The sequence below is a fragment of the Pseudophryne corroboree genome, chromosome 6 (assembly GCF_028390025.1).
Source record: "Pseudophryne corroboree isolate aPseCor3 chromosome 6, aPseCor3.hap2, whole genome shotgun sequence".
NCBI classification, from domain to species: Eukaryota; Metazoa; Chordata; class Amphibia; order Anura; family Myobatrachidae; genus Pseudophryne; species Pseudophryne corroboree.
The window spans coordinates 25,984,369-26,128,547 of record NC_086449.1 but is presented as its reverse complement, the minus strand read 5'-3'; the positions used below and the strand labels follow the sequence as shown (position 1 = coordinate 26,128,547).

Below are 144,179 nucleotides of genomic sequence, written 5' to 3'. Positions count from 1 at the left end.
TCTCCCTCTGTCTCTCCAAAGGGCTAGTGGGTCCTGTCCTCTATCAGAGCATTCCCTGTGTGTGTGCTGTGTGTCGGTACGTGTGTGTCGACATGTATGAGGACGATGTTGGTGAGGAGGCGGAGCAATTGCCTGTAATGGTGATGTCACTCTCTAGGGAGTCGACACCGGAATGGATGGCTTATTTAGGGAATTACGTGATAATGTCAACACGCGCCAAGGTCGGTTGACGACATGAGACGGCCGACAAACAATTAGTACCGGTCCAGACGTCTCAAAAACACCGTCAGGGGTTTTAAAACGCCCGTTTACTTTAGTCGGTCGACACAGACACAGACAGGGACACTGAATCCAGTGTCGACGGTGAATAAACAAACGTATTCCTTATTAGGGCCACACGTTAAGGGCAATGAAGGAGGTGTTACATATTTCTGATACTACAAGTACCACAAAAGAGGGTATTATGTGGGATGTGAAAAAACTACCGTAGTTTTTCCTGAATCAGATAAATTAAATGAAGTGTGTGATGATGCGTGGGTTCCCCCCGATAGAAAATATGGGCGGTATACCCTTTCCCGCCAGAAGTTAGGGCGCGTTGGGAAACACCCCTTAGGGTGGATAAGGCGCTCACACGCTTATCAGAACAAGTGGCGGTACCGTCTATAGATAGGGCCGTCCTCAAGGAGCCAGCTGACAGGAGGCTGGAAAAATATCATAAAAAGTATATACACACATACTGGTGTTATACTGCGACCAGCGATCGCCTCAGCCTGGATGTGCAGAGCTGGGGTGGCTTGGTCGGATTCCCTGACTAAAAATATAGAGCATTTAAAGGATGTATTTCTATATATGCGAGATGCACAGAGGGATATTTGCACTCTGGCATCAAGAGTAAGTGCGATGTCCATATCTGCCAGAAGATGTTTATGGACACGACAGTGGTCAGGTGATGCAGATTCCAAACGGCACAAAGGTGTATTGCCGTATAAAGGAAGAGGAGTTATTTGGGGTCGGTCCATCGGACCTGGTGGCCACGGCAACTGCTGGAAAATCCACCGTTTTTACCCTAAGTCACATCTCTGCAGAAAAAGACACCGTCTTTTCAGCTTCAGTCCTTTCGTCCCTATAAGAGTCATATCTGCCCAGGGATAGAGGAAAGGGAAGAAGACTGCAGCAGGCAGCCCATTCCCAGGAACAGAAGCGTTCCACCGCTTCTGACAAGCTCTCAGCATGACGCTGAGACCGTACAGGACCCCTGGATCCTACAAGTAGTATCCCAGGGGTACAGTTTGGAATGTCGAGACGTTTCCCCCTCGCAGGCTCCTGAAGTCTGCTTTACCAAGGTCTCCCTCCGACAAGGAGGCAGTATGGGAAAAAATTCACGAGCTGTATTCCCAGCAGGTGATAATTAAATTACCCCTCCTACAACAAGAAAAGGGGTATTATTCCACACTATATTGTGGTACTGAAGCCAGAAGGCTAGGTGAGACCTATTCTAAATCTAAAAAAATTTGAACACTTACAAAGGTTCAAATCAAGATGGAGTCACTCAGAGCAGTGATAACGAACCGGGAAGAAGGGGACTATCTGGTGTCCCGAGACATCAGGGATGCTTACCTCCATGTCCCAAATTTGCCCTTATCACTAAGGGTACCTCAGGTTCGTGGTACAGAACGGTCACTATCAGTTTCAGACGCTGCCGTTTGGATTGTCTACGGCACCCCGGGTCTTTACCAAGGTAATGGCCGAAATGATGGTTCTTCTTCGAAGAAAAGGCGTCTTAATTATCCCTTACTTGGACGATCTCCTGATAAGGGCAAAGTCCAGGGAACAGTTGGAGGTCGGAGTAGCACTATCTCGGATACTGTTACAACAGCAGGGGTGGATTCTAAATATTCCAAAATCGCAGCTGATCCCGACAACAAGTCTCCTGTGCTTAGGGATGATTCTGGACACAGTCCAGAAAAAGGTGTTTCTCCCGGAAGAGAAAGCCAGGGAGTTATCCGAGCTAGTCAGGAACCTCCTAAAATCAGTGTATCATTGCACAAGGGCCATGGTAAAAAAAATGGTGACTTCCTTCGAAGCAATTCCAGTCGGCAGATTTCATGCAAGAACTTTTCAGTGGGATCTGCTGGACAAATGGTCCGGATCGCATCTTCAGATGCATCAGCGGATAACCCTATATCCAAGGACAAGGGTGTCTCTCCTGTGGTGGTTACAGAGTGCTCATCTTCTAGAGGGCCGCAGATTCGGCATTCAGTTTTGGATGTTGGTGACCACGGAGGCCAGCCCGAGAGGCTGGGGAGCAGTCACACAAGGAAAAAATTTCCAGGGAGTGTGATCAAGTCTGGAGATTTTTCTCCACATAAATATAGCTAAGGGTAAATTTATAATGCTCTAAGCTTAGCAAGACCTCTGCTTCAAGGTCAGCCGGTATTGATCCAGTGGGATAAAACATCACGGCAGTCGCCCACGTAAATAGACAGGGCGGCACAAGAAGCAGGAGGGCAGTGGCAAAAACTGCAAGGACTTTTCGCTGGGCGGAAAATCATGTGATAGCACTGTCAGCAGTGTTTCATTCCGGGAATGGAAACTGGGAAGCAGACTTCCTCAGTAGGCACGACCTCCACCCGGCAGAGTGGGAACTTCATGGGGAAGTTTTCCACATAATTGTAAACCGTTGGGAATTACCAAAGGTGGACATGATGGCGTCCCGTCTGAACAAAAAACGGGACAGGTATTGCGCCAGGTTAAGAGACCCTCAGGCAATAGCTGTGGACGTTCTGGTAACACCGTGGGTGTACCAGTCGGTGTATGTGTTCCATCCTCTGCTTTTCATACCTAAGGTACTGAGAATTATAAGACGTAGAGGAGTAAGAACTATACTCATGGCTCCGGATTGGCCAAGTAGGACTTGGTACCCGGAACTTCAAGAGATGCTCACAGAGGACTTATGGCCTCTGCCGCTAAGAAGGGACTTGTTTCAGCAAGTACCGTGTCTGTTCCAAGACTTACCGCAGCTGCGTTTGACGGCATGGCGGTGGAACGCCGGATCCTAAGGGAAAAGGCATTCAGGAAGAGGTCATTCCTACCCTGGTCAAAGCCAGAAAGGAGGTGACCGCACAACATTATCACCACATGTGGCGAAAATATGTTGCGTGGTGTGAGGCCAGGAAGGCCCCACGAAGAAATTTCAACTCGGTCGATTCCTGCATTTCTTGCAAACAGGAGTGTCTATGGGCCTCAAATTGGGGTCCATTAAGGTTCAAATTTCGGCCCTGTCGATTTTTCTTCCAGAAAGAATTGGCTTCAGTTCCTGAAGTCCAGAAGTTTGTCAAGGGAGTATTGCATATACAACCCCCTTTTTGTGCCTCCAGTGGCACTGTGGGATCTCAACGTAGTTCTGGGATTCCTCAAAACACATTGGTTTAAAACCAGTCAAATCTGTGGATTTGAAGCATCTCACATGAAAAGTGAACATGCTCTTGGACCTGGCCTGGACCAGGCGAGTGTCAAATTGGTGGTTTTTTTTTTCTCAAAAAAGCCCATATCTGGTTGTCCATTCGGACAGGGCAGAGCTGCGGACTCGTCCCCAGTTCTCTCCCTAAGGTGGTGTCAGTGTTTCACCTGAACCAGCTTATTGTGGTGTCTTGCGCCTACTAGGGACTTGGAGGACTCCATGTTGCTAGATGTGGTCAGGGCCCTGAAAATATAGGTTCCAGGACGGCAGGAGTCAGGAAAACTGACTTGCTGTTATCCTGTATGCACCCAACAAACTGGGTGCTCTTGCTTTTAAGCAGACTTTTGCTAGTTGGATGTGTAATACAATTCAGCTTGCACATTCTGTGGCAGGCCTGCCACAGCCAAAATATGTAAATGCCCATTCCACAAGGAAGGTGGGCTCATCTTGGGCGGCTGCCCGAGGGGTCTCGGCTTTACAACTTTGCCGAGCGGCTATTTAGTCAGGGGCAAACACGTTTGTAAAATCCTACAAATTTGATACCCTGGCTAAGGAGGACCTGGAGTTCTCTCATTCGGTGCTGCAGAGTCATCCGCACTCTCCCGCCCGTTTGGGAGCTTTGGTATAATCCCCATGGTCCTTTCAGGAACCCCAGCATCCACTAGGACGATAGAGAAAATAAGAATTTACTTACCGATAATTCTATTTCTCGGAGTCCGTAGTGGATGCTGGGCGCCCATCCCAAGTGCGGATTATCTGCATTACTTGTACATAGTTACAAAAATCGGGTTATTATTGTTGTGAGCCATCCTTTCAGAGGCTCCGCTGTTATCATACTGTTAACTGGGATCAGATCACAGGTTGTACAGTGTGATTGGTGTGGCTGGTATGAGTCTTACCCGGGATTCTTAAATCCTTCCTTATTGTGTACGCTCGTCCGGGCACAGTACCTAACTGAGGCTTGGAGGAGGGTCATAGGGGGAGGAGCCAGTGCACACCACCTGATCCTAAAGCTTTACTTTTTGTGCCCTGTCTCCTGCGGAGCCGCTATTCCCCATGGTCCTTTCAGGAACCCCAGCATCCACTACGGACTCCGAGAAATAGAATTATCGGTAAGTAAATTCTTATTTTTGCTGTGTCTTGTGTAAGGTATGGGCGTATTTTGGATATGTTTCTTAGATGTATGTAACATGATCTTGAGACAGATTGAATGTGGAGAACAAAGGACAGTTCAGAGTCAAGAATGACATCTAGGCAGCGAGCTTGTGGGGTAGGGATGATTGCTGAGTTATCAACATTGATGTCAGGTTGGGAACTACTATTGGCCGGTGGAAATATAATTTATTCTGTTTTGGAAATATTAAGGGGGCAATTTACTAAGAAGGGAGTTCTATTTAAGATGGGATGTTGTCCATAGCAACCAACCAGATTCTATTTCTCAGTTATCTAGACCCTTCTAGAAGATAATACCTGGAATCTGATTGGTTGCTATGGGCAACATCCCATCTTAAATAGAACTCCCATCTTAGTAACTTTACCCCTAAGTTTGAGGTGGTGAGATGTCATCCAAGATGAAATGGCAGAAAGACATTCAGTGACACGGCCCAATACAGGTGGTGACAAATCTGGGGAGGATAGGTAGATTTGAGTATCATCCGCATACAGATGATACTAAAATTTAAAAAGAGCTGATTAGTTCGCCAAGAGATGAGGTATAGATTGAGAAAAGCAGAGGACCTAAGTGTAAGCCTTGCGGTACTCCAACTGAGAGAGGTAGCAAAGAGGAAGTGGATTCAGAGATACGAACACTGAAGGAGCGATTAACAAGGTAGGATGAGAACCAAGAAAGGGCTGTGTCCTAAAGACCTAGGGATTGTAGTGTTTGTATGAGAAAAGAGTGGTCAACAGTATCAAAAGCAGCAGAGAGATCAAGGAGAATAAGTAGTGAGTAATGACCTTTAGAATTAGCAGTGACCAGATCATTCATTACTTTAGTCAGTGCTGTCTCTTGGAAGTGTTGGGCACGAAATCGTGACTGTAGTGGGTCCAGTAAGTTGTGTGAGTTAAGAAAGGCAGATGCGGGCAGTGTGCAAACAAAACTTGTCAGTAAGGGCATGTTGTGGGCTTGCAGACTCAAAGTACGACTGAAGCAGAGCAGCAAAAAGTTGCAAACATAGCCGCCCGGAGGGGTCTGAGTTTTCGGATGTTCTCACCCTGGTATAAGTGATTGTAAGGGACGGAGTGGTTATATTAAAGTGGGCATGATTGACATTTGTATTAATCACATTACCTGAAGTATTGCTGTATCCATGTACAGTATATTGTATTGAGGAAAATGTATCTGGCTGACAACTGGATGAGATTTAATTACTGCTGGGACGCAGCCTGTGTACAGTATAGCCAAGAGGTGTCAGATATCCTTTGATGCAGCAGACCAGAGTTTGCATGGAGTATGCCTTAAGTGCCCTGGGGAAATCCCTTATAGATACTATGGCCAGCAGAGTGTGAACTGCTCTTCATGAGACAAAGTTGTAAACAGCCGCCCAGGCTGATCATAAAATCATGCGCAGAGCTTTACAGACAGCCATAAAAGATGAAAGTATCAGTCCTGCATAGTGTAAGATTTAGGAGTCACTATTTCAAGTGACTTGAAGGCAGGAAAGCAATGCAACAAAGCAATGAGAAAGGCAAGTCAGATGCTTGGTTGCACAGGGAGAGGAATCAGTAGCAGGAAAAAAGAAGTGATAATGCCACTGTATAGGTCATTGGTAAGGCCCCATCTGGAATACTGTGTCCAGTTCTGGAGACCCTATCTCCAGAAGGATATAAATACATTAGAGAGTGTACAAAGAAGGGCAACTAAAATGGTGCGTGGCCTACATCACAAAACTTACCCGGAAAGGCTAAAAGATCTTAACATGTATAGTTTGGAGGAGAGAAGGGAAAGGGGAGACATGATAGAAACTTTCAAATATATAAAGGGTCTTAACAAAGTTCAGGAGGGAAACATTCTTCAAAGGAAAAGAAGTATTAGAACTCGAGGGCATACATTGAGACTGGAGGGGGGAGGTTCAGGGGAAATTTAAGGAAAAATTACTTCACAGAAAGGGTAGCGGATAAGTGGAATAGCCTCCCATCAGAGGTGGTAGAGGCTAAGACTGTAGGGCAATTTAAACATGCTTGGGACAGGCATATGAATATCCTTACAAAGAATCAAGATTAAAAAAGGGTTGAGATTGCCTAAAGGATAAAATAAAAAAGGGGCAGACTAGATGGGCCAAGTGGTTCTTATCTGCCGTCAAATTCTATGTTTCTATGTTTCTATGTAACCTAGGACTCAGCCTACACTGGACTTGGGAGGGTTAAATGCTTCTAAGTGAGGGGGGTGAGTGGGGTTAAATACAGTATGAGAAACTGGCTGCAAGTGGTTCATTATCGTTAGGTGGTTCCAGTGATAGATTGGACGCTATAATGTTCCAGCATATGCCGAGAGGCCTTACTCATCCAGCGTTCTGTACTACAGGTGACTAGGATGTTACTTTTCTTCCTATTATATTTCTTGAAGTTGTAATTACTTTTGTGACTATTTAAACTATTATATTCTTGTAACCTTTCTTTCTCTGACGTCCTAGTGGATGCTGGGGACTCCGTCAGGACCATGGGGAATTAGCGGCTCCGCAGGAGACAGGGCACAAAAATAAAGCTTTAGGATCAGGTGGTGTGCACTGGCTCCTCCCCCTATGACCCTCCTCCAAGCCTCAGTTAGGTTTTTGTGCCCGTCCGAGCAGGGTGCAATCTAGGTGGCTCTCCTAAAGAGCTGCTTAGAAAGGGGAGAAGAAGTGAACGCACCTGCGTGCAGGATGGATTGGCTTCTTAGGCTACTGGACACCATTAGCTCCAGAGGGATCGAACACAGGCCCAGCCATGGAGTCCGGTCCCGGAGCCGCGCCGCCGACCCCCTTGCAGATGCCGAAAAGTGAAGAGGTCCAGAAACCGGCGGCAGAAGACTTTTCAGTCTTCATGAGGTAGCGCACAGCACTGCAGCTGTGCGCCATTGTTGTCACACACTTCACACCAACGGTCACGGAGGGTGCAGGGCGCTGCAGGGGGCGCCCTGGGCAGCAATGAGAATACCTTGTTCTGGCTAAAAAATACATCACATATAGCCCCTGGGGCTATATGGATGTATTTAACCCCTGCCAGGTCTCACAAACTCCGGAGAAGAGCCCGCCGAAATAGGGGGCGGGGCCTATCTCCTCAGCACACAGCGCCATTTTCCTGCTCAGCTCCGCTGCGAGGAAGGCTCCCAGGACTCTCCCCTGCACTGCACTACAGAAACAGGGTAAAACAGAGAGGGGGGGGCACTTTTTTGGCGTTTTTTGATATATATTAAGCTGCTATAAGGGAGACAACACTTCTATAGGGTTGTTCCTATATATTTATAGCGCTTGGGTGTGTGCTGGCAAACTCTCCCTCTGTCTCCCCAAAGGGCTAGTGGGGTCCTGTCTTCGATAAGAGCATTCCCTGTGTGTCTGCTGTGTGTCGGTACGTGTGTGTCGACATGTATGAGGACGATGTTGGTGTGGAGGCGGAGCAATTGCCGGTAATGGTGATGTCACCCCCTAGGGAGTCGACACCGGAATGGATGGCTTTGTTTATGGAATTACGTGATAATGTCAGCACATTACAAAAATCAGTTGACGACATGAGACGGCCGGCAAACCAGTTAGTACCTGTCCAGGCGTCTCAGACACCGTCAGGGGCTGTAAAACGCCCTTTACCTCAGTCGGTCGACACAGACCCAGACACGGACACCGAATCTAGTGTCGACGGTGAAGAAACAAACGTATTTTCCAGTAGGGCCACACGTTATATGATCACGGCAATGAAGGAGGCTTTGCATATCTCTGATACTGCATGTACCACAAAAAGGGGTATTATGTGGGGTCTGAAAAAACTACCTGTAGTTTTTCCTGAATCAGACGAATTGAATGAAGTGTGTGAAGGAGCGTGGGTTAACCCCGATAGAAAACTGCTAATTTCAAAGAAGTTATTGGCATTATATCCTTTCCCGCCAGAGGTTAGGGCGCGCTGGGAAACACCCCCTAGGGTGGATAAGGCGCTCACACGCTTATCTAAACAAGTGGCGTTACCGTCTCCTGAAACGGCCGCCCTCAAGGATCCAGCGGATAGGAGGCTGGAAACTACCCTGAAAAGTATATACACTCATACTGGTGTTATACTGCGACCAGCCATCGCCTCTGCATGGATGTGCAGTGCTGGGGTGGTTTGGTCGGATTCCCTGACTGAAAATATTGATACCCTAGATAGGGACAGTATTTTATTGACTTTAGAGCAATTAAAGGATGCTTTTCTTTATATGCGAGATGCTCAGAGGGATATTTGCACTCTGGCATCGAGAGTAAGTGCGATGTCCATATCTGCCAGAAGAAGTTTATGGACGCGACAATGGTCAGGTGATGCGGATTCCAAACGGCATATGGAAGTATTGCCGTATAAGGGGGAGAAATTATTTGGGGTCGGTCTATCGGATTTGGTGGCCACGGCAACAGCCGGGAAATCCACCTTTTTACCTCAGGTCCCCTCCCAACAGAAAAAGACACCGTCTTTTCAGCCGCAGTCCTTTCGTTCCTATAGGAACAAGCGGGCGAAAGGACAGTCATATTTGCCCCGAGGCAAAGGAAAGGGTAAGAGAGTGCACCAAGCAGCTTCTTCCCAGGAGCAGAAGCCCCCCCCCCCCCCGGCTTCTGCAAAGCCCTCAGCATGACGTTGGGGCTTTACAAGCGGACTCAGGGGCGGTGGGGGGTCGACTCAAGAATTTCAGCGCACAGTGGGCTCACTCACAGGTGGACCCCTGGATCCTGCAGATAGTATCTCAGGGTTACAGGTTGGAATTCGAGAAGTCTCCCCCTCGCCGGTTCCTAAAGTCTGCTCTGCCAACGTCTCCCTCAGACAGGGCGACGGTATTGGAAGCCATTCACAAGCTGTATTCTCAGCAGGTGATAGTCAAGGTACCCCTCCTACAACAGGGAAAGGGGTATTATTCCACACTATTTGTGGTACCGAAGCCGGACGGCTCGGTAAGACCTATTCTAAATCTGAAATCTTTGAACCTGTACATACAAAAATTCAAGTTCAAGATGGAGTCACTCAGAGCAGTGATAGCGAATCTGGAAGAAGGGAACTTTATGGTGTCCCTGGACATCAAGGATGCTTACCTGCATGTCCCAATTTGCCCTTCACATCAAGGGTACCTCAGGTTCGTGGTGCAAAACTGTCATTATCAGTTTCAGACGCTGCCGTTTGGATTGTCCACGGCACCTCGGGTCTTTACCAAGGTAATGGCCGAAATGATGTTTCTTCTGCGAAGAAAAGGCGTATTAATTATCCCTTACTTGGACGATCTCCTGATAAGGGCAAGGTCCAGGGAACAGCTGGGGGACGTAGTAGCACTAACCCAAGTAGTGCTGCAACAGCACGGGTGGATTCTGAATTTTCCAAAATCTCAATTGACCCCGACGACACGTCTGCTTTTCCTGGGAATGATTCTGGACACGGTTCAGAAAAAGGTGTTTCTTCCGGAGGAGAAAGCCAGGGAGTTATCCGAACTTGTCAGGAACCTCCTAAAACCAGGGAAAGTGTCTGTGCATCAATGCACAAGAGTCCTGGGAAAGATGGTGGCTTCTTACGAAGCGATTCCATTCGGCAGATTCCACGCAAGAACTTTTCAGTGGGATCTGCTGGACAAATGGTCCGGATCACATCTGCAGATACATCAGCGGATAACCTTATCGCCACGGACAAGAGTGTCTCTTCTGTGGTGGTTGCAAAGTGCTCATCTGTTAGAGGGCCGCAGATTCGGCATACAGGACTGGGTCCTGGTGACCACGGATGCCAGTCTGAGAGGCTGGGGAGCGGTCACACAGGGAAGAAACTTCCAGGGAGTATGGTCAAGCCTGGAGATGTCTCTTCACATAAATATACTGGAGCTAAGAGCGATTTACAATGCTCTAAGCCTGGCAAAACCCCTGCTTCAGGGTCAGCCGGTGTTGATCCAGTCGGACAACATCACGGCAGTCGCCCACGTAAACAGACAGTGCGGCACAAGAAGCAGGAGAGCAATGGCAGAAGCTGCAAGGATTCTTCGCTGGGCGGAAGATCATGTGATAGCACTGTCAGCAGTGTTCATTCCAGGAGTGGACAACTGGGAAGCAGACTTCCTCAGCAGACACGATCTACACCCAGGAGAGTGGGGACTTCATCCAGAAGTTTTCCACATGATTGTGAACCGTTGGGAAAAACCAAAGGTGGACATGATGGCGTCTCGCCTCAACAAAAAACTGGACAGGTATTGCGCCAGGTCAAGAGACCCTCAGGCAATAGCTGTGGACGCTCTGGTAACACCGTGGGTGTTCCAGTCAGTGTATGTGTTTCCTCCTCTGCCTCTCATACCAAAAGTACTGAGAATTATACGGCAAAGGGGAGTAAGAACGATACTCGTGGCTCCGGATTGGCCAAGAAGAACTTGGTACCCGGAACTTCAGGAGATGCTCACGGAAGATCCGTGGCCTCTACCTCTAAGACGGGACCTGCTTCAGCAGGGACCGTGTCTATTCCAAGACTTACCGCGGCTGCGTTTGACGGCATGGCGGTTGAACGCCGAATTCTAAGGGAAAAAGGCATTCCGGAAGAGGTCATTCCTACACTGGTAAAAGCCAGGAAGGAGGTGACTGCACAACATTATCACCGCATTTGGAGAAAATATGTTGCGTGGTGTGAGGCCAGGAAGGCCCCCACGGAGGAATTTCAATTGGGTCGATTCCTACATTTCCTGCAAACAGGATTGTCTATGGGCCTCAAATTGGGGTCCATTAAGGTTCAAATTTCGGCCCTGTCGATTTTCTTCCAGAAAGAATTGGCTTCAGTTCCTGAAGTCCAGACTTTTGTAAAAGGAGTACTACATATACAGCCCCCGGTTGTGCCCCCAGTGGCTCCGTGGGACCTTAATGTAGTTTTGGATTTTCTCAAATCCCATTGGTTTGAGCCACTCAAATCGGTGGATTTGAAATATCTTACATGGAAAGTAACCATGCTACTGGCCCTGGCTTCAGCCAGGAGAGTGTCAGAATTGGCGGCTTTATCGTATAGAAGCCCATATCTGATTTTCCATTCGGACAGGGCAGAACTGCGGACGCGTCCTCATTTTCTGCCTAAGGTCGTGTCAGCGTTTCACCTGAACCAGCCTATTGTGGTGCCTGCGGCTACTAGCGATTTGGAGGATTCCAAGTTGCTGGACGTTGTCAGGGCATTGAAAATATATATTTCAAGGACGGCTGGAGTCAGAAAATCTGACTCGCTGTTTATACTGTATGCACCCAACAAGCTGGGTGCTCCTGCTTCTAAGCAGACGATTGCTCGTTGGATTTGTAGCACAATTCAACTTGCACATTCTGTGGCAGGCCTGCCACAGCCTAAATCTGTCAAGGCCCATTCCACAAGGAAGGTGGGCTCATCCTGGGCGGCTGCCCGAGGGGTCTCGGCATTACAACTCTGCCGAGCAGCTACGTGGTCGGGGGAGAACACGTTTGTAAAATTCTACAAATTTGATACCCTGGCTAAAGAGGACCTGGAGTTCTCTCATTCGGTGCTGCAGAGTCATCCGCACTCTCCCGCCCGTTTGGGAGCTTTGGTATAATCCCCATGGTCCTGACGGAGTCCCCAGCATCCACTAGGACGTCAGAGAAAATAAGATTTTACTTACCGATAAATCTATTTCTCGTAGTCCGTAGTGGATGCTGGGCGCCCATCCCAAGTGCGGATTGTCTGCAATACTTGTACATAGTTATTGTTACAAAAAAAAAAAAAAATCGGGTTGTTATTGTTGTGAGCCGTCTGTTCAGAGGCTCCTACGTTTGTCATACTGTTAACTGGGTTCAGATCACAAGTTGTACGGTGTGATTGGTGTGGCTGGTTTGAGTCTTACCCGGGATTCAAAATCCTTCCTTATTGTGTACGCTCGTCCGGGCACAGTATCCTAACTGAGGCTTGGAGGAGGGTCATAGGGGGAGGAGCCAGTGCCACCACCTGATCCTAAAGCTTTATTTTTGTGCCCTGTCTCCTGCGGAGCCGCTAATTCCCCATGGTCCTGACGGAGTCCCCAGCATCCACTACGGACTACGAGAAATAGATTTATCGGTAAGTAAAATCTTATTTTTTCTGTAACTGTAAACTTTGAAGTTTTGACATGGATTAAACATCTTAATCTTAGTTCTGGAATCTGTGTTTTTACACACAAACCTCGAGAGGCTCACGTTACCTATTTTTTCCGTATTAATAATTGTGTTTGGGGGTAAGAGCAGGAGCGCACCCTGGGCTTGACCCAAAAGGTACTTCTGCTCGGGGCAGTTACTGCGTTGATTTACCACATGCACTGAGGTAATCAGTAAGATGTCACGGGCAGCGTTCTCAGATTGTCATATCTGGAGAATCGCCGCGCTTGGAGTCGTGACAAGGATGGTGATGACTGTTTGCGACTCATTGCACATGTTGAAAACATGCCCATTTATGCAATAACCCTAAAATTGCTGCACAAAAATGTTTAAGGTGGGTCAATTAAAAAAACAAACAATTTCCAGGAGGGAGGGAGCCGCAGCTGTAGGCTTATTAATGCGACCAATTCAGAATAAGTTGCAAAAATGCAAATTTTTTTAAGCAGATGCATTAAACAATTCTGTTAACTTGCAACTCTGAATAAGACCCACATTGTGCAACAAAATGTGCGTACAGTGAGTATGTTTTAGAGCAGAGTTGGGGAACCTGTTGCATACCAAGGACCACTTGGATATTTATAAAATCCTTCGGGGGCCATACAAAAATTATAACCTTTAAAATTACCCTGCCCCCCAGTAGTTCTGCCTCTTAGAGGTACTAAGTGCGCGCGACAAAAAATGAGTGTGACCAATTAAAATGGGACGTGATACACATGCCCCCAATAGTGCAGTGCAGATACACAAATGCCCCCACAGTGCCAGATATCCAAATGCCCCCACAGTACCAGATATACAAATGCCCCCACAGTTCCAGATATACAAATGCCCCTAAAGTGCCAGATATACAAATGCCCCCACAGTGCCAGAGCCACAAATTCCCCCACAGTGCCAGATCCACAAATTCCCCCACAGTGCCAGATCCACAAATTCCCCCACAGTGCCAGATCCACAAATTCCCCCACAGTGCCAGAGCCACAAATTCCCCCACAGTGCCAGAGCCACAAATTCCCCCACAGTGCCAGATCCACAAATGCCCCCTCAGTGCCAGATCCACAAATGCCCCCACAGTGCCAGATATACATATGCCCCCACAGTGCCAGATCCACAAATGCCCCCACAGTGCCAGATCCACAAATGCCCCCACAGTGCCAGATCCACAAATGCCCCCACAGTGCCAGATATACATATGCCCCCACAGTGCCAGGTATACAAATGCCCCCACAGTACCAGGTATACAAATGCCCCCACAGTGCCAGGTATACAAATGCCCCCACAGTGCCAGATCCACAAATTCCCCCACAGTGCCAGATATACATATGCCCCCACAGTGCCAGGTATACAAATTCCCCCACAGTGCCAGATCCACAAATGCTCCCACAGTGCCAGGTATACAAATACCCCCACAGCGCCAGATCCACAAATGCCCCCACAGCACCAGATCCACAAATAACCCCACAGTGCCAGATCCACAAATCCCCCCACAGCGCCAGATCCACAAATACCCCCACAGCGCCAGATCCACAAATGCCCCCACAGTGCCAGATACACAAATGCCCCCACAGTGCCCCCCCACCCCACTGTGCTGCTCACCGCTGCTGCTGCTGCTCCATCCGGCGGCGTGTCTCAGCTGTCAGGAGGTCAGGGCAGGGAGGAGAGCGTGGCTATATCAGGCAGCAGCGGCGTGTAGGATCTGAAGCCAGCCGCCGGATCGTGAGCCAATCAGAGCCCGCGGACCGGTCCGCAAGCTCTGATTGGCTCACAAACCGGCGGCTGGTTTGAGATCCTAACCGCTGCTGCCGTAGCTGCGCTCTACTCCCTGCCCTGACAGCTGAGACATGCCACCGGGACTGAGCTACGGCGTGTCTCGCTGACACAAGCGGGTGGGCCGGAACAAACGGCTTTGCGGGCCTTATACGGCCTGCGGGACGGATGTTCCCCACCCCTGTTATAGAGCTTTCGCTATAGCGAAAGCTTGATAAATACATTAAAATCTTGGGAAACAGCTATAAAATGAATATCACTACTGTGTCACGTATAAATTTAACCTCACTTTTATTAACTTTACTGTAAATTTTTATTAATTAACTTCGGTTTCAAGCGCGGATGTAGTTTTCATTGGCTTTTTATACACTTGAATGGAGAGCGTCTCCGTCCGTGCTCGAACAGAGACGCTCACAATGGGAGCGTCTCTGTGCACTCCCAGCGTGACTAGGTGGATGGATCGCCTAGTCACGCCTGGAGTACATGTCTGCGATGGAGCTGCCGCAGATGAGGCTTGAAAAAATGGGCCGGGATTATCCACCCTAGTAATTATTATTATTATCCTTTATTTATATGGTGCCACAAGGGTTCCGCAGCGCCCACTTACAGAGTACATATGCACATAATCAAAATAGGAAAACAGTGACTTACAGTTGAAGACAGTATAGGACAAGTACAGGGTAACTAAGCATAACTACACCAGTAGACAACACTGAGATAAGTATCAAGGTGGCCGAGAACTGCAGGATTTGGGCAGTTGAGGATTATTAAAGTAAGAAAAGTATAAGCACATGAGGGGAGGGGTAGACAGACATGGGTGACACAGATGGGGTACATAGAGAACGTGGAACAGAGGGTTAGGATGAGATTTGGCTGGGTTTGGTGAAGAAGTGGGTCTTGAGAGCCCGTTTTAAGTTCTGTAGAGAGGTGGAGAGTCTGAGGGTGAGAGGTAGAGAATTCCAGACTAAGGGAGCAGCACGTGAAAAATCTTGGGAGGTAGGAGTGGGAGGAAGTAATCAGTCGGCAGGAGAGTTGGCATGCATTAGCAGAGTGAAGAGGACGGGTGTGAGAGAAAAGAGGTAAGGTCAGAGATGTAAGTGGGAGAGGAGTGGGTGAGTGTGAGAAGTTTGAATTGGATTCTGAAAGGGAAGGGGAGCCAGTGAAGGGCTTGTAGGAGAGGGAAGGTGGATGTAGTGCGTTTGGTGAGGAAGATGAGTCGGGCAGCAGCATTGAGGATAGATTGGAGTGGAGAGAGGTAATTGTCAGGGAGGCCAGTTAGGAGGAGATTACAGTAATCAAGTCTGGAAATAGTCAGTGGACAATGGTCTTGGTGGCATCCCGGGTGAAAAATGATCTGATCCTGGAAATGTTTTTGAGATGAAAATGGCAAGTTTGTGAGAGGTGCTGAATGTGTGGTTTGAAGGAGAGGGAGGAGTCAAGGATTAAGCCAAAACAGCGTACTTGGGGGCGAGAGGAGATAGTAGTGCCATCAATGGATAATGAGATTGTGGGAGGTGAGGTTGTGCGGGAGGGTGGGAAGATGATCAGCTCAGTCTTGGACATGTTAAGTTTAAGAAAGCACTTGGACATCCAGGAGGTGATAGCAGAGAGACAGTTGGAGGTACGAGTGAGGAGAGCAGGGGAGAGGTCAGGGGAGGAAAGATAGATTTGAGTGTCATCAGCATAGAGGTGATATTGGAAGTTAAAAGAACTAATGAGTTCACCTAAAGAGGATGTGTAGAGAGAGAAAAGGAGAGGACCAAGAACAGAACCTTGGGGGACACCAACAGTTAGTGGAAGTGCGGGGGAGATGAGAGGACACAGAGAAGGAACAATCAGAGAGGTAGGAGGACAGCCAGGAGAGGGCAGTATCACACAGACCAAGAGAGTAAAGGATTTGCAGAAGGAGAGGGTGGTCCACAGTGTGAAAAGCAGCAGAGAGGTCAAGAAGAATAAGCAGAGAGTAGTGGCCCTTAGATTTGCCTGCATGGAGGTCATTGCAGACTTTTGTGAGGGCAATTTCAGTGGAGTGGAGAGGACGGAAGCCAGACTAGAATGGGTCAAGCAGTGAGTGGGAGGATAGAAAGGCAGTGAGGTGATTATAGACAATACGTTCAAGGAGTTTGGATGCAAAAGGAAGGAGAGAAATGGGTTGATAGTTGGAGAGGGTGTTTGGAACAAGGGTAGGCTTTTTAAGAATAGGGGAGATGAGTGCATGCTTGAAGGCAGAGGGGACAGTTCCTGATGAGAGGGAGAGATTGAGAAGGTGGGCAAGATGGGAACAGGCAGAAGGAGAGAGGTAGCGGGGAGGTGGGAGGGGATAGGGTCAAGTGGGGAAGTGGTGTCGGGGGAGGAATGGATGAGGGCCATGACTTCCTCACCAGGTACATGGGAGAAAGATTTCAGAGTTGGTGAGAGGGAAGGGGAGGGGTGGCAAGGGATGGGTGGTAGCTGGTTGCTGGTCTGGTGGGATGTGATGTCCTGACCTATGGAGTTGATCTTGGATGTAAAATAAGTGGCAAAGTCAAGAGCATACAATGAGGAAGGGAGAGGAGGTGATAGTGGGCAGAGGAGGGAGTTGACAGTGGCAAAGAGGCGCCGGGGGTTGGAAGACTGGGTAGAGATGAGAATTTTGAAGTATGATTGTTTAGAGAGGGAAAGGGCAGCACTGAAGGATGAGAGCATGAATTTGAAATGGAGGAAGATTGCTTTATTGCGTGATTTCCTCCACTGTCGCTCGGCAGTACGTGAGCATTTTTAAAGATATCTGGTGCATTTGATGTGCCTGGGTTGAGGTGTTTGTCTGTGAGGGGGAATAGTGGTTGGTGGAGCGACAGAGCCAAGAGCAGAAGTAAGAGATGCATTTTATATGGAAGTGGCTTGTTCAGGGCATGTGAGAGAGAATAGGAGAAAGAAGCGAGTCAAACAGGGAGGAAATGAATGTGGAGTCAATAGCCTCAATGTTACGCTTAGTGATGGTAGCCTTAGGAGGGAGAGATGGGGAAGCAGAGATAGATAAGTTGAAAGAGATCAGGTGGTGGCCAGAGAGGGGAAAAGGGGAATTAGAGAAGCCAGAAATATTGCAGCGGTTAGTGAAAACCAGATCCAGTGAGCTCCCGTTCACATGGGAGGGTGAGGTGGTCCACTGGGAGAGACCAAGTGTAGATGTAAGGTTAAGGAGTTTAGAGGCAGGTGATTTTGTGGGGTTATCGATAGGGATGTTGAAATCACCTAGGATAATGGAGGGAATGTCAGAAGAGAGGAAATGAGGAAATAAAGTTGTCAAGGAATTTGGAGGAAATGCCAGGTGGATCTTAAATGACAGCAACTCGAAGATTAGTAGGTTGGTAGAGGCGTATAGCATGGACCTCAAATGTGGAGAATGTAAGGGATGGTTCTGGAGGTATAAGTTGGTATGTGAATTATCAGTGTAATACATGAATGGCGTGACTTTATAGAAAGCTGTGAAGCTGTGACTTGGATTTTGGAGGAAATAGGAAGTCAGTGTAGAGATTTGCAGAGTGGTGCCGCATATGTGGTGCAGCATGAGATTAAAGATCAGTCTTGCCATGGCATTGAGAATGGTTTGTAGGGGCAAGATGGGTGGCTGACAAGGTCATATAGCAGGAGGTGGCAGAAGTCATGGTGGAGGATGATGAGAGAATGGATGAGGGTTTAGTAATGTCCCAAAGGAGAAAGTGGTCAGTGTATAGTAGGAGGAGGGGACAATGTCAGCAACAAGGAACTAGATGTGTAGAGTGAATCTGAGGACACATAGGCACCTGCCTTACGAAAACACGAATGAGTGTGGCATTATCAATACTGAGAGAGACTGAAGGAGGGGTAGTGATGCTGGGAAGAGCTTTTAGATCGCTTTGGGACATTTAAGAATAGATGGCAGAGAGGAAGTTACATACATGGGATAGTAGAGATTAAAGTAGTAAATTAGTAGAGATAGTAAAGATTAAGATACAGAATACAGAGAGATATACAGATGAGAACTGAGCCCAGAGGAACCCTAACAGATGCCAGGAAAGGAGGAGAGAAGGCCTAAGTAGAGACCCTGAGGAAAGAGCAAGCGTAGTCCCACTGCACAAAAGTGGAAGCAAAGAAGATGCAAGCAACTACCGACCAGTGAGCCTTATCAGTAGTAGGGAAATTGATGGAAACACTGTTAAAATAAAGAGTTGTAGATTATCTCAAATCCAGCAATTTACAGGATCCCAAACAGCATGGATTCACTGGGAGGAGATCATGTCAAACAAATCTTATTCACTTTTTTGACTGGGTGACTAAAGTGATAGATAAAGGGGGGGCTGTAGATATATCTTATGAAAACTGTTAAATAGTAGTAGAGGTAGACGATGTACCAGAGAGGACAGCCAGAGGTGTAGCTAGGTGCCATGGTGCCCGGAGCAAGGGTATGTTTCAGCACCCCCTACCCTGTACTGAATTGTAGACATGTTACATTTGATAAAGAAAAAATATTTAAAAATCCTAAATTGGTGACAGGGTCAGTTCTAGACCTTGTGGAGCTCAGGGCAAAAGTTTACCCCATGTTTAAAATAGGGACAGTACGCACCTAACGTGCGCAACAAAAATGTAGGGGCCTGGCTTCATGGGAAATGGGTGTGGCCACAGACTAGTTCCAATTCAGATTACACCTTACACCAAAATAGTGTCCGTTAGTCACTTTATGCCATACAGTAAAGCCCCTTATACACGTTACACATCACAGTAAAGCCCCTTATACACGTTACGCCACACTGTAGAGTCCCTTATACATGTTATGCCACAGTAGAGCCGCTTATACATGTTACTCTGCAGCTTCTAATACAGAGAGAGGTGCTGCAGCAGCAGCAGCTGGGACAGAGAGAGGTGCTGCAGCAGCCGGGGCAGAAAGAAGTGCTGCTGCAGCAGCAGGGGCAGAGAGTAGTGTAGAAGAACAGAAGTAACCCTGCTGCACAGCTACAAGCAGACATTGAGACATATAAAGTGGGCGGCAGAGCTCTGGCATGTGCTGGCTGTCAGTGTCTCTTGCTGTTGCCTATGGCCTGCTTCCCTACATACTGTTGTCTCTGAGTCTGAGTCAGTGTGCGCCCTTCTGCTTCTCCTGCTCTGCAGCTGCCTGTACAGCGGCCTGCGGTATAGTGGACGGAGGGAGGAGGGCTGGCGGCTGCGCGCCCTGTAACTTTTACAGCACCCGCAGCTCGCACCCCACCGGAGCCACCCTTGCTACACCCCTGAGGACAGCACCACGAAGGCAAGGAGAGTGATGGTTGTGCAGAAGAGGATGGTCTATGAGAGGTCAATGAGGATTCACGTCAGAGAGTGATAAACACACACTGCAACCACATTTATGGAACGATGTACATAGAATACATTACAGTACAGCGTATAGCAATACATATCAGGCACAGGCATAGCACCACTTCCCCCCTCCGCTCTCGTCTCGTTCTCTAGTCCAACTTCACTCCTTTAAACAGAAAGTGGGACACGCGATAGCCGATGGTGCCACAGAGCTTGGAGCTGATAAAATAGTCCGAGAGCAAATGGTCCAGTGCGTAACTCTGGAAAACAGATGTGACAAATAAATTGACGGCAGTCACACTGCTGTACAGAACACGATCTATTAATGGCCGCCACCAGCGTACATGAAAACATTTTGGAAGGCACCATAGTTGTGACTATATTTGTTCTGTGTATGCTGTGAACACTGGGGAAGGGATTCTTATTATGCCCCTCTGGGAACGTTACATTTTAATGAGTATTAATGTTAGAGTAACTATCATGTGTACTGGCAGGAGCATGCTCAGTGCGAGAAACATCCCGTGACATCATCAAACTGGAGGACGCCTGCCAGCTGCCAGCACATTGGATGGGAACAGTCACATGGGATTGGTGGCACAGGATCTTCACACCACGGAACTACACTGGAGGGGTGTGTGTGTACTGTATGTAGAAACCCCACCCGCTTATACCTGGATGGAGTGGGAGAGGCAGCCGCTGGTTCCAATTGTGTATCCTACGGTGCCGAGAGCCTCCCGGACAAGGTCGTCGACGTCCTTCACGTAGATGCTCTTCGGCAGTCTGTGTATCAGGTTGGTGGAGACCATGAGGGGCATCACGCTCTGCGGAGACAGAGGCGACATCAGCAGGGAGGCGTGCTGATACACGCCCACATAAAGTGACGGGAGGGGGACCACACTGAGTTTGTACAGCACAGCCAATAACGTACAACACATACACAATTTATCGGTCACAACCAATCTGAGGCTCTTTCCTGCCAAACACTTTACTGCTGTTGTAACCATAGCCAGATTAAGGGGGGACACAGGGCATACGATACCCCGGGCCCCCCTTTGTCAGGTGTCCCCCCAGCCAGAGCACACTGACATCACTAGATTTCCCTCTTATGATGCAGTGGCACCAGGCAGCCAGAATGCGAGCAGCACAGTACGTAGTGCAGGCAGAGATACAGGAGTATCAGGTTTCATGAACTACTGTGTAACCTGTAATATAATGAGGGTCTAGAGACACACACACACACACACACACACACACACACACACACACACACACACACACACACACACACACACACACACACACACACACACACACACACACACACACACCTCCTGAGTCCTGTCCCAGTGTGTAAGTAGTACAGAGACTGCTGCTATTCCTGCATGTGATAAGATAAATTATAGATTTTATCTTTCGATGTGTATTTTAGGTGGTTTACGTTGTCTTTGTTCCACTAACAGAAAACTTTATGAAATAGTTGTCTCTTAATTAGGTGGTGCTATAGACAGTTCCCTGGCATTATTTAACTATTAGTTTAAATCTAATATACACCATTGTTTTAAATGTAATATACACAATCTATACCTCCCACCATGACCAATTCCAGGAGGGACACAATACTGTCTACCTGGATTTCCTTCTTAAGTTATGATTGCAATCACCTGTGGTAAAACACATTTCTTATCAAATAAACAGTTCAACACAGGTGACACCAATCATATATTAAGAGTCCAGATAGAAAGCTTTTTGTCCTCCCGGGAATGGGTCATGTTGGGAGGTATGCACAATCTAATATACATTCCCCCCCCTCTTCCACCGGGGCCCCCTGTCTTAAGTGCCCGGGGGCATCCCCTAGGCTTACTCCGGCCCTGGTTGTAACCCACATGCAGTCCCTTCTTAATTGGGAAGGATGAAGGTCAATGTGGCGGTCTCCTAACTTCCTACCGATCCCCACGATGTAACATATGCATGCATGAACTATCCTGATCTGGGACAACCAAAAGTTTGGATGTGCACATTGCTGCCACAAGAGGGCGCCAAATGACAAGAGTGGGAGTGTGTTTCTGTCCTGAAGTATGGGGGTGATTCCGAGTTGTTCGCTCGCTAGCTGCTTTTAGCAGCATTGCACACGCTAAGCCGCCGCCTACTGGGAGTGTATCTTAGCATAGCAGAATTGCGAACGAAAGATTAGCAGAATTGCGAATAGAAATTTCTTAGCAGTTTCTGAGTAGCTCCAGACTTACTCACGAATAGCGATCAGTTCAGTCCTTTTCGTTCCTTGGGGGTCATTCCGAGTTGTTCGCTCGTTATTTTTTTTCGCTACGGAGCGATTAGTCGCAAACTGCGCATGCGCAATGTACGCAGCGCGCCTGCGCCAAGTAAATTAGCACAAAAGTTTGGTATTTTACTCACGCCTTAACTAAGTTTTTTCATCGTTCTGCTGATCGTAGTGTGATTGACAGGAAGTGGGTATTTCTGGGCGGAAACTGGACGTTTTCTGGGAGTGTGCGGAAAAACGCAGGCGTTTCAGGGAAAAACGCGGTAGTGTCTGGAGAAACGGGGGAGTGGCTGGGCAAATGCAGGGTGTGTTTGTGACGTCAAACCAGGAACGAAAAGGACTGAGCTGGTCGCAGTGGCAGAGTAAGTCTCGAGCTACTCAGAAACTGCGGGGTAATCGTTACGAGGAAATTAGCAAATCTTTAGTTCGCAATTCTGCTATGCTAAGATACACTCCCAGTAGGCGGCGGCTTAGCGTGTGCAATGCTGCTAAAAGCAGCTAGCGAGCAAACAACTCGAAATCACCCCCCTGGTTTGACGTCACAAACACGCCCAGCATTCGCCCAGCCACTCCCCCGTTTCTCCAGACACTCCCGTGTTTTTCCCTGAAACGCCTGCGTTTTTCCGCACACTCCCAGAAAACGGCCAGTTTCCACCCAGAAACACCCACTTCCTGTCAATCACACTACGATCACCAGAACGATGAAAAAACCTTGTTACGCCGTGAGTAAAATACCAAACTTTTGTGCTAATTTACTTGGCGCAGGCGCATTGCGAACATTGCGCAAGCGCAGTTTGCGAGTAATCGCTCCGTAGCGAAAAAAATAACGAGCGAACAACTCGGAATCACCCCCTATGTGCAGTTACCCTGTGTATAAATAAGACGATGTACACTGGGACTCTCCATCAGATTACATGTGTCTGACAGCTGCTGCGTGCACATTGTACTATTACCTGCACTGTAATCCCTTCAGATCTGTGCACGCAATGGAGACCGCGGGAGAAGAAGTCTATGAAGACCTAGACGGGACGTGATGGGTTAATTAGCTGTATAGACGCGATAGATGAAAACAAAGCCGACACTGTATAATATACATAACTGATGTTAATATGTCTGTAATTTCTTGTAAATAATATTTGTGTACACAGTGAGTTCCGACGTCATCTGTGAATTTCTTATGTCACTGCCAACAAATGGGGAGTTCTGTTGTTGTGACTTACAATTGATGAGTTCTGATGTCACTGCCTCTAATCAGGGAGTTCTAGTGTCATCGCTCATAATTGGTGAGTTCTGATGTCATAACATAATCAGAGAGATCTGATGTCATTGCTTATAATTGGGTTTCTGATGTCATCGCTCATAATTGGTGAGTTCTGATGTCATAACATAATCAGAGAGATCTGATGTCATTGCTTATAATTGGGTTTCTGATGTCATCACTTATACTTGTGGGGATCTAATGTCATCGCTTATAATCCAGTCTTTCGGATGTAATAATAATAATAATAATAATAATGATAATAATAATAATAATTTTATTTATATAGCGCTCTTTCTCCAATAGGACTCAAGGCGCTTAACAGATACAAAGCACAATATAGTACAGAAAATAATGAAGTACAGAACAGCTTTTCATAAAATACAGAAGCATGAAGATACTAAGGGGACATTATGGAAATGATGAGTAAACAGGAAAGTCTTGAGTCTACTTTTGAAGGATTCTATAGTTGGGGCCTCTCGCACTGTGCGGGGAAGTGAGTTCCATAGAGTCAGAGCCGCATGACTAAAAGCTCGACCCCCCAATGAATTATGGGAGATTCTAGGTACTGCTAAAAGTCCTTCATCTACAGATCGCAGTAATGGAGTGGGGCAGTATGGGGTCAGTAGCTGCTTCAGGTACCTTGGGCCTTGGTCATGTAATGCTTTGAAACTCAGTAAGCCAATCTTGAAGATGATTCTCCATCTTACAGGCAGCCAGTGAAGGGAGTAGAGGATGGGTGTTATGTGGCTAGAACGGGGCAGGTTGGTTAACAGCCTGGCAGCTGTGTTTTGCACCAGCTGTAAGCGGTGCAATTCTTTTGCTGGTAGACCAAGGTAGAGGACATTACAGTAGTCTAATCGAGATGATACAAATGCATGTATGACTTTTGGCATATCATCTGAGGGAATTAAGTGCTTGATTCTGGCTATGTTCCTCAGGTGAAAGAATGAGGATTTGATTGTGGCTGATATCTGATGTTTAAGTGTCAAGCCACCATCCAGGACAACACCAAGATTCCGCACACGATCACTGGTCTGTAATTCTGAATCCCCGAGTGTAAGTCCAGTTGGTTGGCTATGCTGCAGTCTTGTCCTTTGATGTTGCGGTCGTATCATAAGGACCTCTGTTTTATCCGGGTTCAGTCGCAGCCAACTGGCGCTCATCTACTCCTGTAGCTCAGCTAGACAGCCATTTAGGGTTGCTATTGGGTTATCAGTGCCCGGAGCAAAGGACAAGTACAGTTGTGTGTTATCTGCATAGCAGTGGTAGACCAGGCCATGGCGCCTGATTATTTCACCCAGCAGGAGCATGTATACTGCAAAAAGCATGGGGGATAGTATAGAACCTTGTGGGACACCACATGGCAATGGCACTGGTGGTGATGAGTATAATCCAGATGATACTCTCTGTGACCTGCCTGTGAGAAATGATTTGAACCAGCTTAGGACTGTGCCATCCAGTCCACAAAATATATCAGTCACTCAATCAGAAGCCCATGGTCCACGGTATCAAATGCTGCAGAGAGATCCAGAAGGATTAATATTGAACAGTCACCTCTGTCTCTTGCCATCAGAAGATCATTTAACACACACACCAGGGCTGTTTCAGTGCTATGTCTTCTCCTGAATCCTGATTGGAATGGATCATAGATATCATGGGTTGTCAGGCGGGTTTCCAGTTGATTTTCAACCACTTTCTCAATAACCTTTCCTAGAAAAGGAAGGTTTGATACTGGTCTATAGTTGGTCATGCATTCGGGATCTAAATTAGGTTTTTTAAGAAGAGGTCTAACAAATTGCTTTCTTTAGGGGTCCAGGAAAGATGCCTGTCTGCAAAGAGCATTGAACAATTTTTGCAAAGACAGGACCAATTATATCCATACAACCTATTAGAAGCTTGGTTGAGGCAGGGTGCAGATCGCAGGTGGTGGGACGCAAAATCCGAGCAATTTCAGCAATGTCCTTTACATCCACTGGGTTAAAGCTGTTCCATGAAGGCAGGTGGCTTATATTGGCAGGTTTTGTAGTTTGACACTCCTTTGATGGCACTGTGGAGATTCCAGCCTGAACGGTGGATATTTTATCTGCAAAGAAGTTTGCAAACTCGTTGCACCTTGCGTGGGAGAGGGTTTCATCAGTCTGCAGGCATGCTGGCTTGCAAAGCATCTCCACTGTGCGGAAAAGTTGAGCTGGCCTATTGTTTGCTGCCGTGATCTCATTTAACAGGAACTGTGATTTCCTACGGGTGATTGTCGATTGATATTCTTCATTATGCTTTATTAGTTTTTCTCTAACGTCCTAGTGGATGCTGGGGACTCCGTAAGGACCATGGGGAATAGACGGGCTCCGCAGGAGACCTAGGCACTTTAAGAAAGAATTTAGATTCTGGTGTGCTCTGGCTCCTCCCTCTATGTCCCTCCTCCAGACCTCAGTTTGAATCTGTGCCCGGACGAGCTGGGTGCTGTTCAGTGAGCTCTCCTGAGCTTGCTGTAAGAAAGTATTTTGTTAGGTTTTTTATTTTCAGGGAGCTCTGCTGGCAACAGACTCCCTGCATCGTGGGACAGAGGGGAGAGAAGCAGCCCTACTCTCTGAAGCTAGGTCCTGCTTCTTAGGCTACTGGACACCATTAGCTCCAGAGGGATCGTACACAGGATCTCACCCTCGTCGTCCGATCCCAGAGCAGCGCCGCCGTCCCCCTCGCAGAGCCGGAAGACAGAAGCCGGGTGAGTATGAGAAGCAAGAAGACTTCGAAATCGGCGGCAGAAGACTCCGTTCTTCACATGAGGTAACGCACAGCACCACAGCTGTGCGCCATTGCTTCAAACACACCTCACATACTCCGGTCACTGTAAGGGTGCAGGGCGCAGGGGGGGGGGGGGGGGGGGGGGCGCCCTGGGCAGCATATGGACCTCTGTTAGCAAAAGTACTCATATATACAGTTGGGTACTGTATATATGTATGAGCCCCCGCCAAAAAGATATGTATTTTAGCGGGACAGAAGCCCGCCGTCGAGGGGGCGGGGCTTCTCCCTCAGCACTCACCAGCGCCATTTTTTCTCCACAGCTCCGCTGAGAAGAAGCTCCCCAGGCTCTCCCCTGCAGATCACGGTAGATAAGGGTAAAAAGAGGGGGGGGGGGCACATAATTAGGCGCAAAAAACACAATATACAGCAGCTACTGGGTTAACATTAAGTTACTGTGTTATTCCTGGGTTATATAGCGCTGGGGTGTGTGCTGGCATACTCTCTCTCTGTCTCACCAAAGGGCCTTGTGGGGGAACTGTCTTCAAAAAGGGCATTCCCTGTGTGTGTGGTGTGTCGGTACGCTTGTGTCGACATGTCTGATGAGGAAGGCTATGTGGAAGCAGAGCGGGAGCAAATGAATGTGGTGTCTCTGTCGACGGCACCGACACCTGATTGGATGGATATGTGGAAGGGTTTAAATGATAATGTTAATTCCTTGCATAAAAGGTTAGACAAAGCTAAAACTTCAGGACAGTCAGGGTCCCAACCCATGCCTGATCCTATGTCGCAGAGGCCGACAGGGTCTCAGAAGCGCCCACTATCCCAAATTATTGACACGGATACCGACATGGATTCTGACTCCAGTGTCGATTACGATGATGCAAAGTTACAGCCAAAATTGGCTAAATCCATCCTATATGATTATAGCTATTAAGGATGTGTTGCACATCACAAAGGAAACCCCAGTCCCTGACGGGAGGGTACATATGTATGGTGAAAAGAAGCCGGAGGTAACCTTTCCCCCCTCACACGAGCTCAATGAGTTATGTGAAAAGGCTTGGGAATCTCCAGATAAAAAGCTGCAGATTTCCAAAAAGATTCTTATGGCGTATCCTTTCCCGCCAACGGACAGGCTACGCTGGGAATCCTCCCCTAGGGTGGACAAAGCTTTGACACGCTTATCCAAGAAGGTAGCCCTGCCGTCACAGGATACGGCTACCCTCAAAGATGCTGCGGATCGCAAACAGGAGGTTACCCTGAAGTCCATTTATACACATTCAGGTACCTTGCTGAGGCCGGCAATCGCGTCGGCCTGGGTGTGTAGTGCTGTAGCAGCATGGACGGATACCTTATCTGAGGAACTTGATACCTTAGACAAGGATACTATATTAATGACCCTGGGGCATAGTAAAGACGCTGTCCTTTATATGAGAGATGCTCAGAGAGACATTAGCCTACTAGGTTCTAGAATAAATGCTATGTCGATTTCTGCCAGAAGGGTCCTGTGGACTCGGCAATGGACAGGTGATGCCGACTCAAAAAGGCTTATGGAGGTTTTACCTTACAAGGGTGAGGAATTGTTTGGGGAGGGTCTCTCTGACCTGATCTCCACAGCTACGGCTGGGAAGTCAAATTTTTTGCCATATGTTTCCTCACAACCTAAGAAAGCACCGTATTACCAAATGCAGTCCTTTCGATCACAGAAAAACAAGAAAGTCCGAGGTGCGTCCTTTCTTGCCAGAGGCAGGGGCAGAGGAAAGAAGCTGCACAACACAGCTAGTTACCAGGAACAGAAGTCCTCCCCGGCTTCCACTAAATCCACCGCATGACGCTGGGGCTCCACAGGCGGAGCTAGGCCCGGTGGGGGCGCGTCTCCGAAATTTCAGCCTCAAGTGGGTTCACTCACAGTTGGATCCCTGGGCAATAGATGTTGTGTCTCAGGGATACAAGCTGGAATTCAAAGAGATGCCCCCTCACCGATACCTCAAGTCGGCCCTGCCAGCTTCCCCCTTAGAGAGGGAAATAGTGTTAACTGCAATTCACAAATTGTATCTTCAACAGGTGGTGGTCAAGGTTCCCATCCTTCAACAAGGAAAGGGTTATTATTCGACCATGTTTGTGGTACCGAAACCGGACGGTTCGGTCAGACCCATATTGAATTTAAAATCCCTGAACGTGTACCTAAAAAGGTTCCGGTTCAAGATGGAATCGCTGAGAGCGGTCATTGCAAGCCTGGAAGGGGGGGATTTTATGGTGTCTCTGGACATAAAGGATGCATACCTTCATGTCCCCATTTATCCATCTCATCAGGCGTACCTCAGATTTGTGGTACAGGATTGTCATTACCAATTTCAGACGTTGCCGTTTGGTCTCTCCACGGCTCCGAGAATATTTACCAAGGTAATGGCGGAAATGATGGTACTCCTGCGGAAGCAAGGGATCACAATTATCCCATACTTGGACGATCTCCTTATAAAAGCGAGGTCAAGAGAGCAGTTGCTGATCAGCGTAGCACGTTCTCTGGAAGTGTTACGGCAACACGGCTGGATTCTGAATATTCCAAAGACGCAGTTGGTTCCTACGACTCGTCTGCCTTTCCTGGGCATGATTCTGGACACAGGCCAGAAAAGGGTTTATCTCCCGATAGAGAAGGTTCAGGAACTCATGACACTGGTCAGGGACCTATTAAAACCAAAACAGGTGTCAGTGCATCACTGCACTCGAGTCCTGGGAAAGATGGTGGCATCGTACAAGGCCATTCCCTTCGGCAGGTTCCATGCGAGGACCTTTCAATGGGACTTACTGGACAAATGGTCCGGATCACATCTTCAGATGCATCGGTTAATCACTCTATCCCCCAGGGCCAGGGTGTCTCTCCTGTGGTGGCTGCAGAGTGCTCCCCTTCTCGAGGGCCGCAGATTCGGCATTCAGGACTGGGTCCTGGTGACCACGGATGCAAGCCTCCGAGGGTGGGGAGCAGTCACACAGGGAAGAAATTTCCAAGGTCTGTGGTCAAGTCAGGAGACTTGCCTTCACATCAACATCCTGGAACTAAGGGCCATTTACAACGCCCTACGTCAAGCAGAGGCCCTGCTTCGCAGTCAACCAGTTCTGATTCAGTCAGACAACATCACCGCTGTGGCTAATGTAAACCGACAAGGCGGCACAAGGAGCAAGGTGGCGATGGCGGAAGCCACCAGAATTCTTCGCTGGGCGGAGAATCATGTAAGCGCACTGTCAGCAGTGTTCATCCCGGGGGTAGACAACTGGGAAGCAGACTTCCTCAGCAGGCACGACCTCCACCCGGGGGAGTGGGGACTTTATCAAAAAGTCTTCGCACAGCTTGCAAGTCGGTGGGAACTGCCACAGGTGGACATGATTGCATCCCGCCTCAACAAGAAACTACAGAGGTATTGCGCCAGGTCAAGAGACCCTCAGGCGATAGCTGTAGACGCCCTGGTGACACCGTGGGTGTTCCAGTCGGTCTATGTATTTCCTCCTCTTCCTCTCATACCCAAGGTGTTGAGAATCATAAGAAAAAGAGGAGTGAGAACAATACTCATTGTTCCGGATTGGCCAAGAAGGACTTGGTATCCAGATCTGCAAGAAATGCTCACAGAGGACCCGTGGCCTCTTCCTCTAAGACAGGACTCGTTGCAACAAGGGCCCTGTCTGTTCCAAGACTTACTGCGGCTGCGTTTGACGGCATGGCGGTTGAACGCCGGATCCTAGCGGAAAAAGGCATTCCAGATGAGGTCATTCCTACGCTGATAAAGGCTAGGAAGGACGTGACAGCTCAACATTATCACCGTATATGGCGAAAATATGTTGCTTGGTGTGAGGCCAGGAATGCCCCTACGGAGGAATTCGAGCTGGGCCGTTTCCTTCACTTCCTACAGTCAGGAGTGACTTTGGGCCTAAAATTGGGTTCCATTAAGGTCCAGATTTCGGCCCTATCCATTTTCTTTAAAAAAGAGCTGGCTTCTCTACCTGAAGTTCAGACGTTTGTGAAGGGAGTGCTGCGTATTCAGCCCCCTTTTGTGCCCCCGGTGGCACCTTGGGATCTTAACGTGGTGTTGAGTTTCCTGAAATCCCACTGGTTTGAACCACTCAAAACGGTGGAATTGAAATATCTCACGTGGAAGGTGGTCATGCTACTAGCATTGGCTTCGGCTAGGCGTGTGTCAGAATTAGCGTCTTTGTCACATAAAAGCCCCTATCTGGGTTTCCATGCGGATAGAGCAGAATTGCGGACCCGTACTCAATTTCTGCCAAAAGTGGTTTCATCCTTTCATATAAACCAACCTATTGTGGTGCCTGTGGCTACTACTGACTTGGAGGATTCCGAGTTACTTGATGTGGTCAGGGCTTTGAAGGTTTATGTAGCCAGAACGGCTAGGGTCAGGAAAACAGAATCTTTGTTTATCCTGTATGCTTCCAACAAGCTTGGTGCTCCTGCTTCAAAGCAGACTATTGCTCGCTGGATCTGTAATACGATTCAGCAGGCTCATTCTGCGGCTGGATTGCCGCTGCCAAAATCAGTTAAGGCCCATTCCACTAGGAAGGTGGGCTCTTCTTGGGCGGCTGCCCGAGGGGTCTCGGCATTACAGCTGTGCCGAGCGGCTACTTGGTCAGGTTCAAACACTTTTGTAAAGTTCTACAAGTTTGATACCCTGGCTGAGGAGGACCTTGTGTTTGCTCATTCGGTGCTGCAGAGTCATCCGCACTCTCCCGCCTATTTGAGAGCTTTGGTATAATCCCCATGGTCCTTACGGAGTCCCCAGCATCCACTAGGACATTAGAGAAAATAAGATTTTACTTACCGGTAAATCTATTTCTCGTAGTCCGTAGTGGATGCTGGGCGCCCGTCCCAAGTGCGGACTTCTTCTGCAATACTTGTATATAGTTAATGCTGCAATAAGGGCTATGTTATTGTTGCATCAGGGTTAAACTGATGCTCTGTTGTTGTTCATACTGTTGACTGGGTAAGTTTATCACAAGTTATACGGTGTGATTGGTGTGGCTGGTATGAGTCTTGCCCTGGATTTCCAAAATCCTTTCCTTGTACTGTCAGCTCTTCCGGGCACAGTTTCTCTAACTGAGGTCTGGAGGATGGACATAGAGGGAGGAGCCAGAGCACACCAGAATCTAAATTCTTTCTTAAAGTGCCCATGTCTCCTGCGGAGCCCGTCTATTCCCCATGTCCTTACGGAGTCCCCAGCATCCACTACGGACTACGAGAAATAGATTTACCGGTAAGTAAAATCTTATTTATTTTGTCATCCACTAGGTTAGTCTTCCTCCATCGTCTTTCCAGTTTACGCCCCCTTTTCTTGAGCTCACTAACACAGTTGTCGAACCAGGGAGCTTGACGTTGTGGTTTACGAGGTCTTATACGCAATAGCAATTGCAGCCATAACATCCCTATTATAGTAACGGACTAGGGAACAGGGATCTTCACAGGCACCCAGAGAGATCCAGATTTGCTGCAAGAGCCTGGGGAGTCATACCCCTCCTTGGACGATACCTGGTCAACTCCACGGGCAGAGATTTTATTTGAGGGGTTGCAACTGAGAACCAAAGGGAGTGGTGGTCTCACCAGATGACTGGGTTTATTTTAAGTCAGGTACTTCTAATCCAGGGGTGTCAAAGACAAGGCCCGCGGGCCAAATCCGGCCCGCCAGACCTCGTCTGATGGCCCGCGGTGCCGCCGCCATGAAACCCCCTTCTCCCGAGTGCCCAGCTCGGGGGGGGGGGGGGGGGCGGGGTTTCGCGGAATGACGCGATTGCGTCGTGACGTCACGGCGCAAACGCGTCATTCAACGAAACCCCGTCGGAGGAGGGAGAAGGGAGCCGCGCAGACGAGGAGGGAGAGGCGGCTGAAGAGCGGCGAGAACCGCTTCAAATGTAAGTCAGCCCCTCTCCCTTCCTCTCTTTCTCTCTCTCTCCCTCCTTCCACCACCTGCCGCAATGTGTAAAATGGGGACCTGTGCCTGCCACAATGTGTAAAATGGGGACCTGTGCCTGCCGCTATGTGTAAAATGGGGACCTGTGCCTGCCACAATGTGTAAAATGGGGACCTGTGCCTGCCACAATGTGTAAAATGGGGACCTGTACCTGCCGCTATGTGTAAAATGGGGACCTGTGCCTGCCACAATGTGTAAAATGGGGACCTGTGCCTGCCACAATGTGTAAAATGGGGACCTGTACCTGCCGCTATGTGTAAAATGGGGACCTGTGCCTGCCACAATGTGTAAAATGGGGACCTGTGCCTGCCACAATGTGTAAAATGGGGACCTGTACCTGCCGCTATGTGTAAAATGGGGACCTGTGCCTGCCACAATGTGTAAAATGGGGACCTGTGCCTGCCACAATGTGTAAAATGGGGACCTGTACCTGCCGCTATGTGTAAAATGGGGACCTGTGCCTGCCACAATGTGTAAAATGGGGACCTGTGCCTGCCACAATGTGTAAAATGGGGACCTGTACCTGCCGCTATGTGTAAAATGGGGACCTGTACCTGCCGCTATGTGTAAAATGGGGACCTGTGCCTGCCGCAATGTGTAAAATGGGGACCTGTACCTGCCGCTATGTGTAAAATGGGGACCTGTGCCTGCCGCAATGTGTAAAATGGGGACCTGTGCCTGCCGCAATGTGTAAAATGGGGACCTGTGCACTATAAAAGGGGGCACATGGCTGGGCACTATAAAAGGGGGCACATGGCTGGGCACTTTAAAAGGGGGCAGATGGCTGGGCACATATAAGGCAGGTGGAGCGGTAAATTTTGGATAGACCTACAGATACAACCGGCCCTTTGATGGGGACCAAACTGCTGATGCGGCCCCCGATGAATTTGAGTTTGACACCCCTGTTCTAATCCAATCTGAAAGACAAGATCAAGAGTGTGACCACTTTTATGTGTGGCAGAGGGAATGACCTGTGTGAAGCCCAGACCATTCATTGTGCACAGGAGGTCTTGGCCAAGGCGAGAGAGCTCATCATCCACCCATGCATTGAAATCCCAGAGGATGAGAAATCTTTGATGTTACAGAACCAGGCCAGCAACAGTGTCTGCAGTTTCTTGTAGAAATATCTTTCCATCTCCAGGTGGCCGGTAAATGAGAAGTACTCTGAAACCTAATCCTGTCGAACTCCGGGCAGCAATGCACTCGAATGAGCGAGTAGTTTCAATAGGGTGGACCCTAAGTTTAAGTTCTTTTTTGAAGCAGATAGCCACCCCGCCACCCCTGCGGTCCAGTCTTGGGTTGTGGATGACCGAGTAGTTTGTTGGTACTGCAGCCTCCAATATAGGTGCTGCATTTTCATCTAGCCAGGTCTCTGTAATACAGGCTAGATCTGCAGATTCAATAAGGTCAGCAATTGTTGCAGTCTTGTTTCTTATAGATCTGGCATTACAAAGGACTGACCTGATTGGGCATACCAGAGGGCCTTCAGTTTTCCTTATGTTAGGTGCAGGCGCTCTGGGTATGGGGGTTACCAAGCGAGAATTGACAGTTCTGTTCTTCCAAGCACAGGCCGTCTTTTGGATATCACTTCTATTTGATTGTTCTTTGAAGCTGGGGGTGAGCAGGTGGGCAAAAGACTTAGGTGGTTACCGGGGAAATGAAGTTTCCGGCCTGCTCGCTTCCCACGAATGCGCCTGCGTTTTCTTTTTAAAATGCCAAGGGATTGGAGGATAGAAGCCTGTGATGGTGTAATAGGAACTGCGGAACGTGGTGGGCGGAGTGAAAGAATGAAGCTGGAGGAATACGTATACATTGGGACATCAATGACAGATTACTATAAGTATGAACTGCATATGATGATGAGAGAGGGAGAGAAAGCTGTATATAATTTAGAGATGAGCGGGTTCGGTTCGTTGAGATACGAACCCCCCGAACTTCACTTATTTTACACGGGTCCGAGGCAGCCTCGGATCTTCTCGCCTTGCTCGGTTAACCCGAACGCGCCCGAACATCATCCCACTGTTGGATTCTCGCAAGATTCGTATTCTATATAAAGAGCAGCGCGTCGCCGCCATTTTCACTCGTGCATTGGAGATTGAACGGAGAGGAAGTGGCTGCGTTCTCTCCCTGAAAAGCTCCGTATCTGTGCTCAGTGTGCTGCAAATATCTGTGCTCAGTGTGCTGCAAATATCTGTGCTCAGTGTGCTGAAAATATCTACGTTCTCTGCCTGAAAATGCTCCATATCTGTGCTCAGTGTGCTGCATTGTGGGGACCACCAGTATATAATTATAGTAGTACAGTACAGTAGGCCATTGCTGTATCTTGCAGCTCTGTGTCAAGTATATTATCCATACCTGTGCTGCATTATTGTGAGCAGTATATAGTAGGACAGTGCAGCATTTTGGTGACCAGCAGTGCTCAATATCTGCTGCATTGTAGTGACCAGTATGTATACTGTACTGTGCGACGTGTGTTATACACCTGGTGATTTTATACATCATGTAATCTGTATTGAGCGATGTGTGAGATACACCTGAGGATTATACACCCTTTATACTGTACTGTGCAACGTTTGTGATACACCTGGTGATTATACACCCTGTATACTGTACGTAGTGGCAAACGCAGGATTTCTAGAGGGGGGTTTCCAAATGCAGTACACAATCTCCCACTCTGCGGAACATTGGAACAAGTGCAGGAGTCTGGGGGAGCGGTAGAAGAACCTAGTAAAGACCCTGGACATTAATGTATACTGTATGGAATACAGTATTAATATTTAACACTATAGATAGTCTATAGTATAGGCAGTATTACACATTTAAATAATATAAATAAGTGGTCAGGAAAAAGATTAACCATACCATAATAACTAAATATTACAAACATAATAGAACCAGTCCTGCACTTTTTAAGCACACATTCTCCCACCTCATGGTAAGGCTCCTGTCTTTTCTTCCTGGAAGCTACTCTCTTGTTCAGTGCACTGATTGAGGATTCACACAGCAAACTTGGTAGAAGAAGATGCTACCACTGGGCATGTGCAGCAGCTCTGCTCTGTCCCTTAAACTGCACTATGTGGTGGTAGCTCTAGTTATCGTATTATATACCATTGCTATTGTTTTCATAATTTGAGCCACTTGCCAAGAGGAGGGGGGTTTCCAGGCAACCGGAACCCCCCCCCCCCCCCTGCGTTTGCCTATGGTACTGAGCGATGTGTGAGATACACCTGGGGATTATACACCCTATATACTGTACTGTGTGATGTGTGAGATACACCTGGGGATTATACACCCTATATACTGTACTGTGCAACGTGTGTTATACACCTGGTGATTATACATCCTGTAATCTGAACTGAGCGATGTGTGAAATACACCTTTTGATTATACATCCTGTAATCCGTACTGAGCGATGTGTGAGATACACCTGGGGATTATACACCCTATATACTGTACTGTGCGGCGTGTGATACACCAGGTGATTATACACCCTTTATACTGTACTGTGCAACGTTTGTGATACACCTGGTGATTATACACCCTGTACACTGTACTGAGCGATGTGTGAGATACACCTGGGGATTATACACCCTATATACTGTACTGTGTGATGTGAGATACACCTGGTAATTATTATACATCCTGTATACTGTACTGAGCAATGTGTGAGATACACCTGGTGATTATACTTCCTGTAATCTGTACTGAGCGATGTGTGAGATACACCTGGGGATTATACACCCTATATACTGTACTGTGCGATGTGTGTGATACACCTGGTAATTAATTATACACCCTGTATACTGTACTGTGCGACGTGTGTTATACACCTGGTGATTATACATCCTATAATCTGTACTGAGCGATGTGTGAGATACACCTGGTAATATCTGTGCTCAGTGTGCTGCATTGTGGTGACCACCAGTATATTATAATAGTACAGTACAGTAGGCCATTGCTCCGTGTCAGACTCAGTTCTACTATCCTGATCAGTGCTCAATATCTGCTGCATTGTTGTGACCAGTATATAGTAGTACAGTGCAGCATTGTGCTGACCACCAGTATATAGTAGTACAGTACAGTAGGCCATTGCTGTATCTTGCAGCTCTGTGTCACTTCTAGTATCCTGATCAGTGCTTAATATCTGTGCTCAGTGTCAGTGCTGCATTGTGGTGACTAGTATACTACAGTACAATAGTCCAGTGCTGTTCTCGCTGCTCAGTGTCAGTTCTCCGAAGTATCATCAGTGATCAGTATAATCAGTTCTCAGTATAATCAGTGCTCAGTATAATCAGTTCTCAGTATAATCAGTGCTCTGTTAGACGTGTGCCCATTTTCCGCCATTAGTGCAGTGGGATTTAGACAATTGATGAAGTTAGTGTGTCCCCAGTACAAAATCCCATTTAGATTCCACTTCACTATGCAGACGATAGCGAGATTTTACCAATTAATATCAGTGATTTATAATTATTAATTACAGTGATCTTGCTAACTAATTCCAGTGATTATGTCATTTTCTTCCAGTGATTTGGACCAATAATACCATTGATTAGAACTAATAATTCCAGTGATTTTGTCATTTTTTTCCAGTGATTTGGACCAATAATACCATTGATAGGAACAAATAATTCCAGTGATTTTGTCATTTTCTTCCAGTGATTTGGACCTATAATACCATTGATTAGAACGAATAATTCCTGTGATTTTGTCATTTTCTTCCAGTGATTTGGACCAATAATACCATTGATTAGAACGAATAATTCCTGTGATATTCAGGTGTTTGTGTCGCTTAGCTTAGCCATCCAGCGACCACAGTGCACCTCTTTTTCTCTTTTCTTTGCATCATGTGCTGTTTGTGGCCAATTTTTTTAAGTGCCATCCTGTCTGACACTGCAGTGCCACTCCTAGATGGGCCAGGTGTTTGTGCCGGCCACTTGGGTCGCTTAGCTTAGTCATCTAGTGACCTCGGTGCAAATTTTAGGACTAAAAATAATATTGTGAGGTGTGAGGTGTTCGGAATAGACTGTAAATGAGTGGAAATTATGGTTATTGAGGTTAAGAATACTATAGGATCAAAATTACCCCCAAATTCTATGATTTAAGCTGTTTTTGAGGGGTTTTTGAAAAAAACCACTCGAATCCAAAACACACCCGAATCCAACAAAATTTTTTCAGGGAGGTTTTGCCAAAATGCGTCCTAATCCAAAACACGGCCGCGGAACCGAATCCAAAACCAAAACACAAAACCTGAAAATTTTCCGGTGCACATCTCTAGTATATATATATATATATATATATATATATATATATTTTTTTTTTTTTTTCCCCCCCCCCCCCAATTCGGTATGTGATCCAAAAATTATAATGGGTACATGAACAGAGTTATTGCTATAACCTATTGCTGCTCCAATAATCCAATGTGTATATTTGAAACAAGTGATAAATACAATAACTTTACTTTTCTGTTGCTGATTTAGTAAATTATTCTGAAACAGAGCAGGCTAGTGGAAAGGTGTTAGAATCCAATTCCTATTGTGTAGGTGTGAAAAGTCTCAGTGTGAGAGGCCTTTGAAGTAGATTTTTTGTGGGGGTAGTGATATCACTTTGTCCTGGGGAATGGCTGGGATCCTGCTATTGTAATTATAAAATTCTTATGCCATTAGATATAATCAGGGAGTTCTAATATAATCACTTATAATTGGTGTTCTGATATCATCACTTAGAATTAGTGATTTCTGATGTCATAAGTTATAATCAGATTTCTCATCTCATTGCTTATAATTGATTAGTTGTGTACAGTATAGCGAGATTTATGGTAAGAACGTACCGTTGTTAAATCTCTTTCTGAGAGGTACACTGGGCTCCACAAGGATTAACATCAGGGTGTAGAGTAGGATCTTGATCCGAGGCACCAACAGGCTCAAAGCTTTTGACTGTTCTCAAGATGCACAGCGCCGCCTCCTCTATAACCCTGCCTCCGTGCACAAGAACCTGGCATCCAAAGGATGCATCCTGGGAAACAGCGGTATCGAAGGCATAGAACCTTATAAACGTGTTCCCTGAGGACCACGTTGCCGCCTTGCACAATTGTTCAAGGGTCGCACCACAGTGGGCCGCCCAAGAAGGTCCAACCGACCGAGTAGAATGGGCTGTAATGGTAGCAAGAACCGGACAACCAGCCTGTACATAAGCATGTGCAATCACCATTCTAATCCACCTGGCCAAAGCCTGCTTGGAAGCAGGCCAGCCACGTTTGTGAAAACCAAACAATACAAAAAGAGAATCAGATTTCCTAATGGAGGCAGTTCTCTTCACATAGATACGGAGAGCCCATGCCACATCCAAAGACCGCTCTTTGGAAGACAACTCAGGAAAATTAAAGGCCGGAACCACAATCTCCTGGTTAAGGTGGAAGTAAGACACCACCTTAGGTAAATAACCTGACTGCGTTCTAAGAAACGCCCGGTCACAGTGAAAAATCAAATAGGGAGACGTTCAGGATAAGGCACCCAAGTCAGATACCCTTCTAGCTTAAGCAATCGCCAGCCAGAAAAGGACCTTAAGGGAAAGCCACTTAAGGTCAGCAGAGGAAAGAGGCTCAAACGGAGACTCTTGCAAGGCCTCCAAAACCACCAACAAGTCCCAAGAGGCTGCAGGTGGCACATAAGGAGGCTGAAACCGCAACACACCCTGAGTAAATGTATGGAAATCAGGTAGGGTAGCAATTTTTCTCTGAAACCAAACCGACAAGGCAGAGATGTGAACCTTGAGGGAGGCCAGACGCAGGCCTAAGTCCAGGCCCTGATGAAGAAAGGCCAATAGTTTGGCCGTACTAAACTAAAAAATGTCATGATTGTGAGACGCACACCAAGTAAAGCAAGCATTCCAGACCCTATGGTATATCTTAGCAGAAGCCGGCTTACGGGCCTTCAACATAGTTTGAACGACCGCCTCAGAAAAACCCTTGTCCCTCAGGACGGAAGCTTCAAGAGCCATGCCGTCAAAGCCAGATGGGCCAAATCCTGGTAAACACAAGGGCCCTGATTGAGGAGGTCTGGTCGTTGTGGAAGTAGAAGGGGACGATCCCACGAGAGACCCAGTAGATTGGAGAACCAGTGCCGTCTGGGCCACGCTGGAGCGACCAGAAGCAGGTTTCCTCCCTCTTGCTTGAACTTCCGTATTACTCTGGGCAGGAGTGACACCGGAGGGAACACATTCGGTAGCTGAAAGTTCCATGGAATTGCCAGAGCATCCACGAACACAGCTTGAGGATCCCTTGTCCTTGCTCCGAAGACCGGAACCTTGTGATTGTGTCGAGACGCCATCAGATCCACATCTGGAAGACCCCACGTGTCCACGAAAAGTTGAAACATCTCCAGATGGAGGCTCCACTCTCCGGCATGTACTTCCTGACGACTGAGATAGTCCGCTTCCCAGTTCAGGATGCCTGGAATGAACACTGCGGATATGGCCGGTAGATGGCGCTCCGCCCACTGAAGAATCCGTGAAACTTCCCTCATTGCCATGCGGCTTTGAGTGCCGCCTTGATGATTTATGTACGCCACCGTGGTGGCATTGTCCAACTGTACTTGAACAGGTCTGTTCTGTATTAGATGCTGGGCCATTGTCAACCCATTGAACACTGCCCGCAGTTCCAGAATATTGATCGGGAGCAGAGACTCCTCCTCGGTCCACCGACCCTGAAGAGAGTGTTGTTCCAACACCGTGCCCAAACCTCTCAGACTGGCATCCATCATCAGAAGGACCCAGTTGGATATCCAGAAGGGCCGTCCCCAGCTCAGTGACAGGTGGACCTCCGGAGACAATGATAAGATGCGAGATCTGATCCAGTGAGGCAGGCCGTCCCACTTGGTCAGAATTAACTTCTGCAGAGGGCGAGAGTGGAATTGAGCATACTCCCCCATGTCGAAAGACGACACTATGAGACCCAGCACTTGCATTGCCGAATGTATCGACACTTGCGGACAAGATAGGAAGCATTGAATCCTGTCCTGAAGCTTCAGGACTTTCTCCTGAGACAGGAACAACCATTGGTTGTGAGTGTCCAATAACGCTCCCAGATGTAACATGCTTCGAGCAGGAACCAGGGAGGATTTCTTCCAGTTGATCAGCCACCCGTGGGCTTTCATGCACTGGACCGTCAGATAGAGATGACACAGGAGAAGTTCTGGGGAATTTGCCAGGATCAACAAATCGTCCAAGTACGGTAGGATCCTGATCCCTTGACGGTGGAGTGTAGCCGTCATGACCGCCATAACTTTGGTGAAAACTCAGGGAGCCGTTGTCAAACCAAAGGGTAACGCCCAAAATTGTTAACGAAGGTTGTCCACCGCAGACCTCGGGTACTGCTGATGAGATACCGCAATAGGAATATGTAGGTAGGCATCCTGTATGTCCAGGGAGACCATATAGTCCCCAGGCTCCAAGGTCAGAACAATAGAGCGCAGCGTTTGCATACGAAACTTGGTGACCCGAACATGCTTGTTCAAGGACTTCAGATTGAGAATGGGCCGCGAGGACCCGTTCAGTTTCGGGACTAGGAACAGTGGTGAATAGTACCCCTTGCCTCTCTGAGCTAGAGGCACCTGTACCACCACTCCTGTGTTCAGGAGGGAATGTACCACCGATTGCAAAATGTTTGCTTTTGCCAGATCCAGAGGCACATCTGTCAGGCAAAATCGATGAGGGGGACGATTCTTGAAGGGTATGGCGTAACCTCAAGCGACAACTTCCCTCACCCAGGTATATGAAGTGGTCTTCAACCATTCCTGGGCAAAACCTAGAAATTGGCCCCCCACCCTGGGATCCCCCAGAGGGAGGCCCGCTCCGTCATGCAGCAGGCTTGTCAGTTTTGGAAGCTGGCTGACGGGCGGCCCAGGCACACTTCGGTCTGGGCTTGGCAGGTATGGAAGCACGAGCTTGCTTTGGGTATGCCTGACCTTTTGCTTTTCCTGGAGGACGAAAGGGCCGAGGGAAAGTACTTTTAGCCTTCTGTGCGGAAGGAGCCGTACTAGGTAGGCAAGCTGTTTTAGCAGTAGCCAGATCAGCCACAATCTTATTGAGGTCTTCTCCAAAGAGAATGTCTCCCTTGAAAGGAAGCACCTCCAGGGTTTTCTTGGAATCCATATCCACCGACCAGGATCTCAACCAAAGGATACGTCTGGCCAAGACGGACGTAGCAGCAGCCTTGGCCGCGAGCACCCCTGCATCGGAGGCCACCTCCTTAAGGTACAGAGAAGCCGTGGTAATATACGAGAGACATTGTCGAGCATGCTCAGATGCGTTGGAAGGCAGTTCCGCCTCAAGCTCCTGAGCCCACGCCTCAACAGCTTCAGCAGCCCAAGTTGCTGCAATGGTTGGCCTATGCACAGCCCCCGTTAGGGTATAAATCGCTTTTAAACAACCCTCCAAACATCTATCCGTCGGTTCCTTCAGAGAGGTGACAGTAGTTACTGGCAGAGCAGAGGAAACAACCATACGCGCCACATGAGAATCTATGTCGCGCGTATCCTAATTCTTACATATCTCCACAGAGAGAGGATAGCGAGCCAACAGTCTCTTATTCGGTGTGAATTTTGTCCATGGATTTTCCAAGGATTCCGGACGTATGTCAGCTAGGTGTTGAGAATGAGGTAAAACTTGTTTACCCACCTTCTTACGTTTAAACCTATCCGATTTCTTAGAGACAGCCTCTGGCTCAGGATCATCAGACACCTGGAGAATGAGCCTGATTGCTTCAATCAAATCCGGGACATCCACCAATGACTTCCCTTCCCCATCAGAAACATCAGTGTCAGTGTCCGTGGGATCAGTATATGCACCATCCTTGTCAGAGGACGTGTCTGGGATAGCAGTGGATTGGGAGGAGGTAATGGACCGTTTAGAATTATTTATTATTTATTTATTAGCAGTTTCTTATATAGCGCAGCATATTCCGTTGCGCTTTACAATTAGAACAATTATAGAACAAAACTGGGCAAAGACAGACACACAGAGGTAGGAAGGCCCTGCTCGCAAGCTTACAATCTATAGGGAAATAGGCATTGATACACAAGGATAGATGCTACCTGTCACATAATGGTTCCCCATGTTTGCTAGGTTCTTAATGGTTTGTATAGGATATGATCACCCAGCAATGTTGGAAGACAAAATGTGAGTTTATGTGGACTGTACAGAGGGGATGAAACTTGATAGGGAAGCTGTGAAGGTTATGTGTGTGGATCTGAAATTTGGTAGGCTTGCCTGAAGAGATGAGTTTTCAGAGAACGTTTAGAAGACGACTTAGTCTTAGGCGGGCGAGAGTGACACTTAGATTTAGTCAGGGACTGGTTCAAATGCTGTAACTGAGTGGAGATTTGATCCGCCCATGGCGGATTAATAGCAAGCACCATAAACTGCTGCAGTGGCACAGGTGGTACCACAGGGGGTGCCAATTTAGTTACAAGTGTGTCTAACAACATGGAAAATGTAGCCCAAGGTGATTCCTGTGATGCCCCAGGTGCTACCGACCCACTGGGGGGTAAGGAACCCCCTGAACCTGAACTCTCAGCTGCCATATTATCCTACATCACATCTGCGGCCTCACTACCACGCAATGTGGGAGAAGCCCCAGCATCGTTGCCATGTGTAGCCGACATAACTATGTGCACAATATTGGGCAACGTGGTACAAAGTGTAGCAGCAATATACCTAACAAGGACACCCAGTGAAGTGTGCCTATGACAGCACAGACCGGGAGTTCAAGAGATATAAATCTATATGGTGACTATAAATCACAAGTAAAAATACACAGCAAGTATATCTTGTGATACACACCTATATTAAAAAGAAAGAAACCTGAAACACTTGGCCCCCTCAGGTATAGCAATATAGGAATAGCCCACTGAGTGAAATACCCTGCAATAAGGCAACCACGCAGCAGCTATATGCACACACATATAGTCACAGGCTTACCATGCACAAATTATGCACCATAAACTGCGCTGGACTAGCAATAACTAATTATTAGATTTGCAGTGTCTGTGAGATATATGGTGACATGTGTATATGTGATACATCACAGTCACTTACCTGCCCAGCCTCCGTACTTCCTCAGGTCAGTCCTCCACCACCAGGACAGAATATGGGTCCGGAATCCCATCAGCAGCCTCCATGACTGTTTCAGTACCGGGTAGGACAGAGCCATCACCCCCAAGAGATGCATCCCTGAGACAGGAGAGAGTCTCCCATCCTCCAGGTCCCCTGTCTCTCCCACACGTTACGGAGTGACTGCAGGGAAGGTAGAATGTAACGGTTGATATCAGGTACGTGTGTCTGATGTACAGCCTCTTCCCTTCCGCTATGTGAACGCAGTATTACACTTCAGCCCGGTAATGGCAGATGATGGCTTTATACCGGCGTCATACAACTAAGAACATAACTCTTAACCCTAATAAACGCAGGAGCCCAGAAATACAGGCGCTCTGGGTATTATTCTGGTTGCACTGCCCATGACGGACACAGTGGATTATCTACTCTGTGGCGGCGTCTGTGTTGCACTGTGCATGCGTCCAGATAGAGGGCGCACTAAATCGGAGTTCCGATGGTTGCGCATGGCAGACGAATGGTCTGTGAAATGTCTTGGCAGTTCTGGGCGATGACAGGGAGGTGGCTTAGCACATGCACAGAGGTGGTCCGTGGAGGTGTATGCATGTATGCTGCAGGGCCGTAACTGGGGGGGCGCCCCGGGTGCAGGATTTGAGGAGGCGCCAAGGAGTTACAGAGGAACAGGGTTTTTTTAAGGGTTTTTTTTTTTACCGGCAGTGCTGTGCTGCTCAGTGAGGCACCAGACAGCACCCTTGGCAATGTCTCTGACCCACCTGTCTGCCCACAGCTGGCTCCTATCTTAAACTCTCTTCTTTGCCACGCAGTGCTGCGACTAGCGTGCAGTGCACTGTACAAGCTATAGAAGCGCACTGTGCTCTCAGTTAGCAGTATCAAGCTCCGCTTTGCCTCCCAGATGGGGGGATTTGGTGTAGCTTATAGGAGGATGTGTTAGGGTCTCCTGCTCTGTGCTGCCACGTCGTCATGGCAACCGGGAGACAAGTGCTAGCGGAGTAACCTGAGCGTAGCTGATACTCCGGTTCGGGTCTTTTGTTGTGCAGTGGTTACAGGCTCTGTGCACGGCAGGGGATCCGGTGCTGGTTTTTGTGCTCACAGTCTGTGAGGTCTGAGTGGGGCGTGGACAGCACCTGCTATATAAACCCTCTTCTCAGGTTAGGCAGATGCTGCTGAATCTTTGTTGGTTAGTCAGTTCCTGAAAGCTAGCCAGTACTGTGTAAACTTTGTATTTGTTTGTTGCTTACTGCAAATAGGCCTTGGGATTTGGTATTACACTCTGCCAATCCAGACCTAGCAGTAAGACTGGAGTCAGTCGTTTAACCTGCTGGGGTTCTTTTGCTACTCTGTGAACCTAGCAAGTTTGCGGCTGTATTCTCAGACTTGCCTGCCAAAATCCTTTCTCACTGTGCAAGGTGTTCAGGTGTCAGTTTAGTGGCAGTAAGCTGAACCAGTGCACTGCAAGTGAGGACTAGGATTGTGGAGACTCTCCTTGTGTCTATTATTCCATCTCTGACCAAGGAGTTTACTGCCACACCCGTTGGTAACCCTTTAGGGTTTTGCTGTTGCCCTTAGCAACAGCATTTCGGGTTCTCTACGTATTAAATCACTACATCTTGCTTCTTTCCATCTGAGCATTCCTAATATTAGGGAGACACCCAGTTTCTTAGCCTTTGGGCTTCTCTGTTTACTTTGTGTTTATTTTGTTACCCTATCACCTTCTGTGTATGTAATGTCATATTCCCCAGTCTGTCTGTGAGTTCATTTGTTTTGCATCCCTCACCGTTCAGACACCAGTACATTCCTGCTGGCACTGGTGTGCATAACATATTCAGCAGCCTAATACTCCTGTTGAAATTTTGTGGGAATATGGAGCATACCCCTCAAAATACTTTGCAACAGGTGGTCGATCAGGTGCAGGTCCTGACTCGACAATTTAATGATTTGTCCATTAAAATGCACACCTCGCAGGCCGCTGGCGGAGCTCCCGCAGCAGCAGTACCTTCAGGGGTTAAGGAGCCGAAAGTAAATCTCCCGGATCGTTTTTCTGGAGATCGCTCACAGTTCTTTTGTTTCAAGGAGAGCTGCAAGCTATATTTCCAGCTTAGGCCTCAGTCTTCTGGGTCGGAGATTCAGCGGGTGGGCATAGTGATTTCCCTGCTACAAGGAGACCCACAGGTCTGGGCATATGGGTTGCAGCCTGACTGTCCGTCGCTTAAAAGTGTTGATGGTTTTTTTACGGCACTGGGCATGTTGTATGATGACCCTGACAAGACGGCCTCAGCCGAGGCTCAGATTTCGATCCTTAAGCAAGGGCGAAGGCCAGTTGAGGTTTATTGTACGGAGTTTCGGAGGTTGGCCAATGATACCCAGTGGAATGACCCAGCCCTGAGACACCAGTACCGAAGAGGTCTTTCTAACCAGTTAAAAGACCAACTGGTAAAATATCCCTTGCCTGATAGCTTGGATCAGCTCATGCAGTTATCCATTTAGGTGGATAGACGGCTGAGAGAGCGCAGGCTTGAAAGGGAGACCGAGGTTTCCTTCTTTCCCAAGGGAACCTCAGACTCTGAGGAATTTTCCGAGGAGCCTATGCAGATTGGGGCTACCCGCCTCTCCTCGCGTGAGAAGACGCGGAGGAGACAGCAGGGGTTATGTTTGTACTGTGGGAATAAAGGTCATGTGGTAGTATCATGCCCAGAAAAGCCGGAAAACTTCAGGGCCTGAGGGTGATGGGAAATATCCTGTCAGGCCAGAAGTCAGAATTTCCCAAGAAGACTTTTATCATTCCGGTGACCTTGAAGATCCTCGGTCAAACTGTCAAGACTGAGGCCTTTGTGGACAGTGGGGCCGACTGGGTTTTTATGGACCGCCAATTCGCCCTGAAACACTCTGTTCCCTTAGTACCCTTGGCATCGGAAATTGAGATTTGTGGGTTAAACGGGGAACCATTATCCCAGGGTAAAATTACCTCTTGCACTAGCCAGATTTCTTTGTCTATTGGAGCCACACACTCTGAAAAATTGTCCTTTTATGTGACTGTCTGTACTTTTGCCCCATTGGTGTTGGGGTTACCCTGGTTAAGGGCCCACAATCATCAATTTGACTGGGTCTCTGGGAAGATTCTTAGTTGGGGTACTGATTGTTTCAGGAGTTGCTTGCGCCTTCCAGTCAGGCTTTCGCAGCTAAGTTTGCCAGGATTGCCAGGATGTTATGCAGATTTTGCGGACGTGTTCTCCAAAAGAGTTGCAGAGGTACTACCTCCCCATCGCCCCTATGACTGTGCCATTGATTTGTTGCCGAATGCTAAGCTTCCCAAGAGCAGGTTGTACTCCCTGTCACGTCCTGAGACTCAGGCTATGGCAGAGTACATTCAGGAGAACTTGGCTAAGGGATTTATCAGACCTTCACAGTCTCCAGTTGGGTCGGGGTTCTTCTTCGTGGGTAAAAAGGACGGTTCGTTGCGACCCTGCATCGACTTCAGGGAATTGAACCGTATCACGATTAAAAACTCATACCCACTGCCTCTCATTTCGGTCTTGTTTGACCAGCTTCGTACTGCCACCATTTTTTCTAAGATTGACCTACGCGGTGCGTACAATCTAATCCGAATAAGAGAGGGGGATGAATGGAAGACTGTCTTTAATACCCACTCAGGGCATTATGAATATTTGGTGATGCCTTTTGGGCTCTGTAATGCCCCGGCAGTCTTCCAGGACTTCATGAACGATGTGCTCAGGGAATATTTGGATAGATTCTTAGTTGTATACTTAGATGACATCCTAATCTTCTCCCATTCCCTGGAGGAACATCGGAAGCATGTACGCTTAGTCCTCCAGAAACTCAGAGACCACCGGCTTGGGGCGAAGCTGGAGAAGTGCGAATTTGAAGTTCAGCAAATCGCATTTCTAGGATATATTATCTCCCCAGAAGGTTTCCAAATGGAGGGTTCCAAGGTACAGGCAGTCATGGGTTGGGTGAAGCCCACTAGTTTGAAGGCGTTTCAGCGTTTTCTGGGCTTTGCAAATTTTTATAGACGATTTATCGCTGGATTTTCGTCTATAGTGGCGCCCTTGGTGGCACTCACTAAGAAAGGGGCGGATGTTGCTCACTGGTCTTGTGAGGCCAAAGTGGCTTTTGCTCGTCTCAAAAGGGCATTTGTCTCGGCCAAGGTGCTGCGACACCCAGATCCAGAGCGTCCTTTTGTGGTGGAGGTGGATGCCTCTGAGATGGGTATTGGGGCAGTGCTCTCTCAGATGGGGGTGTCTGATAATCGCCTTCATCCCTGTGCTTACTTTTCCCGTAAATTTTTGCCTGCCGAGATGAATTATGACGTGGGTAACCGGGAATTGTTGGCTATTAAGGATGCACTCGAGGAGTGGAGACACTGGCTTGAGGGGGCTAAGTTTGTGGTCTCAATTCTCACCGACCATAAGAATTTGGCATATTTAGAGTCAGCGAAGCGCCTTAATGCCAGGCAGGCACGATGGGCTTTGTTTTTTGCTCGCTTTAATTTTTTGATAACATATCGCCCTGGGTCAAAAAACATCAAGGCTGATGCGCTCTCGCGGAGTTTTGCTCCAATCCAGGAGACCACCGAGGAGCCATTGCCCATTGTGTCCCCATCATGTATTAAAGTGGGCATTACCCAGGACCTCTTGTCATTAGTCCTTAGAGCACAGGAGCAGGCTCTTCCAGACCTTCAGGTAGGTCTTTTGTTTGTGCCTCCTAGGTTAAGACAGCGAGTGTTCCTGGAATTCCATGCCAAGAAGTCGGCAGGTCACCCGGGTATTGCCAGAACTCGGGAGTTGCTATCTAGGGCGGTGTGGTGGCCCTCGGTGGCTAGGGATGAGGATCAGTGGGTTCGGGCATGTGACATCTGTGCCCGAAATAAGACTCCTAGAGGGGTTCCTGTTGGCCCATTACATCCACTCTCTATTCCATCTAAGCCATGGACCCACATTTCAATTGATTTTGTGGTGGACTTGCCCAAATCCTCGGGGATGACAGCCATCTGGGTTGTCGTTGACAGGTTTTCGAAGATGGCGCACTTCGTTCCATTGGTTGGGCTGCCATCGGCCAGACGCCTGTCTGAATTATTTATGCTGCATGTTGTGCGCCTCCACGGGTTGCCACTTGATGTGGTCTCTGACCGCGGATCCCAGTTTGTGGCCAAATTCTGGAGGGCATTTTGTTCCGATCTCCAGATTTCTGTCAGCTTGTCGTCAGGCTACCATCCGCAGTCTAATGGGCAGACTGAAAGGGTGAACCAGTCCTTGGAGCAGTTCCTCAGGTGTTATGTCTCCAAGTGTCAGACTGACTGGGTTGCTCATCTGTCCATGGCGGAGTTTGCCTATAACAACGCGGCTCACTCTGCTACAGGGATCTCTCCCTTCCTTTGTGTGTATGGGCATCATCCTAAGGCCAATTCTTTTGACCCCCTGGACTCCACGCCTGGTGGTTCCTCTGTGGTTTCGGTCCTTAGAGGTATTTGGAGGAAAGTGAAGAAAGCCCTTGTGTCTGTGTCATTAGTGACCAAAAGGGTTTTTGATAAGCGGAAAAGACCCTGCAGCTTCAAATTAGGGGACTTCGTCTGGTTGTCTACCAAGAATTTGAAGTTGAGACAGCCATCTCATAAGTTAGGCCCCCGGTTCATCGGTCCTTATAAGATCACTAGGGTTATCAATCCGGTGGCATTTCAGTTAGATCTACCCCGTTCTTTGGGTATCAATAAAACATTTAATTGTTCCCTTTTAAAACGGGCGATTAGTAATCCTTCTTCCAGTGGAAGACCTTCCCCTCTTCTGATACGTGGCCAGAGGGAGTTTGTTGTTGAAAGGATTCTTGACTCCAAGATGGTTCGGGGTCGGCTGTCATTTTTGGTGCACTGGAAGGGGTATGGTCCGGAGGAGCGGTCGTGGGTGCGCAGTTGTGATCTTCATGCCCTCAGACTGTTACGCTCTTTCTTCTCGCAGTTCCCCGATAAACCCGGTGGTAGGGGTTCTTTGACCCCTCATCAGAGGGGGGGTACTGTTAGGGTCTCCTGCTCTGTGCTGCCACGTCGTCATGGCAACCGGGAGACAAGTGCTAGCGGAGTAACCTGAGTGTAGCTGATACTCCGGTTCGGGTCTTTTGCTGTGCAGTGGTTACAGGCTCTGTGCACGGCAGGGGATCCGGTGCTGGTTTTTGTGCTCACAGTCTGTGAGGTCTGAGTGGGGCGTGGACAGCACCTGCTATATAAACCCTCTTCTCAGGTTAGGCAGATGCTGCTGAATCTTTGTTGGTTAGTCAGTTCCTGAAAGCTAGCTAGTACTGTGTAAACTTTGTATTTGTTTGTTGCTTACTGCAAATAGGCCTTGGGATTTGGTATTACACTCTGCCAATCCAGACCTAGCAGTAAGACTGGAGTCAGTCGTTTAACCTGCTGGGGTTCTTTTGCTACTCTGTGAACCTAGCAAGTTTGCGGCTGTATTCTCAGACTTGCCTGCCAAAATCCTTTCTCACTGTGCAAGGTGTTCAGGTGTCAGTTTAGTGGCAGTAAGCTGAACCAGTGCACTGCAAGTGAGGACTAGGATTGTGGAGACTCTCCTTGTGTCTATTATTCCATCTGTGACCAAGGAGTTTACTGCCACACCCGTTGGTAACCCTTTAGGGTTTTGCTGTTGCCCTTAGCAACAGCATTTCGGGTTCTCTACGTATTAAATCACTACATCTTGCTTCTTTCCATCTGAGCATTCCTAATATTAGGGAGACACCCAGTTTCTTAGCCTTTGGGCTTCTCTGTTCACTTTGTGTTTATTTTGTTACCCTATCAGCTTCTGTGTATGTAATGTCATATTCCCCAGTCTGTCTGTGAGTTCATTTGTTTTGCATCCCTCACCGTTCAGACACCAGTACATTCCTGCTGGCACTGGTGTGCATAACAGGATGTAGTGTAGTGATGTAGTGTACCATATAGGGTATGTAGTATAGTGATGTATTGCAGTATATAGGGGCATGTAGTGCACTGATGTGGTGTAGCATATAAGGGGATTTAGTGTAGTGATGTAGTGTACCATATAGGGTATGTAGTGTAGTAATGTATTGCAGTATATAGGGGCATGTAATGCACTGATGTGGTGTAGCATACAAGGGGATGTAGTGTAGTGATGTAGTGTACCATATAGGGTATGTAGTGTAGTAATGTATTGCAGTATATAGGGGCATGTAGTGCACTGATGTGGTGTAGCATATAAGGGGATGTAGTGTAGTGATGTAGTGTAGCATATAGGGTATGTAGTGCAGAGCATAGGGGCATGTAGTGTAGTGATGTAGTCCAGCATGTAGGGGATGTAGCATAGTGATGTAGTGCAGTGGATAGGAGAATGTAGTGCAGTGACAAAGTGTTATGATATAGTGCAATGTATGGGGACACACAGTGGATCATGTAGTTGAACACGCTGGCAGGGCATGTGACGCATACTGTAGGGCATTTGATGCACATAGGGGAATATTGTCCAATAGTATCTCCTTTTTTCAAATTTCCTGGTAATCTAATATTTTAGCCTGACAGAGTTTGTTTTACTGTTGTTTTTTTTTAATGGGGGGGGGGGGGCGCAAACTATTACCTTGCCCCGGGTGACGAAAATACTAGTTTCGGCCCTGTATGCTGTATGTGGGTGGTGGGAGTTGTATCATTGCCATCCACTTTGTCATAATCAAAGTGTTTGTTACGCAGGAAGCGCCTCACCGCCTATTATTCAGCATGACTGCAGCTAGTAAAGATGCACTTATGCAGCTCTCCAGAGTCCTGTGGTGATTTGTACACAGGCCACATTAGGTGCTGTCAGAAGTCTGGCTGTGATGGTACAAGGCCTCTGATGCATAGATCCACTGGTTTTCTACGACGCTATCGTGGACGCAGGGCTCAACTTCAAGAAGAAATGGCACCTATGTACTGCTCTGCTGAACTTTCAGACAAGTCAAAAAGGTAAGAGGCATAAACCTTGCTCACCCTACCTTACAAGGCAGACACAATTGTCTATTCAGAGGGGGAAGATCAGGAAGATCCAGAGACACACACTGCTTACAGATTGTAACTACTAGGAAAGAAATGTCATTATGGTGCATTAGCAAGTGATGTCATCAGGGACAGGATTGTGCGTGGGACCTATAATGATGTTACTCATGTACCTTTATTACTAGAGAAGGAACTACTGTAAAAGTGCAATGGAGTTTAAAAGAAAATCTGATGTATGTAACCTCTGGTAACATGTGCAGGAACATACAAGGGGTGTGGTGTAGAAGGTTGACCCCAAATTGTCGACCTGCTTTAGGTCAACAATCAAAAGGACGACAGGAAAAGGTAGACAGTGGGTAATGTCGACAGGTCAAGATGAGAATGGTCAACACAAAAAAGTTGACACAAGTTTTTTTTTTTTAGTTTTTGGGGTGTCATTTTGCATGTTTAACCCTATCTAAGCCCAATCAGTGGAAACGTGGATCCTTGCAAGCCAGCTTGGAGTGCCACGCTCCGGGCAAAGTTACTATTACCAATCATAGTCCACGTGGATAGTAAATCAAGCAACAGCTGAAAAACAGGAAAACCCTCCCCAAAACTTGTGTCGACCATTTGTACGTCGACAATTGTCATGTCAATCTTTTGACCATGTCCACATTTAGTAATTGTTGACCTTAAGTTCTGTCTACCTTTTACCTGTCGATCTTTTGACCCAGTGGCCCTAATGCCTGTCAACCATATGGGGTAGACCTACTGACTGTCGGCCAAGATGCTGTCAACTTATATATCGGAATCCGAGTGGAAGGAGGGATCCAGAAGGCGGGTACTGGGTGAGGGAATGGGTTTGTTGGGTTGACCCTATTTAGGTAGACACTCATTAGGTCGACCACTATTGGTTGACAGGCAGTAATTTGACACCTGGAAAAGGTTGACATGGTCGGTAGGTCGACATGAAAAAGGTCGACATGGTAAAAGGTCGACATGAGGTTTTTGTTTGTTTGTCGTTTTCTTCGTAAAGTGACCGCACAATTAGTGCACCGTGTCCCCTCGCGTCGCTTCGCTCGCCATGCTTCGGCAAGGTTACTATTCCCAATCGTAGTCCGCGTGGAGCGTAAAGTATGAAAATGATCAAAAAAATGAAAAAAAAAAAAAAAAATTTGTGAAAAACTCATGTCGACCTTTTTATGTGTCGACCTTTGCCATGTCGTCCTAATGCCCATGTTGACCTTTCTCAGATGTCGAGCAGTAGTGGTTGACCTATGTATGTCGAGCATTAGTGGTTGACCCATGTATGTCGAGCAGTAGTGGTTGACCCATTGACTGTCGACCTGGGTGAGATGACAGCTGCCCACAGGGGAAGGACTGAGGAGAGGAGATTGAAGCTCAGGACCGGGCGACCGGGTGGGTCTTTTATACACTGAGCAGCTGCACAACATGACATCATAACAACGCAGCTGCATCTTCCTGCAACGCCGCCCACCAAGCAGAGCGCTGGGAGGTGGACCTGCTTGGACGGGCCTCCGTCTGCACGGCCAGGGCGGCATAGCCGGCCCCTGGTCTACTAGTATCCTGTGCAAGAAATTTTATATCGCTCCTCCCAACTCTATCCATAATTATTACTATTATTATCACTTTTATTATAAAAAAAACCCAATCACATTGGCCCCTACGGGAAAAAAACTCACATTGGCCCCCACAGGAAGAAAAAAAAAACCTGACTCCAATAGGGAAACAAAACCTATTGTCCTGCCTGGCCTTAACTGTGCCAGGCATGCTTGGCCACAGTCACACAACCTCTGCAGTACTGATCAGACCCGGGCAAGGCTGGACTGGCTGCCAAGGACTTTTTGTAATTACTAAACCGCTGCAATCTCTCCGCAGCATGTGAGCTGTCTGTCCTGCACATTATTATTCATGTCTGTTATATGCACCAATTATTGCTGGTATTTATGTGGACTATTCCCGAAAGTCAGTGTTTCACACCCATCCTCTACCCGGACCCTTATTCCTGCTGTATCTCATGTGTGGGGCGAGTTTTGCCTTCAGCTGACCTAATTATGGGGCAGATGTATTAACCTGGAGAAGATATAAGGAAGTAATAAACCAGTGATAAGTGCAAGGTGATAAGCGCACCAGCCAATCAGCTCCAATATGCAAATTGACAGTTAAGAGCTGACTGGCTGGTGCATTTATCACCTTGCACTTGTCACTGGTTTATCACTTCCTTATGCCTTCTTCAGGTTAATACATTTGCCCCTATGTCTGTTATCACTATTATCTAGCGTTATTACTTCCAGTTATTCTTCATGATGATTTACATAATTATATTATTATGCATTTAGTGACTTACAGTAATTGAATCCCGCAGTGACTCATTGTACCTGCCTTGTCCGCAGCCCACTGGGGGTTCTTACCATAAGACAATTGGGATTACACGTGCGCTGTTTACTGTTACATGCATGTAGGTTTGGGTTTGTTACTGCAGCTGGGAATGGGGATATTGTAGCTGTCACTTTTGCCCCTGAAAAAGCTTATATTGTGACAAGGCTATATGTGTCTTAGGGCGGGATGTACTAACTGCACACTGTGGCCAAAACTCAGAAAACTGCTATTTTCGAACGCTTGACTGCATTTCCCAAAACTTCCCGGAGCTTGTACCCATTAGGCCTTTTCTATGCAGCAATTCCCCAAGAGGCATCCAATTGGATCCCTCGCAGTGTCCCCTGCGGCTTTCACATGCACCGCCAAATGGCCACGCATGCGCAGAAAGACTCCAGTGCCCCATCCTCTCATCGCAAAGGATAGGCTTATCGTAAGATAAGCAACACTCCTGCATTTGAGCCACCACTCCCCCAGCAGCACCCCCAAAATGGTGCCTGACTGTCATTCATGCTGCGTGAAGGTAAGCATCGCCAAGCGGAATCGCTATTAGACTTTGGTGCTTGCGCATTTTACCAATAATCACTCAATTGCGAAAACTTTGCCATGGTGTCCGTCCACGGCCCTAAGCACAGCTTCACAAGCCCGGGTTTCCTCCGTTCAAGTGAGACTAGTCTGATTTCAGGTCACAAACTCCATACTGCCGAATGTACTCTACTTGGGGGGTTATTCAAGTTAAAATCTTTGCAATTGGACTAGATAATTATATTAACGTTTAAGGATGTTTGGGGTTGATATATGATTGTTATGTGTGTAACGGCCCACGTTAAATGCGGCAGTTTCCGTTTCACTAAATGTATTATTGGCTCATTTAGCGCTAAATACTGGGCGCTTATATTGCCCCTCCCGTTTATTGACGCCACTGTTATGTTGGTAATGTGACCAGACCTATGTATTCTCCTCAATATAACTTTAATAAGCAGTATACCAATTAGTGAACACCCACGTTGAGCACACACTTTAGGGGTTTGCTGTTGCCCAGAACCTCAACACTCCTGTCATTGGATGCATGGCCACCTGTCCCAGCATTGGTTTGGTCCTTTATGTGCAACAATTATTCTACTTGTGAACACCTAGTCGGCTTTCCCCCCTAGTTACGCACACACAGCCGATGAAGATGGAGCTGAGACACAGACAACTACAATGCACTGCAGGCCGCTTGGAGAAGGAAATGAGGAAGCACGGACCTCATGAGTGGAGAAGCCTACCACTCTTCCACGGCCTTAAAAACCCAGATTATTGCCGTGTCATCCCGAGTTGCAGCTCAGTGGAAATGGCTCCCAGAAAAAAAGTGGTCCAACATTTCTTCCCGGGGTTTTGTAAGGGAATGACCTGGCAATGCTGCAGTGGAAACAGTTCTGTATCCTGGTTATCTAACCCTGGTGACCGCAAAAGCCACTAATTGGTCCTTCCCGGGTGCTGTCTGGTGAGTAGGAGATGGAGTGCACTAATACAGAGTTGGGAAAGCAGAGAGATGCTGACTTTTGGATAGCTAAGAGAGAGAGAGAGAGAGAGAGATAGAGAGAGAGAGAGAGAGAGAGAGAGAGCAGGGCTAGGATGATAACATTCAATGTGAATCATGTCATCCAACTTCACGGCCACCCACTTCAGTTAGGAAGTGAGCAGCATCGGGAGACTGGCCAAGAGAGCCCCTCAAATTTGGGACTATCCAGGACGTTCCAGGAGAGTTGGCCAGTATGCTCTTGGTTCCACTACATTCCCAAGAAGCCATGTCAAGAGTTGGGTGAAGGAACATATGAAGACACCGGATTCCGAATCACTCAGGCACGGTGGTAGAAGAAAAACCAACGGTGGTTTATTGAACAGAGTGGGTTATAAACAGTTCAGCACCAGGGCCGTCTTTTCGTATGGGCTCATTGGGCTCTTTCCCAAGGGCCCCAGGAGTAAAAGGGGCCTAGGCTGATAGCTGAGGGTCCCCTCTTTCCAGCGGTACCAGGTTTTTGAAAATCGGCCCTGGGGAACCGGAGATATCTGACTTCAAAGCAGTGGTCCCCATCCAAGCCTGTTAATTGTTCTTCCCAGCCAGATATCTTGGGTTTTGTCTAACTTAGAGTTTTTCTGAGGATATAGACCAAAAGCTGGGACTCTCCCCTTTCAGTGGACACTGGCAGCTTGTTTCTACTATGCCCAGAACCAGAGATATTAGCCTTCAAGCAGCTGGTCCCTGCTCTAGCTCCACACGCCTAATATGCAGTTTTATATTTTTGTTGGTGGATTGCTCTGGCTCCTGAAGTCTGATCCCCAAGTCCCCAGTACCTCCTGAAAGGTGGAACTCTCTAGGTTTTTCTTTATCCCATTAAAGCTAAGATATCTATTTCCAGGAACTGGAGATATCTTCAGTAAAGCAATATTCAAAATTGACTCCTGTCTCTCCTTCTTGTCAACAGGTAATTATTTGCAGAACATTGCTACTCTCTTAGTAAAAATCTTGCTGGTAATTATTTGCAGAACATTGCTACACTCTTAGTAAAAATCTTGCTGGTAATTATTTGCAGAACATTGCTACTCTCTTAGTAAAAATCTTGCTGGTAATTATTTGCAGAACATTGCACATTACATTGTATGTTTATAAAATTGTTTTAAGTGGTTTAATATCTGTAGTGTGCAAAAACTTATAGTGATTGACTTGGGTTTTCAAACCTCACATTTGTTAGCTGATCCCACCTATTGGTGGGAAAGTTGCTGTGTGGGGGAGGGGGTTGTAATCAGGACATATGTTTGTAGACCTATTTAGTCAGTAAAGCATAGGACGCCAGGCCTATTTGGACGCTGCAGTGGCTATTTTATGAAGTGGCTAGTTATAAAGTGGCAGCTCAAAACAGCAGTGTTATACCTGTGTTAAACCGAAGGAAAACAGAAGGCAAACAATCTAACAAGATAACAGAAGGACTGCATCACAACCACAAAACGCTGGAACTTTATGTGGCCTCTCCTCGCATCAAACATGAGAACACCAAGACCAGGCTTAGCACCTCTCTGGCTGAGAACATCAAGCCTGCCCCCGAGCCTAACCCCCAAGATGAACAGGGAACTGTGGGGCACAGGACCAGGTTCAGCAGGGACATCCCCATTGCTTCTGAGTATTGAGTATGCCCCCCACATTCTCCTACCCACCCGTACTAAGATCTGATCAAAATGTTAGCCCAATCCTACTCTGCCACTAGTTACCTGCTATTTTTTTTTTCCCTCCATTGCTCGCTTCCACCCCACCATGTGTTTTTCCTGTAATGTTTACCTCCACTGATTGCACACCTTTCCATTGTGCCCTACATGCAGGGTACATCATACTACTACATAAGCATCAGTTTTCCCATATATGACCTTGGCCCTTGTATGGCTCACCTCCCACCGTGTAACCTCCAAAGTGCGCCCAACATGGCTGCCCCATATGGTACACTTGTGGATGGGATGAAAAATACATAGGCCAGATGGTTTTGATGGAACCCTACTCTGAACTGTAGGACTCTGAAATCACCCCCATTTTGTGTCATCACTTCTAGGGGTGGACTATCCCACCCTGGGTAATCCTACGCCGAGCGCCTAAGATGGCTGCTGCACCTGGTACCTTGTGAGGGTGGAATACACAACCCTTGGAAGTTATTACCCAAAATGCCTACACCAATCCTGCGTTATGCTTTCTGTGGGCTTAAGGTTTTCTTTTATGTCTGTTGCTTGTCAATTGCTGTATAACTCAAATCCTCTGTATCATGTGCATTGTTTTTGATGTCTGTAAAGCGCCTTGAGTCCTGTTGGAGAAAGAGCGCTATATAAATAAAATTATTATTATTATTAAGCTGCCCTGACCCCTGGAAAATGATGAATATTAAGCCCACTCCACTATCCACCCCTCCCCTGTTTATTAAACACCCCCTACCACCCTGGAAGTCATGTACCACGGCCCCTTTATTCAGCACAATGTCCCCTTCTACAGTTTAGTGTTCTCCTTCCCGCCCCACTTGTGCAGTAAAGGAGTAATTAGCAGAAATGATTTCTCCGGGTCCTACATGCTGAGCGAAAGATATAACCCCCCGCTGGACATCAAAGCTGCCGCTGATAGCACCCCCCATCCCTACCGCTGATGGGTGGGTAGGGGCCCCAGAGCATTGCTGTGCCCAGGGGCCTACACTGCTGTTAAGACGGCTCTGTTCAGCACATGTCTATAATCAGTTCCATACGACAATTCCCACCACAAACTCCTGAAAGAACATTACTTCTTAGTCAAGGAGCATAGAATCTCTCCTTCAGCTCTCTGGGTAGCACTGCTTATACCCCCAGAAGCTTCATATGGCAGTGGTGTGTGTGACTTCTTTGTCTTAGGATCTTACAGCATTGGAATTCAGTACATATTTTAATCAAGGTGATTACATCAGCCAGAGAGCCACCATGTCTAGTCAGCTCACTGTTGGACAATAGGGAGTAAACAAAAAGGGACAATGGTACCTTATACGACTCACCCTCTGAGGGTCCACTGTGGTGTATGAAAACAATAGGAAACTAGGTCTAACATAAATACATTATCTAAAGGGTAACAGATAACAACACAATTGCATATATTAACAATATTAAGGTTGATTTAAACACAATCTTGGTTGAGCAGCAATGGACATGTTATGGAGAATGAGCAAACAGATGAATTGAATGCATATGGATATAGGTATAAAAAGTACATATCTGACATGGGAAATGAGGCATAGCTATCTTACTGTAATTGTCACACACCTCTCATTTCCTCACAGAACACATAGCTAGAGAACAGGTGAGGGGCATCCTATTTACAGATTACACGACACCACTCAGACCAAAGACCTGGGTAAAGGGGTGTTACGGATGTAACAGGATTTGGGTACAGATTGAATGTGAGGAGGGACAGCTCTGATTCATAAATAACACATAAGCCGCGAGCTTGAGGAGTATGGTTTATTGATGTGAAATAGAGAACATTGCTCTGCTCCATCTCCAAGCTAAATCAGAGAGGCAATTCACCTTACCTAACTGAATCATTGATAGACACAGCTCCTGGGAATCCTATTTCTGGTGCTTTTATTTTACATGAACAAATATAGTCCAGCGGGAAACACCAATCACACCTGAACAGTGTACCGAATTCTGATTTGGAAGTAAAGCAAAAGAAAAAAGCAGGTAACTCTAACTCTGGGCAAAGCCATGCTGTAGTGCAGGTGGGGCAGATGTAACATGTGCAGAGAGTTAGGATTTGGGTGGCATGTGTCCATACTGAAATATAAATTGCAGTGGAAAAATAAAGCTAACATTTGTGGGGTACAAGCAAAAGCAGACAGTATTTACCATGCACAGAAAAAAAATACTTGCTCCCCTTGCATTGCAACATGGTTTGTTCCAGACACAAAGCGGCCCGGATGTAATGAAGTCTGAGCCGGTCGAAGGTGCGGGTTCCCGGCTGAGCTCAGACATTTTATTTAAAGTGGCAATCGTATACAAGACAAGGCTCTTTTTAGAAGATCTAACCACTTATGTGCATGCATCACGGCGTTATAAATGCTGCTATGCATTCAATTAGCAGCAGGATGTATGGCGTCCGCAATGCAACGCTTGTTGCATACCTCCCGCAAAGTGTAAGAGAATAAGAATGTCAGCTCGGGTTCACTATGATATGCCGGCGGTCGGGCTCCCGGCGACCAGCATACCGGCGCCGGGAGCCCGACCGCCAGCTTCCCGACAGTGTGGCGAGCGCAAATGAGCCCCTTCCGGGCTCGCTGCGCTCGCCACGCTACAGGCACGGTGGCGCGCTACGCACGCCACACTATTTTATTCTCCCTCCAGGGGGGTCGTGGACCCCCACGAGGGAGAATAAGTGTCGGTATGCCGGCTGTCGGGATCCCGGCGCCGGTATACTGTGCGCCGGGATCCCGTCAGTCGGCATACTGAAGACCACCCTGTCAGCTCATATGATATTGTATCAATACGTTTCTGGGCTGGTTTGTCAGTGTGAGGATACGGGGGTCCTTCTAATCACTCAGACACAGAGCAGATGAAACCTAAGTGATGGTTTATTTCTCACCGCACACAGGAGTAGATATCACACAGGAAACAGAAGTAAATATAGCCCAGAAACAGTATACAGGTAGGAGTCCAGATAGTCAGTCCCAGTAGAGGATTTAGGTCCACAGAAATTCCACACAGAAGTTACTCAGAAGAACTATCACTGAGTCCACACACAGGGCCGGCTCAGGGTCTTTTTGCGCCCCAGGTGGCCATAGGGGGCGTGACTTCATACAGGGGGCGTGGTCAATTACGCCCCCCTGTACGGTAGTAGCGCCGCTGAAATGATGTGCGGTGCGCGATGACGTCATCGCGCACCGCACAGCAAAGGTCCTCTGCACGAAGGAAAACTAGACGCTACGCGTCTAGTTCCCTTCGTGGAGAGGACCTTTGCTGTGCGGTGCGCGATGATTAGAGATGAGCGCCGGAAATTTTTCGGGTTTTGTGTTTTGGTTTTGGGTTCGGTTCCGCGGCCGTGTTTTGGGTTCGACCGCGTTTTGGCAAAACCTCACCGAATTTTTTTTGTCGGATTCGGGTGTGTTTTGGATTCGGGTGTTTTTTTCAAAAAACCCTAAAAAACAGCTTAAATCATAGAATTTGGGGGTCATTTTGATCCCAAAGTATTATTAACCTAAAAAACCATAATTTCCACTCATTTTCAGTCTATTCTGAATACCTCACAATATTATTTTTAGTCCTAAAATTTGCACCGAGGTCGCTGTGTGAGTAAGATAAGCGACCCTAGTGGCCGACACAAACACCGGGCCCATCTAGGAGTGGCACTGCAGTGTCACGCAGGATGTCCCTTCCAAAAAACCCTCCCCAAACAGCACATGACGCAAAGAAAAAAAGAGGCGCAATGAGGTAGCTGACTGTGTGAGTAAGATAAGCGACCCTAGTGGCCGACACAAACACCGGGCCCATCTAGGAGTGGCACTGCAGTGTCACGCAGGATGTCCCTTCCAAAAAACCCTCCCCAAACAGCACATGACGCAAAGAAAAAAAGAGGCGCAATGAGGTAGCTGACTGTGTGAGTAAGATAAGCGACCCTAGTGGCCGACACAAACACCGGGCCCATCTAGGAGTGGCACTGCAGTGTCACGCAGGATGTCCCTTCCAAAAAACCCTCCCCAAACAGCACATGACGCAAAGAAAAAAAGAGGCGCAATGAGGTAGCTGACTGTGTGAGTAAGATAAGCGACCCTAGTGGCCGACACAAACACCGGGCCCATCTAGGAGTGGCACTGCAGTGTCACGCAGGATGTCCTTTCCAAAAAACCCTCCCCAAACAGCACATGACGCAAAGAAAAAAAGAGGCGCAATGAGGTAGCTGACTGTGTGAGTAAGATAAGCGACCCTAGTGGCCGACACAAACACCGGGCCCATCTAGGAGTGGCACTGCAGTGTCACGCAGGATGTCCCTTCCAAAAAACCCTCCCCAAACAGCACATGACGCAAAGAAAAAAAGAGGCGCAATGAGGTAGCTGACTGTGTGAGTAAGATAAGCGACCCTAGTGGCCGACACAAACACCGGGCCCATCTAGGAGTGGCACTGCAGTGTCACGCAGGATGTCCCTTCCAAAAAACCCTCCCCAAACAGCACATGACGCAAAGAAAAAAAGAGGCGCAATGAGGTAGCTGACTGTGTGAGTAAGATAAGCGACCCTAGTGGCCGACACAAACACCGGGCCCATCTAGGAGTGGCACTGCAGTGTCACGCAGGATGGCCCTTCCAAAAAACCCTCCCCAAACAGCACATGACGCAAAGAAAAATAAAAGAAAAAAGAGGTGCAAGATGGAATTGTCCTTGGGCCCTCCCACCCACCCTTATGTTGTATAAACAGGACATGCACACTTTAACCAACCCATCATTTCAGTGACAGGGTCTGCCACACGACTGTGACTGATATGACGGGTTGGTTTGGACCCCCCCCAAAAAAGAAGCAATTAATCTCTCCTTGCACAAACTGGCTCTACAGAGGCAAGATGTCCACCTCATCATCATCCTCCGATATATCACCGTGTACATCCCCCTCCTCACAGATTATCAATTCGTCCCCACTGGAATCCACCATCTCAGCTCCCTGTGTACTTTGTGGAGGCAATTGCTGCTGGTCAATGTCTCCGCGGAGGAATTGATTATAATTCATTTTAATGAACATCATCTTCTCCACATTTTCTGGATGTAACCTCGTACGCCGATTGCTGACAAGGTGAGCGGCGGCACTAAACACTCTTTCGGAGTACACACTTGTGGGAGGGCAACTTAGGTAGAATAAAGCCAGTTTGTGCAAGGGCCTCCAAATTGCCTCTTTTTCCTGCCAGTATAAGTACGGACTGTGTGACGTGCCTACTTGGATGCGGTCACTCATATAATCCTCCACCATTCTTTCAATGTTGAGAGAATCATATGCAGTGACAGTAGACGACATGTCCGTAATCGTTGTCAGGTCCTTCAGTCCGGACCAGATGTCAGCATCAGCAGTCGCTCCAGACTGCCCTGCATCACCGCCAGCGGGTGGGCTCGGAATTCTGAGCCTTTTCCTCGCACCCCCAGTTGCGGGAGAATGTGAAGGAGGAGATGTTGACAGGTCGCGTTCCGCTTGACTTGACAATTTTCTCACCAGCAGGTCTTTCAACCCCAGCAGACTTGTGTCTGCCGGAAAGAGAGATCCAAGGTAGGTTTTAAATCTAGGATCGAGCACGGTGGCCAAAATGTAGTGCTCTGATTTCAACAGATTGACCACCCGTGAATCCTTGTTAAGCGAATTAAGGGCTCCATCCACAAGTCCCACATGCCTAGCGGAATCGCTCCGTGTTAGCTCCTCCTTCAATGTCTCCAGCTTCTTCTGCAAAAGCCTGATGAGGGGAATGACCTGACTCAGGCTGGCAGTGTCTGAACTGACTTCACATGTGGCAAGTTCAAAGGGCATCAGAACCTTGCACAACGTTGAAATCATTCTCCACTGCACTTGAGACAGGTGCATTCCACCTCCTATATCGTGCTCAATTGTATAGGCTTGAATGGCCTTTTGCTGCTCCTCCAACCTCTGAAGCATATAGAGGGTTGAATTCCACCTCGTTACCACTTCTTGCTTCAGATGATGGCAGGGCAGGTTCAGTAGTTTTTGGTGGTGCTCCAGTCTTCTGTACGTGGTGCCTGTACGCCGAAAGTGTCCCGCAATTCTTCTGGCCACCGACAGCATCTCTTGCACGCCCCTGTCGTTTTTTAAAAAATTCTGCACCACCAAATTCAAGGTATGTGCAAAACATGGGACGTGCTGGAATTTGCCCATATTTAATGCACACACAATATTGCTGGCGTTGTCCGATGCCACAAATCCACAGGAGAGTCCAATTGGGGTAAGCCATTCCGCGATGATCTTCCTCAGTTGCCGTAAGAGGTTTTCAGCTGTGTGCGTATTCTGGAAAGCGGTGATACAAAGCGTAGCCTGCCTAGGAAAGAGTTGGCGTTTGCGAGATGCTGCTACTGGTGCCGCCGCTGCTGTTCTTGCGGCGGGAGTCCATACATCTACCCAGTGGGCTGTCACAGTCATATAGTCCTGACCCTGCCCTGCTCCACTTGTCCACATGTCCGTGGTTAAGTGGACATTGGGTACAACTGCATTTTTTAGGACACTGGTGAGTCTTTTTCTGACGTCCGTGTACATTCTCGGTATCGCCTGCCTAGAGAAGTGGAACCTAGATGGTATTTGGTAACGGGGGCACACTGCCTCAATAAATTGTCTAGTTCCCTGTGAACTAACGGCGGATACCGGACGCACGTCTAACACCAACATAGTTGTCAAGGCCTCAGTTATCCGCTTTGCAGCAGGATGACTGCTGTGATATTTCATCTTCCTTGCAAAGGACTGTTGGACAGTCAATTGCTTACTGGAAGTAGTACAAGTGGGCTTACGACTTCCCCTCTGGGATGACCATCGACTCCCAGCAGCAACAACAGCAGCGCCAGCAGCAGTAGGCGTTACACGCAAGGATGCATCGGAGGAATCCCAGGCAGGAGAGGACTCGTCAGAATTGCCAGTGACATGGCCTGCAGGACTATTGGCATTCCTGGGGAAGGAGGAAATTGACACTGAGGGAGTTGGTGGGGTGGTTTGCGTGAGCTTGGTTACAAGAGGAAGGGATTTACTGGTCAGTGGACTGCTTCCGCTGTCGGCCAAAGTTTTTGAACTTGTCACTGACTTATTATGAATGCGCTGCAGGTGACGTACAAGGGAGGATGTTCCGAGGTGGTTAACGTCCTTACCCCTACTTATTACAGCTTGACAAAGGGAACACACGGCTTGACAAATGTTGTCCGCTTTTCTGGTGAAATACTTCCACACCGAAGAGCTGATTTTTTTGGTATTTTCACCAGGCATGTCAACGGCCATATTCCTCCCACGGACAACAGGTGTCTCCCCGGGTGCCTGACTTAAACAAACCACCTCACCATCAGAATCCTCCTGGTCAATTTCCTCCCCAGCGCCAGCAACACCCATATCCTCCTCATCCTGGTGTACTTCAACACTGACATCTTCAATCTGACTATCAGGAACTGGACTGCGGGTGCTCCTTCCAGCACTTGCAGGGGGCGTGCAAATGGTGAAAGGCGCATGCTCTTCACGTCCAGTGTTGGGAAGGTCAGGCATCGCAACCGACACAATTGGACTCTCCTTGTGGATTTGGGATTTCGAAGAACGCACAGTTCTTTGCGGTGCTACTGCTTTTGCCAGCTTGAGTCTTTTCATTTTTCTAGCGAGAGGCTGAGTGCCTCCATCCTCATGTGAAGCTGAACCACTAGCCATGAACATAGGCCAGGGCCTCAGCCGTTCCTTGCCACTCCGTGTGGTAAATGGCATATTGGCAAGTTTACGCTTCTCCTCCGACAATTTTATTTTAGGTTTTGGAGTCCTTTTTTTACTGATATTTGGTGTTTTGGATTTGACATGCTCTGTACTATGCCATTGGGCATCGGCCTTGGCAGACGACATTGCTGGCATTTCATCGTCTCGGCCATGACTAGTGAGCAGCTTCAGCACGAGGTGGAAGTGGATCTTGATCTTTCCCTAATTTTGGAACCTCAACATTTTTGTTCTCCATATTTTAATAGGCACAACTAAAAGGCACCTCAGGTAAACAATGGAGATGGATGGATACTAGTATACAATTATGGATGGACTGCCGAGTGCCGACACAGAGGTAGCTACAGCCGTGGACTATTGTACTGTACTGTGTCTGCTGCTAATATAGACTGGATGATAATGAGATGTAGTATGTATGTATAAAGAAGAAAGAAGAAAAAAACCACGGGTAGGTGGTATACAATTATGGACGGACTGCCGAGTGCCGACACAGAGGTAGCTACAGCCGTGGACTACCGTACTGTACTGTGTCTGCTGCTAATATAGACTGGATGATAATGAGATGTAGTATGTATAAAGAAGAAAGAAAAAAAAAAACACGGGTAGGTGGTATACAATTATGGATGGACTGCCGAGTGCCGACACAGAGGTAGCTACAGCCGTGGACTACCGTACTGTGTCTGCTGCTAATATAGACTGGTTGATAATGAGATGTAGTATGTATAAAGAAGAAAGAAAAAAAAAACCACGGGTAGGTGGTATACAATTATGGACGGACTGCCGAGTGCCGACACAGAGGTAGCTACAGCCGTGGACTACCGTACTGTACTGTGTCTGCTGCTAATATAGACTGGATGATAATGAGATGTAGTATGTATAAAGAAGAAAGAAAAAAAAAACCACGGGTAGGTGGTATACAATTATGGATGGACTGCCGAGTGCCGACACAGAGGTAGCTACAGCCGTGGACTACCGTACTGTACTGTGTCTGCTGCTAATATAGACTGGATGATAATGAGATGTAGTATGTATAAAGAAGAAAGAAAAAAAAACCACGGGTAGGTGGTATACAATTATGGATGGACTGCCGAGTGCCGACACAGAGGTAGCTACAGCCGTGGACTACCGTACTGTGTCTGCTGCTAATATAGACTGGTTGATAATGAGATGTAGTATGTATAAAGAAGAAAGAAAAAAAAAACCACGGGTAGGTGGTATACAATTATGGACGGACTGCCGAGTGCCGACACAGAGGTAGCTACAGCCGTGGACTACCGTACTGTACTGTGTCTGCTGCTAATATAGACTGGATGATAATGAGATGTAGTATGTATAAAGAAGAAAGAAAAAAAAAACCACGGGTAGGTGGTATACAATTATGGATGGACTGCCGAGTGCCGACACAGAGGTAGCTACAGCCGTGGACTACCGTACTGTACTGTGTCTGCTGCTAATATAGACTGGATGATAATGAGATGTAGTATGTATAAAGAAGAAAGAAAAAAAAACCACGGGTAGGTGGTATACAATTATGGATGGACTGCCGAGTGCCGACACAGAGGTAGCTACAGCCGTGGACTACCGTACTGTGTCTGCTGCTAATATAGACTGGTTGATAATGAGATGTAGTATGTATAAAGAAGAAAGAAAAAAAAAACCACGGGTAGGTGGTATACAATTATGGACGGACTGCCGAGTGCCGACACAGAGGTAGCTACAGCCGTGGACTACCGTACTGTACTGTGTCTGCTGCTAATATAGACTGGATGATAATGAGATGTAGTATGTATAAAGAAGAAAGAAAAAAAAAACCACGGGTAGGTGGTATACAATTATGGATGGACTGCCGAGTGCCGACACAGAGGTAGCTACAGCCGTGGACTACCATACTGTACTGTGTCTGCTGCTAATATAGACTGGATGATAATGAGATGTAGTATGTATAAAGAAGAAAGAAAAAAAAACCACGGGTAGGTGGTATACAATTATGGATGGACTGCCGAGTGCCGACACAGAGGTAGCTACAGCCGTGGACTACCGTACTGTGTCTGCTGCTAATATAGACTGGTTGATAATGAGATGTAGTATGTATAAAGAAGAAAGAAAAAAAAAAACACGGGTAGGTGGTATACAATTATGGACGGACTGCCGAGTGCCGACACAGAGGTAGCTACAGCCGTGGACTACCGTACTGTACTGTGTCTGCTGCTAATATAGACTGGATGATAATGAGATGTAGTATGTATAAAGAAGAAAGAAAAAAAAAACCACGGGTAGGTGGTATACAATTATGGATGGACTGCCGAGTGCCGACACAGAGGTAGCTACAGCCGTGAACTACCGTACTGTGTCTGCTGCGACTGGATGATAAATAATGATATAAAAAATATATATATATCACTACTGCAGCCGGACAGGTATATATTATATAATGACGGACCTGCTGGACACTGTCTGTCAGCAGAATGAGTTTTTTATTTTATAGAATAAAAAAACACCACACAAGTCACACGACGTGTGTTTAACTTTTACAGGCAGACATTCACAATACAATATAGTATACTATATACTGGTGGTCAGGTCACTGGTCAGTCACACTGGCAGTGGCACTCCTGCAGAAAAAAAGTGTGCACTGTTTAATTTTAATATGTACTCCTGGCTCCTGCTATAACCTAACTGCTCCCCAGTCTCCCCCACAATTAAGCTGTGTGAGCACAGTCAGATATTATACATAGATGATGCAGCAGCACACTGGGCTGAGCACAGATATGGTATGTGACTGAGTCACTGTGTATCGTTTTTTCAGGCAGAGAACGGATTATATTAAATAATATAAAACTGCACTGGTGGTCACTGGTCAGTCACTAGTATAACTAACTAATACTATCAGCAAAATTCTGCACTCTCTGTCTGAGTACTCCTCCTAAGCTCCAGTAAATGAAGTGTCACTGTCTCACTCTGTCACTAGTATAACTAACTAATACTATCAGCAAAATTCTGCACTCTCTGTCTGAGTACTCCTCCTAAGCTCCAGTAAATGAAGTGTCACTGTCTCACTCTCACTCTCCTAAGTATCTATTTCTTCTCTAAACGGAGAGGACGCCAGCCACGTCCTCTCACTATCAATCTCAATGCACGTGTAAAATGGCGGCGACGCGCGGCTCCTTATATAGAATCCGAGTCTCGCGATAGAATCCGAGCCTCGCGAGAATCCGACAGCGTCATGATGACGTTCGGGCGCGCTCGGGTTAACCGAGCAAGGCGGGAAGATCCGAGTCGCTCGGACCCGTGTTAAAAAACATGAAGTTCGGGCGGGTTCGGATTCAGAGGAACCGAACCCGCTCATCTCTAGCGATGATGTCAACGCACACCGCACATCATTACAGAAAAGGTCCTCTTCACGAAGGGAAACTAGACGCGTAGCATCTAGTTTTCCTTCACAGCGGGCAGCGGCAGCGGGGGTCACAGCAGCAGCGAAACTTGCCGTGGTGCGGCGCCCTCCAGATTAATCCACAGGAGAATATGGCCCTCATTCCGAGTTGATCGCTCGCTAGCTGCTTTTAGCAGCATTGCACACGCTAGGCCGCCGCCCTCTGGGAGTGTATCTTAGCTTAGCAGAAGTGCGACCGAAAGGTTAGCAGAACTGCTCGTAACAATTTTCATGCAGTTTCTGAGCAGCTCAAAACCTACTCCTACCTTGCGATCACCTCAAGTCAGTTTAGTTCCTGCTTTGACGTCATAAACGCCCTGCGTTCGGCCAGCCACACCCCTGTTTCCCCAGGCACGCCTGCGTTTTTACCTGTCATGCCTGCGTTTTTTAGCACACTCCCTGAAAACGGTCAGTTACCACCCAGAAACACCCACTTCCTGTTAATCATTCACCGATCAACAGAGCGACAGAAAAGCGTCACTCGCCCTTGTGTAAAACTGCATAGTGTTGTGTGAAAGTACTTCGCGCATGCGTACTGCGGCCCGTACGCATGCGCAGAAATGCCGCTTTTTCACCTAATCGCCGCGCTGCGACCGAAAGCAGCTAGCGATCAACTCGGAATGAGGGCCTATGTGTATCAGTCCACGCAGGAGTAAATACATGTAAGTCCACACAGCACTGGTGATGCGTTCCACAAGGTGCCCTGGCAGAGTATCACCCTTTAGCCAGAGTCCTGCGACTAACATCAGGAGCTGACCTGCGCAACCTCTTTTATAACCTTCCAAATGCCCATGATGTAATGCTCACCTGGGGAGGATATAGAGGTTTCTGATAGAGATGAGCGGGTTCGGTTTCTCTGAATCCGAACCCGCCAGAACTTCATGTTTTTTTTCACGGGTCCGAGCGACTCGGATCTTCCCGCCTTGCTCGGTTAACCCGAGCGCGCCCGAACGTCATCATGACGCTGTCGGATTCTCGCGAGGCTCGGATTCTATCGCGAGACTCGGATTCTATATAAGGAGCCGCGCGTCGCCGCCATTTTCACACGTGCATTGAGATTGATAGGGAGAGGACGTGGCTGGCGTCCTCTCCGTTTAGAATAGATTAGAGAGACACTTGATTTACTAATTTTGGGGAGCATTAGGAGTACTCAGTACAGTGCAGAGTTTTGCTGATAGTGACCAGTGACCACCAGTTTTATTTATAATCCGTTCTCTGCCTGAAAAAAGCGATACACAGCACACAGTGACTCAGTCACATACCATATCTGTGTGCACTGCTCAGGCTCAGGCCAGTGTGCTGCATCATCTATTATCTATATATAAATAATATTATATATATCTGTCTGACTGCTCAGCTCACACAGCTTATAATTGTGGGGGAGACTGGGGAGCACTACTGCAGTGCCAGTTATAGGTTATAGCAGGAGCCAGGAGTACATAATATATTATATAGTGAGTGACCACCAGACACACAGTGCAGTTTATTTAATATATCCGTTCTCTGCCTGAAAAAAGCGATACACACAGTGACTCAGTCAGTCACATACCATATCTGTGTGCACTGCTCAGGCTCAGGCCAGTGTGCTGCATCATCTATATATATTATATATCTGTCTGACTGCTCAGCTCACACAGCTTATAATTGTGGGGGAGACTGGGGAGCACTACTGCAGTGCCAGTTATAGGTTATAGCAGGAGCCAGGAGTACATAATATTATATTAAAATTAAACAGTGCACACTTTTGCTGCAGGAGTGCCACTGCCAGTGTGACTAGTGACCAGTGACCTGACCACCAGTATATATAATATTAGTAGTATACTATCTCTTTATCAACCAGTCTATATTAGCAGCAGACACAGTACAGTGCGGTAGTTCACGGCTGTGGCTACCTCTGTGTCGGCACTCGGCAGCCCGTCCATAATTGTATATACCACCTAACCGTGGTTTTTTCTTCTTTCTTTATACATACATACTAGTTACGAGTATACTATCTCTTTATCAACCAGTCTATATATTAGCAGCAGACACAGTACAGTGCGGTAGTTCACGGCTGTGGCTACCTCTGTGTCGGCACTCGGCAGCCCGTCCATAATTGTATATACCACCTAACCGTGGTTTTTTTTTCTTTCTTTATACATACATACTAGTTACGAGTATACTATCTCTTTATCAACCAGTCTATATATTAGCAGCAGACACAGTACAGTGCGGTAGTTCACGGCTGTGGCTACCTCTGTGTCGGCACTCGGCAGCCCGTCCATAATTGTATATACCACCTAACCGTGTTTTTTTTTTCTTTCTTTATACATACATACTAGTTACGAGTATACTATCTCTTTATCAACCAGTCTATATTAGCAGCAGACACAGTACAGTGCGGTAGTTCACGGCTGTGGCTACCTCTGTGTCGGCACTCGGCAGCCCGTCCATAATTGTATATACCACCTAACCGTGGTTTTTTTTTCTTTCTTTATACATACATACTAGTTACGAGTATACTATCTCTTTATCAACCAGTCTATATATTAGCAGCAGACACAGTACAGTGCGGTAGTTCACGGCTGTGGCTACCTCTGTGTCGGCACTCGGCAGCCCGTCCATAATTGTATATACCACCTAACCGTGTTTTTTTTTTCTTTCTTTATACATACATACTAGTTACGAGTATACTATCTCTTTATCAACCAGTCTATATATTAGCAGCAGACACAGTACAGTGCGGTAGTTCACGGCTGTGGCTACCTCTGTGTCGGCACTCGGCAGCCCGTCCATAATTGTATATACCACCTAACCGTGGTTTTTTTTTCTTTCTTTATACATACATACTAGTTACGAGTATACTATCTCTTTATCAACCAGTCTATATTAGCAGCAGACACAGTACAGTGCGGTAGTTCACGGCTGTGGCTACCTCTGTGTCGGCACTCGGCAGCCCGTCCATAATTGTATATACCACCTAACCGTGGTTTTTTTTTCTTTCTTTATACATACATACTAGTTACGAGTATACTATCTCTTTATCAACCAGTCTATATATTAGCAGCAGACACAGTACAGTGCGGTAGTTCACGGCTGTGGCTACCTCTGTGTCGGCACTCGGCAGCCCGTCCATAATTGTATATACCACCTAACCGTGGTTTTTTTTCTTTCTTTATACATACATACTAGTTACGAGTATACTATCTCTTTATCAACCAGTCTATATTAGCAGCAGACACAGTACAGTGCGGTAGTTCACGGCTGTGGCTACCTCTGTGTCGGCACTCGGCAGCCCGTCCATAATTGTATATACCACCTAACCGTGGTTTTTTTTTCTTTCTTTATACATACATACTAGTTACGAGTATACTATCTCTTTATCAACCAGTCTATATATTAGCAGCAGACACAGTACAGTGCGGTAGTTCATGGCTGTGGCTACCTCTGTGTCGGCACTCGGCAGCCCGTCCATAATTGTATATACCACCTAACCGTGGTTTTTTTTTCTTTCTTTATACATACATACTAGTTACGAGTATACTATCTTTTTATCAACCAGTCTATATATTAGCAGCAGACACAGTACAGTGCGGTAGTTCACGGCTGTGGCTACCTCTGTGTCGGCACTCGGCAGCCCGTCCATAATTGTATATACCACCTAACCGTGGTTCTTTCTTTATACATACATACTAGTTACGAGTATACTATCTCTTTATCAACCAGTCTATATTAGCAGCAGACACAGTACAGTGCGGTAGTTCACGGCTGTGGCTACATCTGTGTCGGCACTCGGCAGCCCGTCCATAATTGTATATACCACCTAACCGTGGTTTTTTTTTTCTTTCTTTATACATACATACTAGTTACGAGTATACTATCTCTTTATCAACCAGTCTATATATTAGCAGCAGACACAGTACAGTGCGGTAGTTCACGGCTGTGGCTACCTCTGTGTCGGCACTCGGCAGCCCGTCCATAATTGTATATACCACCTAACCGTGGTTTTTTTTTCTTTCTTTATACATACATACTAGTTACGAGTATACTATCTCTTTATCAACCAGTCTATATATTAGCAGCAGACACAGTACAGTGCGGTAGTTCACGGCTGTGGCTACCTCTGTGTCGGCACTCGGCAGCCCGTCCATAATTGTATACTAGTATCCAATCCATCCATCTCCATTGTTTACCTGAGGTGCCTTTTAGTTGTGCCTATTAAAATATGGAGAACAAAAATGTTGAGGTTCCAAAATTAGGGAAAGATCAAGATCCACTTCCACCTCGTGCTGAAGCTGCTGCCACTAGTCATGGCCGAGACGATGAAATGCCAGCAACGTCGTCTGCCAAGGCCGATGCCCAATGTCATAGTACAGAGCATGTCAAATCCAAAACACCAAATATCAGTAAAAAAAGGACTCCAAAACCTAAAATAAAATTGTCGGAGGAGAAGCGTAAACTTGCCAATATGCCATTTACCACACGGAGTGGCAAGGAACGGCTGAGGCCCTGGCCTATGTTCATGGCTAGTGGTTCAGCTTCACATGAGGATGGAAGCACTCAGCCTCTCGCTAGAAAAATGAAAAGACTCAAGCTGGCAAAAGCAGCACAGCAAAGAACTGTGCATTCTTCGAAATCCCAAATCCACAAGGAGAGTCCAATTGTGTCGGTTGCGATGCCTGACCTTCCCAACACTGGACGTGAAGAGCATGCGCCTTCCACCATTTGCACGCCCCCTGCAAGTGCTGGAAGGAGCACCCGCAGTCCAGTTCCTGATAGTCAGATTGAAGATGTCAGTGTTGAAGTACACCAGGATGAGGAGGATATGGGTGTTGCTGGCGCTGGGGAGGAAATTGACCAGGAGGATTCTGATGGTGAGGTGGTTTGTTTAAGTCAGGCACCCGGGGAGACACCTGTTGTCCGTGGGAGGAATATGGCCGTTGACATGCCAGGTGAAAATACCAAAAAAATCAGCTCTTCGGTGTGGAGGTATTTCACCAGAAATGCGGACAACAGGTGTCAAGCCGTGTGTTCCCTTTGTCAAGCTGTAATAAGTAGGGGTAAGGACGTTAACCACCTCGGAACATCCTCCCTTATACGTCACCTGCAGCGCATTCATAATAAGTCAGTGACAAGTTCAAAAACTTTGGGTGACAGCGGAAGCAGTCCACTGACCAGTAAATCCCTTCCTCTTGCAACCAAGCTCACGCAAACCACCCCACCAACTCCCTCAGTGTCAATTTCCTCCTTCCCCAGGAATGCCAATAGTCCTGCAGGCCATGTCACTGGCAATTCTGACGAGTCCTCTCCTGCCTGGGATTCCTCCGATGCATCCTTGCGTGTAACGCCTACTGCTGCTGGCGCTGCTGTTGTTGCCGCTGGGAGTCGATGGTCATCCCAGAGGGGAATTCGTAAGCCCACTTGTACTACTTCCAGTAAGCAATTGACTGTTCAACAGTCCTTTGCGAGGAAGATGAAATATCACAGCAGTCATCCTACTGCAAAGCGGATAACTGAGTCCTTGACAACTATGTTGGTGTTAGACGTGCGTCCGGTATCCGCCGTTAGTTCACAGGGAACTAGACAATTTATTGAGGCAGTGTGCCCCCGTTACCAAATACCATCTAGGTTCCACTTCTCTAGGCAGGCGATACTGAGAATGTACACGGACGTCAGAAAAAGACTCACCAGTGTCCTAAAAAATGCAGTTGTACCCAATGTCCACTTAACCACGGACATGTGGACAAGTGGAGCAGGGCAGGGTCAGGACTATATGACTGTGACAGCCCACTGGGTAGATGTATGGACTCCCGCCGCAAGAACAGCAGCGGCGGCACCAGTAGCAGCATCTCGCAAACGCCAACTCTTTCCTAGGCAGGCTACGCTTTGTATCACCGCTTTCCAGAATACGCACACAGCTGAAAACCTCTTACGGCAACTGAGGAAGATCATCGCGGAATGGCTTACCCCAATTGGACTCTCCTGTGGATTTGTGGCATCGGACAACGCCAGCAATATTGTGTGTGCATTAAATATGGGCAAATTCCAGCACGTCCCATGTTTTGCACATACCTTGAATTTGGTGGTGCAGAATTTTTTCAAAAACGACAGGGGCGTGCAAGAGATGCTGTCGGTGGCCAGAAAAATTGCGGGACACTTTCGGCGTACAGGCACCACGTACAGAAGACTGGAGCACCACCAAAAACTACTGAACCTGCCCTGCCATCATCTGAAGCAAGAAGTGGTAACGAGGTGGAATTCAACCCTCTATATGCTTCAGAGGTTGGAGGAGCAGCAAAAGGCCATTCAAGCCTATACAATTGAGCACGATATAGTAGGTGGAATGCACCTGTCTCAAGTGCAGTGGAGAATGATTTCAACGTTGTGCAAGGTTCTGATGCCCTTTGAACTTGCCACACGTGAAGTCAGTTCAGACACTGCCAGCCTGAGTCAGGTCATTCCCCTCATCAGGCTTTTGCAGAAGAAGCTGGAGGCATTGAAGAAGGAGCTAAAAGGGAGCGATTCCGCTAGGCATGTGGGACTTGTGGATGCAGCCCTTAATTCGCTTAACAAGGATTCACGGGTGGTCAATCTGTTGAAATCAGAGCACTACATTTTGGCCACCGTGCTCGATCCTAGATTTAAAGCCTACCTTGGATCTCTCTTTCCGGCAGACACAGGTCTGCTGGGGTTGAAAGACCTGCTGGTGACAAAATTGTCAAGTCAAGCGGAACGCGACCTGTCAACATCTCCTCCTTCACATTCTCCCGCAACTGGGGGTGCGAGGAAAAGGCTCAGAATTCCGAGCCCACCCGCTGGCGGTGATGCAGGGCAGTCTGGAGCGACTGCTGATGCTGACATCTGGTCCGGACTGAAGGACCTGACAACGATTACGGACATGTCGTCTACTGTCACTGCATATGATTCTCTCAACATTGATAGAATGGTGGAGGATTATATGAGTGACCGCATCCAAGTAGGCACGTCACACAGTCCGTACTTATACTGGCAGGAAAAAGAGGCAATTTGGAGGCCCTTGCACAAACTGGCTTTATTCTACCTAAGTTGCCCTCCCACAAGTGTGTACTCCGAAAGAGTGTTTAGTGCCGCCGCTCACCTTGTCAGCAATCGGCGTACGAGGTTACATCCAGAAAATGTGGAGAAGATGATGTTCATTAAAATGAATTATAATCAATTCCTCCGTGGAGACATTGACCAGCAGCAATTGCCTCCACAAAGTACACAGGGAGCTGAGATGGTGGATTCCAGTGGGGACGAATTGATAATCTGTGAGGAGGGGGATGTACACGGTGATATATCGGAGGATGATGATGAGGTGGACATCTTGCCTCTGTAGAGCCAGTTTGTGCAAGGAGAGATTAATTGCTTCTTTTTTGGTGGGGGTCCAAACCAACCCGTCATTTCAGTCACAGTCGTGTGGCAGACCCTGTCACTGAAATGATGGGTTGGTTAAAGTGTGCATGTCCTGTTTATACAACATAAGGGTGGGTGGGAGGGCCCAAGGACAATTCCATCTTGCACCTCTTTTTTCTTTTCTTTTTCTTTGCATCATGTGCTGATTGGGGAGGTTTTTTTTGGAAGGGACATCCTGCGTGACACTGCAGTGCCACTCCTAGATGGGCCCGGTGTTTGTGTCGGCCACTAGGGTCGCTAATCTTACTCACACAGTCAGCTACCTCATTGCGCCTCTTTTTTTCTTTGCGTCATGTGCTGTTTGGGGAGGGTTTTTTGGAAGGGACATCCTGCGTGACACTGCAGTGCCACTCCTAGATGGGCCCGGTGTTTGTGTCGGCCACTAGGGTCGCTAATCTTACTCACACAGCTACCTCATTGCGCCTCTTTTTTTCTTTGCGTCATGTGCTGTTTGGGGAGGGTTTTTTGGAAGGGACATCCTGCGTGACACTGCAGTGCCACTCCTAGATGGGCCCGGTGTTTGTGTCGGCCACTAGGATCGCTAATCTTACTCACACAGCTACCTCATTGCGCCTCTTTTTTTCTTTGCGTCATGTGCTGTTTGGGGAGGGTTTTTTGGAAGGGCCATCCTGCGTGACACTGCAGTGCCACTCCTAGATGGGCCCGGTGTTTGTGTCGGCCACTAGGGTCGCTAATCTTACTCACACAGCTACCTCATTGCGCCTCTTTTTTTCTTTGCGTCATGTGCTGTTTGGGGAGGGTTTTTTGGAAGGGACATCCTGCGTGACACTGCAGTGCCACTCCTAGATGGGCCCGGTGTTTGTGTCGGCCACTAGGGTCGCTTATCTTACTCACACAGCGACCTCGGTGCAAATTTTAGGACTAAAAATAATATTGTGAGGTGTGAGGTATTCAGAATAGACTGAAAATGAGTGTAAATTATGGTTTTTGAGGTTAATAATACTTTGGGATCAAAATGACCCCCAAATTCTATGATTTAAGCTGTTTTTTAGTGTTTTTTGAAAAAAACACCCGAATCCAAAACGCGTTCGAACCCAAAACACGGCCGCGGAACCGAACCCAAAACCAAAACCCGAAAAATTTCAGGCGCTCATCTCTAGTTTCTGATTGGTGGGATCCCACCTCAGGTATCTCCCTCCTACCTCCCACTGCTGGCCTTCTCCTGCTGACCACATGCTGGGTCAGGCTTTGAGTTGTCTCTCAGAGCCCAGATTTTAACAGAGGACCGTAAACAAAAGAAACAATGACAGGGAAATTGGTTTAAGTCCTGATTGTCCCCTGTGGAGGAACATCTTCAGAGAGACATTACCTGGCCCTCATGTTTTGTTTACTTCCTGTGCGACTGTATGAGGATAATAGATGTACTCAATAGGTATAGCAATGATAACTTGTAACCTCATACACAGAATGGCATCCTCCTACAATAACATAACAGCACTATGTGGCAGGTCACAGCACACCTGTATTTACCTGGGTAAGATTATAGTACAAAATATATAGGCTAACGAATGAACACGCACATGGGGCAATAGGGACACAAGCCAGAGAGACAAGGGAACTGAGGGCTAAAAAGTACATTGGTCGCTACAAAGACTGAAACACCACAAATACAGTTTTACCCTCAGTCAGTAAGGTAGAAAGCTGCAGGTTATTGATACGGGTGGTATTCAGTATGCCGAATGACGAGATCCCGGTGCACAGTATACCGGCGCCGGAATCCCGACACCCGGCATATCAACAGCTATTCTCCCTCGTGGGGGTCCACGACCCCCCCTGGAAGGATAATAAAATAGTGTGGCGCGCATAGCGCGCCACCGTGCCCGCAAGGGGCTCCTTTGCGCTCGCCCCGCTGTCGGTATGCCGGTGGTCGGGCTCCCGGCGCCGGTATGCTGGTCGCCGGGAGCCCGAGCGTCGGCATACCGTACTACACCCATTGATACAAGTTAGGAGGGATGATCTATAACAGAGGATGTGCCAGGATCCGGCATTTAGGAGATTGCAGCGCATTACGTCCAGTTCTCATTATGTAAAGAGCCCAGAGACAGCCGCATTGCAGAACACGGCGCAAGTAACTGCTCAAGAAAATCACAGTCTTCCTAATATTGTCATTTATTCTGAATTCAGCAAGTAGCGGTCACCAGGAGAACAACAGCCTCATCTTCCCGCAGCTCCGCGTTATTGCTTTTTGGATTTCCCTGTCAACTTGCTGAATTGTATGCCAAAGTTTACCAGGATGGGGAAGGAGGAGACGGAGCGCTGGAGGAAGTGTTCCAGTACATAGCTCTGCGGAGAGAGAAGAGAGGGAGGGGAATGTCACCAAACCATCGCCTAGACGTAGACCAGGACCTGTAGTCAGGATGTATCACACACACCTGTATCGAGTGAGAGAGGCAGCCGCTGGTCCGAGTGGTGTACCCCACGGTGTTCAGGGCTTCCCTGGCGAAATCCTCTGCTTTTTTGATAATAATATTTGCCTCGGTTTTAAACAACAGCATATGGGTGGAGACCATCAGCGGCAGCACAGACTGCGGAGATACAGAGAGGGCCGTCACATCCCTGCCCACCATATACTCTCTCTCTCTGTACACTTATACACACACACACACACACACACACACACACACACACACACACACACACACACACACACACACACACACACACACACACACACACACATTTTATTATTGAGCGGGAACACTTCAGTGTACAGATGGAGCCATCTTTATCTTGGCCTTTAATAGGATTAATTGAGCCAGGACACTCTGATTTAATCCCCTGCTGTAATGACTTAATCCCCTGCTGTATTGTTCTCTCTGTATTGTATTGCAGCTGAGAACAATAGATGAAAGGCTAATGCTAATAAACCTTGGTGCGCCTAGGTGCAGCAGAGAAGCCTAGATGACCGTGTCTCCATCTGTAGCTTCCTTTGCTGTAAAGGTTTTTATAGATTATCGTATTGAGAACAACTTAAATCAGATGCCATTGAGAATCATAAAGTACAAGAAAACCTATTAACCTTTAACACTCTTATCACATTGGAATTACAAGGTACAGAACCAATTCCAATTCAAATATTTATACAATAGGAGCCCCCGTATCCCCTCTGTGCAGTATATAGCTAGCTACTGTATATATTAAAAGTCTCGAGTGCACTGGACTTGCAGGTGTATCTCTGAAGAAGAGTTACTATTGGACCCTACACATTTAAAGATCCGCCGCCGAGCTGCCGACGGCGGATACGGCCGACGGGCGACCCAGCGGCGGGGGGGCAGTGACGGGGGGAGTGACGTTACTTCACTCCCCCGTCACATGACGTTACTTCACTCCCCCGTCACATGGCTCCATAGAACTGCAGGCAAATATGGACGAGATCGTCCATATTAGGCTGCATGCACAGCCGACGGGGCACCAGCGATGAATGAGCGCGGGGCCGCGCATCGTTCATTGCTGGTGCCTCCACACTGCACGATATGAACGGTATCTCGTTCATTAATGAACAAGATCGTTCATATCTTGCAGTCAAATCGCCCAGTGTGTAGGGCATACTTACTGACTTCTGGGCTGCTCTCTCCGGGAGAGAGCAGCCCGTCGGCTCAGCAGGGGGGGCTGTCAGTCAGGTGACGCGCAAGGGGGACGGGCCGGAGGCGGAACGGGGCGTGGCTTTTGGATCGCATAATTTAAGCCCCCCCCCCGCAGTGTAATGCCGCGATTAGCGGCATTATACAGCAGGGGGCGTGGTTACGATGATGCGATTCAACAAGAATCGCGTCATCGCCTGCCCGGACCGCCCACTTTACTCGTTAAGTGGGCGGCGGGCAGGGGGTGACCCTCGTAAATCGGGAGACTTGCCTGCTCTTCCGGGGGGCCGGGAGGGTCACCCGTTTTTCGGGAGCCTCCCGGCCATTCCGGGAGGGTAGGCAAGTATGGTGTAGGGCCTATAAGTCTGTGAGATGGGACAATAGATAGTTTGTAATATGAAGTGCAGCTGATCCTGCTTGGATGGTTGCGAGGTGTCCCTCTCTGTAAGCAATGACTCCTTGACGAAGTAACAACTTATCATTTTAGTGTCTTTGTATCTTTACGGCAATACCCTGAATAGCTCCAGAGCTTCGAGAGTCTGCTATTAGCTGTCAGCTGTGTGCTGTCTATTCTCGAGGACGCAGGCTGTCAAAAACGTTACTTAATAAATACTCAAGCAGCGCAAAAGGTCCAAGCTGTTTCCCTCTACAACATCCTGTCTATAAGGGGCTGATATGGGCTGCAGCTATAATACAGGCTGCACTGGGGGATTTATCACCAGCTTCTCAGGGTGGCTTCTTTCAGCTACTCTGCTGCAATGGCTGCTCCTGAGGTCACTTCGTTCCTAACACCTCCGCTCCCTGGAGGGCTGCTGTGTCCCATTAATTAGTATAGGGGAAGGCTACTCCTCTCTGTATACTGCACAAGGGGCTACTCACCAACTCCAGTCACCGGGAACAGAGGGGGTCATTCCGTCGCAGCCGTGCGATCGGCTCGGAACTGCGCTTGCGCTGTGCCCACATTGCGCAGGCGCGCTGTTGCCCGGCGACGGCTGTTGCCGAGCATCGACGCCGCTAGCGAAGAAAGGGGTCGCAGCGCCGACCGCAAGAAGATTGACAGGAGGAAGGCGTTCCGGGCAGGGCCGTCTTTCCGTATGGGCTCAATGGGCTCTTGCCCAAGGGCCCCAGGAGTATAAGGGCCCTAGGCTGATAGCTGAGGGTCCCCTCTTTCCAGGGGTACCAGATTTTTTAAAATCGGCCATGGGGAACTGGAGATATCCGACCTCAAAGTAGTGGTCCCCATCCAAGCCTGTTAATTGCTCTTCCCAGCCAGATATCTCGGGTTCTGTCTGACTTAGAGTTTTTCTGAGGGTATAATCCAAAAGCTGCGACTCTCTCCTTTTGGTGAACACTGGCAGCTTGTCTCTACTATGCCCAGAACCAGAGATATCAGCCTTCAAGCAGCTGGTCCCTGCTTCAGCTCCACACGCCTAATATGCAGTTTTAGGTTTTCATTGGTGAATTGATCTGGCACCTGAACTCTGAGCCCTAATTCCCCAGTACCTTGTGAAAAGTGGGACTGTCTAGTTTTTTATCCCGTTCAAAGCTAAGAAATATATTTTCAGGAACTTGAGATATCTGCAGTCAAGCAAGCTGCCCTCCCACCAGAAAATTATAAATATTAGGCCCACTCCATTATCCACCCTTCCCCTACGTATTAAACACCCCCTACCACCCTAAAAGTTATGTACCAGGGCTTCTTCATTCAGCCCAATGCCCCCTTCTACAGTTTAGCCCCATTTGTGCAGTAAAGGAGTAATTAGCAGAAATGACTGCTCCAGGTCCTACATGCTTAGCGGAAGATAGAACACCCCCTACCACCCGCGGGACTTCAAAGCTGCCACTGATAGCACCCCCCACCCCTACCATTGGAGGATGGGTAGGGGGCCCAGTGCATTGCTGTGCCCAGGGGCCTACACTGCTGTTAAGACAGCCCTGGTTCCGGGGCGTCAACTCACCGTTTCCTGGGAGTGAGATTCGAACGCAGGCGTGTCAAGGCGTTTGGAGGGCGGATGTCTGACGTCAATTCTGGCACCTGCAACGCTGGATTCATCGCACAGGGTAAGTAACTGTTACCCTGGTCTTGTTTTACATAAAATGTTTTTTTGCATAGCAGAGCTGCACAAGCGTTCGCAGCCTTGCTATGCAGAAATACACTCCCCTAGACTCCCCGTCTAGTTGATCGCACAGGCTGCAAAAAGTTGCTACGTGCGATCAACTCGGAATGACCCCCAGAGGCTCTGTCCGGTTAGTATACACTGTTCCTGCTGACTGCCACCCTTGGCCCGAAAGCCGATAGTCATCCCTTTTTGCAACTCGGATGAATTGCCCCTTTTTACCATGACAGCAACGAGTGATATGTGTGCAGACACACTGGAACACACACACACACACACACACACACACACACACACACACACACACACACACACACACACACACACACACACATTACCTGTACTGTAATCCCATCCGATTTATATTCAGCATGGAGACCACGGGAAAAGAAGTCCACAAAGGCCTAATGGAGACAGAAAGCTGACCGTTATCCCAGGTACAGGGGAACTACATATTCCAGCAAGTCCTGCCCGGTAGAGAGGGCCACAGATCAACCAAGTCTTGTACCGACCGGAAAGCGGTTAGTTGTGTCAGGAAAAAAGGGAGAGACGGGCTTCTACAAAGCATATTTTGATGTATATTTGTCCGTGATGATAACAGCCCCCCCCCCAGTAATGACCATGGGCCGCTCCACAGTTACTCATCACCAATTCATTTCTATTGTTTTATTATTTTTCATTATTTAAAGGTCTATTAAAAAGATTGTTATGTTGTATTTTTGGTGAATATTTTTCGATGATTTGGTTCACAAATATAAAGTACTGTATCCCAAAAATATACAAGATGTAGGCGTCTATGTGCTACGCCTTGGAAAGAGATAAAGTGTACGGTGATAAAGTACCAGCCAATCAGCTCCGAACTGCTATGTCACAGGCTGGGTTTGAAAAATGACAGGAGCTGGTTGGTTGGTACTTTATCTCTGTCCACTTTATCTTCTCTCCAATGCTTAGTACATAGACCCCTTAATATCACACATACACGTGCGATGGTTTTATCCCAACACCAACCACAGCATTTTGTCAATGTCATTGGTGAGAACTGGAATCCATTATTAAACTACTTACAGCAGAGGCTCAAAAACCCAAAGGCTAAGTATAGTATCAAGGGTACTATAATGGAAACTACTGAGGAGGAAAGAGATTTAGGAGTCACTATTTCAAGTGACTTGAAGGCAGGAAAGCAATGCAACAAAGCAATGAGAAAGGCAAGTCAGATGCTTGGTTGCATAGGGAGAGGAATCAGTAGCAGGAAAAAAGAAGTGATAATGCCACTGTATAGGTCATTGGTAAGGCCCAGTGGCGGATTTAGGGGGGGGGGCACCAAGGCACGTGCCCCCCCTGTCATTTTTAGTGCAGACTGACATGCGGACGAGCGTCCGCATGTCAGTCTGCGGTCTCGTTTCCTCCCCTGCTGTTAGGAGGGACACGGAGGGCACAGTGCGCGCCTCTCCTGTGTCCCTCCTGGGTCTCCGGCGGCCGCTGGTCTCATGAAGGAAGTGCCGTTCGTGAGCACTTCCTTTATTACAGTGACCCGCGGCCGCCGGAGACACAGGAGGGACACAGGAGAGGCGCGCACTGTGCCCTCCGTGTCCCTCCTAACAGCAGGGGAGCGGGGGGAGCAGCGGCGGCGGAGGAAGGGGGGGGATGGGGGACGCACGCACTGGGGGGGAATATCTGGCACTGGGGGCATATTTGGCAGGGAGGGGGGGGGAGAATATCTGGCACTGGGGGCATATTTGGCAGGGAGGGGGGGGAGAATATCTGGCACTGGGGACATATATGGCACTGGGGGGAATATCTGGCACTGGGTGCATATCTGGCACTGGGGGGGGGTATCTGGCACTGGGGGCGTATCTGGCACTGGGGGGGGGATATCTGGCACTGGGGGGATATCTGGCACTGGGGCATTGTCTGGCACTGGGGGCATATGTGGCACTGGGGGGGGGAATATCTGGCACTGGGGCATATGTGGCACTGGGGGCATATATAGCACTGGGGGGGGCGATATCTGGCACTGGGGGCATATGTGGCACTGTCGGGGAATATCTGGCACTGGGGGTATATGTGTACCTGGCACATGGGGGGGGGGCTATATTTGGCACTGGGGGCATGTGAGTACCTGGCACCGTGGGGGAATATCTGGCACTGGGGACATATGTGGCACTGGGAGCACAGCCCTAGCAACAAGGACTACCTCCTAGCAACGAGCATGACACCCAGTGCATGAAACCCCTGGCAACGAGCATGACACCCAGTGCATGAAACCCCTGGCAACGAGCATGACACCCAGTGCATGAAACCCCTGGCAACGAACATGACGCCCTGAGCATGAAAACCCCTGGCACCGTGCATGGAACCAAGAGCATGAAACCCCTGGCAACGAGCATGACACCCAGTGCATGAAACCCCTGACAACGAGCAGGTATTTGAAAAGTAATTAGAAGCCTTACTGTAGGACTTAATGTGTAATGGGCATTACGGTGTGTGGCATAATGTATCACGGACATTGCGGTGTGTGTCATAATGTGTCACAGGCATTACGGTGTATGGTATACTATATCGCTGGCATTGTGATATGTGGTATAATGTCTCAGGGTCATTGCAGTGTGTGGCATAATGTATCACGGACATTGCGGTGTGTGTCATAATGTGTCAGGCATTACGGTGTGTGGTATACTATATCACGGGCATTGTGGTATGTGGTATGTCTCAGGGTCATTGCAGTGTGGCATAATATATAACGGGCATTGCGGTGTGTGGCATAGGGTATAACGGGCATTGCGGTATGTGTCACAGGCATTACGGTGTATGGTATACTATATCACGGGCATTGTGGTATAATGTCTCAAGGTCATTGCAGTGTGTGGCATAATGTGTCACAGGCATTGTATGTGCTATAATGTATCGGGCATTGCAGTGTGTGGTATAATGTATCACGGACATTGCAGTGTGTGTCATACTGTGTCACAGACATTGTATGTGCTATAATGTATCAGGGGCATTGCAGTGTGTAGCATAATGTATAACGGGCATTGCGATTCCTGTCATAATGTGTCACAGGCATTACGGTGTGTGGCATAATGTGTCGGGGGCATTACAGTGTGTGCATATTGTGTCATGTGCATTATTGTGTGTGGAATAATGTCTAAGGGCCATTGCAGTATGTGGAATAATGTATACTGGGCATTACTATAAGGAGGAAAAATGACAAATAATGTAAGGGGCATGAATCAGGATTATTTTTCTTTCCTGTGGTGGCCAACGTCTGGGCGTGCAGGTTGCAAAACTGGGGTATAAGGTAGTCTTTTCCTGCAATACCACGCCCATTCAAACGAAGCCACGCCCATTCCAACGAAGCCACGTCCCTTATGGTGCCCCCCCTGTAATTTTTTTCTGGATCCGCCCCTGGTAAGGCCCCATCTGGAATACTGTGTCCAGTTCTGGAGACCCTATCTCCAGAAGGATATAAATACATTAGAGAGTGTACAAAGAAGGGCAACTAAAATGGTGCATGGCCTACATCACAAAACTTACCCGGAAAGGCTAAAAGATCTTAACATGTATAGTTTGGAGGAGAGAAGGGAAAGGGGAGACATGATAGAAACTTTCAAATATATAAAGGGTCTTAACAAAGTTCAGGAGGGAAACATTCTTCAAAGGAAAAGAAGTATTAGAACTCGAGGGCATACATTGAGACTGGAGGGGGGAGGTTCAGGGGAAATTTAAGGAAAAATTACTTCACAGAAAGGGTAGTGGATAAGTGGAATAGCCTCCCATCAGAGGTGGTAGAGGCTAAGACTGTAAGGCAATTTAAACATGCTTGGGACAGGCATATGAATATCCTTACAAAGAATCAAGATTAAAAAAGGGTTGAGATTGCCTAAAGGATAAAATAAAAAAGGGGCAGACTAGATGGGCCAAGTGGTTCTTATCTGCCGTCAAATTCTATGTTTCTATGTTTCTATGTTTACCTCTTATAAAACACATGTTTATTACCAACAATAACTAACTCTAATAAAGACGTCACATCTGTGCATGACGGTAACAACTTATTGATGACATTGAGAGAAGGAAATGGTGGTGAGTGAGGAACACGGGAGCAGACAGACCAATATATGGTCAGGTAATATCACAGGCTTGGCATCCATGATAGTCTTAATGGGGGTATTCAATTCTTGTCGGAAAGACGGCAGTTTTCGACAGGTTTTCGGTCGGAAAGGGGTTCCGACCTATTCAATGCCAGCTGTTTTTTTCCGAGAAGTCGGGAATTCCCGACTTGTCGGAAAACACGTGGATTGTCAGAAACGCGGCCAAACTCAACAGGTGTTAGCCCCGTTTCCGACAATGTCAATCAGACTTTAAAAAAAGTCGTATTTTCATTGTCGGGAATGGGCCTGTTGGGTTTGGCCACGGCATTGAACACTGACCTGTTGGATCCTTTCCGTCGGAAAGGATTGAATATACCCCTACAGGTGGAGCCATCTTCATCTTGGCCTTTAATAGGAGTAATTGAGCCAGTGCAGTCAGACTTAATCCCCTGCTGTAATGACTTAGGGGGTCATTCTGAGTTGATCGCTCGCTAGCAGTTTTTAGCAGCGTGCAAACGCTATGCCGCCACCCACTGGGAGTGTATTTTAGCTTAGCAGAAGTGCGAACGGTTGTATCGCAGAGCGCCTGCAAATAATTTTTTAGTGTAGTTTCAGAGTAGCTCAAAACCTACTCAGCGCTTGCGATCACTTCAGACTGTTCAGTTCCGGATTTGACGTCACAAACACGCCCAGCCACACCTGCGTTTTTCCTGGCACGCCTGCGTTTTTCCGCACACTCCCTGAAAACGGTCAGTTAACACCCAAAAACGCCCTCTTCATGTCAATCACTCAGCTGCCACCAGTGCGACTGAAATGCATCGCTAGACCCAGTGCAAAACTACATCATTCGTTGTGCCAGTACATCGAGTGTGCGCATTGCGCCACATGCGCATGCGCAGAACTGCCGATTTTTAGCCTGATCGCTGCGCAGCGAACAAATTCAACTAGCAATCAACTTGGAATGACCCCTGCTGTATTGTTTTCTCTGTATTGTATTGCAGCTGAGAACAATAGGTGAAAGGCTTATTCTAATAAACCTTGGTGCACCTAGGTGCAGCAGAGAAGGTTAGATGAGCATGGCTCCATCTGTATATGTCAAATGGGTGTAATCATCCAGTCCTAAGGTGCACAGCTAGAAGAGAACATCCCGATATCCATACCAATAAAGTGAGAGCCAGCTGGTGAGACGGAGTGGCTGGTGTAAAGTGGTCTGTGTGCAAATCGCCACAGGACTCTGGAGAGCTGCAGAAGTGTGTCTTTACTAGCTGCAGTCATGCTGAGCATTAGCAGCAGAGGAACTTCTTGAATAACTAGTGGATGGCAGTGATGAAACTTCCTGCCTACCACAGAAAAGTAACACAGCATACCTTATTAATAATAATGAGGATATTTGTTATTATTTTCACTTACACAAAATAAAATGAAATCAAAAATTATTTTTTCCAAAAATTACCTGGATTATGTCCTCCTGGTGCGAGGAACCTCTATAAGAGGGTAATTTCCCCCCCCCCTTTTACATATTATATTGCAGTGTACTTCTGCAAATTTTCCTCCAGGTATAGGGCCCCATACACTACAACGATATGTCTGAGGCTGAAGTCTGATGCAGTTTCCCTTGAACTCCCCCAGGACCTTCCCGGTAGTGGTTCCATACGATTTGGTACTTTTATGTTATTTTTGCATCAGATATATCACATGCGATTGATGAAGCCGCTATACATCGCATGCAGTATATCGTACGGCCATGAGATATATCTGATGGGCTGGATAGAGGGCTACGGGGGCTGGGAGTGTCCTGAGAATGCCAGTCATACTTCTCTGTGATACATCGCATGCGATATATCACATGCACAAAAAACACACTTTTTTCCATCCGATTCCATCCAATTCCGATATTTCATTAGTGCAGCACCGACGACCTAGGGGATTCTATCCGACAGCCACGGGGATGCGCATCAGATTGGATACGATCTAGAACACATACGATTGTACACAATTTCTTACAATATATCAGACGGATATATCGGAATTGTATGAAATCGTGTAAAATCGTCCTAGTGTATGGGGCCCTTATGTGTGGACAATATATGAGATCTATAGGGACCAGCTATGGAATACAAGGCGAGTTTAACACATCCTATCAGCAGAAGGCGCTATGCACAGCACAGACAGTAAGGAAAGTTGTAAAGGTGATGCACAAGTTCAAGATTTTGCCTGTGCTGCAGCCCTTCAGTGGAACGCGCTCCCACCTCAATTAGACTCTCCACGACCTTGCAAAGCTTCAAACGGGCACTGAAAATCCATCTATTCATCAACACATACCCTCCCGATGCATAACCTAGTCCATAGTTACCTACTTTGCTGCCTCCTCCTCCGGGAGGAGGCAGCGTTGTAGGTGTATGGGGGGCGTGGCTGGCACCGGATAGGCGGTCCGGGGGCGTGGTCGGCAGCAGGATGGGCGGTCCGGGGGCGTTACATCAGGGTCGCGTCATCGTGACTCCGCCCCCCGCTGTGCTGTGCCGAGAAACGAGCAGCTGCATAGCGGGGGGCGGAGCTACGATGACGTGATTCAGCGCGAATCGCGTCATCGGACCCCCTCGGGCCGCCCGCTTGTTCTCTGCTGCGGGCGGCCGAGGGGGAAAGCGGGAGGCTTGCCCACCTTTCCGGGGGGCCGGGAGGGTCACCCGATTTTCGGGAGCCTCCCGGCCATTCCAGGAGGGTAGGCAAGTATGACCTAGTCCTGAGGCTGCTCCTCCATCCCCCTGCCTTGAACATCTCTGCTTTGTGTACATACTGCCATCAGGCTACCTTCTACTTGCTTGCACCTCATGTCATCAGTCTGTCGCCCCTTCCCACTAGATTGTTAGCTCTTCAGAGCAGGGACCTCTTTCCTCTTGTTGTCAAAGCTCTCTTCTCGACACATTTCACTCACAGCTCTCCCCTACTCAGTGACCATCTTTACCCGCTTTTTCTCTTGCTGGTAAAGGCTCATCTCTATCTATGGCAACCAGCCCCAGGTAGTACAGTGATTACTCCCTCACTACTTACGTCTTAGCTGTATTATGTATGAGAATTGTGGTGCTCTTTGTTACCTGTACTACATTTTTTCTTCTTCTGTAATGTTTTGTTCTGTCTCCCTATACTGTTCTGTTGTATGCCCTTTGTACGGTGCTGTGAAACACTTGTGGCGCCTTATAAATAAAATGTAATAATAATAATAATAATAATAATAATTATTATTATAATAATAAAATGCATTATACTGAGCTGACAATTCAGACTTGGTCAGACAATTATGAATGTTGCTTGCTTGGACAGACAAAGAGACACACAGCCACTTATATATAGTGAGAGATGCACCAGGAACCAGGGCTGCAGGGGCAAGCAGCGAATCACAGCTTGTTTTCATTTTTTCCCCTAGTTACGGCCCTGTCTTTCCCTTGTTGTGCCTTTACTGTGACTGGGGTTGGGCGTCCTTGCCTCTCTGTTGTGGTGTGGAGAAGAAAAACAACTTGTGCTCTGTAGAAGGCTGGTGTCAGAGGAAGAAACTGAAATAATAATATAATAATAATAACAGCAGGAAAAATATTATAGATACCTTTGTGGCACTGTACACAGTGAGGAATGGTAAAGGGCGATATCCAGCTTCAGAGGATATGTTTATAATCAGGCCTTTCTTCCTAGGAGAGAGGATACAGCAGGTAACAGATCTCAGTTGCTGATTAGAAGTATATTACCTTACACATACTGCACATGTATTATGTGCTTTAACTTTAAACTTATTCCAGGGAGATTTTCATGATAATTAGTTTTAGCAAAGGTGATATTTGGGCAACCAGCCAATGTTGTTCCTACTACGCCTGCATCAGAGTCATGCTGGGGATGTGCCGCCATGGTTTCGCGATGGTAGTTGTGGGGAGGATTTGGATGCAGAGTGATTGACAGGCAGTGACCATTTGTGGGATACGACAGGGGTCTGACTACTCAAAAGCAGGCGTGTCACAACTTTCGGGGGCGTTCCTGAGCCTGCAACTTCTTATGCAGTGGTTCTGGCCGCGGCGTCTTACTTGTGACAGACTTTCTGAGCAATCATAGGGTTAATCAGAGATTCAGTGGTCCATCTTTGCGCACAAGCGGCGGATGTGGGAAGCAGGCAGTGGGTGTTTCAGTACAAATCCCGCAGCTGAGGCATTTCCATATGTTCTCGCATCTTCTGCGTACACAGACACTGAGACAACGGGGTTTCCTTCCAACTCTGTATAAGGTCCTAAGTGTATAACATTTACTGGGGCATCTTCTAATTCCAGTGCACAAACATAAATGAGACACTTACCTGGCCACCATTTGTGGAAGTATGAGCCTGGTCATCTGTAATCAAACAGAGAAATGCATTATTTCACCCTGCAGGGGGAGGGGCAGGCTCATAGTCCCCTCCTGTCTGTGTCACCCTGCAGTGGGAGGGACATGCTCATAGCTCACTTAGTCAGTGTCACTGTGTCACCCTGCAGGGGGAGGGACAGGCTCACCACCATCTTCTGTCTGTGTCAACTTGCAGGGGGAGGGGTAGGCTCATAGTTCCCTTCTGTCTGTGTCACCCTGCGGGGGGAGGGACAGGCTCACAGCTCCCTTCTGTCTGTGTCACCCTGCAGAGGGAGGGACAGGCTCACAGCTCCCATCTGTCTGTGTCACCCTGCAGGGGGAGGGGGAGGCTCATAGTCCCCTCCTGTCTGTGTCACCCTGCAGGGGGAAGGACAGTCTCATATCTCCCTTCTGTCTGTGTCACCCTGCAGGGGGAGGGACAGGCTCATAGCTCCCTTCTGTCTGTGTCACCCCACAGTGGGAGGGACAGGCTCGTAGCTCTCTTCTGTCTGTGTCACCCTGCAGGGGGAGGGACAGGCTCATAGCTCCCTTGTGTCACTGTCTCTCCCTGCCGGGGGAGGGGCAGACTCATAGCTCCCTTCTGTCTGTGTCACTGTGTCACCCTGCAGGGGGAGGGACAGGCTCATAGCTCCCTTCTGTCTGTGTCACTGTGTCACCTTGCAGGGGGAGGGACGGGCTCATAGCTCCCTTCTGTCTGCGTCACTGTGTCACCCTGCGGGGGGAGGGACAGGCTCATAGCTCCCTTGTGTCACTGTGTCACCCTGCCGGGGGAGGGGCAGGCTCATAGCTCCCTTCTGTCTGCGTCACTGTGTCACCCTGCAGGAGTAGACTTACAGCTTCCCATGTAATATGTATGAGGTAGGTAGAAGACTTACGTGCACTGCAGACAGGATGTTGCAGTTAATAATGTCATTTAAACTCTGAAGAAAGAAAAAAAAAATATTATTTGTCACCGGGTCACTTCTTACCTCCCCAAAATTGTAATATGTAACAATAAACATGATTTAAGAGGGCATTATTATTTTTAAAAGCAAAAAGCGACAAAAGAAATTGCCCAATTTTGGCTTTGCCATTTTTGCCCTCTTTGTATGACTTGTGGTAAAGGTCCGCCCCGGCGAGGAGATTACTAACATCTTTTGTGAAAGACGTTTAAATGCCCTGTGGGTGCACCAACCTCCTAGCTGTACCAGAATTGACTGGACATTTCAGATGCTGTCCCACCATCCCACTCGTGGGCCGCAGTGTGTGTGTGTGTGTGTGTGTGTGTGTGTGTGTGTGTGTGTGTGTGTGGGGGGGGAGGGGTGCGGGGGGGAGGTTTCTGCTAGCCACACCCAGTGGCTAGCAGGATGATCTGTTGGGCAGGTAAGTAGTGCAGTGCATGCGGTGTGGACACCACCTGGACCCAGTGCAGACACACCATTAAATACAAGGCCGTAACTAGGTGTGTGCGGAGGGGGCACTGCACATAGCGCTGCAGAGTAGGGGGCGTGTTGGCGGCACTTGTCAATTATCTATTCTAATTAGTGTCACTTGCAACTTCCCCCCTTTTTAAAGCCCATCTTCTCCTGACCGCCCCTGTCTTCTATCCCCACCCCTTTTGTCGAAAATACCTACACAACATTCATGTACTCAACTTGAGATTTCTTTGTTACTCAGTCACACTGTCCTTTATTACATTTCAAGATACTGACATACCTGGGACTCAAACCCATTGCCTGTGGCACTGCAGTCAGACCATCTATTCATTAAGCTATCTGCCCTTACATAGAAATGTAGATCATTCTAAGTTACAGAATTCTAACTATTTGAAGCTTACCTTGTACTTTGTGAAAAAATGATCAGCATTGTGGCAGAGCAGATCTATGTCGTGTGTGACTGCAAGAGATTGGATGTGTGGCTGCACACTACATAGATCTGCTCAATATCAATGCTGATTATGTATTTACAAAGTAAGATCAAATAGCTCAAGAGTAGGATGTTTCTTTAGAATTCAACAGGTTAAAGGTTTGAATCAAGTTAAGTGCATGAATGTGGTATAAAGAGGATTTGTGTCCAAATCTGTTTTCTTGGAGTGGTGTGTGTATTACTTACATAATGTATTACTTAGCATGGGGTTTCTCTAGGATCAATCTTGCCATTCCCCTTCCGCACAAGGCATGCGCCTTATGTCCCTTTTGAAAAAAAAATTGGGGGGGGGGAGGTGGGGGGGGGGGGGGGGGGGGTACCAATTCTCTCTCTGGCACAGGGCCCCAACAAGTCTAGTTAAGGCTCTGATTAAATATGAATGTATACTGTATGCTGATCATGTTTTTACATTGTCTCTCAGTGCTGCAATTGCCCCAATACAACAGGCAGGGCCGGTTCTTGCCCTTGTGGCGCCCCAGGCAAAGTATAGGGGCGTGGCTTCAAATGAGGGCATGGTCAGTTACGCCCCCATCTGTGCCCCCTGTAGCGCCGCTGAAAGAAGAAATAAATGAAAAAGTATACTTACTATCCCCGCTCCTGATTCCAGACCGAGTGCAGACCTCCTCCGCCGACGCCGCTCTTCTCCTCTCCTCTCCTCGATCTATGGGAGAGATGTTATTACGTCTCTCCCATAGAACAGCATAGACACTAGTGGTCAATTATGACCCCTAGTGTCTGTGCCACTATGCTGTGCGGTGCGCGATGACGTCATCGCGAACCGCACAACAAAGGTCCTCTCCATGAAGGGAAACTAGACGCTACGCGTCTGGTTCCCTTCAAAGCGGGGGGCACAGCGGGGCACTGCGGGGGGCACAGTGGTGGATCTTGCAATGGTGCGGCACCCTCCGGAAGGCGGCACCCCGGGCAAAAGTCCTGCTTGCCCGTGGCAAGATCCGCTACTGACAACAGGTCTCTTTATCAGCTATTTTTTATAACTACTTTTTATAGCAATAAAAACTCCTTTACTTTTGTAATTTGCAAACAACTTATTACTAAGCTGTCCCGGAAATACTGCGCCCAGACCGTTAATACCGCATTGCTGGGGTCATACTTTGCAGATATGCGCAGGTGTGAATCAGCTACCGCATACGCAGCGTCACTGAGACCCCATAGTTGTGTTTACAGTTTCACTAATAAAACAAATAAATAAATGTGAATAAACTAGAATAAAATGCATTGTATTCATACTCCAGTATTTATCACACTTACCTGGTTTACATCGGGCACATCGAGAAACTTAGGTACCCCTTCACCATATACCATCCCAACGTTATTTACTGTAACAGAGAACCACGTAATTAAGTTAGTGTTGGCATTACATAAAGTGACAGAAAAGTTGAGAGGGAGAGAAACTAACGAGGGGGGAGAGAAGCAATAGAGTGATAGATAGAAAGAGAGAGAAAGAGGAAAGATACACCTATAGGCAGAGTGTTGAGAGAGAGTGGCATAGAAAAAGTGACTGAGAGAGAGGGGGGGGGGGAGTGGCAGAGAAAGAGTGGGGGGAGAGAAAGAGAGAGGGCAGAGAAAAAGAGGGGGAGAGAAAGAGAGGGGGGAAAGAAAGAAAGGGGATTAGCTAAAGAGAGAGGAACAGAGAAATTGGGGGACAGAGAAAGAGAGGGGGGAGAAGAGAGGGGGAGTGAAAGAGGAGATAGAGAAAGAGAGGGGATTAGAGAGAGAGGACAGGGGAAGAGAGGGGGAGTGAAAGTGTGGGGAGAGAAAGAGAGGGGGAGAAGAGAGAGGACAGAGAAAGAAAGGGGAAGAGAAAGAGAGGGGATTAGAGAAAGAGATTACAGGGAAAGAGAGGGGGGGGAGAAAGAGAGGGGGGAGAAGAGAGGGGGACTGAAAGAGGAGATAGAGAAAGAGAGGGGATTAGAGAGAGAGGACAGGGAAAGAGAGGGGGAAGAGAAAGAGAGGGGGGAGAAGAGAGGGGGAGTGAAAGAGGAGATAGAGAAAGAGAGGGGATTAGAGAGAGAGGACAGGGGAAGAGAGGGGGAGAGAAAGAGGGGATAGAGAAAGAGGAGATAGAGAAAGAGAGGGGATTAGAGAAAGAGAGAGGACAGGGAAAGAGAGGGGGGAGAAGAGAGGGGGAGTGAAAGTGGGGGGAGAGAAAGAGAGGGGGGAGAGAAAGAGAGGGGGAGAAGAGAGGGGGAGTGAAAGTGGGGGGAGAGAAAGAGAGGGGGAGAAGAGAGAGGACTGATAAAGAAAGGGGAAGAGAAAGAGCAGGGGATAGAGAAATAGAGCAGCAGTGAAGAAAACGGTATCCGGATTGCCAGTAAAAAGGTCAACAGTCAACAGGTCGACACCAAATGGTTAACAGTTATTAGATCAACAGGGTCATAAGGTCAACATGTTCAAAACGTCTACATTCAAATGGTTGACACAAAAAAGATCAACACCCGGTTTTTCATGATTTTTAGGGTTGAGCTTAGGGTTATGGGCGGTCATTCCGAGTTGTTCGCTCGCTGCCGTTTTTAGCAGAATAGCGATCAGGCTAAAAATGGGCGATTCTGCGCATGGTATGGGCCGCAGGGCGCACGCGCTAAATATTTGCACACAAAACTATGCAATTTTACACAGGTCCAAGCGACGCTTTTCTGTCGCTCTGCTGATCGGTGAGTGATTGACAGGAAGTGGGTGTTTCTGGGCGGAAACTGACCGTTTTCCGGGAGTGTGCTAAAAAACGCAGGCGTGTCAGGCTAAAACGCAGGAGTGGCTTGAGAAACGGGGGAGTGGCTGGCCGAACGCAGGGCGTGTTTGTGACGTCAAACCAGGAACTAAACGGACTAAGGTGATTGCAATCTAGGAGTAGGTCTGGAGCTACTCAGAAACGGCAGGAAAATATTTAATAGCAGAACTGCTAACCTTTCGTTTGCACTTCTGCTAAGCTAAGATACACTCCCAGAGGGCGGCGGCCTAGCGTGTGCACTGCTGCTAAATACAGCTAGCGAGCGAACAACTCGGAATGAGGGCCATTGTTAGGGTTAGTTATAGGGTAAGGCATGCCCTCCAATTGTACCTTTTTCGACGGTACAGTACCGTTTTCTTATGGTCTGTACCGGCCAAAAAGAGCTATGTACCAATTTTCAGCATCTCTCTTGTCCTGTTGATTTCTATGGCAGAACTGTGTAGCCACGCCCACCTTTCACATGGCCACACCCCTTTTTGGATTTGTACCAATTTCTTCTTTAATGATGTTGGAGGGTATGGTAAGGTACTCTGTGAATGGTTAGGTTAGGTCACCTGAGTGAATGGGTAGGGGTAGGTATTGGGGAAGGATTAGGGTTAGGCTAAAATATATTTTTTTGTTGACCATTTGAATGTTGACCTTTTGAACCTATCGACCGTTTACCCTGTCGACCTAAGTTTACCAATTACCTGTCAACCTTTTGACACTGCTGATCTCTTCACTGACTGGTGCAAACCTATTGATTGTTGACCCTTTTACTGTTGATCTGTAAATCCACACCTCCAAAAAGAATGTCAGAGAAAGAGATGGGGGAGAATAAAAGAGTGGGTTTGGGATGTACTAACAGTACATCCCACCAGACATTGCATTTATACTAATCTCATATGTACTAACATATGTGTTTAGTACCGCAAAGGACAGCTCTCCCAATAAGTGCTGTCATTTGTGATCAATGCTAGTTACTGGACTTCTGGATTTATGACACAGGAGTCCGTCTGCTCATGTGCAGAGTGACACGGTGGCCGCATGGGGTGCTGAGAGGGATCTAATCAGATAAATCTCAGGAGGTCTTTAACACATTTTCCCTTTAGTACATCCCCTGCATAGTGGGAGAAAAAGAATGGCATAAAAAGGGGGCGGGGGGTGATTGGGAGAGAAAGGGGATAAAGAAAAAGAGCAACAGAAAAAGACAAGGGAAGAGACAGAGGGAATAGAGGAAGGGAGGGGATAAAGAAAAAGAGTAGCAGAGAAAGAGAAGTGGAGAGGAAGAGGAAATAGAGGAAGAGAGGGGATAAAGAAAAACAGCGGCAGAGAAAGAGAAGGAGAGAGACAATGGGGATAGAGGAAGAGAAGGGATAAAGAAAAGAGCAGCAGAGAAAGAGGAGGGGCATGGGGGATAGAGGAAGAGGGGGATAAAGAAAAAGCTGCAGAGAAAGAGGAGGGGCATGGGGGATAGAGGAAGAGGGGGATAAAGAAAAAGAGCTGCAGACAAAGAGAAGGAGAGAGACACTGGGGATAGAGGAAGAGAAGGGATAAAGAAAAGAGCATCAGAGAAAGAGAAGGAGAGACATTGGGGATAGAGGAAGAGAAGGGATAAAGAAAAGAGCAGCAGAGAAAGAGGAGGGGCATGGGGGATAGAGGAAGAGGGGGATAAAGAAAAAGAGCTGCAGAGAAAGAGGAGGGGCATGGGGGATAGAGGAAGAGGGGGATAAAGAAAAAGAGCTGCAGACAAAGAGAAGGAGAGAGACACTGGGGATAGAGGAAGAGAAGGGATAAAGAAAAGAGCATCAGAGAAAGAGAAGGAGAGACATTGGGGATAGAGGAAGAGAAGGGATAAAGAAAAGAGCAGCAGAGAAAGAGGAGGGGCATGGGGGATAGAGGAAGAGGGGGATAAAGAAAAAGAGCGGCAGACAAAGAGAAGGAGAGAGACACTGGGGATAGAGGAAGAGAAGGGATAAAGAAAAGAGCAGCAGAGAAAGAGAAGTGGAGAGACAGAGTGGATAGAGCAAGAGACGGAAGAAAGAAAAAGAGCTGCAGAGAAAGAGGGGAGGCAGAGGGAATAAAGGAAGAGAGGGGATAAAGAAAAAGAGGAGAAGAGAAAGAGAAGGGGGAGGGGAGAGGCAAAGTGGATAGAGGAAGAGGGGGGAGAAAGAAAAAGAGCAGCAGAGAAAGAGGAGAAGCAGAGGGAATAAAGGAAGAGAGGGGATAAAGAAAAAGAGGAGAAGAGAAAGAGAAGGGGGAGGGGAGAGGCAAAGTGGATAGAGGAAGAGGGGGGAGAAAGAAAAAGATCAGCAGAGAAAGAGGAGATAAACAGAGGGGATAGATAAAGCAGAGAAAGAAAAAGAGCAGCAGAGAGAGAGAGAAGGGGAGAGACAGTTGGGATAGAGGAAGAGAGGGGAAAAAGAAAAAGATCAGCAGAGACAAAAAGGGTATCCAGATGGAGATCGACAGTAAAAAGATCGACAGTCAATAGGTCGACACCAAATAGTCGATACTGATTGTCAGCAGAGTTAAAAGGTCAACAGGTTCAAAAGTTCAACATTCAGATGGTTGACACAAAAAAGGTTGACATTTTTATTTTATTTTTAGGGTTAGGATTAGGCTAAGGATTAGTGTTAGGGTCAGGCACTTGGGGGAGAGTTAAGGTAAGGCTGCCGGGGGATATGGTTAGGTTTAGGCACTGGGGGGGGGGGATTAGGGGTAGGCACTAAGGAGAGGGTTATGGGTATGCACTAGGGGAGGGTTAGGGTAAAGATAAAATAACTGAAAAATCATGTGTCAATCTTTTTTGTGTCAACCAGTTGAATGCCAACCTTTAAAGCCTGTCGACCTACGTCAATGTCAGCCAATTAACTGTAGACCTTTTGACGCTGTCAACCCTTCGACCCTGTCCACCTATTCACTGTCGACCATCTGGTGTCATCCTATTGACTGTCGACTCTTTTACTGTCAATGTTTTAATTCACACCGAAAAAAAGAGTGTCAGAGAAAGAGATGGGGTGAGAGAAAAAAAAGAGGGGGAGAGAAAAAGAGTGTCAGAAAAAAAAGGGGAATGGGGAAGAAAAGGAATAAGTGTGGAAAAGGAAATAATGATATGGGGGAGTGAGCGAATGAACAGGGGATAGATAGAGAGGGGAGGAGAAAAAAAGAGCGTCAGAGAAAGAGGCAAAGAGAGGGAAGAGAGAATGAGAGCAGCAGAGATTGAGGGGGAGAGAAAGAAAGAGAGGGAGGTAGAGAAAAATAGTGGGGAAGGAGAGCTGGGAGAGAAAGATTAACTAGGGAAAGAGAAATAATGAATGAAGAGAAAGAGAGTGGCAAAGAAATAAAGTAGGAAAAAAGGGGGTAGAGAAATGGGGTAGGTGGAATAGAGGGGAGAGAGATAGAGAGTGGGAGTAGGTAAGGGGGAAGAAAGAGAAGGGGAGAAAAACAAGTTCTATAGAGACTGTTAGAGAATCCTACAGCTTCACTCCCTAGGGGCAATGGGCCTGATTCATATATGTACAGAAACCCAATGTTTGTTGGCCTGTGCAGGTGCAAGACCCATTCCTGCACATGTGCAGAACGGGCCTTGCAATGTTGTTCACAACTCCCTGTCAGTGGCATGTTTGACATGCTGCATTTTTTTTTTGGGGGGGGAGGGGCTGATGGAGCAGGGACAACACCTGGCACCATTCTTCAAAACAGAGGCATGTCACCACCCGCTTTGAAGGTGTGAAGGGTCCAGGGTCTGCATTGCCAGAAGCAGGACCCGGGTGTCCAGATCAGATGGACATCATGCATAAACTCCAGTGCCTAAAAACTTTGCAAATCATGACCGATGGCTGTGCCCTCTGAAGCAGTACACGGGTCCTCGCAAATGCTAATAGGAGGCGTCTATCTCCTGGAATTACACAGCCGCTTCCTTGTAGCTGTGCAAGTCCTTGCACTATGAATCAGGCCCAATGTTCTTTACTTACAGATAGAAACATCAAGTCCTGGCTTGATAACTACCAAGTATTCCTATTTCCAGGTCCTTTAAACCTTCTTCAATTTTGGGATAGTTTTCAGGTCCTCCTGTGAAATCCACCTGGATTATCTTGGTTTTCCGTCCTGTCTGGAGCTCTGTGGAGGTAAAATGTACGTATAGATACAAACATTCTTAGCAGCCTGACACAGATCCCTATTCTATCTGTGCCCAGGGAGCTTCCTCTCCTGACAGCGTGAATCCAATTGGTATCAAAGATAATTACTTTTTTGAGATTAGATGTGGAATCACTTGGTACTAACATTCTGCATAATAAAGGAATTGAGATTCTCAATGCTGTACTGAGCTGCAATTTGAATATGACCCCACCAAAAAGGAAATTAATTCTAAATTCTATTAATTTTATTTGAACAAATATTTTTTTATATTTTATTTCTGGTATTTTGGTATGGGGGATGGCCATGGGGACCAGGTTCACCCCAAGTTACGCTAACCTGTATTTAGTAAATTTCAGATTGTCCAACATGTATGGGGGTAACTATGGGGCAGACCTGGTATTCTATGAACGTTACAAAGATGACCTGTTTATAATTTGGGGTGGTAGTGAGGAGTGAGCACTTTCCTTTGTTGATTCACTAAATAGGAATTCCTTTGGCCTTAAGTTTACACACACATTTAACACCTCGACCACTAATTTTCTTTGTTTGACCCTTTTTGTGCAGGGTAATTCTATTATGACTAAAACTTACCAAAAACCGGTAGATAATAACAAGTATGTTCATTATAAATATGCTCACTCCAAGAAATGGAGGGACTGTGCACCCTAGGGTCAGTTCATGCGTATTAAGAGCAATTGTTCTTCCATTAATGACTATTAGTCTCAATCGTATTTTCTTTAAGTTTGGGGGATGGCCATGGGGACCAGGTTCACCCCAATTTATGCTAACCTGTATTTAGTAAATTTCAAATTGTCCAACATGTATGGGGGTGGCTATGGGGCAGACCTGGTCTTCTATGAACGTTATAAAGATGACCTTTTTATAATTTGGGGTGGTAGTGAGGAGTGAGCACTTTTCTTTGTTGATTCACTAAATAGGAATTCCTTTGGGCTTAAGTTTACACACACATTTAACACCTCGACCACAAATTTTCTTTGTTTGACCCTTTTGGTGCAGGTTCATTTTATTATGACTAAAACTTACCAAAAAACTGGTAGATAATAACAATTATGTTCATTATAAATGTGCTCACTCCAAGAAATGGAGGGACTGTGCAACCAAGGGTCAGTTCATGCGTATTAAGAGCAATTGTTCTTCCATTAATGACTATTAGTCTCAATAACAATGCATGTTAAGTTCCTTTATAGAAAGATATTATCCCCCTAGTCTGGTACAGAAAGCTCTCTATGAAGTATGATGTATGGATGTATGGATAGGGAAACCCTTCTTGTTCCAATGACAACTACAGAAAAAGAGTCAAAGGTATGGAATAATTCCGCCCATGACAACTTTTATATCTAAATTTAATAGAGCGTCAGATGAGGGAGATTGATGAGCAGAATTATTCTATCCTTAAACAGGACCCACTACTTAGTGATGTTCTACCTCTCAAACCAGGAATGTGGAAAAAGGTCCATGGACCTTCTGTCTGTCTCTTTATTATGTAGAGGTATGTGAGAAAAATAAAAAATGTTTTGGATCACGGGAATAGAACATATTAAGAGTACAGCGAGAGGAGGGGACCGATTTTAAGTCTTTGTGTAGACAAACAATAGCTTGGATCTAGCATTTGAATAGTTTAATACCCCACGGATTGAATGGATCTTTGGAATCAATCACGTTCTTGAAGCCCCACTTCCTCATTTTTTTCCCTCCGTATTTTCCCTTTGTACCAACCAGCATTGAGGATCTGTGTATCACCGCACCCTTTTCTTACCACCTTATGGTGCCCTGGCTGCCCCGCCTTTTCTGTGGAGAATAGCCACTGATCACTATCAGATTTGTGCAGTCCGCTTACCCTCAATCTTCTGTTGTTTTCTCCGCTTACTCTGCGGTTGTATATCCAGATTGCCCTGGGTGTGCTACTACCTGAGTTGTACCTTTTGCCTACTATTGACCTGGTTGCCAGGTGACTCCAACTGCATTCTCCGTTCATCTGGAGTGAGGGTTCTATTTACAAAGACATAGAGAGAGATAAAGTGGACGGAGATAAAGTACCAGCCAATCAGCTCCTAACTGCCATGTCACAGGTTGTGTTTGAAAATTTGGCAGTTAGGAGCTGGTTGCTACTTTATCTCTCTTCACGTTATCGCTCTCCAAGGCTTTGTAAATAGACCCCTCAATAACGAGGCTATGCTATCTACTCACCTGCAGCCTCTCACCGTGCATCAACTATTCATCAGCAGGCCAACTACTACTGCATTACCTGTTTATCGCAGTTTACGGGGATTTGTTTCACTGCGGCTCAGCATGGAGTCTCCCAGGAATCTCACAGTGTGGCTAAAAAGGCATTGCTCCTTTCTGTGGATGTATTGCTATTTCTATTAGGTGATCATTTACGGACAAATTAACTTTTCCTCATTAATCCCAGGATGTGAGTACTGACTTTTTGAACATTTCATCTTCGGGGCATATCCCAGGGTTTACTATTTAGTTCCTACATATAATTTCAGCCTTGGTGGTGGTGCGGATATATACATATAGTAGTTTTTATTTTTATTTTGTTTTGATCGGATCCTCATGTGCATGTTTCCTATTGTACTGTACATTGGGGGTCATTCCGAGTTGTTCGTTCGTTATTTTTTTCTCGCAACGGAGCGATTAGTCGCTAATGCGCATGCGCAATGTCCACAGTGCGACTGCGCCAAGTAAATTTGCTATGCAGTTAGGTATTTTACTCACGGCATTACTAGGTTTTTTCTTCGTTCTGGTGATCGTAATGTGATTGACAGGAAGTGGGTGTTTCTGGGCGGAAACTGGCCGTTTTATGGGTGTGTGCAAAAAAACGCTACCGTTTCTGGGAAAAACGTGGGAGTGGCTGGAGAAACGGAGGAGTTTCTGGGCAAACGCTGGGTGTGTTTGTGACGTCAAACCAGGAACGAAACTGACTGAACTGATCGCAGATGCCGAGTAAGTGTGGAGCTACTCAGAAACTGCTAAGAAGTGTCTATTCGCAATTTTGCTAATCTTTCGTTCGCAATTTTACTATGCTAAGATTCACTCCCAGTAGGCGGCGGCTTAGCGTGTGCAAAGCTGCTAAAAGCAGCTAGCGAGCGGACAACTCGGAATGAGGGCCATTTTTGGTGTTCTTACACATACTTTCATGGATTAACCTTTGTATGGGTAATAAAATTTTCTCTGTCATTGATCACTCAAGTTGTTTAAGTTTTGGCATACCACTCCCAACCCAGGGTGTTTTAGCGCTGCTTATTGTTATATATTATCATAAAGCGTCATGTTTGAAGTTATAATACCGACACCATTATAAGGCTTTATATATAACATTACAACAGTGTCAACACTCTCCCGTTGATATAATGACTATTGACAACATCGTCATACTAGCTACTTTCTTCAACATCTCCTAGGTACTCCTTACAGTGAGGTGCCTACAACCCTATTGCGTCTATGTGATACCGGCCAAATCACTAACAGATGGTGACCAAATGCCGGGATCTCTCACCTATCCCTTCCGCAATGCTCTGCAGCTTCTTCAGAGTCCGACTGATGAGGACGACATTGAGTCCCCTCCGGGCCAGCTACGGATAAGATACATGGATGTTATGGAGACTCCATATTCAGGTGGATGACATAGAAAGAAAAGATGCAGGTGCCCTATGCAAACATTACTATTCAAAATTGAAATACATTTTACAATTAAACATCAAATAAGCGGTTGTTAGCATAAATTTGGCCAAAGTTATGAGTCCCCTTCGGGCCAACTATGGACAAGATACATGGGTGTGATAGAGACTCCACATTCAGGTGGATCACACAGAAAGAAAAGGTGCACCATGTGTAGTACGCAAACATTACTATTCAAAATTGAAATACATTTTACAATTAAATATCAAATAAGAGGTTGTTAGCATAAATTTGGCCAAAGTTATGGGCTTATCCACCAACGTCCAGGCAACCTCATCAGATATGTCCCTAGCATTCCAAGGGTTCATGTCTGGGGCGCCTGGCTCCCCAAACCAGCCCAGTCAAAACCACCCTGAGGCATTACACAATTGAAATATAGCAGTGAAGTATTACTGAGTATCAGGTGTATGAAAGCAGCTACTCAGTGTCACAAGAGTGGAAAATGTGTGAAAAAATGGTACATAGATAAAAAACAAACAAAGAAAGTGATATAACATGATAAAGAGCGGTTCAGGCGCCCCCACGCCCCAATGCTCACCCCACAACTGACACTATATTAATGTATATACATTCAGGTGGAGGACAGACATAATATATACTGACCTCCTCTGCGTAGGCTTTTCCTATCCCATCAGACGCTCCTGTTACCACTATGTGGTTAATGGAAAAATAAAAAACAGATTTTAAGTACAGAAAGCCAGGAGCGGTGACCAAGTTTGGTTTCATTGACAACAACCTTTTATAATAAAAACAATCAGTAGGGTTAAATGGTTAATGGTTCATCAGGCTGACAATCACCTAAATATACTAGAATGTTTAGCAGTTTTTTTTAAGTTGTAGCTACATATAAGTCTTTACATTTTTTTATTTGTGAACTTAAATAAAAAGAGAGCACTTTTAGGTAGAGATGAGCGGGTTCGGGATTTACACGGATTTACTCGGTTCACAAAACGGCATCTTATTGGCTATCCAAAAAACGAGACATCCGTGAGCCAATAAGATGCCGTTTTGAGAACCGAGTAAATCCGAGTTAAACCCGAACTCGCTCATCTCTACTTTTAGGGAAATACCCGCAAACGCTAAGGGTCCCCTGAATGTATTTATGGTGGACTGCAGGATCCCCAATTTCAACAGGAAAACCAGCCCACATAGCTTTCTATGGGAGCAGCTAAATTGGCAAATTTACTGCGCCCAAGAATACGAAGCTGAGCCTGGTAGCTGACATAATATTCAGATGATATTCGCCATTGTAGCCTTTGGGCTACATTTCCCAAAACATTCCAGGAGAGGGACCTGTTTGATCCCTCCCTGGCAATGGCTGCTGACATATGATGATCCAGCATGTGTAATAGTGCAGCCAGGTCCCAAACACTGAAGGAAAGTGCTTGAATTAGTGATGCCTTTACTTCTATCACAACAGGAACAGGCTGTTACCAGAGCCCCTGTGATCTATGGTTCATTCTGGAAATCTTGAACTTCTTAGTACTGCTATACTGTAAGTGACAATGTAACTGGATGACCTCGTTCCACCAGACGGCCACAGATATTTAGATCCCACTAGATTTGGGATATTACCATTACCATTCCCTGTTACTGCAGAACAGATGCAGTGCACCACAGTAAAAATATATTTTTAATACAATTTTATTTTACTTGCATTTGTAATATTTTAGCTGTTTTGGTGCAGTTCATCAGGGGTTAACAGCCCAAATTGCTGCACCCACTGGACTCAACTGCAAATGCAGCACTCAGCTGCCATTCCCTCTCTGCGCTGGAGGGCACTAGGGCTATCTATCTTGGCACCCAGGCTACCTGCTCCTACTACATAGCCAGTTGTAGACCTTGTGGCGCCCAGGGCGAATGTTTCCTTTGCCCCCCCCCTATCGAAAATAGGGACAGTGTGCACAGTAGTTTCCGTCAGTCACATTACACCACACAGTAGTACCCCTTATACACATTATGCTATGTTAGAGCCCCTTACACGCATTACACCACAATAGAGCAGAGCCCCTTATACACATTACGCCAGGAAGTGCCCCTTACACATGTTATGCCAGGTAGAGCCCCCTTACACATGTTATGCCACGTAGAGCCCCTTACAAATGCTACGCCACGTGGAGCCCCTTACACACATTATGCCAGGTAGAGCCCCTTACACACTCTGCACAGGGTACAGCCTCTTAAACACGTTGAGCCAGGTAGAGCCTCTTATACACATTATGCCATGTAAAGCCCCTTATACATGTTATGCCAGGTAGAACCCCTTATACACGTTATGCCAGGTAGAGTCCCTTATACACGTTACACCAGGTAGAGCTCCATATACACATTGCACGAGGTAGAGCCCCTTATATACATTGCACCAGGTAGCCCCTTATACAAGTTGCACCAGGTAGAGCCCCTTATATACATTGGCTAGGTAGAGCCCCTTATACATGTTGTGCCAGATAGAGCCTCTTATACACTTTGCACCAGGTAGAGCCCATTATACACATTTTGCCAGGTAGAGCATCTTATACACGTTACACCAGGTAGAGCCCCTTATACACATTATGCCAGATAGAGCCCCTTATGTACATTACACCAGGTAGAGCCCCATAAACACATTAAGCTAGGTAAACATTGTGCCAGGTAGAGCCCCTTATACACATTACGCCAGATAGAGCCCCTAATACATGTTACACCAGATAGTCACAGGCTCCAGAGCTCATTGGGCTGGTGGCACATCTTGGCCACTTTGGTGTGTGTGTGGAGGGTGAGCTGGCAATGGAACTGGGACACAGCAATAAAAATGTATAATTATTAGGAAAAGTACAGATATAATTAATAAATATGCACCTTAAGCAAAATGAACTCTTAAAAATATCCATTTAGTGGAGTTATCACCTTTTTGTCAACCTCTCCCATATCTCTATACCAGTTAATGTAGTATACCAGTATACCATCATGGGGCTTACATCTCAAATTCACTGTCATCATTCCCACATTTTCCATTTCCCTTGGCATAAGAATTATGTGCTTGGCACAGATCTGAGCAATCATTGTGTAACTGGAGCAGGATCAAATAATCAGCCGTCTGCTTCTCGCCATATATCCTTCTACAGTATCTCCTGTAGGTTACATCTCTGAGGGCATCAGGGCAAGTAATGTAACTGGAAGAGTGGAATGCTGGACTTTTTCTCATTCTCCCTTTCCAGAGCTTGGACCCGGTAGGCAATGCCATCTGTAGGTAGCCTTGCCTAATAGAAGCCTCTGGGCTTCTTATCGCTTCCTGAGAGGGATCTAAATGGATCCCTCGCAGTGTCTCCTGCTTTGTAAGCATCATTCTGGGTCCTAAATTTGTCAGACCAATCATTGCACTTACTGAATGTACAGAGTGATCTAGAATCACCCTAGTGTCTTTACTGGATTCATTATATCTGCAGGTACCCCCAAAAAACATACATTAATAAATATAAGTATTGTAAATATTGTACAAAACCCATTTAATCCCATTTATAGCTGTAGCCTTTGCTGATGCCACCAATTATAACTGTATGTGCCCGCACATCTGGGGGTGATGTATGGAACAGCGGTGCTAAAGGTGGTTTCTTATATTGAATGCCTTCTTTCATTTTTGAAGTCTTTTGTCAACGCAGTTCCCCCCATAAGAGATTTAAGGATAAATTTACTGCTATGCCCAAAAAGTAACCCCGGTGTGTACATACCTCTCTGATGTTTTCAGATATGGGTGTGTGCAGATCAGGGACTGAGATGCCGCTTGCAGTGCCCCCAAATGTTGCAGCATGACCGACATAAAAAAACGGGGCTGTCCCACAAAAAACGGGACAGTTGGGAGGTATGTAATTATATATATATATATATATATATATATATAATATCTCACCTGATATTAGTATCATATAAGTCATGTATCAACTCATTTTGTACTCTTAGTGGAAACATTGTTATTTTAGGAGGCTTGGATACATATTTAAATTGGTACATTATGTATTACAGTATATTATACAGCTCATTGGTTTTTTTTTTTTTTTTAGAAAAACATTATTTATCCAGAAGCACCTGACAGCTGGAGTCACAGGCCCTCATTCCGAGTTGATCGCTCGCTAGCTACTTTTTGCAGCCGTGCAAACGCATAGTCGCCGCCCACGGGGGAGTGTATTTTCGCTTTGCAAGTGTGCGATCGCCTGTGCAGCCGAGTGGGACGAAAAAGTTTTTTCAGTTTCTGAGTAGGTCTGAACTTACTCAGCTCTTGCGATCACTTCAGCCTGTCTGGTCCCGGAATTGACGTCAGACACCCTCCCTGCAAACGTCTGGACACGCCTGCGTTTTCCCTACCACTCCCAGAAAATGGTCAGTTGACACCCATAAACGCCCTCTTTCTGTCAATCTCCTTGTGAACGGCTGTGCGAATGGAATCATCGCTACAATGCTGTTTGTACCCATACGACGTGCGTGCGCATTGCTGTGCATACGCATGCGCAGTAGTAACCTCATCACTGCGCTGCGAAAATCGGCAGCGTGCGATCAACTCGGAATGACCCCCCACTATTTTCTAAGGTTTGGACATTTTTTAAAGCAATCCAGGGTCACATTGAGAAGTATACATTTCTAAATCATCACAAATGCACAGTTATATATAGGGTGTGATTTCAAACCCTCCATTCAAGCCCCTCGGTGTCTGTGAGTTTAAGGCTAGTATCCAGTAAGTTTCTCTTTTTATTAATTCTTTCTATTACCTCCTCTCGACATTACTTCTATATATTCTATTCCCTTAAATCTCAATAATTGCTTTGAAAAATGTCCAAACACCAGAACACAGTGATCTCCAGCTGTCAGGTGCTTGTGGATAAATAATGAGTTCCCCAAAAAACTTATTTAAGAAAAAATCCCTTTATGTTTTTCTAAAACCCCCCCCAATGTATGACTTGTATAATATAACACATCGTGAACCAATTTAAATATGTATCCAAGCCTCCTAAAATAACAATGTATTGATTGTGTAGCTTAATGACTGGACTGATGAATTCTCTGCTACAGCAGCACACTTTACACATGCCATACTGCTAACTTGTCTGTTTCGAATGAACTGTCTCCCTTGCAGCCTGAAACACCATCCATGTGAACGGGATTTACTAGATTTAGCAGACATTTCATGTGGCAGCAACTGCAGGGACGCCACGAAGGCACGTTCTCTGATGAAGTCTATGATGAAACGCGTTAGGGTGGAGCGTCGTGATGTAATCGATCTCTGGCGTGTGTGGTCCCATATCAGCTGCTCTGGTGATCCGGCCCACGGCGATCCCCGGTGGTGGTCAGCGGCGGATAGTGTGAATTTGAAGCAGCCTGCAGTGGTGTTCCCATCATTGCCGTGAAACTGATACACATACTGTATAATGGAAAATGATTAACTCGGCCTGTTATATAAAGAGTTTTATTCCCTTATAAAATATAAGTGGTGATTTACTCTAGAAATTCCTTTCACTTCTATTTTCCTTTTACCTACGGTATATATTGAGGCCTTATACAGTAATATAACATTCTACTTATACAACATTGCCTTATACAGTAGTTAATTTTCTACACTACAGTACTTTAATTTTTTTTAATTAGAAATTCATGTAAATCCAGTTATAATTGATGTATCAAATGTATATGTAAGATAACTGTAACTTGGTAGCTTTGCTGCTGGTTACTGTGACATCACACATAGCCTGTGACATCACTAGCCTGTGACATCACAATGCTTCATCCTGTCACATTCTATCTACAGCTGCTGACGTTTCCAGTCACCATGCAGGGAGACAGGTAGGAGGAGGTGAGTCCTACATAGCAAGGTATGATGGAGTGGGGTAAGGAAGACAGAGTGCAGTATAGTCAGCTGAAAGGCAAGACAAGATAGACAGAACAGGGAATAAAGGTACAAGGACACATAATTAGGAGAAGCGCAGGAGGGAATGATAGATTTAGGAATACAAATGTAGCGTTACAGAAATAAAGAGGGCGGTGGATGCAGGTAAGTCTCTATGAGGCAGGATCGTGGCTTTGGGATGAAAAAGGAAATAAAATAGATAAATGGGATATTGATAAATTTGAAAGAATGTTGTTTGGTTTAAGGTAAATTGGAAAATCTGTTGACTCATTGACATTTTATTGTACTAAAACTAGTACTATGCTTAAGGATAGTCATTTGTGTTTTTTATATCATCTATCAAAGTTCAGGTGACCGGCAAAGAGATCTGCATAGTGTCAGTTGAAGACGACGGGAGGGATCGCAGAGGCAGCAAGGACTGGAGGATAACATGCAGGAGGTAAGTTACCATACTTGTGTAATTGTGTGTGTGGTGGGGTGGGTGGTATTGAAAGCACAGTACAAAACAGAGACTATGGTGGGGGAGAGTGGACAATACAAAACATGCAGATGGTCAGCTCAGTATGGGACATACAGATGGTGTGGGGGCAGGGGCGGTGCTAGAGTGTTCAGTGCCCACCTGCAAATTATACATTTGAGCCATTTGAGCTACTTGGAAAAAAGGGATGTGGTCTAACAAAGAAGGGGTGTGGCCACACAATAGTACTCCCAATTCAATTTACACCACACTATAGCACAATCTTACTCACATTACACCGCACGTAGTGCCCCTGATTCATAGTACACCACATAGTAGTATCCCTTATTCACGGTGCATCACACAGTAGCGCCCCCTACTAATGATAGGCTGCACAGTAGTGCACAGTATACACATAATGCCCAAGGTAGTAATGCCCCTTACAAATAATGCCCACAGTAGTAGTGTTGCTTATACACATTATGCCCACAGTTGTGCTCCTTATATGCATAATGTCAACAGTAGAAATGCCCCGTATACACATGATGCGCTTAGTAGTAGTGCCACTTATACACATAATGCCCATAGTAGTAGTGCCACTTATACGCATAATGCCCACATTAGTAGTGCCACTTATACGCATAATGGGCCTAATTCAGAGTTGATCGCAGCAGCAAATTTGTTAGCAGTTGGGCAAAACCATGTGCACTGCAGGGGGGGGGGGCAAATATAACATGTGCAGAGAGAGTTAGATTTGGGTGTGGTGTGTTCAAACTGAAATCTAAATTGCAGTGTAAAAATAAAGCAGCCAGTATTTATCCTGCACAGAAACAAAATAACCCACCCAAATCTAACTCTCTCTGCACATGTTACATCTGCCACACCTGCAGTGCACATGGTTTTGCCCAACTGCTAACAAATTTGCTGTTGCGATCAACTCTGAATTACCCCCAATGTACAGTGTTTGACTGTGGCTGTATCTGCATACGAAATGCTACACACAGAATATAGGCATGCCGCATATCATTTTAATAAGCAGAAGCTGCTGGTGCCCCTAGGCATACCAAATGCCCTAGGCATTTGCCTAGTTCGCCTATGCCTAGGGCCGGCTCTGCCCATAGCAACCAACCAGGTTATAGCTATTATTTTATAGAATATATTTGATAAATGATAGCTAGAAGCTCAGTGGTTGCTTTGGGCAACAAACTCTTTAGAAGGTTTGCTACATCTCTCCCTCGTCAGCTAATCACATGTCGGGTAATTATGGTAGTGCCCAAATCTAAGGTTTTCTCTCGCACCTCCATGTTGTAATGCCGGTAGGACAAGATGTGCCGTTGGAGCTCCTGAACTGGCACGGCCCTGTCTGGCTCAGATTAGGCCAAAGATAAAAGAAAAAAGTAATGTTACAGAACAATGTTATTAGCTAATGGGGGAGGTATTAGTTACGCCTATAGGGCCTGATTCTGAGATGATCTGCGGTGCGCACACGTGCAGATCTAGTCCCGTGACATCCTGAGTAACTTCAGGGTTACTAGATGTCCTATGTGCACGCAGATGATCCCGTGCTGCCCCTTCAGATGCAGCAGCGCAGCACAGAATCTGGGCTACTTCTTTACTTAATACACCTCATGTAGCTTTTGCATAATTCTGCACAACTGCAGAGGTGCCATTAGTGTCCCCCTCTAAATCAGCCCCATAATTATATAGAGGCAGGGACGTACAGATGGGTCCTCCGTTCTCTTGGCTGACTGAGGTGTTAGTCGCGATCGGGCATACGCACCGTGCCTGGGCGCAAGGAGGCGCGCCTAGTCGAAGGGAGGCGCACAGAGCGTTTGGCGTTACCTTTGAGTGTAATACCTAAGATCATCCACCAGATGTTGCTTTTTAAAATCACCAATGCGCATGCGTGTGGTCTCCATTAAAATACAATACTGAACTACAGCGTAAGAACTACTTTACTGGTGCGTCTCATTACACTACATTATGCTACAGTATGTCATACAGTATATAATAGTATATACAGTACAGATGCAAATAGTACAGCATATACAGATGCAAACGAACATGTTACAGATACAGTATGGTCTATTGATGTTAGGGATATGTGAGCGTCCAAATCCCGTAGTATTAAGTATAATGGGGAGAGATAAAAGCTCCTCCCTAAGTTCCTGGATGCCAAATCACTGTGTGAATAGTTTATACAGTCGCAAATGAACGTTTTAAAACACTTGTGTATGCAGACGCAACTAATGTGTGTAAGGAATAATGTAGCTCATTGACTTTACAGTATGTACAGTGCACTAAATGAGCGTCCGAGTCCCCTAACAGCATAAACGAACACCAATGGGAAGGAATCGCTGCTTGCATTACTTTTACACATGAACTTGTGTGTCTTCCATGCAGCGACGTAGGCTAGCGGTGAAGGCTCCCACCTCCCATACTGAGGGTCCTGGGTTCGATTCCCAAAGTGCCAATCTATATTTTTTCCCCCCCTGACATTCGCATTATTAATTTTCTTTTTTCTGTGTAATCCATTGTAAAACATTCAATGGCAAGGTGCACACAGGTTTCACATAAATCAGGGTTTTCAGTGAACAGCTAATTAGCATGAACAGCTAAATAGTACCCTAATAGAACATACTGTACAGAGATACTAAGTACGGTGATTTGGCATCCAGGAACTTAGGGAGGAGCTTTGATCTCTCTCTATTATACATAGAAAGATTAAACTTGCCACTGTACGTTACAAGCTGTTCGTGCTAATTAGTACACTAGTAGAACATACTGTACAGAGATACTAAGGACGGTGATTTGGCATCCAGGAACTTAGGGAGGAGCTTTGATTTCTCTCCATTATACAAAGAAAGATTAAACTTGCCACTGTACGTTACAAGCTGTTCGTGCTAATTAGTACACTAGTACAACATACTGTACAGCGATACTAAGTACAGTGATTTGGCATCCAGGAACTTAGGGAGCCTGGAGGAGCTTTTATCTCTCTCCATTGTAATCTTTCTAAGTATAACGGAGAGAGATAAAAGCTCCTCCTAAGTTCCTGGATGCCAAATCACCGTACTTAGTATCTCTGTGGGAGCCTTCACCGCTAGCCTACGTTGCTGCATGGAAGATACACAAGTTCATGTGTAAAAGTAATGCAAGCAGCGATTCCTTCCCATTGGTGTTCGTTTATGCTGTTAGGGGACTCAGATGTTCATTTAGTGCACTGTACATACTGTAAAGTCAATGAGCTACATTATTCCTTTCACACATTAGTTGCGTCTACATACACAAGTGTTCACACATTAGTTGTGTCTGCATACACAAGTGTTTTAACACGTTCGTTTGCGTCTGAATAAACTATTTTTCTCTCTCTCTCTGTCTGACCATTGGTCACCATCTGTGTGTACACTATGCAGTACAGGACTGTATATTAACATTACAGTCGTCACTGACCATTTGCCAGAGCTTGTACTGTAGATCAATCCGCCGCTATTCAAACTAAAGTACTGGATTAGTGGAGCATTAGCCACCCAGTGGTGGAGATGTGTATTGCATGCTCAGTATCTAGTCGCGCCTCAACGCGCCTGTCCGTGATTAAACTCAGCAACCTAAGCTATTGCCTAGGCATGACTAAACCTCTGTCTAGGTGCAGAAACAGTCAAGATAACAGAGGACCCATATGTAACTAGAACTTTGTGGGTCCCATAGCAACATTTTTATGGGGCCCCCCAACCCAGCAGTGACAGAGAGCATGGCAGCCGGGACACAGAGATAGATAGAGTGCCGGCAAAGACATAGGGACAGAGATAGGCAGCAAGGACTTAGGGACAGAAAAAGGCAGCAGGGGCATGGAAACAGAGAGAGGCGGCAGGGACTTAGGGAGATGCAGTTGGGACAAAGAGAGAGGCAGCAGGGATGTAGGATCAGATAAAGGCAGCAGGAACATAGAGACAGAGAGAGTGGCAGCAGGGACACAAAGACATAGGGACAGAGATAGGCAGCAGGGATGTAGAGACAGAGAGAGGCAGCAAGGACATAGGGACAGAAAGAGGCAGCAGGGGCATAGAAACAGAGAGAGGCAGCAGCGATGTAGGGACAGATAGAGAGACAGCAGGGGCATAGAAACAGAGAGAGAGGCATCAGGGATGTAGGGAAAGTGTGAGAGAGAGGCAGCAGGGATGTAGGGACAGAGAAAGAGGCTGCAGGTATGTAGGGAGAGAGAGGCAACAGGGATGTAGGGACAGATACTGTAGACAGGCAGCAGAGATGTAGGGGCAGATACTGTAGAGAGGCAGCAGGGATGTAGGGACAGAGACAGACAGCAGAGATGTAGGGACAGATAGAGGCAGCAGGGGCATAGAAACAGAGAGAGGCAGCAGCGATGTAGGGACAGATAGAGAGACAGCAGGGGCATAGAAACAGAGAGAGAGGCATCAGGGATGTAGGGAAAGTGTGAGAGAGAGGCAGCAGGGATGTAGGGACAGAGAAAGAAGCAGCAGGGATGTAGGGAGAGAGAGGCAGCAGGGATGTAGGGACAGATACTGTAGAGAGGCCGCAGAGATGTAGAGGCAGATACTGTAGAGAGGCAGCAGGGATGTAGGGACAGAGACAGACAGCAGAGATGTAGGGACAGATAGAGAGGCAGCAGGAACATAGGGACAGAGAGAGAGAGAGAGAGAGGCAGCAAGGACGCAGGGACAGAGAAAGAAGCAGCAGGGACACAGGGAGAGAGAGGCAGCAGGTACGTAGGGACAGATACTGTAGAGAGGCAGCAGGGATGTAGGGACAGAGACAGACAGCAGAGACGTAGAGACAGATAGAGAGAGGCAGCAGGGACGTAGGGACAGAGAGAGAGGCAGCAGGGATGTAGGGACAGAGAGAGAGGCAGCAGGGATGTAGGGACAGAGAGAGAGAGGCAGCAGAGACGTAGGGACACAGAGAGAGGCAACAGGGATGTAGGGATAGAGAGAGGCAGCAGGGACATAGGGACAGATACTATAGAGAGGCAACAGGGATGTAGGGACAGACAGGCAGCAGAGACATAGGGACAGATAGAGAGAGAGGCAGCAGGGATGAATGGACAGAGAGAGAGAGGCAGCAGGGATGTAGGTACAGAGAGAGGCAGCAGGGATGTAGGGGCAGATACTGTAGAGAGGCAGCAGGGATGTAGGGACAGAAACAGACAGCAGAGACGTAGGGACACAGAGAGAGGCAGCAGGGATGTAGGGATAGAGAGAGAGAGGCAGCAGGGATGTAGGGACAGAGACAGAAAGCAGAGACGTAGAGACAGATAGAGAGAGAGGCAGCAGGGACTTAGGGACAGGAAGAGAGGCAGCAGGGACGTAGGGAGAGAGAGGCAGCAGGGATGTAGGGGCAGATTCTGTAGAGAGGCAGCAGGGATGTAAGGACAGAGACAGACAGCAGAGACGTAGGGACAGAGAGAGGCAGCAGGGATGTAGGGATAGAGAGAGAGGCAGCAGGGATGTAGGGACAGATACTATAGAGAGGCAGCAGGGATGTAGGAACAGAGACAGAAAGCAGAGACGTAGAGACAGATAGAGAGAGAAAGGCAGCAGGGACTTAGGGACAGGGAGAGAGGCAGCAGGGACGAAGGGAGAGAGAGGCAGCAGGGATGTAGGGGCATATTCTGTAGAGAGGCAGCAGGGATGTAAGGACAGAGACAGACAGCAGAGACGTAGGGACACAGAGAGAGGTAGCAGGGATGTAGGGATAGAGAGAGAGAGGCAGCAGGGATGTAGGGACAGATACTATAGAGAGGCAGCAGGGATGTAGGGTCAGAGACAGAAAGCAGAGACGTAGAGACAGATAGAGAGAGAGGCAGCAGGGACTTAGGGACAGGGAGAGAGGCAGCAGGGACGTAGGGAGAGAGAGGCAGCAGGAATGTAGGGGCAGATTCTGTAGAGAGGCAGCAGGGATGTAAGGACAGAGACAGATAGCAGAGATGTAGGGACAGAGAGAGGCAGCAGGGATGTAGGGACAGAGAGAGAAAGGCAGCAGGGACGTAGGGACAGAGAGAGAGGCAGCAGGGACATATGGAGAGAGAGGCAGCAAAGATGTAGGGGTAGATACTGTAGAGAGGCAGCAGGGATGTAGGGACAGAGACAGACAGCAGAGATGTAGGGACAGAGGGGGTCATTCCGAGTTGATCGCTAGCTGCCGTTTTTCGCAGCGTAGCGATCTGGCTAAAAATCAGCTGTTCTGCGCATGCATATGGGCCGCAGTGCGCACGCGCCAAGTACTTTCACACAAAACTATGCAGTTTCACACAAGGTCGAGCGACGCTTTTCAGTCGCTCTGCTGATCGGTGAGTGATTGACATGAATGGGGCGTTTCTGGGAGGTAACTGACCGTTTTCCGGGAGTGTGCTAAAAAACGCAGGCGTGTCTGATGAAAACGCAGGCGTGCCTGGGGAAACGGGGGAGTAGCTGGCCGAACGCAGGGCGTGTATGTGACGTCAAAACAGGAACTGAATATTCTGCAGAGATCGCAAGGTAGGAGTAGGTCTGGAGCTACTCTGAAACTGCATGAAAATATTTTGGAGCAGTTCTGCTAACCTTTCGGTCGCACTTCTGCTAAGCTAAGATACACTCCCAGAGAGTGGCGGCTTAGCGTTTGCACTGCTGCTAAAAGCAGCTAGCGAGCGATCAACTCGAAATGACCCCCAGAAAGAGGCTGAAGGGACGTAGGGTCAGAGAGAGAGGCAGCAGGGATGTAGGGACAAAGAGAGAGGCAGCATGGATGTAGGGAGAGAGAGGCAGCAGAGACGTAGGGACAGAGAGAGAGGCATCAGGGACAAAGAAAGAGGCAGCAGGGACATAGGGACATTAAAAGAAAAAAACAGAAAAAATGAATAAATGAACAATGTCAGCAATTCTGGGCGTTTTCAGGGAGTGTGTGAAAAAACGCAGGCGTGCCAGGAAAAAACGCAGGCTTGGCTGGCCGAACGCAGGGCGTGTTCGTGACGTCAAAACAGGAACTGAACAGTCTGAAGTGATCGCAAGCACTGAGTAGGTCTGAAGCTACTCTAAAACTGCACAACATTTTTTTAAAGACGCTCTGCGATCCTTTCGTTCGCACTTCTGCTAAGCTAAAATACACTCCCAGTGGGAGGCGGTATAGCGTTTGCACGGCTGCTAAAAACAGCTAGCGAGCGATCAACTCGGAATGACCCCCTATATTTGATCCTAGCACCGTCTAAGGAATCACTCACCTTTTATATTTAATTTCTGAAGAGAAAGTATGCCTTTTTGCAGATGACTCAAAGGTATGCAACAGTGTAGACTCACCAGGAGGTTTTTTTTTAGGAGGATGTAGGTAGACTGGTCAAGAATGGGGCAACTACAGTTTAATACCAAGTCATGTACTTGAGTCTCAAAAACAAAAAGGCTAAATAAAGAATTGACAGCACTATAATCACTTCCAAAATGGCTGCACGCATGCGTAGTAGTACGTTTGTCTCCGGACGATGGCGGGTGCCATGTTTCCGGAGACCTGCGCATTCGAAGTAGACTTAGGCACAATGCCGGAGCTTACGGCGCCATGGAGAGGAGTGGGTCCACGCGAAGTCTGCACAGGAGCTACCTCCTCTCTTAAAACACCCCTGTAAATATATATTATATACACAGATTTATGGAACGCGGCAAGAAAATAAGATTTTACTCACCGGTAAATCTATTTCTCGTAGTCCGTAGTGGATGCTGGGACTCCGTAAGGACCATGGGGATTAGCGGCTCTGCAGGAGACTGGGCACAACTAAAGAAAGCTTTAGGACTACCTGGTGTGCACTGGCTCCTCCCACTAAGACCCTCCTCCAGACCTCAGTTAGGATACTGTGCCCGGAAGAGCTAACACAATAAGGAAGGATTTTGAATCCCGGGTAAGACTCATACCAGCCACACCAATCACACCGTACAACTCGTGATACTATACCCAGTTAACAGTATGAAATATAACTGAGCCTCTCAACAGATGGCTCAACAATAACCCTTTAGTTAGGCAATAACTATAAACAAGTATTGCAGACAATCCGCACTTGGGATGGGCGCCCAGCATCCACTTACGGACTACGAGAAATAGATTTACCGGTGAGTAAAATCTTATTTTCTCTGACGTCCTAAGTGGATGCTGGGACTCCGTAAGGACCATGGGGATTATACCAAAGCTCCCAAACGGGCAGGAGAGTGCGGATGACTCTGCAGCACCGAATGAGCAGACTCTAGGTCCTCCTCAGCCAGGGTATCAAACTTGTAGACTCTTACAAAAATGTTTTAACCCGACCAAGTAACAGCTCGGCAAAGTTGTAAAGCCGAGACCCCTCGGGCAGCCGCCCAAGAAGAGCCCACTTTCCTCGTGGAATGGGCTTTTACAGATTTAGGGTGCGGCAGTCCAGCCGCAGCATGTGCAAGTTGAATCGTGCTACAGATCCAGCGAGCAATCGTCTGCTTAGAAGTAGGAGCACCCAGCTTGTTGGGTGCATACAGGAGAAATAGCGAGTCAGTTTTCCTGACTCCAGCTGTCCTGGAAACATATACTTTTCAGGGCCCTGACTACGTCCAGTAACTTGGAATCCTCCAAGTTCCAAGTAGCCGCAGGCACCACAATAGGTTGGTTCCCATGAAAAACTGATACCACCTTAGGAAGGAATTGGGAACGAGTCCTCAATTCCGCCTTATCCATATAAAATACAGATAAGGGCTTTTGTATGACAAAGCCACCAATTCTGATACACGCCTGGCCGACGCCAAGGCCCACAGAATGACCACTTTCCACGTGAGGTATTATAGCTCCACGGATTTAAGTGGCTCAACCCAATGCAACTTCAGGAAATCCAACACCACGTTGAGATCCCACGGTGCCACTGGAGGCACAAACGGGGGCTGACTATGCAGCACTCCCTTAACAAAAGTCTGAACTTCAGGCAGTGAAGCCAGTTCAATTTTGGAAGAAAATCGATAGAGCCGAAATCTGGACCTTAATGGAACCCATTTTTAGGCCCATAGTCACCTCTGACTGTAGGAAGTGCAGAAATCGACCTAGCTGAAATTCCTCCTTTGGGGCCTTCCTGGCCTCACAGTACGCAACATATTTCCGCAATATGCGGTGATAATGGTTTGCGCTCACTTCTTTCCTAGCTTTAAATAGCGTAGGGATAACTTCCTCCGGAATTCCCTTTTCCTTCAGGATCCGGCGTTCAACCGCCATGCCGTCAAACGCAGCCGCAGTACGTCTTGGAACAGACAGGCCCCCTGCTGCAGAAGGTCCTGTCTGAGCGGCAGAGGCCATGGGTCCTCTGAGATCATTTCTTGGAGTTCTGGTTACCAAGCTCTTCTTGGCCAACCCGGAACAATGAGTATAGTTCTTACTCCTCTCCTTCTTATTATTCTCATTACCCTGGGTAAGAGAGGCAGAGAAGGGAACACATACACCGACTGGTACACCCACGGTGTTACCAGAGCGTCCACAGCTATCGCCTGAGGGTCCTTGACCTGGCGCAATATCTTTGTAACTTTTAGTTGAGGCGGGACGCCATCATGTCCACCTGTGGCCTTTCCCAACGGTGTACAATCATTTGGAAGACTTCTGGATGAAGTCCCCACTCTCCCGGGTGGAGGTCGTGTCTTCTGAGAAAGTCTGCTTCCCAGTTGTCCACTCCGGGAATGAACACTGCTGACAGTGCTAACACATGATTTTCCGCCCATCGGAGAATCCTTGTGGCTTCTGCCATCGCCATCCTGCTTCTTGTGCCGCCCTGTCGGTTTACATGAGCGACCGCCGTGATGTTGTCTGACTGGATCAGCACCGGCCGGTGTTGAAGCAGGGGTCTAGCCTGACTTAGGGCATTGTAAATGGCCCTTAGTACCAGAATATTTATGTGTAGGGAAGTCTCCTGACTTTTCCATAGCCGTGGAAGTTTCTTCCCTGTGTGACTGCCCCCCAGCCTCGAAGGCTGGCATCCGTGGTCACCAGGACCCAGTCCTGTATGCCGAATCTGCGGCCCCCTAGAAGATGAGCACTCTGCAGCCACCACAAAAGCGACACCCTGGCCCTTGGAGACAGGGTTATCCGCCGATGCATCTGAAGATGCGACCCGGACCACTTGTCCAACAGATCCCACTGGAAAATCCTTGCATGGGACTTGGCGAATGGAATTTCTTCGTAAGAAGCTACCATCTTTCTCAGGGCTCGCGTGCATTGATGCACCGACACCTGTATACGTATTAGTAGGTCTCTGTCTAGAGACGACAACTCCTTGGACTTCTCCTCCGGGAGAAACCCTTTTTATCCTGTTCTGTGTCCAGAACCATACCCAGGAACAGTAGACGCGTCGTAGGAACCAGCTGCGACTTTGGAATATTCAGAATCCAGCCGTGCTGTTGTAGCACTTCCCGAGATAGTGCTACTCCGACGAACAACTGCTCCCTGGACCTCGCCTTTATAAGGAGATCGTCCAAGTACGGGATAATTATTTCGGCCATTACCTTGGTAAATACCTCGGTGCCGGGGACAGACCAACGGCAACGTTTGGAATTGGTAATGACAATCCTGTACCACAATTTTGAGGTACTCCTGGTGAAGAGGGTAAATAGGGACATGCAGGTAAGCATCCTTGATGTCCAGTGATACCATGAAAGTTTCCAGGCTTGCAATAATCGCCCTGAGCGATTCCATTTTGAACTTGAACCTTCGTATATAAGTGTTCAAGGCTTTCAATTTTAGAATGGGTCTCACCGAACCATCTGGTTTCGGTACCACAACATTTTGGAATAGTAACCTCGGCCTTGTTGAAGGAGGGGTACCTTGATTTCACCTGCAGGAAGTACAGCTTGTGAATTGCCGCCAGTACTACCTTTCTCCGAGGGCAGCAGGCAAGGCTGATGTGAGGTAACGGCGAGGGGGAGTCGCCTCGAACTCCAGCCTGTATCCCTGTGATACTATTTGCAGAACCTAGGGATCCACCTGTGGGCAAGCCCACTGGTCCCTGAAGTTCCCGAGACGCGCCCCTACCGCACCTGTCTCCACCTGTGGAGCCCCAGCGTCATGCGGTGGACTCAGAGGAAGCGGGGGAAGATTTTTGATCCTGGGAACTGGCTGCTGGTGCAGCTTTTTCCTTCTTCCCTTGTCTCTGTGCAGAAAGGAAGCGCCTTTGACCCGCTTGCTTTTCTGAAGCCGAAAGGACTGTACCTGAAAATACGGTGCTTTCTTAGGCTGTGAGGAAACCTGAGGTAAAAAAATTTCTTCCCAGCTCTTGCTGTGGATACGAGGTCCCAGAGACCATCCCCAAACAATTCCTCACCCTTATAAGGCAGAATCTCCATGTGCCTTTTACAGGCAGCATCACCTGTCCACTGCCGGGTTTCTAATACCCTCCTGGCACAATGGACATTGCATGAATTCTGGATGCCAGCCGGCAAATATCCCTCTGTGCATCCTTTATATATAAGACGACGTCTTTAATATGCTCTATGTTAGCAAAATATTATCCCTGTCTTAGAGTATTAATATTATCTGACAGGGTATCAGACCACGCTGCAGCAGCACTATTTATGCTGAGGCAATTTTAGGTCTCAGTATATAACCTGAGTGTGTATATACAGACTTCAGGATAGCCTCCTGCTTTTTATCAGCAGGCTCCTTCAAGGTGGCCGTATCCTAAGACGGCAGTGCCACCTTTTTTGACAAACGTGTGAGCGCCTTATCCACCCTAAGGATATCTCCCAACGTGACCTATCCTCTGGCGGGAAAGGGTACGCCATCAGTAACTTTTTAGAAATTACCAGTTTCTTATCGGGGGAACCCACGCTTCTTTACACACTTCATTCATTCATCTGATGGGGGAACAAAACACTGGCTGCTTTTTCTCCCCAAAAATAAAACCCCTTTTATGTGGTACTTGGGTTCATGTCAGAAATGCGTAACACATTTTTCACTGCCGAGATCATGTAACGGATGTTCCTAGTGGATTGTGTATATGTCTCAACCTCGTCGACACTGGAGTCAGACTCCGTGTCGACATCTGTGTCTGCCATCTGAGGTAACGGGCGTTTTTTGAGCCCCTGATGGCCTTTGAGACGCCTGGGCAGGCGCGGGCTGAGAAGCCGGCTGTCCCACAGCTGCTACGTCATCCAGCCTTTTATGTAAGGAGTTGACATTGTCGGTTAATACCTTCTGGTGTCGGCCCCACAGGGGGCCATCCCATTTATCGGCCTCCGCCTCCACGTAACCTTCCTCATCCAACATGTCGACACAGCCGTACCGACACACCACACACACACACACACACACACACACACGGAATGCTCTGACTGAGGACAGGACCCCACAAAGACAGAGAGAGAGTATGGCAGCACACACCAGAGCGCTATATAATGCAGGGATTAACACTATAACTGAGTGATTTTTCCCCCAGTAGCTGCTTGTATACATATATTGCGCCTAAATTTAGTGCCCCCCCTCTCTTTTTAACCCTTTGAGCCTGAAAACTACAGGGGAGAGCCTGGGGAGCTGTCTTCCAGCTGCACTGTGAAGAAAAAATGGCGCCAGTGTGCTGAGGGAGAAGCCCCGCCCCTTTTTCGGCGGACTTTTCTCCCGCTTTTTTATGGATTCTGGCAGGGGTAATTTATCACATATATAGCCCTGGGACTATATATTGTGATGATTTGCCAGCCAAGGTGTCTTATATTGCCCTCAGGGCGCCCCCCCCCCAGCGCCCTGCACCCATCAGTGACCGGAGTGTGAGGTGTACATGAGGAGCAATGGCGCACAGCTGCAGTGCTGTGCGCTACCTTGGTGAAGACCGAAGTCTTCTGCCGCCGATTTTCCGGACTCTTCATGCTTCTGGCTCTGTAAGGGGGGCGGCGGCGCGGCTCCGGGAACGAACACCAAGGTCGGGTCCTGCGGTCGATCCCTCTGGAGCTAATGGTGTCCAGTAGCCTAAGAAGCCCAAACTACCACCTGTTAGGTAGGTTCGCTTCTTCTCCCCTTAGTCCCTCTGTTGCCAGCAGATCTCACTGTAAAATAAAAAACCTAAATATACTTTCTTTCTAGGAGCTCAGGAGAGCCCCTAGTGTGCATCCAGCTCAGCCGGGCACAAGAATCTAACTGAGGTCTGGAGGAGGGTCTTAGTGGGAGGAGCCAGTGCACACCAGGTAGTCCTAAAGCTTTCTTTAGTTGTGCCCAGTCTCCTGCGGAGCCGCTAATCCCCATGGTCCTTACGGAGTCCCAGCATCCACTTAGGACGTCAGAGAAAATGGATTTGGACACAAATCCTCTTTATACCACATTAATGCACTTAACCTGAGAGCTCGCCGCCATTCAGCCACAATACCCCTTATTACATAATACATTTCTATATACTGCCACACCCGGGACTCCAACCCACAACCTGCTGCATCCCAGCCAAACACCCCATCCACCGAACCACTTGATCCCACATAAAAACTATGAGATTTCTAACTATATGAAGCTACTGTACCTATACCCTGTAAAAAAAATAACCAGCACCATAATTGAGCAGATCTATGTAGTGTACAGCCACACATCCAATCCCTTGCAGCCACACACTACATAGATCTGCTCTGCCGTAACGCTGATCACCCCTTCACAAAGTACAAGGGAAGCTTCAAATAGTTAGAACTCTCCAGCTTGGAATTCTCTAGCTTTCTATGCAAGGGCAGGTAGCTCAATGTATAGAGTGTATGACTGCAATGCCGCAGGCAACATCATCCCCAAATGTAATAAAGGACAGTACGACTGATCAACAAAGAGCTCTCAAATCTAGTCCATGAATGCTGTATAGCAGACATGTCAAACTCAGAATCCCAACTGGGACGAATGATCAAGGTCCAAGTCTTGTGTGGGCCATAAGAAAGAGAATTCTATCTATCTATCTATCTATCTATCTATCTATCTATCTATCTATCTATCTATCTATCTATCTATCTCAAGCATTTTGGATAATGGATTATTCCATATTTTGGTATATTTTAATTTTTTGCCCCCACTATAATGCCAGATACAAGTAATGCCCCCCAGTATAGTGCCCCTGCCATCCTCAACCAATCACCTGCCACTCTCACCCATTCACCTTCCCCCTCACCCAATCACCTGCCCCCTGCCACTATCACCCAATCACCTGCCCCCTGCCACTATCACCCATTCACCTGCCTCCTGCTATCAGCAAATCAGGTCAGCGTTCTGGCTCAATTCCCTGCCAACGGGCCACATAAGGATCCCTGGCCATGGACCACAAATGGATGTGGTAGGGGCCACATGCAGCCCGCGGTTACGCGAGTTTAACACCCCTGCTGTGTAGGCATTAGTGACAGAAGGGGTCAGGGTAGGAGATATGGGCGGTCAGGAGATGCTGGGCTTCAAAAAGGGGGAAAGCTGCATGTGAAATTAATTAAAACAGGTAATTGACAAGTGCCGACAACAGCGCCCCCTACCCTGCAGCGCTATGTGCGGTGCCCCCTCCGCACACACCTAGAAACTGCCCTGGTTACTCAGATGACCAATGCGTCTTCCGACCCAGCAGCAGGCCCCAAAAAGCGTACAGTGGCCTGCTGTGACGTTCTACTACAGACGCCTGCTGTGACGTTCACATATTTCAGCACAGCAACTGCGTACAGAGGCGCGAGGCTCTAACCCTCTTGTAAAAGCTTCACCCCCCTTTTTGGCAGTACACATGCCTCCGGTACACACAATGTCTCGCTTCTGAAGGCTTCTATATTGGGAGGTATGGATGGGCACGCTCTATAGTATATGAATAAAAGTGCCTGGTACTTGTGTAATGTTCATCAGGTATCACTGGAATTGTTTCTCCTCATTAGTCCATATAAATAAAAAATGTAATAAAATAGAGTAATAATGATAAGCCAACCAAATGACCAAGCCTTCAGATGTAAGCATACGGGTCACTTTGTAAGGTATATACGCCACAGGGAGCCTTCCAGCGACACACATATAATCTGCGTACCAGAAATATTCCTGTTTATGAGCTCATCAATAAAAATGGTCACTGGTCTCCTTCAAAACGCCAAATGTGGGGAAAGGCTAATGGTGTGGTCGCAAAGCGGCTATTGTACGCACTTTGGTTGATGTTTTCTTATTGCGCACGTGCAGCAAGTGGATTGAGATTGTGGTTGCACTGAGGAAATAGTCGCAGAGTGAGTGACAGGAAGTCAGCGTTTGGGGGTGGGAACGGGGAGTGGTCGGGTAACTGCGGGCGTGTCATGTGTCAAGGCCGTTCAGATGTCGTTTTCTGGGCGTGCATAAATTAGCAGTTGCGATCTCACTTGCTACTGGAGAACCCTCTGCGTAGCGGGAGAGCAGCTCAGCTTGCGCATCTACAGAGGCACTCAGACTCTGCAACATGTTCCGATTTGCAACAATGGTACCGATGTATCAGCAATTATATGCCGCCTCATGGAAATGATGCAATAGCAGTGGGTGTGTCTATGCTCACGTTAACTTCTGCCCATATTAGCATATAATCGCAATGGCATACGACAAAAAATCGCAACGTCAGCAGCAGCAAGAATAACAGCACCTGAATGAGTCTCTTAGTGTAGTATGTTCAGAAAAAAACCTCACGTACAATAACTATACATAATTATATTGTCATATAAAACAAAAGTTTATCTCATGGGAAACAGAGGAGGATAACTCCCATATAGAACTACCACAAAGCGTTTCGTCCTTTAACACCTTTTTCTGGGCTTCATCAGGGGGAATGTTACATGACTTCATTTTTCTCGCTAACATACTTTACAATACTAGAATCAAACTTCTAGGGAGCAGTTGTTTATTGCAGAAATTTGGTGCCTGGTAAATGGGGCATTAACGCAGTTCATATGGTACTACTGCCGCCAGGGTCGGACTGGTCTACGGGGGTACCAGGGAAACCACCGGTAGGCCCCACTGGCTGAGGGCCCACTCCTTCCTCTAGGGATCAGGTTCCAGACTGTGCACTTGTATTATACATGGTAGATAAGTTGCATTACACTGCACTAGACTAAGGTGTATTTCAAGCCTCTGTGGAGGCTGGCCACACCCCCTTTGTAGGCTGGCCACACCCTTAAGTATGGGCCCCTATCACTGCATTCCCCCGGTGGGCCCTTCATGCCCCAGTCCGACACTGACTGCCGCCACCGTTTCTCTCCAATATCTGCTGCGGTAGCCGTAGCCCCCCATCTCAAACAGCCCTGATGCTTCTCCAAAAAGAGCAGAGGATTGTCCAAAATTTTTAGCTTTGTAAGTAGGTCCCTAATATAGTAGATACAGATTTGATTACACATGCTGACAGAAGCATAATATATGCCCGACTGATGCAAAACACCATAAGCAGCGCCAGCGTACTATTCACAAACAGCCAATCACAGGAGCCACGCTAGTGGCAGCAATCTATCTGTGACTGCCCCTGACCACCTGCAGCGTTGGCCTTGGCAGACATACAGTATAAATGTGTCTTTGTGTCCCACCATCACACTGTACTATGCCTACATTAGACAGAGGAATACTACAGTGGGTGCAAGTACCGCATAACACAACTCTATATGGACACATGTGTCTGCTTCAGCCCCTCTATGCATAGCACCTGTGGGATATACAGCATTGTGTAGAGAGCCACTTACCCGCCCAGCCTCCGTACTTCCTAAGGTCAGTCCTCCACCACCGGGAGAGAATATGGGTCCTAAAACCCTTCAGCAGCCTCCATGACTGTTTGAGGACCAGGTAGGACAGAGCCAGCACCCCCAAGAGATGGATCCCGTGAGACAGCAGACAGTCCGCCATGTGATATCTCCCCCAGGTGCTGCCCTTGTAGAATGACTGCAGTGACAGACACTCACCAACATCTAAAAACCAAACATGGGACGCACTCACCCTCCCTCACTGACACCCCACCCAGAGCCGCCCACTCCACACAACAGCCAGGTACCGGACAGGTAGCACTCACCTGGGATCAGCCCACCTGTCCCTGCTGCCAGCAGCTGGCACAATGCCGTCTACCTGTTCTGCACCATATATAGCAGTGTGTGACTGAGATACTTAATAAAGCATGGATATCCTTACATAGCAATGCACAACTGTCTCCCTATACTCTGTGCAGTGAGGCAGAGATGGGTACACCTGGGCTTCAGGTAGGGGCATGTTCCTGGCACCCTCACACTGATCAGGCTGATACCAGGAGGTACATCTCCTTCCAGGAATTCAAAACATGTAATGTATATGCTTTTATTCTGAACCTGTTGGTGTCCCAGCACCTGAGGGCGGCAGCATTTAATAATGTGGTAAGAGAGGAGATTCTGGGCGTGCGTTCTTTATTTCAGTAAAAGTGTATTGAATCCTCTGTGTGATTTGTTTTTGTTATCGTCACCTATCTCTGACTAATGAACGTTGACACTCTGGACTATGGTCAGAGCAGAGACGGGCGGTGAGGTCAATGGCTGGGGAGGAATTGGCTGGTAACAGAGACAGATTTACACACAAACACACCATAGAATAAATAATCATATTTTATAAAAAAAGGATTTTACAATAATATAATGATGATATTTATAAGTTATAATAATTTTTATAGACTAAACTGGCGTATACTGGAATATGACAGGTGAGACTTTATTTACAAAAAGGCAGTGGCGCACCCAGGGGGGGGGGGGGGGTTCCGAGCACCCAGAAACTAAAGATGAAATTTTTCGGGTTTTGTGTTTTGGTTTTGGGTTCGGTTCCGCGGCCGTGTTTTGGGTTCGACCGCGTTTTGGCAAAACCTCACCGAATTTTTTTTGTCGGATTCGGGTGTGTTTTGGATTCGGGTGTTTTTTTCAAAAAACACTAAAAAACAGCTTAAATCATAGAATTTGGGGGTCATTTTGATCCCAAAGTATTATTAACCTCAAAAACCATAATTTACACTCATTATCAGTCTATTCTGAATACCTCACACCTCACAATATTATTTTTAGTCCTAAAATTTGCACCTAGGTCGCTGGATGACTAAGCTAAGCGACCCTAGTGGCCGACACAAACACCGGGCCCATCTAGGAGTGTCACTGCAGTGTCACGCAGGATGTCCCTTCCAAAAAACCCTCCCCAAACAGCACATGACGCAAAGAAAGAAAGAGGCGCAATGAGGTAGCTGTGTGAGTAAGATAAGCGACCCTAGTGGCCGACACAAACACCGGGCCCATCTAGGAGTGTCACTGCAGTGTCACGCAGGATGTCCCTTCCAAAAAACCCTCCCCAAACAGCACATGACGCAAAGAAAAAAAGAGGCGCAATGAGGTAGCTGTGTGAGTAAGATAAGCGACCCTAGTGGCCGACACAAACACCGGGCCCATCTAGGAGTGTCACTGCAGTGTCACGCAGGATGTCCCTTCCAAAAAACCCTCCCCAAACAGCACATGACGCAAAGAAAAAAAGAGGCGCAATGAGGTAGCTGTGTGAGTAAGATAAGCGACCCTAGTGGCCGACACAAACACCGGGCCCATCTAGGAGTGGCACTGCAGTGTCACGCAGGATGTCCCTTCCAAAAAACCCTCCCCAAACAGCACATGACGCAAAGAAAAAAAGAGGCGCAATGAGGTAGCTGTGTGAGTAAGATAAGCGACCCTAGTGGCCGACACAAACACCGGGCCCATCTAGGAGTGTCACTGCAGTGTCACGCAGGATGTCCCTTCCAAAAAACCCTCCCCAAACAGCACATGACGCAAAGAAAAAAAGAGGCGCAATGAGGTAGCTGTGTGAGTAAGATAAGCGACCCTAGTGGCCGACACAAACACCGGGCCCATCTAGGAGTGGCACTGCAGTGTCACGCAGGATGTCCCTTCCAAAAAACCCTCCCCAAACAGCACATGACGCAAAGAAAAAAAGAGGCGCAATGAGGTAGCTGTGTGAGTAAGATAAGCGACCCTAGTGGCCGACACAAACACCGGGCCCATCTAGGAGTGTCACTGCAGTGTCACGCAGGATGTCCCTTCCAAAAAACCCTCCCCAAACAGCACATGACGCAAAGAAAAAAAGAGGCGCAATGAGGTAGCTGTGTGAGTAAGATAAGCGACCCTAGTGGCCGACACAAACACCGGGCCCATCTAGGAGTGTCACTGCAGTGTCACGCAGGATGTCCCTTCCAAAAAACCCTCCCCAAACAGCACATGACGCAAAGAAAAAAAGAGGCGCAATGAGGTAGCTGTGTGAGTAAGATAAGCGACCCTAGTGGCCGACACAAACACCGGGCCCATCTAGGAGTGGCACTGCAGTGTCACGCAGGATGTCCCTTCCAAAAAACCCTCCCCAAACAGCACATGACGCAAAGAAAAATTAAAGAAAAAAGAGGTGCAAGATGGAATTGTCCTTGGGCCCTCCCACCCACCCTTATGTTGTATAAACAGGACATGCACACTTTAACCAACCCATCATTTCAGTGACAGGGTCTGCCACACGACTGTGACTGAAATGACGGGTTGGTTTGGACCCCCACCACAAAAGAAGCAATTAATCTCTCCTTGCACAAACTGGCTCTACAGAGGCAAGATGTCCACCTCATCATCATCCTCCGATATATCACCGTGCACATCCCCCTCCTCACAGATTATCAATTCGTCCCCACTGGAATCCACCATCTCAGCTCCCTGTGTACTTTGTGGAGGCAATTGCTGCTGGTCAATGTCTCCACGGAGGAATTGATTATAATTCATTTTAATGAACATCATCTTCTCCACATTTTCTGGATGTAACCTCGTACGCCGATTGCTGACAAGGTGAGCGGCGGCACTAAACACTCTTTCGGAGTACACACTTGTGGGAGGGCAACTTAGGTAGAATAAAGCCAGTTTGTGCAAGGGCCTCCAAATTGCCTCTTTTTCCTGCCAGTATAAGTACGGACTGTGTGACGTGCCTACTTGGATGCGGTCACTCATATAATCCTCCACCATTCTTTCAAAGGTGAGAGAATCATATGCAGTGACAGTAGACGACATGTCCGTAATCGTTGTCAGGTCCTTCAGTCCGGACCAGATGTCAGCATCAGCAGTCGCTCCAGACTGCCCTGCATCACCGCCAGCGGGTGGGCTCGGAATTCTGAGCCTTTTCCTCGCACCCCCAGTTGCGGGAGAATGTGAAGGAGGAGATGTTGACAGGTCGCGTTCCGCTTGACTTGACAATTTTCTCACCAGCAGGTCTTTCAACCCCAGCAGACTTGTGTCTGCCGGAAAGAGAGATCCAAGGTAGGCTTTAAATCTAGGATCGAGCACGGTGGCCAAAATGTAGTGCTCTGATTTCAACAGATTGACCACCCGTGAATCCTTGTTAAGCGAATTAAGGGCTCCATCCACAAGTCCCACATGCCTAGCGGAATCGCTCCGTGTTAGCTCCTCCTTCAATGTCTCCAGCTTCTTCTGCAAAAGCCTGATGAGGGGAATGACCTGACTCAGGCTGGCAGTGTCTGAACTGACTTCACGTGTGGCAAGTTCAAAGGGCATCAGAACCTTGCACAACGTTGAAATCATTCTCCACTGCACTTGAGACAGGTGCATTCCACCTCCTATATCGTGCTCAATTGTATAGGCTTGAATGGCCTTTTGCTGCTCCTCCAACCTCTGAAGCATATAGAGGGTTGAATTCCACCTCGTTATCACTTCTTGCTTCAGATGATGGCAGGGCAGGTTCAGTAGTTTTTGGTGGTGCTCCAGTCTTCTGTACGTGGTGCCTGTACGCCGAAAGTGTCCCGCAATTCTTCGGGCCACCGACAGCATCTCTTGCACGCCCCTGTCGTTTTTTAAAAAATTCTGCACCACCAAATTCAAGGTATGTGCAAAACATGGGACGTGCTGGAATTTGCCCATATTTAATGCACACACAATATTGCTGGCGTTGTCCGATGCCACAAATCCACAGGAGAGTCCAATTGGGGTAAGCCATTCCGCGATGATCTTCCTCAGTTGCCGTAAGAGGTTTTCAGCTGTGTGCGTATTCTGGAAAGCGGTGATACAAAGCGTAGCCTGCCTAGGAAAGAGTTGGCGTTTGCGAGATGCTGCTACTGGTGCCGCCGCTGCTGTTCTTGCGGCGGGAGTCCATACATCTACCCAGTGGGCTGTCACAGTCATATAGTCCTGACCCTGCCCTGCTCCACTTGTCCACATGTCCGTGGTTAAGTGGACATTGGGTACAACTGCATTTTTTAGGACACTGGTGAGTCTTTTTCTGACGTCCGTGTACATTCTCGGTATCGCCTGCCTTGAGAAGTGGAACCTAGATGGTATTTGGTAACGGGGGCACACTGCCTCAATAAATTGTCTAGTTCCCTGTGAACTAACGGCGGATACCGGACGCACGTCTAACACCAACATAGGCCCTCATTCCGAGTTGATCGGTCGCAAGGCGAATTTAGCAGAGTTACACACGCTAAGCCGCCGCCTACTGGGAGTGTATCTTAGCATCTTAAAATTGCGACCGATGTATTCGCAATATTGCGCTCACAAACTACTTAGCAGTTTTAGAGTAGCTCCAGACTTACTCTGCCTGTGCGATCAGTTCAGTGCTTGTCGTTCCTGGTTTGACGTCACAAACACACCCAGCGTTCGCCCAACCACTCCCCCGTTTCTCCGGCCACTCCTGCGTTTTTTCCGGAAACGGTAGCGTTTTCAGCCACACTCCCATAAAACGGCCTGTTTCCGCCCAGTAACACCCATTTCCTGTCAATCACATTACGATCGCCGGAGCGATGAAAAAGCCGTGAGTAAAAATACTATCTTCATAGCAAAGATACTTGGCGCAGTCGCAGTGCGAATATTGCGCATGCGCACTAAGCGGAATTTCACTGCGATGCGATGAAAAATACAGAGCGAACGACTCGGAATGAGGGCCATAGTTGTCAAGGCCTCAGTTATCCGCTTTGCAGCAGGATGACTGCTGTGATATTTCATCTTCCTCGCAAAGGACTGTTGGACAGTCAATTGCTTACTGGAAGTAGTACAAGTGGGCTTACGACTTCCCCTCTGGGATGACCATCGACTCCCAGCAGCAACAACAGCAGCGCCAGCAGCAGTAGGCGTTACACGCAAGGATGCATCGGAGGAATCCCAGGCAGGAGAGGACTCGTCAGAATTGCCAGTGACATGGCCTGCAGGACTATTGGCATTCCTGGGGAAGGAGGAAATTGACACTGAGGGAGTTGGTGGGGTGGTTTGCGTGAGCTTGGTTACAAGAGGAAGGGATTTACTGGTCAGTGGACTGCTTCCGCTGTCGCCCAAAGTTTTTGAACTTGTCACTGACTTATTATGAATGCGCTGCAGGTGACGTATAAGGGAGGATGTTCCGAGGTGGTTAACGTCCTTACCCCTACTTATTACAGCTTAACAAAGGCAACACACGGCTTGACACCTGTTGTCCGCTTTTCTGTTGAAATACCTCCACACTGAAGAGCTGATTTTTTTGGTATTTTCACCAGGCATGTCAACGGCCATATTCCTCCCACGGACAACAGGTGTCTCCCCGGGTGCCTGACTTAAACAAACCACCTCACCATCAGAATCCTCCAGGTCAATTTCCTCCCCAGCGCCAGCAACACCCATATCCTCCTCATCCTGGTGTACTTCAACACTGACATCTTCAATCTGACTATCAGGAACTGGACTGCGGGTGCTCCTTCCAGCACTTGCAGGGGGCGTGCAAATGGTGGAAGGCGCATGCTCTTCACGTCCAGTGTTGGGAAGGTCAGGCATCGCAACCGACACAATTGGACTCTCCTTGTGGATTTGGGATTTCGAAGAACGCACAGTTCTTTGCGGTGCTTTTGCCAGCTTGAGTCTTTTCAGTTTTCTAGCGAAAGGCTGAGTGCTTCCATCCTCATGTGAAGCTGAACCACTAGCCATGAACATAGGCCAGGGCCTCAGCCGTTCCTTGCCACTTCGTGTGGTAAATGGCATATTGGCAAGTTTACGCTTCTCCTCCGACAATTTTATTTTAGGTTTTGGAGTCCTTTTTTTACTGATATTTGGTGTTTTGGATTTGACATGCTCTGTACTATGACATTGGGCATCGGCCTTGGCAGACGACGTTGCTGGCATTTCATCGTCTCGGCCATGACTAGTGGCAGCAGCTTCAGCACGAGGTGGAAGTGGATCTTGATCTTTCCCTAATTTTGGAACCTCAACATTTTTGTTCTCCATATTTTAATAGGCACAACTAAAAGGCACCTCAGGTAAACAATGGAGATGGATGGATACTAGTATACTTATGGATGGACTGCCGAGTGCCGACACAGAGGTAGCTACAGCCGTGGACTACCGTACTGTACTGTGTCTGCTGCTAATATAGACTGGTTGATAATGAGATGTAGTATGTATAAAGAAGAAAGGAAAAAAAAACCACGGGTAGGTGGTATACAATTATGGATGGACTGCCGAGTGCCGACACAGAGGTAGCTACAGCCGTGGACTACCGTACTGTACTGTGTCTGCTGCTAATATAGACTGGATGATAATGAGATGTAGCATGTATAAAGAAGAAAGAAAAAAAAAACCACGGGTAGGTGGTATACAATTATGGATGGACTGCCGAGTGCCGACACAGAGGTAGCTACAGCCGTGGACTACCGTACTGTACTGTGTCTGCTGCTAATATAGACTGGTTGATAATGAGATGTAGTATGTATAAAGAAGAAAGAAAAAAAAAAACCACGGGTAGGTGGTATACAATTATGGATGGACTGCCGAGTGCCGACACAGAGGTAGCTACAGCCGTGGACTACCGTACTGTACTGTGTCTGCTGCTAATATAGACTGGATGATAATGAGATGTAGTATGTATAAAGAAGAAAGAAAAAAAAAAACACGGGTAGGTGGTATACAATTATGGATGGACTGCCGAGTGCCGACACAGAGGTAGCTACAGCCGTGGACTACCGTACTGTACTGTGTCTGCTGCTAATATAGACTGGTTGATAATGAGATGTAGTATGTATAAAGAAGAAAGAAAAAAAAACCACGGGTAGGTGGTATACAATTATGGATGGACTGCCGAGTGCCGACAGAGGTAGCTACAGCCGTGGACTACCGTACTGTACTGTGTCTGCTGCTAATATAGACTGGATGATAATGAGATGTAGTATGTATAAAGAAGAAAGAAAAAAAAAACCACGGGTAGGTGGTATACAATTATGGATGGACTGCCGAGTGCCGGCACAGAGGTAGCTACAGCCGTGGACTACCGTACTGTACTGTGTCTGCTGCTAATATAGACTGGTTGATAATGAGATGTAGTATGTATAAAGAAGAAAGAAAAAAAAAAACACGGGTAGGTGGTATACAATTATGGATGGACTGCCGAGTGCCGAGTGCCGACACAGAGGTAGCTACAGCCGTGGACTACCGTACTGTACTGTGTCTGCTGCTAATATAGACTGGATGATAATGAGATGTAGTATGTATAAAGAAGAAAGAAAAAAAAAACCACGGGTAGGTGGTATACAATTATGGATGGACTGCCGAGTGCCGACACAGAGGTAGCTACAGCCGTGGACTACCGTACTGTACTGTGTCTGCTGCTAATATAGACTGGATGATGATGAGATGTAGTATGTATGTATAAAGAAGAAAGAAAAAAAAAACCACGGGTAGGTGGTATACAATTATGGATGGACTGCCGAGTGCCGACACAGAGGTAGCTACAGCCGTGAACTACCGTACTGTGTCTGCTGCTAATATAGACTGGTTGATAATGAGATGTAGTATGTATAAAGAAGAAAGAAAAAAAAAACCACGGGTAGGTGGTATACAATTATGGATGGACTGCCGAGTGCCGACACAGAGGTAGCTACAGCCGTGGACTACCATACTGTACTGTGTCTGCTGCTAATATAGACTGGATGATAATGAGATGTAGTATGTATAAAGAAGAAAGAAAAAAAAAACCACGGGTAGGTGGTATACAATTATGGATGGACTGCCGAGTGCCGACACAGAGGTAGCTACAGCCGTGGACTACCGTACTGTACTGTGTCTGCTGCTAATATAGACTGGTTGATAATGAGATGTAGTATGTATAAAGAAGAAAGAAAAAAAAAACCACGGGTAGGTGGTATACAATTATGGATGGACTGCCGAGTGCCGACACAGAGGTAGCTACAGCTGTGGACTACCGTACTGTACTGTGTCTGCTGCTAATATAGACTGGATGATAATGAGATGTAGTATGTATAAAGAAGAAAGAAAAAAAAAAACACGGGTAGGTGGTATACAATTATGGATGGACTGCCGAGTGCCGACACAGAGGTAGCTACAGCCGTGGACTACCGTACTGTACTGTGTCTGCTGCTAATATAGACTGGATGATAATGAGATGTAGTATGTATAAAGAAGAAAGAAAAAAAAAACCACGGGTAGGTGGTATACAATTATGGATGGACTGCCGAGTGCCGACACAGAGGTAGCTACAGCCGTGGACTACCGTACTGTACTGTGTCTGCTGCTAATATAGACTGGTTGATAATGAGATGTAGTATGTATAAAGAAGAAAGAAAAAAAAAACCACGGGTAGGTGGTATACAATTATGGATGGACTGCCGAGTGCCGACACAGAGGTAGCTACAGCCGTGGACTACCGTACTGTACTGTGTCTGCTGCTAATATAGACTGGATGATAATGAGATGTAGTATGTATAAAGAAGAAAGAAAAAAAAAACCACGGGTAGGTGGTATACAATTATGGATGGACTGCCGAGTGCCGACACAGAGGTAGCTACAGCCGTGGACTACCGTACTGTACTGTGTCTGCTGCTAATATAGACTGGATGATAATGAGATGTAGTATGTATAAAGAAGAAAGAAAAAAAAAACCACGGGTAGGTGGTATACAATTATGGATGGACTGCCGAGTGCCGACACAGAGGTAGCTACAGCCGTGAACTACCGTACTGTGTCTGCTGCTAGTAGACTGGATGATAAATAATGATATAAAAAATATATATATATCACTACTGCAGCCGGACAGGTATATATTATATAATGACGGACCTGCTGGAGTGGACACTGTCTGTCAGCAGAATGAGTTTTTTAATTTTTATAGAATAAAAAAACACCACACAAGTCACACGACGAGTGTACTTTTTCAGGCAGACATTCAATCACAATATACTATACTGGTGGTCAGTGTGGTCAGGTCACTGGTCACAGTGGTCAGTGGTCAGTCACACTGGCAGTGGCACTCTGGCAGCAAAAGTGTGCACTGTTTAATATGTACTCCTGGCTCCTGCTATAACCTATAACTGCTCCCCAGTCTCCCCCACAATTAAGCTGTGTGAGCACAGTCAGATATTATACATAGATGATGCAGCACACTGGGCTGAGCACAGATATGGTATGTGAGTGTGACTGAGTCACTGTGTATCGTTTTTTTCAGGCAGAGAACAAGAACAGAACGGATTATTAAATAATAATAAATTATAAAACTGCACTGGTGGTCAGGTCACTGGTCATCAGTCACTAGTATAACTCCTCCTAAGCTCCAGTAAGTAAATGAAGTGTCTCACTCTCACTCTCCTATCTATTTTAATTTCTAAACGGAGAGGACGCCAGCCACGTCCTCTCCCTATCAATCTCAATGCACGTGTGAAAATGGCCGCGACGCGCGGCTCCTTATATAGAATCCGAGTCTCGCGATAGAATCCGAGCCTCGCGAGAATCCGACAGCGTGATGATGACGTTCGGGCGCGCTCGGGTTAACCGAGCAAGGCGGGAAGATCCGAGTCGCTCGGACCCGTGTAAAAAAACATGAAGTTCGGGCGGGTTCGGATTCAGAGAAACCGAACCCGCTCATCTCTACCAGAAACCCCCCTCCACTAAAAAAATAAAATAAATAAAAATATATATATTTTTTTACTGCATGAGTATTATTAATGGCTGCCTAGCGTCCTCTGCAGCCTGCTGTCTTCCTGGTGGCACTTGTAAGTGCTTAATAAAAGTTGACTTTATTTTAATTATAGTACATACAGTATATATCCATGTGCATACATATATATACACACATGTATATACATACATATAAACACACACACACACACGATATATATACATGTGTATATATATATACGTGTACTGTGTATATATATATATATATATATATATATATATGCATGTTTAATATGCTATGTATATGTGTATATATATATATGTATATACACTACTCAAAAAAATAAAGGGAACACTAAAATAACACATCCTATATCTGAATTAATGAAATATTCTTATTAAATACTTTGTTCTTTATATAGTTGAATGTGCTGACAACAAAATCACACAAAAATTATCAATGGAAATAAAATTTATTAACCCATGGAGGTCTGGATTTGGAGTCACCCTCAAAATTAAAGTGGAAAAACACACTACATGCTGATCCAACTTTGATGTAATGTCCTTAAAACAAGTGTGTGGCCTCCACGTGCCTGTATGACCTCCCTACAACCCACACAAGTGGCTCAGGTAGTGCAGCTCATCCAGGATGGCACATCAATGCGAGCTGCGGCAAGTAGGTTTGCTGTGTCTGTCAGCATAGTGTCCAGAGCATGGAGGCGCTACCAGGAGACAGGCCAGTACATCAGGAGACGTGGAGGAGGGCAACAACCCAGCAGCAGGACCGCTACCTCCGCCTTTGTGCAAGGAGGAACAGGAGGAGCACTGCCAGAGCCCTGCAAAATGACCTCCAGCAAGCCACAAATGTGCATGTGTCTACTCAAACGATCAGAAACAGACTCCATGAGGGTGGTATGAGGGCCCGACGTCCACAGGTGGGGGCTGTGCTTACAGCCCAACACCGTGCAGGACGTTTGGCATTTGCCAGAGAACACCAAGATTGGCAAATTCGCCACTGGCGCCCTGTGCTCTTCACAGATGAAAGCAGGTTCTCACTGAGCACATGTGACAGACGTGACAGAGTCTGATGATGCCAAGGAGAACGTTCTGCTGCCTGCAACATCCTCCAGCATGACCGGTTTGGCAGTGGGTCAGTAATGGTGTGGGGTGGCATTTCTTTGGGGGGCCGTACAGCCCTCCATGTGCTCGCCAGAGGTCGCCTGACTGTCATTAGGTACCGAGATGAGATCCTCAGACCCCTTGTGAGACCATATGCTGGTGCGGTTGGCCCTGGGTTCCCCCTAATGCAAGACAATGCTAGACCTCATGTGGCTGGAGTGTGTCAGCAGTTCCTGCAAGACGAAGGCATTGATGCTATGGACGGCCCGCCCGTTCCCCTGACCTGAATCCAATTGAGCACATCTGGGACATCATGTCTCGCTCCATCCATCAACTCTACGTTGCACCACAGACTGTCCAGGAGTTGGCGGATGCTTTAGTCCAGGTCTGGGAGGAGATCCCTCAGGAGACTATACGCAACCTCATCAGGAGCATGCCCAGGCGTTGTAGGGAGGTCATACAGGCACGTGGAGGCCACGCACACTACTGAGCCTCTTTTTGACTTGTTTTAAGGACATTACATCAAAGTTGGATCAGCCTATAGTGTGTTTTTCCACTTTAATTTTGAGGGAGACTCCAAATCCAGACCTCCATGGGTTAATAAATTTGATTTCCATTGATAATTTTTGTGTGATTTTGTTGTCAGCACATTCAAATATGTAAAGAACAAAGTATGTAATAAGAATATTTCATTCATTCAGATCTAGGATGTGTTATTTTAGTGTTCCCTTTATTTTTTTGAGCAGTGTATATAGGTGTATATACGGTATATATATGTGTAGATATGTGTATATATATACATATATATATATACACAGACACACTAGTTTTACAGACCCAGCATATACTGGGTCACCTCAGTCCCCACCCCCGTGATTGGCTCCACCCAGTTCTTGAAACCCCCCCATGCAAATCCTGCGTTTGCCACTGAAAGGTACAATGCTTATTTAGAAAAATGAGGTTATTATAAGTATAAAAGTTACAAAGTACATACATGTAAGTACATTTCAAATAAAAAGGACAGAATGGAAGGGGGGGGGGGGCAAGGGGGCAGCATGCCACCCCAAACATGTCAGAGGCGCAGGCATGGGGAGGGGGAGCGCTTACCCCCAGATCACTGCAGAGACTCTGACTTTAAAACTCCGGCGCCGCAGTGTGCTGCTCAGTGTCGGACTGGGGCATGCAGGGCCCACCGGGAGAATGCAGTGGTAGGGTCCCATGTTAGGGGTGTGGCCAGTCTTCAGAGGGGGTGTGGCCTGCCACCTCATTGGTTTGACTAACCATTAGAGAGTGCAACGTCTGGGCCCCTTCAGAAATATATACATTAAATTCAGCTGCTGCATGCATGATAATGTAACAGATTAATAACAGATTAATGACAGCAATGCACTGTAGAAAATACACCATAGTCCAGTATACGGTAACATATGTATAATGTATAATTCAAGTGCACAGTCTAGAACCTGATCCTTAGAGTAGGAGGTGGGCCCCTAGGCAGTGGGGCCCACCGGTGGTTTCCCCTGTACCCCTGTGGGCCAGTCCAAGCCTGCCGTATCCTTTCCAGCTGGCTCTTCACAGAGGCATTACTGGGAGGAGGCGTGGATGTCCCAGCAGGCTCAGCAAGGCCACGCCTCCTCCAAGTAATGCATCTGAGAGCCGGCTAGGACAGGAGGACGCGGGGCAGTACGATGCGGCGCCGGAGTTTGGAAGTCAGATTCTCCGCGGTGATCTGGGGGGTGAGTGGTCTCCGCTAGGGGTGGGGGATAATCGTGGGAGGGGGAGCGCTAAAATTTATTTTTATAAACAACCCCCCCCCCCCCTTCCCCAATCACAACACGTTCTGGTGCTCCTGGTCACAGCCCAGCATTTGCTGACAGGTTAATTAAATTTCAGATCATCCCAGAACTGCCAAGATCATATTTTAACTTAAAAACAAATAATTCTCCATAACTCCCCCGGCATAGGGTCACATAAGATATGGAGCATTCACATTAATCATTCTTATTGTAGCTACCATATGATTACATAGTAATATAGTTTCTGAGGTTGAAAAAAGACAATTTGTCCATCCAGTTCAACCTGTTTGTGGTGTCCTACGCTGTATTATTTTTAGGACTAATTTTGTCTGTTTCTAATGTCTGCCGTTGTGGTTATTCCTCTTTTTTTTTAAATAACTATAGTGCGTGACTACGCACCATAACCCTGTATATCCTTATCCATTAGGTACTTATCTAGCCCATTCTTCAAAGTGTTGACTGAGTCCGCCATTACTACTCTCTCAGGCAGGGAATTCCAAACACGTATTGTCCTTACCGTGAAGAAACCTTTCTGTCTCAGTGTGCGAAATCCCCTCTCCTCTAACCTAAGCGGGTGTCCAAGTGTCCTCTGCATTGATCTTACCAAAAACAGATCCCCCGCAAGCTCTGTGTATTGTCTCCTTATATATTTGTAGATGTTGATCATGTCCCCTCTTAGTCTCCTCTTTTCCAGTGTAAACATGCCTAGTCTTGCAAGCCTTTCCTCGTATTCCAGCGTCTCCATCCCCTTAATAAGTTTGGTCACCCACCTCTGAACCTTTTCTAGCTCCAGGATATCCTTTTTGTAGTATGGTGCCCAAAATTGTGCACAGTATTCAAGATTTGGCCTCACTAGTGATTTGTATAGTGGGAGTATAACACTCTCATCCCTTGCATCAATTTCCTGCTTTATACAGTACATGCTAATACCTTATTAGCCTTCTTTGCTGCAATCCTACTTTGGGTACTGCTGCTTAGTTTGCTATCTATGTGAACACTTAAGACTTTTTTCCAGTACAGAATCTCCTAATTTTACCCCATTTAGTAGGTAGGTGTTATTTTTGTTCTTGCTATCAAAGTGCATTACCTTACACTTGTCTGTATTGAAGCTCATTCTCCATTTTGCTGCCCATGCTTCCAGTTTGACTAAGTCGTTCTGAAAAGACTCAGCATCACCCTCCGTATTTATAACCTTACACAATTTGGTATCAGCTGCAAAAATTGACACCATGCTCTCTAGATCTACTGCTAGATCGTTAATGAAGATGTTGAACAATAGTGGTCCAAGTACAGACCCTTGCGGCACACCACTTAGCACTTCAGTCCAATTTGAAAAAGTTCCATTTACCACAACGCGCTGCTCCCTATTATCTAACCAATTACTGACCCAAGTGCATATTGTACTCCCTAGCCCTAGTTCTTGTAACTTATAGATAAGTCTCATGTGCGGTACTGTGTTGAAAGCTTTAGCAAAGTCTAAAAAGATTACATTCACCTTCTTACCCTGATCAAGGTTTGCGCTAACCATTTCATAAAAACCTAGTAAGTTTGTTTGACATGATCTACCCTTCACAAATCCATGTTGGTTCCTATTAATAACCTTATTGGCTTCAATAAATTTCTGTATACTATCCCTTAGAATACCTTCCAGTACTTTCCCCACTATAGATGTAAGACTAACTGGTCTATAATTACCTGGTTCGGCTTTACTTCCCTTTTTGAATATCAGCACTACTACCGCTATACGCCAGTGTTTGGGAACCATGCCTGATGTAAGTGAGTCATTGAAGATCAAAAATAGCGGTCTTGCTAGTTTAGAGTGAAGCTCCATGAGAACCCTTGGGTGAATTCCATCGGGACCAGGTGATTTATTAATCTTAATTTTTTGTAATCGGTCACAGACTACCTACTCACTTAAATAAGCACTTAGCAGTGAGACATTATCTTTGTTGAGATTGTGTGTTAATCCTTGCATCTTGTCCTCGCTTGTGAATACCGATAAGAAAAACTAATTTAATTTATCCGCAATGTCATATACTCTCCTTCTTTAATCTTTTGCTGTTGATATACGTATTTTTTTTAAAAAAAATTGGGGTTTGATTTGCTTTCCTTTGCTACTAGCTTTTCAGTTTCTACTTTATCCGCTCTTATTTCTTTTTTGCGTATTTTGTTACAATCCTTATAGTGCTGGAATGACTCCACATTCCCGTCTGATTTGTATTTTTTTGAATGCTCGCCTTTTTTTTGCCCATTAGTTCCTTAATCTTTTTGTTAAGCCACATTGCCTATCAGCATTCACATATTCATCCCTACCCCACAAGCTCGCTGCCTAGGTGTCATCCTTGACTCTGATCTGTCCTATGTTCCACACATTCAATCTGTCTCAAAATCATGCTACATGCATCTAAGAAACATATCCAAAATACGACCATATCTTACACAAGACACAGCAAAAACTCTAATCCATGCTCTCATTATCTCCCGCATTGATTATTGTAATAGTCTCCTGACTGGTCTTCCCAAACATAGGCTCTCACCACTACAATCCATTCTGAATGCAGCTGCAAGGCTAATCTTCCTCGCCAGACGTTCATCGTCTGGAGATCCACTCTGTCAGTCCCTCCATTGGTTACCTGTATTCTACCGTATTAAATATAAAATACTTTTACTCACACATAAGGCCATTAAGTACCAAACTGCACCAACATACATCTCTTCACTTATCTCAAAATATCTCCCAAACCGGCCCTTTGTTTTTTACAAGATCAACGTCTCTCATACACACTCATTACTTGCTCCAATGCACGATTGCAGGACTTTCTTCGGGCTGCACCCACTCTGTGGTATGTCCTACCATGCAGGAGCAGATCTAGGCACTGCTGCCTGGGGGTGAGGCTGCAGTCACCCCGCAGGCACCCGCCGCCCACCCCGCATCCCGCACTCCGGCTGCAGCTGGCTCCATTGTCAGACAGACACTAGAGGTCATAACTGACCTCTAGTGTCTGTGCGGCGCTGCTACGGGAGAGATTTCATGACGTCTCTCCCATAGAGAGGAGCCAGCAGCGTCCAGAGATGGAGCAGCAGCAGCAGCAGTGGTCGGGAACCAGGAGCGAGGCTGGTGAGTATCGTTTTTTTTTGTGTTTGTAAGCGGGTGCTACAAGGGGGCATAACAACAGAAGCATCTCTACTGGCGGCACATCTAAGGGGGATTAACTACAGGGGCATCTCTACTGGGGGCATAACTACAGGGGCATCTCTACTGGTGCACACCTAATGGGGCAAATCTACAGGGAGCATCTCTACTGGGGGCACATCTAAGGGGGCATTACTACAGGGGCATCTCTACTGGGGGCACATCTACAGGGGGCATCTCTACTAGGGGCACATCTAAGAGGGCATAACTACAGGGGTATATTTAAGGGGGCACATCTACTGGGGGCATAACTACTGGGGGCAAATCTAAAGGGGGCACAACTACAGGGGCCACACCCCTTCCCTATGAAGCCACACCCCTATTTTATTATTTTTACCATGCACAATAAGACTCTCCTCTAGTCTCCAAACCTTCAAGCATTCCCTGAAAACTGACCTCTTCAGGCAGCTTATCAAATTCCAGAACTGTCCACATAACCTTCATAAGCTTTCCTATCTGATTATATCTCCACTGTGCAGTCCACACATATCCTCATATTTTCTCTTTCTTCACTTTCCCATCCTCCTGACCCCAGGCCAACATCACTGTGTGATACAGCCCATTAAGAACCTTTGCAATCTGGTGGACCATAATGCAATAGATAGCACCTATCCTTGTGGTGTATCATATATTACTAGTGATGAGCGGGTTCGGTTCCTCGGAATCCGAACCCCCCCGAACTTCACCCATTTTACACGGTTCTGAGGCATACTCGGATACTCCAGTATTGCTCGGGTAACCCGAGCGCACCCGAACGTCATCATCCCGCTGTCGGATTCTCGCGAGATTCGTATTCTATATAAGGAGCCGCGCGTCGCCACCATTTTTCACTCGTGCATTGGAGATGATAGTGAGAGGACGTGGCTGTTTCTGTGTTCAGTGTGCTGCAAATATCTGTGCTCAGTGTGCTGCAAATATCTGTGTTCAGTGTGCTGCAAATATCTGTGCTCAGTGTGCTGCAAATATCTACGATCTCTGCCTGAAAAACGCTCCATATCTGTGCTCAGTGTGCTGCAAATATCTGTGCTCAGTGTGCTTTATTGTGGGGACTGGGGACCAGCAGTATTATATAGGAGGAGTACAGTGCAGAGTTTTGCTGACCAGTGACCAGCAGTATTATACGTTCTCTGCCTGAAAAACGCTCCATATCTGTGCTGCATTTTAGTATATAGTAGGAGTACAGTGCATAATTTTGTGACCACCAGTATATAATATATAGCAGTACGGTATAGTAGGCCACTGCTCTACCTACCTCTGTGTCGTCAAGTATACTATCCATCGATACCTCTGGTGCATTTAAGTTGTGCGCAGTATATATAGTAGGAGTACAGTGCATAATTTTGCTGACCACCAGTATATAATATAAAGCAGTACGGTACAGTAGGCCACTGCTCTACCTACCTCTGTGTCGTCAAGTATACTATCCATCCATACCTGTGGTGCATTTAAGTTGGGCGCAGTATATATAGTAGGAGTACAGTGCATAATTTTGCTGACCACCAATATATAATATAAAGCAGTACGGTACAGTAGGCCACTGCTCTACCTACCTCTGTGTCGTCAAGTATACTATCCATCCATACCTGTGGTACATTTAAGTTTTTGTGCGCAGTATATATAGTAGGAGTACAGTGCATAATTTTGCTGACCACCAGTATATAATATATAGCAGTACGGTACAGTAGGCCACTGCTCTACCTACCTCTGTGTCGTCAAGTATACTATCCATCCATACCTGTGGTGCATTTAAGTTTTTGTGCGCAGTATATATAGTAGTAGGTTATTGCTATTGATATATTACTGGCATATAATTCCACACATTAAAAAACGGAGAACAAAATTGTGGAGGGTAAAATAGGGAAAGGTCAAGATCCACTTCCACCTCGTGCTGAAGCTGCTGCCACTAGTCATGGCCGAGACGATGAAATCCCATCAACGTCGTCTGCCAAGGCCGATGACCAATGTCATAGTAGAGAGCATGTAAAATCCAAAAAAATAAAGTTCAGTAAAATGACCCAAAAATCTAAATCAAAATCGTCTGAGGAGAAGCGTAAACTTGCCAATATGCCATTTACGACACGGAGTGGCAAGGAACAGCTGAGGCCCTGGCCTATGTTCATGGCTAGTGGTTCAGCTTCACATGAGGATGGAAGCACTCATCCTCTCGCTAGAAAACTGCAGTGCCACTCCTAGATGGGCCAGGTGTTTGTGTCGGCCACTTGGGTCGCTTAGCTTAGTCACACAGCTACCTCATTGCGCCTCTTTTTTTCTTTGCATCATGTGCTGTTTGAGGACAATTTTTATAATCTGCCATCCTGTCTGACACTGCAGTGCAACTCCTAGATGGGCCAGGTGTTTGTGTCGGCCACTTGGGTCGCTTAGTTTAGCCATCCAGCGACCTTGGTGCACCTCTTTTTTTCTTTGCATCATGTGCTGTTTGGGGACTATTTTTTGAAGTGCCATCCTGTCTGACACTGCAGTGCCACTCCTAGATGGGCCAGGTGTTTGTGCCGGCCACTTGGGTCGCTTAGCTTAGCCATCCAGCGACCTTGGCGCACCTCTTTTTTTCTTTGCATCATGTGCTGTTTGGGGACTATTTTTTTGAAGTGCCATCCTGTCTGACACTGCAGTGCCACTCCTAGATGGGCCAGGTGTTTGTTTCGGCCACTTGGGTCGCTTAGCTTAGTCACAACACAGCGACCTCGGTGCAAATTTTAGGACTAAAAATAATATTGTGAGGTGTTCAGAATAGACTGGAAATGTGTGGAAATTATGGTTACTGAGGTTAATAATACTATGGGATCAAAATGACCCCCAAATTCTATGATTTAAGCTGTTTTTG

General features: G+C 47.1%; 1 protein-coding gene across 1 annotated transcript; it reads right to left on the bottom strand.

Moving 5' to 3' along the window:
* Window positions 1-77,485: 77,485 nt before the first annotated feature.
* LOC134934775 (very-long-chain 3-oxoacyl-CoA reductase-B-like) lies at window positions 77,486-125,407 on the bottom strand. The gene is made up of 11 exons (XM_063930134.1): window positions 125,021-125,407; window positions 102,643-102,689; window positions 101,858-101,933; window positions 98,203-98,313; window positions 92,736-92,803; window positions 90,437-90,481; window positions 89,515-89,549; window positions 88,780-88,861; window positions 81,432-81,497; window positions 77,768-77,920; window positions 77,486-77,678 (listed from the first exon to the last, which is right to left on the bottom strand). Exons 1-11 carry the CDS (start codon window positions 125,178-125,180, stop codon window positions 77,571-77,573), a joined length of 951 nt encoding a protein of 316 aa, XP_063786204.1. The 5' UTR covers window positions 125,181-125,407; the 3' UTR covers window positions 77,486-77,570.
* Between the last annotated feature and the right edge of the window lie 18,772 nt (window positions 125,408-144,179).

Excerpts from the sequence above, each read along its gene's own strand:
- LOC134934775 (XM_063930134.1), bottom strand. The coding sequence starts at position 125,180 with ATGGCGGACTGTCTGCTGTCTCACGGGATCCATCTCTTGGGGGTGCTG. Across the intron at positions 101,934-102,642 it reads GAAAAGCCTACGCAGAGGAG|CTGGCCCGGAGGGGACTCAA; the intron begins GTCAGTATATAT and ends TCTTATCCGTAG. Across the intron at positions 98,314-101,857 it reads GAGCATTGCGGAAGGGATAG|AGCTCCAGACAGGACGGAAA; the intron begins GTGAGAGATCCC and ends TTACCTCCACAG.